General features: G+C 40.1%; 2 protein-coding genes across 2 annotated transcripts; both read right to left on the reverse strand.

Moving 5' to 3' along the window:
* Positions 1-7,347: 7,347 nt before the first annotated feature.
* Positions 7,348-32,497, reverse strand: LOC308668897 (cytochrome P450 2J2-like; the record flags this gene model as incomplete). The annotated part of the gene is made up of 9 exons (XM_081329164.1): positions 7,348-7,532; positions 12,269-12,410; positions 12,598-12,785; positions 14,437-14,578; positions 18,090-18,266; positions 22,295-22,455; positions 22,659-22,808; positions 26,496-26,658; positions 32,327-32,497. The coding sequence occupies 9 exons, from the start codon at positions 32,495-32,497 to the stop codon at positions 7,348-7,350; spliced, it is 1,479 nt and encodes a 492-aa protein (XP_081185290.1).
* Positions 32,498-43,459: 10,962 nt separating this feature from the next.
* Positions 43,460-101,114, reverse strand: LOC308668896 (cytochrome P450 2J5-like; the record flags this gene model as incomplete). Its single annotated transcript, XM_081329163.1, has 9 exons — positions 43,460-44,060; positions 47,929-48,070; positions 48,595-48,782; positions 50,501-50,642; positions 53,251-53,427; positions 54,009-54,169; positions 54,370-54,519; positions 99,313-99,475; positions 100,947-101,114. The coding sequence occupies 9 exons, from the start codon at positions 101,112-101,114 to the stop codon at positions 43,876-43,878; spliced, it is 1,476 nt and encodes a 491-aa protein (XP_081185289.1). The 3' UTR covers positions 43,460-43,875.
* Positions 101,115-106,019: the final 4,905 nt, after the last annotated feature.

Below are 106,019 nucleotides of genomic sequence, written 5' to 3' on the forward strand. Positions count from 1 at the left end.
GTTCGGAGAGGTGCGCGCGCACCTCTCCGAACGACCGGAGGTGCGCGTGCACCTCTCCGAACGACCGGAGGTGCGCGCGCACCTCCCCAAACCTTTGGAGAGGTGCACGCGTACCTCCGCGCGAACGAGCAGAGATGCCGCTCTTTGAGGAAGCTGTAGCGACCCATCTCCGAAGCTGCCGGGCCGCTACAGCTTCCTCAAGGAGCGGCATCTCTGCCCGTTCGCGCGGAGGTACACGCGCACCTCTCTAAAGGTTTGGGGAGGTGCGCGCGCACCTCCGGTCGTTCGGAGAGGTGCGCGCGCACCTCTCCGAATGGGCAGGGGCGCTGCTCTTTGAGGAAGCTGCCGCAGCCCGTCTGCAAAGCTGCTGAAAGTGGCAGCTTTGCAGACGGGCCGTCGCCGTCGGGCAACCGGGAACCGGTTCCATCTCACTTTTTTAAAAAAATGGCAACCGCGTGAGTCTGCGCATGCGCAAAAAACCGTTTTGCGCATGTGCAAAACTTTTTTTGCGCATGCGCGTGCATGGACACACGCACGCGGCTCCCACTTTTTTTAATTTGTGATGGAACCGGTTCCCAGTGGCTCTTTTCCTTTTTTAGGTTGCCGACCCCTGGCCTAGCCCTACAATAGGCTTAGGAAAGCCAATAAGGGAGCTGGTTTTTTGTTTTTTGTTTTGCAAAAAGAAGGTGCCAGAATGCCGGTCTGAGCGTTCTATGAGAAAAAAAGCCCTGCTAGAAGGTACAAATAAAACAGGAGAGGATGTGTAGCGTCCTAGACAATCCTGCGGAACCTGTTCAAGGATTGCTTATATGCCATGTCCTCAATAGAAGGGAAGTCACTGAAGCAGTAGGCGTGAGCAGTAGGCGTGAGCTTAAAAGGACTCCAGAAGATGGTAGAGGACAGGAAGGCCTGGAGGAATGTTGTCCATAGGGTCGCAATGGGTCGGACACGATTTCGCAGCTAACAACAACAACAATAGAAGGGAGTGAAGTGCCAAGAATCTTTTCGGCCATCCTCACCACTCTCTGCACCACCTTCCCATCTGAAGCAGTGATGCTTCCAATCCAGACACTAATGCAATCTGACAGGATGCTCGTGATTGTCCCTTTGTAGAAATTGGTAAGGACAGGGGAAGAAAGATGTGTTTTTCTCATGCGAAGCAGAAAATGGAAGTGCTGCTGTGCCTGCTTCACCAGTGTCTCACTGTTGAACGACCAAGCTAGCTTACTCATTAGCTGTACACCCAGAAACATGATGCTTCTAACCACCTCCACAGGGGAATCATTAATACACAATGATGTGTGGCTATGTTTGCCTTTTCTGACATATCTAACTCCTGCTTTTTATACAAATTGGAATAAAAATTTGGAAATACTTTTTAATAAGCACATTATATGTTACTACGTTGTTGCCTTCACAAATTTTATTGATCATTCTCTTTTCCCTTTTCTTTCTTAGTTTATATGCCAGTCATCTTCCTGGTTTATTTGCAAACTCAAAATATCTTTGCTTCATATAATTCAGTTTTGTTTCTATTTCTTGAACTGTTAACATAGACAATTGTTGCTGTAACAGTTTAATTTGATATAAAATTTTAGAGTCCATAGGTGTCTTGCAATTCAGTTTCTTTCTGTCTAATTTCATCCAATATCTTTTGCATTATTTCCTGTGATTTTTTTTCTTCTCTAGGTGATTATATTGTATAAAATAACCCCTTATAAGTGCTTTACTAGCATCCCAAATAGTCATTAAATTTGTCCCTTTACCTAGATTATTATCAAAATATTAATTTAATTTCTTTTTACAGTCCTTTATAATTATGTCATTTTACAAAATAGATTCATTTAATTCCATCTATAACTTAAACTCTTTTTTTCAAATTCCAAAAGAACTGGGTTGTGATCAGAAAAAGATTTAGGTAAAATGTCAACTTTTAGAATTTTGTTTGCAAGGTTTTTAAAAGTCCATATCATATCAAACCTTGAAAAGGATTTATGTCTTTCTGAAAAAATGGTATATTCTCTAGCAGAGCCATTTCTTTGCCTCCATGCATCTATTTATGCTAAGTTGTCCATCATCTCAAAAAAGTCTTTACTAATTTACCCTGGGAGGATTTAATCCCTTTGATAGATATTCTATCCAAAACTGGGGAAGTCACTCCATTGCAATCCCCCAGCATAAGCCAATTTTAATTTTTGATCCATAAGATATTCAAAAAAATTACTTTGGCACATAAAGTCCAACTACTATTGTTTTGTTCTGTTAAGTTCAGTTTCCACTACAACAAATCTATCACATTCATCTAATAAAAGTAACTTAGGTTTAAACTGGAGTTTTATATATAAAACAACTCTATTGATCTTTTTTAAACTAACAAATATAAATTCCTCCCCTAGTTGTTTATTTATTAAGTATCTCTTATCTTATTTCTTGATACATGTTTCTTGAAGGCAAGTTATATTTCCTTCAAACAATTATATCCAGGGCTTTTTTTCTCATAGAACGCTCAGAACGGAGTTCCGGCACCTTTTTTGGATGGAACCTTGTAGGGTAGGCAAGGCGGGTTGTATGACATGTGTGAGTTCCGGCACCTTTTTCTTTTACAAAAAAGCACTGATTATATCCATGTTTTCCATTCTTAGTTTGGATTTAAAGTGGTAATCCAAAACATGGCCTCCTACAAAACAAAGATATCCCTTAGTAAGTTTCTCATAGTGGCAAATCTGGAGTTTATATACTTTGTCTATTTCCAGGTCGAGGATCTTTTTTAAAAGCCAAAATTTTAATGACCCTCAGTCTAATATCCTTTTGTTTCACACAGTATTTTTTGTTCCATACAGTATTAACCTTGTGAACTCTAAAGCTTCCTCTTTCCACTATATATACAAGATGGACAGTGATAAATATATATGTTATTTATATGTAAGGATGTATGTTCATACATATATTGTATATAGCATGTTTAAGTGCATGTTATGCACTTGTACATTTTTGAGAGCAAGCAACAAAATTTCACTTTTAATGTGTGCCAATGTGCCCATAGTAAAATATCTATCTATCTACCTATCATCTATCTATCTATCTATCTATCTATCTATCTATCTATCTATCTATCTATCTATCTATCTATCTATCTATCTATCCATCCAGAGAGTTCAGGAATTGCTCACAATCTTAATTGAAGTTCTTTAACATGAGATTCCAAAAGAGCACTTTCATCCAAATCAGCTTCATACAAAACCTCTTTCTTCTCCAATTTGTGCTCTATAAGATCCACTCTATCCTTAACCTGTTTGATATCTCCAGTCAAATGTTGTATCTCCTCACAGAGTCCTTATGAAAGTGTATCAAGTTTGGATTCAAGCTTTCTTCTCATTGTCTTAGTTCATGTGTTTTAGATGTATATTCATCCAGAAAGGGTCTTAAAGATTCTGTATCTCCTGATGTTCTTTCCATTTTCTCCATCTTCTTATGCATACCATCCTGTCAAAGTGTAGCTAAAGCTGAGATTTTAAAGTTAAGAGTTTTAGACTTGTAGCTTTATAACATTAAATCCAATGGGTTAAATGATGCTACTGGAAGAATGAGAAAGGATTATCAATATTATAGTCTTTTGGCTCCCTCATGTGGTCAAACCATATCACTGCAATATAAGCTGCAAAAAAGAACTTGCCTCTTTGTTTAACAGCCCACTTAGCTGTTCCAATCAGGAACAAGTAAAATCGGAACTGTTTCTCCCCCTCACAGCAAGATCAAAACATCATTTAGGCAGTCTTTGTTTTGAAAAAAAAAAACTACAGCAGAGTCAATTAAAGATATAAGCCAGCAGTGTGCTGCAGCTGCCAAAAAAGCCAACACAGTGCTAGGCTGCATTAACAGAGGGATAGAATCAAGATCAAGTGAAGTACTAATAGCACTTTACAATGCTTTGGTAAGGCCAAACCTGGAATACTGCATCCAGTTTTGGTCACCACGATGTAAAAAATATGTCGAGACTCTAGAAAGGGTACAGAGAAGAGCAACCAAGATGATCGGGGGACTGGAGGCTAAAACACATAGGGAACGGTTGCTGGAATTGGGTATGTGTAGTTTAATGAAGAGAAGGGTGAGTTGTGACATGATAGCAGTGTTCCAATATCTCAGGGGCTGCCACAAAAAAGAGGGAGTCAAGCTATTCTCCAAAGCACCTGAAAGCAGGACAAGAAGCAACGGATGGAAACTAGTCAAGGAGAGAAGCAACCTGGAACTAAGAAGAAAGTTCCTGACAGTTAGAACAATTAACCAGTGGAACTCCTCGCCTCCATAAGTGGTCAATGCTCCAACACTGGAGGTTTTTAAGAAGAGACTGGACAGCCATTTGCCTGAAATGGTATAGGGTTTCCTGCCTGAGCAGGGGGTTGGACTAGATGACCTCCAAGGTCCCTTCCAACTTATTATTATTATTATTATTATTATTATTATTATTATTATTATTATTATTATTATTATTATTATTATTATTATTATTATTATTATTATTATTATTATTATATCCTCCAGAATATTTAAATCCAAAAGTTTCAAAAGTGTAGTTACCACAGTGATTTCCAGCTTCTTTATTTTGGCTTGGATACACCAACTCCTTTCCTCCCCACCCTCATAAACTCACAGAGCTACAGAAATGAAGATGTTTCAACAAAAAGGAAAAAGCAGGCTACAGCCAGAGGAAGCCTCTTTTAAAAAGAAAGGCAAATATGTAAAAAGCTAGTGACTAAGAAGTGGTGGCAAACTTTATTGTCCATTTTAAATGCCTGATTCTTCCACAGTGAACTTCCTTCTTGATTGCCCCACCCCCAGCTAGAAATTCACCCAATTACTTCTTCTTCTTCAAGAAGGACTGAAAGCATCCAGCCATCCAGGGGAACAAAAGGATTGATTTCCAGAACTTCCTTTTTCTCAGGGAAGTTCCTTCTGACTTAGAAAGCATCCCAAGTATAAAACTGTGTAAAAAGTGAGGCCTTCTGCTGATGATCTAGGCATTTCTCTACAAGATGTCAATGTTGTGATTCAGGGTCAGCCTGTGGGTTCGGCAGTTGGGTCGGACGATTCAGAGGAGGAGGAGGAGGGGGTTTTTGGAGAGCCTGCAGAGGACAGTTCTGAGGCTTCGCAGAGCCCTCAGCCAGGCCCCTCCCACCTGGTCACGACAGAGACCCAGCTGTGTGAGCCTGACAGCGTGGATGAAGATGACCCACAGCTGGCCCTGTTCAAGGACGCCCGATGCAGGAGGCAGTCAATCAGGAGTAAACAGAGGAAGGCAATGGGGCACCTCGGAAGGAGGCGGAGAGAAGCCATGCCTTGAACTGTTTAAAAGGGGAAAGTGTGGGAGGGCTGGTTTGCTGAAGGCAACCGTTTGAATAGCTCCTGTTTTGTGATTCGTGTTTTGTTCAGTTTGCTCTGTTTTGTGTCAATAAATTTGGCAGGCTTAGTTCCAGCCTTTTGCCTTTTGTAAAGCAGTTGTCCCTGCCTTTTCTGCAGGGCTGGTAGTAGGCTGCAACAGAACAGTCAAAAGCAGCATGGAATATTTGATGAAGAAGCTAAATGACTTTGGAGGTTTAGCCGGCTTCAAAATAGGTAAACAAAAAACAAAAATGATAGTTAAAAAATCAAAATATTGAAGAACCTCTGATGAAGAAATCAAATTTTAAGCTGAGAAAAATGTTAAGTACCCTGGGGTGATGCGTACAAACATAAATTCTTAATTGTTCCAAAATATTTTGGAACATTCATGAAAATCAGGTAGGCCATTGCCTGAGGATTTCACCTCTTATACTAGCCATGACTCCAAGTCACAGGAAGAGAGATGGAAATGATCCGCTGAGAGAACATGCTGGTATCAAGATGGTTTGTTTCTTAGGTAGCTGTATGTGGGGCCCTACATAAGGAATCAAGTATAAGCGGTGAGTGTGATGTATTGGGATTGCTGGAAGGTTGCTCAAGCAGCTCCTCAGACAACCCGTCTCCAGCGCCGCCACTGGCTGCCTTTAGGGCAGCAATAGGTTGCTTTAAACCTATTGGCCGCCACCTAGAGGCCAGGGTATAAATTGCTGCATTTGCAGCCCTGTTTCTCAGTTCAGTTCCTGCAAGCAATAAACAATGATCTTTGCTGAACTCACTCGCCTCGTCTCGTCATTGAAGCAACGAACCCAGTATCTAACAGTGAGTACGGCTGCTGTATTGCCTTTGGCACTGCCAAGGCTTTGACCTCATTGCCCTGATGTTGGTAAATTCATCCAGGCTTCTTATATTCAAAAAATGTCTAGGCCATCAGGACAAGGTCTGAGTGACTCAGAAATCAATGGCCACAAAGACAAAATCAAAAAGTTATCATGATGCTAACTCACACTGAGACAAGCATATACTTGGTCTGTTTTTTTATCAGCTAGTATGGGATCTGAAGATCAAAGACATTCACATCAGTCATGATGAGATCACTTTCCTTATACCAGGAATATTCTGCTACTACCCACCATTCTATTTAGATGGTATCAACTGCTTTCTGTAGCTATTTGGGAAATGTCTCAGAAGCCTGACAGCCTCTTGCATTGGGTACCTACCCAATCTCCTGAATGCAGTGGTCAGGATTAACACCAAGGGACCTCTTTCTTTGCACTGATTTAGAGGAAGATTTTGAATAATCAAACAATTCTGGGGAAGGAATTGCCAGAAAAGACAGCTGGAGCAATACTGGCAAAAAATGTCTTCTTTGGGAAAGGTTGCAGAGAAAATGATTAGGTAGTAACAACAGGAGACTTTAGATAAATCCTATATTTGGATCACGTCTAGGTTCAGGTCTGAGTGTAGGATGAAAAATGCACTGGTTGGCACATCTTTTCATGTTCTATTAAATCTGACAGCATCATTTCATCCCTTCAAGAATGTCAGTATGATTTTGGAACTATGAAATTTGCTCTGGCTGGTTAACATGAAGCCCATAGGACAAATTCATTAAAACTGAAAAATGATACTAAGACTAAATGGAAAGTGATATGTTTTATTGGCACCCAAAGAAAACAAAGGGAAAACATAACAACCTTGCTTAGCACATTTTTTTTCATACACAGCCTCCTAGTCTTTCATTGACCTGATTTGGTACATTGTGTGAATGCAGCAATAGGTTGAAGAAGTTTCAATGCAGAATAAAAGGAAGCAAAACATTATATTAAGTGAAGAGACACCAAGTAAATATTTGCATTTACCATATTGAATAGCTATTCTGTAATTAGTTTTATGCTTTTTATGGAGTCTTATATATTTAAGCCTGTGTGGGAATAGCACATAGTTTTATGCTTTTTATGGAGTCTTATATATTTAAGCCTGTGTGGGAATAGCACACAGTTTATAAGGCTGTGGATGCACTGTCAGCTTTACAATAGGGGACAGACTGATTTGTTTCACTCCTTCAGGCAACTGGAGTCTGAAGACCCGCAACAGGCTGGTCAGAAAGATGAAGGTTTCAATTCTTGCCAGCTGCTCTCCCACACATGAACGTTGGCCTGTAGATAAAACAAAGGCATGCATAAAATAGATAATAATCTGTTCTTCAGAGTATACCCTATCAGCAACAAAATCTGGGGGGAAAATGGTAACAGTAAAAATAGATTTCCAAATTGAATCCCAGTAGCTTCCAAGGTCCCTTCCAACTCTGTTATCCTTTTATTCTGCTTCTAGCAGATTTAATTCGCAGAGGTATTTTCCCAGCTTTCCTCTGTTTGCGAACAGGCCTTCAGGGATGAATTTAATAAAACGTATACAAAATGGTAGACCATTGCCAAAGCTACACTATACATTCATGGGGAAAAAACCCCTGATATGGTATGTTTTTTTCCAGAGATGGGCAGTACCCTTCTCATGATTAAGTACTACCCATTGGGTGTTGTTGGTCAGTCAATTGCATGGTCTATCCCAGGGGTAGGCAACCTCGGCTGTTTTATGACTCATGGACTTCAACTCCCAGAATTCCTGAGTCAGCTATGCTGACTCAGGAATTCTGGGAGTTGAAGTCCACGAGTCATAAAAGAGCCGAGGTTGCCTACCCCTGGTCTATCCCATATTTTTCTATCTTATCAAAAAGTAGACTCTACTTTTTCAAATGCCTTCCTGAAGTCCAAGCATACTACTTTTACAGCATTTTGCTGGTCCATTAATTTAGTAACTTTATTAAAGAAGACAATAAGGCTTGCCTGACACAATCTGTTTTTAACAACCACATAATGGCTTATAGTCAATCAATCTATCAATCAGAATAGAGCTGGAAGGAACCTTGGAGGTCTTCTAGTCCAACCCTTGCTCAACCAGGAGACCCTATATCATTTCAGACAGCTAGCTGTCCTTGCTTTTCTTTAAAATCTCCAGTAATGAAGCACCAACAGCTGGTTAATTGTCCTCACTGTTAGGAAGTTTCTCTTGATTCCAGGTTGCTTCTGTCCTTGAGTAGTTTGCATTCATTGTTTCTTATCTTGCCTTCTGGTGCTTTGGAAAATAAATTGACGCCCTCTTCTTTGTGGCAACCCCTCAAATACTGGGATACTGCTATTACATCACCGCTAGTGCTCCAGGACTTTTGAAAGATATAGTACAATAGTTCTAAGATAATATCTTCCAGCTCCTTCAGAACTGGGATGTAATCCATCAGGTCCCAGTAATTTATATTAGTCAAGATCAGACAGGTGTTCTCTTACCATTTTCTTGCATATTTTAATTTTCATTTCTAGTCTGTCTAGAAATATGCTGTATGTTTTTGGTAGACTGGTCTATAATTTCTTTTTGCATGAAGTCTGATTTAAAAAAATGAATTAAGCAGTTCTTTCTCTCTACTGCCTGTTACTTCCTTTCTATCTTCTCTCTTTAGTGGACCGACTGTTTATTATCATTTATTATCTTTGACGTTTGTTGCAAGTCGTTACTTGTTCTGAGCCTTTGATTTCCTGATTTCATCTTTGCAGATACAGGCTATCTGCTGATATTCTACATTACTTATGTCTCTCTCATTCCATTTTTTTGTAATTATCCTTTTTGTCTTTCAGTTTATCTGAGAGATCTTTGTGAAAACAGGCTTGGTTCTTCTTGGATTTCTTGTTTTTCTTTTTCAGCGGTATTGTGTTGGACTGGGTTTTTATGATCATATTTTTCAGAGTTTCCCATGTTTCTTGAGTTGTTGTCCCCTTTAGGATTTTTATCTATGGAATTTTTCTTAGGTTCTCTTTGAGTTTCTTGAAATCACTTCTTTTAAAGTTTAAGACACTAGTTGGATTAACACTAGGTGTTAGTTATGACTTACAAAGCCCTTCATGGCATGGGTCCAGATTACCTACGGCAACACCTGCGGCCGGCGTCAACTTCCCTCCATCCAGTGCGCTCCCACAGAGACGGCCTCCTCAGGGTGCCACCGATCAAAGAATGCCGATTGGTGACCCCCAGGGAGAGAGCATTCTCTGTGGGCACGCCAGACCTTTGGAACCGCCTACCGGTTGAGCTCCGGATGGCCCCCGACCTTCGCTCCTTCCGGCGCGATCTCAAAACATTCTTTTTCGAACAAGCTGGCCTGGTCTGACGGGATGGGGTTGGGTTTTTAAAACTAGTTTTAACTTTAATATGTATTGATTTTATGGGCATGATGTTTAATGGCTTTTTAATTTTTATTGTGTATTGCCCTGTTCACTACCCTGAGTCCTTCGGGAGAAGGGCGGTATAGAAATCAAATTATTAAATTAAATTAAATTAAATATTCTATTGTTTGTGTTTGCATTATATTGAAGTCCAAAATGACATGGTCATTCTTACTCAAGGTTCTGCAATTTTAACTCCCTCTATCACTTCTCTATTAGTAAGAATTAGGTCCAGTATAGCTTTTCCTCTTCCTTTTGGATGTTGGTTATGAATCTGTTCATTCTCCCACTTGCTGCAAAGTTTGTCTCCCAGTTGATATTAGGGTGGTTAGTCTCCCATTACTACTGTGGTATATTTCCTACATACATTTGTTAATTTGTTAGCAAAGTGCTTATCAGTTTCTTCTACTTAGTTGGGTGGCCTGTAGTATACTCCTATAATGTCAGTTTTTTTCCCTTTTACATTGATCTATATGGATTCTAGCAGGTTTTCATCCTTGATTTTGGATATTTCTGTAGAGATGTAGTAATCATTTATATATAAAATGCGACTCCAACTCCTCTTTTGTTAGGTCTGTTTCTTTTGAATAGTTTGTATCCTTCCATCAGCATATTCCAGTCATGAGTTTCATCCCACAAAGTTTCAGTAATGCAACTATGTCCTATCTACCTTCACATACTAATACTTCAAATTCACCCTGTTTGTTCCCTAAACTTTGAGCATTTAATGTTCAGGCATTGGAGTCCTTTTTGGGTCTTTGGTATGTTTCTTATAACTCCTACTTTCTAACTAGGATTTCCATCACTCTCTTACTTCATTGTGTTTTTCTTTTTTTATTTATTCTTTCTATTTACTCCCTACCTCATGTGATTTGGTTATTTAGTGGTTTTTGCTTGGAATTAGGTTCTAATGGTCATGAGGATTGGCACCTCTCCCCCTTCAATTTTAGTTTAAAGCCCTTTGGATAAGATGAGCCAGTCATTTTCCAAATATATTCTTTCCAGTTTTTGTGAGGTGTAGTCCATCCCTTGCCGGTAGCCCTTCATGTAGGTAATGCAGACCATGGTCTGGGAAGCCAGTGGTTCGTTTCTAAAACTCTTTGCTCCCTCATTGGATGTTGGCCTTTTGTTGGAAGTATAGATTAAAATGCCACTTGTGCTCCTAACTTTAACTTTCTTCCCTACCTATTCGTAATGTCTTGCTATTGTTTTCAGATTCATAGTTGTGTCATTGGTCCCCAAGTGTTGGAGAAGAAAGGGGTAGTAATCCCTGGGATTGATTATTTTAGTAAGGTACTTAGTTACATCTTTGATTTTTGCTCCAGGGAGACAATATACCTCCCTAAATTGACTGCCATGTCTGCAGACTATAGTTTCTGTTCCCCTAAGAATTGACTCTCCTATCTCCAATATTCATCTTATTTTTCTTAGGGAAGTCTGGGATACTCCCCCCCCCCTATCACAGAAATGCTGGATTGTGCCTCCTTTTAAGGAACTACTGATGAATGCTCTTTTACGGGTGTCTGCATATTTTTTCCCAGGGGGTGGCTATTGTGGCTATTGAAAGCAATTGTTCAGTTCCAGAGGGGCTTCATTGAAGTGGGATAGTGTAGATAGTAAGAGATTTGCTCTTGGTTGTTAATTGGTTGTTGTTGTTGTTGTTGTTGTTAGTAATCACCTTCATTTCTAGGTGGTCACCTACCCTCCACTTGATTAGCTTTTCCAGGATTTTCCCAGGTATTGATGGGTCTATTATTTCCTGGATCCATTATTTCCCTTTCTGCAGTTTGGTACCACATCAGTTCTTTTCCAGTCATTTGGTAGTTCCCCTATAGTATAGGTAAAGGCCGGTGCTCATCTCCGTTTCAAAGCCGAAGAGCCAGCGCTTGTCCGAGGACGTCTCCGTGGTCATGTGGCCGGCATGACTAGACACCAAAGGCGCACGGAACGCTGTTACCTTCCCACTGTAGTGGTCCCTATTTTTCTACTTGCATTTTTACGTGCTTTCGAACTGCTAGGTTGGCAGAAGCTGGGACAAGTAACAGGTGCTCACTCTGCTATGCGGCACTTGGGATTCAACCCGCCAAACTGCCGACCATCTGATCGATAAGCTCAGCGTCCTAACCCACTGAGCCACTGCATCCCTCCCCTATAGTATATGAGCTTTGAAATATTACATTCAGTGGCTTGGTGATTACATCTATCAACTCCTTCAGAACTCTGAGATGCAAACCATCTGGTCCAGGGGATTGATACCCATTTAGGGTGGATTGATGTTTTCTTACCATTTCCTTGCCTATTTTGATTTGTCTGTTGGTTCTGTCTATCTCCCTCAGAGCTGCTTTTGATAGGCTGTGCTATTTCTTCCTTTTGCATAAAAACAGATGGACAGAAGGAATTAAGCTGTTCTGCTCTCTCCCTGCGACCTGTTGTCTTATTGCCATCCACTCCCTGTAGTGGATCTATCATTTTCTTGACTTTCTTCTTCTTCCTTAAACATTGAAAAAAGGTTTTTGGGGTTTTGGGGTGGTTTTTTTTTTAATTTTAGCATTAATTGCCGGTCTTGGCTTACTCTGCCTTAGCTTTCCTAAAAGTTATACACTGCTTTGGGCTCATGAACGTACCTATTCCAAAGGGCAGAAACGCTTCTCGTTCAATGAACTTCCCGTCCTTATCTAAAAAGTGATTTGGATTGAATTTGTTGGGTGTCTCCCATTCTTCAGGATCAAGAAGAACAGAGCGCAGGTCTGGGATAATAAAGGTCCCCTGTAAAAAAGGAGAGAGAGAGATAATTAAAGAGACCAGTTTCATAAGGGAAATAGGCAGAAAAGTTCAAACGATATTCATGAAACATTTGGTTTTAGTTCCTGAATAGAGAGTTTCTATCCAAATCTATATTCTGCTTTTCCTTTCATGTTGGATTAGTGGAATGCAGCCTGACCATGTTTCTCACCTTTGGAATGTGGTAACCCCTCATCTTCACATCCTTTTTACTTTGCCTGGGAGCCCCAAGTAGCAAGGCATATTCGATACGCTGCATTTCATGAATCACAGCATTGGTGTAGGGCAGCTTCTTCCGATCCTGATAGGAAATTGACCCTGAGATGCCAAACACATCTTCAATCTCCTTCTGGACTTTCTCTAGAAAAAAAAATGATGGAAAAGAAATCTTCATTTTCAATATTGTGTTTCATTTATTTATTTCTGAATTGTAATCCTTAGTGGAACTTTAGGATGTAGGACAAGCTTTAGGGCATTAAAGGTAATCTCATCCTCCTTTTGGATGTCATAAAGGAGAGCAGATTAAAAATGTCCTTCCTGGGCTCTGATTAGATCCAGTTCAAAAAGATTCAGAATATTGATGCAAATTGCTGCTTCAGTTCAAATATTCCACTGAATCTTCTTCAGTCTCGTCAGTCTTCAGAATTCAATGCATCCTTTCTCCAGTCTCTGATCCAGACCACACTTTTTATGGCCAAGGCCTCTGTTGACGTTCTAGGCTCTGGGCCAGTTCTTCCTTCCAGCTCCAAGAAGCTTGTTGAGTTTCCAATCTGGCTCCAGATTCAACTCCAAGTCCATTCATCACTACCCCTCAGCCAGCCATCTGCCTTCAGCACACACTCTCTACCAGAGTCTCCAGACCTGCGACACCTTCAGATTCACACTGACCAGCTCTCCCCTTCTTGACATTATCATCCTGGCCACATCCCTCAACACTGATGATGATGACACTAGGTTGGCTCTGCTCTTTCTGCACCCAATATATGAGCTTGGCTGGTTCCCAATCCTTGGCCAATCCTCTGTGCAAGCTCCAGCCTTCTTTGGTCTCCCATCTTCACCACACCTTCAACCCCTTTGCTGCAGCCATCCCATCTTGGTCCCTCCAACCTCCACTCAAGTAGCAGACAAGGAGGTAGCAGGTTAGGAAGAAGTTAGGGTTAAGGAGAAGGTGGAGGGTTCATTTGGTGCCCCAAGTGGCAAGGAACATCCCACAATGCTCCCATCCCTTATTTCCATAGCAGGGAGCCTTGGCCACCATTTTGATTTCCCCCCCTGTTTATTATCTTACTGAATTTGGTTGTGTATACACAATATAGGCCAGAAACAAATAAGAAATCTGAAAACCTTGGTACATTTCTGCATTTAAAGTGTGTTAACTGTTTTAGATCTGTATTGATGTTCAACTTTTAGTTAATCACTAAATGTGTCAGTGTTCTGATAGACGAGACCAAATAAATCAGAACTCCGAGGCTGATAGATCCCTCAAAGAACATGTTTATTGGTTACATAGTATCGGCACGGTCAAAAGTGAAACCAAGTCTGAAATCTTCTCCAAAGAGTTACACTATTACAAAGTTAAACTTCCTACCCCAGTGCTCCGCAATCAACTATGTTTCTCTATAGAATACTTCGGTGGGCTTTCTGCCAAGATGCTCAAACCCCCCCCCCCCAGCCTAACCAACAAAAATGACCTTGGTTCCCATGGGACATAGAATTGTTTAGACTAGTAGAAATCCTCTGCTCCCCCTCCCATTCATGTGGCAACCTTGAATTAGCAAGATGGCTGCAGCCAGGTTTGTTGTAGAGTTGACATAATGTTTTACTGAGGTTTCAAAGAAGACTCTATATATGTGCATTCTTGGCTTTTCTTTAAACCTGCTAAGTTCATCCTGCAGTTTATACGGTCAAGAATCTAAATTGGAAAATTATTATGAAGAGTATTTTCAAATAATTTCTCTGTGTTTTAGAACCTGAAACTGGCCCTTGTTCCCACAGCCTAGATTTCTCTCACCTTGGATGTCAGGATGATTTGTCAAGAGGAGCAGTGCCCACATCATAGTAGCAAAGGTTGTGTCTACTCCAGCAGAAAAAAAATCAAAAATACACTGAGCCAGGTTGTCTTCATTGTAGGTAGAGTTGGGGTCATTCCTGCTCTGATGTTTAAAATGGAAAATGAAAATTGCAATAATTCTATGCAGGTTTCTTGTGATTATTTTTCCCTCTGTGCCATAAGTCACTAGAATAAATATACTCCTATGATTATATAGGAAAATCAATGCAGAAGAGTCATAATTAGACTGACAGATTTACACTAAAACACTATCTTAAAATAGCCAAGATCAAAGAGAGATTTGATTTTCAAAGAACTTGAATTCATTTCCTTTTATTTTATGGTTGGTTACCTCAGTAAATGCTTGCATGTGGAACAGTGATTATGGGTACCTACTAGGGTGAATCACAAAAATTCACAACCAGGATTATCTACATGCATTCTAATTTAAAGTTATGCTTAAAAGAGATGGGCATGACTGTTCAAACTGCAAGCTTTTGAGAATACTATGAAACACCATGAGAATTCTGAATGCATGCTAGTATTCTTCTGAGTCATCATTAAGCTTTCACCAAATCAATGCAACATCATGAAGAATTCTGGGACAACTGACATAATACATGCTATCTGCCTATTTATGGAGTAGCAACTTGAGAACAAACCACCATACATGTGGCAGTCAGTTGAGCTTGAAAAAAAACATTTGATTGATAGCAGGAGATTCTATACCATTCCAAACAAATTGCTATGCAATCTCTTCTTAAAAACCTCCAGTGACAGAACATCCATAATCTCCGATGGCAAAGCCACTCCACTGATTAATTGTTCTCACTGTCAGGAAATTTTTCCCTAGTTTTACATTGGATGTCTCTTTGATAAATTTTTATCCATTGCTTCTTGATCCCCTCTTCTTGGTGACAGCCCCTTAAATATTGGAAGACTGCTATCACCTTGTAGGGCAGATGGGCAGCATAAAAATTTAGTGAATAAATAATAATAAAAAACTCATGTCACCCCAGTCCTTCTCTTTATTGAACTGAATATACCCAGTTCCTGCAACTGTTCTTTATGTTTTAGCCTCCAGTTCCCTAAGCATCTTTGTTACAATTTTCTGTACTTTTTCTAGGGTCACAAGAGCTTTTTGCATCATGGCGACCAAAACTGGATGTAGTATTCCAAGTGTGGTCTCAGCAGTGCAGTATAAAGCGGCACTAACACTTCACATGCTCTTGATGCCAAGTTCCACATTGTTATCAAGTACTATATGATCTGTTTCTTTTCCATCCACTATGGTTCAACCAATCAACCTTGTTCTTTATACCCAATATGGACACTGTAACCAGAAACCTACAATTGTAACACTCACAGATGCTATTATATACTGATGATATCATGATAGAGAGTGAAAAATGAACCATCCTTAAACCATTCATAGAGAGTGGAACACCTGCCTTAATGGTTTAAGAATGGGGTCCAATATTAAGAAGACTGTATATCTTCAATGTGGTGACCAGGCTAATAGTACACTCAAGACTGATGGTATATTTATTTATTTTATTTATTTATTAAATTTCTATACCGCCCTTTTCCCAAAGGACTCAGGGTGGTGTACAGGGCAATAAAACACAACATACAAAAATTAAAAATAAATTAAATTAATTTAGCCCCAACAATAAATAGTTAAAAATAAACCCAAACCCTTAGTCCAGGCCTGCCTGTTCAAACAACCAAGTCTTCAGGTCACGGCGGAAAAAGCGAAGGTCGGGAGCCATCCGGAGCTCAACAGGGAGTTGATTCCAAAGGGCTGGCACGCCCACAGAGAATGCTCTCCCCCTGGGGGCCGCCAACTGGCAATCCCTGACCGACAGCACCCTGAGGAGGCCCTCTCTGTGGGAGCGCACAGGATGAAGGGAAGTTGATGCCAGCAGCAGGTGCTCCCGTAGGTAATCCGGACCCATGCCATTTAGGGCTTTATAGGTCATCACCAGCACCTTGAATCTCACCTGGAGGGCAACTGGAAGCCAATGCAGCTTGCGGAGCAGAGGTGTTACATGGGAGTATCGGGAAACCCCCATCACCACTCGCGTGGCCACATTCTCCACCAGTTGAAGCCTCTGCGTGGTCCTCAAGGGCAGCCCCATGTAGAGGGCATTGCAGTAGTCTATCCGAGAGGTCACGAGCGCATGAGTGACTGTACGCAGGGCATCCCGGTCCAGATAGGGCCACAACTGGCACACCAGGTGAACCTGGGCAAAAGCCCCCCTGGCCACAGCCCCTACGTGGTCTTCCAAACTGAGCTGTGAGTCCAGGAGGATACCCAAGTTGCGAGCCCTATCTACGGGGGGTAACACCTCACTCCCCATAGTTAAAGATGGAATGAACTGAATTTCCCGAGATGCCGGTACGTACAACAACTCAGTCTTGTCGGGATTAAGCCGAAGCCTGTTCCTCCCCATCCAGACCCAGACTGCCTCCAGGCAACGGGACATCACATCGAGGGCATCACTGGGGTGGTTTGGGGTAGAGATAAAAAGCTGGGTATCATCAGTATACTGATGATACCCCACCCCAAAACCACGAATGATCTCCCCCAGCTGCTTCATATAGATGTTGAACACGAGAGGCGAGAGGACCGACCCCTGAGGGACTCCACAAACGAGAGGCCTCGAGGCCGACCTCTGCCCTCCAGCCAACACCAACTGTGAACGACCCAGGAGGTAGGAGGAAAACCACTGCAAAACAGTGCCACCCACTCCCAACCCCCTGAGGCACCGCAGTAAGATACCATGGTCGATGGTATCAAAAGCCGCTGAGAGATCTAATAGGACTAGGACAGAGGAACAACCCCTGTCCCGAGCCTGCCAGAGATCATTCACCAGCGCGACCAATGCCGTCTCCGTGCTTTACCGGGCCTAAAGCCCGATTGGTACGGGTCCAGGTAATCGGTTTCCTTCAGGAACAGAGTGAGCTGATGCGCCACCACGCTCTCAACAACCTTCGCAAGAAAGCGAAGGTTGGAGACCGGATGATAGTTGTTCAAAATAGCCAGGTCCAGGGCATTTATTTACAATATAATTGTAAATAAAGTGACCCGGTGCAAAGTAACTTCAAATTGATAAATGTTGCTTCTAAAAAAAACCAATCTTTTTCTGAAGACACTGAAACATTAAACATTAAAATATTGTTTCAAATTGTTTTACATTTTTACTGATAGACAAGGCTTTATCTGTCCTTTATCAAATATTTCAGGGAGAGTATTCATTTAAGTATGAATTAACCAAAGTCCCTGTTAATTCTTTTCCTTCTTAGTGGAATTTCTTTAGAAAAGGGGGAAAGGTGTGGAAGGCAAACATGACAGGATGACAAACACGAATTTCTATTTCCCTACACAAAGAACTGTCTAGATCTAGCAAGAGTCTGAGGTTGCAGAGGTACGATATATTTCTTATTTATTTAGAAGCAATCTGAATTTAGCAGGGGCTAAAGTCACAATAGGAATTGCATGAAAAAGAAGAAAAATCTAATGAAGACAATATCAGTAGCTCCCCCTGTTTACTTATAGCAAGGAATGTAATAATTCCTTGTTCATGTATTGAGCTATAATAAACCCATACCTTCTCCATTTGAAGAAGATAATGATCGATGAAATCTTGTGGCTCATGCAGAGAGTGAAGTTCTTTGTGTTTCTCTATTTCCTGCTTTGCAAAGGAGACAATCACATCCACAGCAGCCAGGGCGTTCTTGTGAGGGCCTGGGAGGTAGTTCATTAATCGTGGGAACACACTATACATCTAATAAAAAGGTAGAGGAAAAGTTTTTAGTTAGTTCCCAACACAGTTAAAAGACTTTCAGCAGCTCACAATAATAGATAGCATTTAATAACCAAGCAAAAATATTACAAAAACATTAAAATATGGCAAACAATACATGGTATCAGGTGTCAAAAGTTCTCCAGAAAAGTTTCCAAATACTTGTAGGAAACAAATAATATTAAAGGCAGATAAATTATTATAAAGCTATTATAAAATAATCTTATTGTCTCCAAAAGCCTGTTTACCTATGGCTAACTGATCTGCGATATAATAAATTAGTTCAACTGGATTCACATGCCAGGCTAAATAATAAATCAACTGCATGGGTTGGATTTTCTCATTCTACTAGCTTGTAAAGGAGAAAGTTTGAGTTAGCACCTCAGGATAATCTTTTGGCTCAAAAAATGAGCATCCCTACTCAGAGAAATTCATATATTCGCAACCAAGGTAGGGTTTTTTTGCAAGATATTGAAGACCTGACTGATTCCAAAGACATTTGCATCAGGTGAGGGAGTCATTGCTTATCCTTGGGTGCTTGTGGGTTTGTGCATTTTAATCCTGCAACCCCCCTGAGCTACCTGTGTAAAATGAAAAGATGTACATAATGATAAACAAGATTTACTTCAGAGTTGAAGTGATCGCCTGCTCCAAGTGTAATTGGACAGATAGCAGGTTCAAACTCTTGGCTAACTGAATAAAAGCACAAGTACAACTGGTCAAAGTTACTACGGATTCGAAAAAAGTTACCTATCCCCAGAGCATTTACTGCTTGGCAGGAGACAGTTAATTTCTTTCTCTTTAGCTAGTTATGTGTAAAGTTTAGCAATCCTGACCTTCCTGGCCAAAATAAGTGCAGCATGTTCCCTTCAGAAGGCAGTGTTCAGGGAATGTTACTTACTTCCCCTTCCCGGTCTTGTCATTTCAAGTTACAAGCATAGGTGGGAAAGAGAAGGGAAGTGAGGCCATTACAGCCTCCACCCTCTCTCAAGAGGTGAGTAGCGTATCCTTATAAACCTTTAGGCAGTTTAGGCCCTGGGGGTGGGGTATAGGGGCAGTTACACTTTTGGCCATCTTATAGCTAGGAGCACAAGGCCAGTAAGTAGGCTATGCTACAGCTAGGAGCACATGTAGTGGTGGGATTGAAATACCTGAACAACCGGTTACCTTATTGGATTCAGGCCTGGGCCTCTGAGGCCTAGAATGGATTTATGGAAATTGCATCCACAAACTTCTGATGGGCTGTTCTAGGCCTGGGTGGCCCACAAAAGAGTCCAAACAAAAAGCTGTTATGTTCCCTTTCCTTTGAGAACTTCCTAGAATCTAGCCCTAACACCCCTTTACAGCCCTGAGTCCAAAGGGATCTAACCCTAGCCCTAGCCCTAACCCTAATTTTCATTGTCAATGGGATTTTTCCCATGTATTTCACTGCAGCCCACATAAGAGTCTGGATGAAAAACTGCTATGTTCCCTTTCCTTGGAGAACCTCCTAGAATCTAGCCCTAACACCACTTTTAAGGCATTACTCCAAAGGGATCTAACCCTAACCCTAACTCTAGCCCTAGCCCTAACCCTAATTTTCATTTTCAATGGCAGTTTCCCATGTATTTCACTGTTTCAGCTGTTATGTTCTCTTTCCTTTAAGAACCTCCTTACATCCTTTTTCATCCATGACTGCTAAGTAATCTAACCCTAACCCTAACCCAACTTTCATTTTCATGGTCAATGGGATTTTCCCATGTATTTCATTCCCGCCCACAAAAGTCTGAACGAAAAGCTGTTATGTTCCCTTTCCTTTGAGAACCTTCTAGAATCTAGCCCTAACACCCCTTTTCAGCCCTGACTCCAAACGTATCTAACCCTAATCCTAATCCTAACCCTAGCCCTTACCCTAACCCTAATTTTCATTTTCAATGGGAAAATGAAATGACTTAAAAGTGACTTAAAAAAACATAAATGTTATGGGCGACATCTTGTGGCTAAACCTGATATTACAATTTGTTATTGCCTAAAAGAGACTTGGCTTGAAGCCCAGACTATAGATAAGACTGCAACCTTGACAGATATCAGCTGTGAGAAGCCCAGCTGTGTTCTATACTCAGTGACAAAATTATTTTCATTCTCTGATTGTAAAGCTTTTAACTTAACACTGTATTAAGAGAACATGGATGAAGATCAGGAACAGATATTCAACAGATGTTGAAAGCAATTCATGAAACTATTCTTACAGCTACTGATGAAGTAAGAAGCTACAGAAAAGAAGAAGATGTCAGCCTAGATATACGAACTCAAATTTTGATTACAACTAAAGAATTAACTACACAGAATGTAATAGAAGTGAAACAATTAAATATGATTATAGAAGATTCAATTGACCAACAAACACAGTTAATGGAAAACCCAGAAAAGAGACTGACAACATGGAAAAGGGAAAAGACTTTCTATACAAACCAGAAGAAACTTGAGGATCAAGAAGAAGAACAGACTGAAGGGAAGATAAACATTTCAGGACAATTACGTCGAGATGGAAAAATGGAGAGACGATTTGTTATTCCTTCCAAAAAAATGGTGACCAGATGGCCTTTTCTACTTCAAACAATATATATAATAATACAGGGAGATCTATTTGATGACTTGAAAGCATGGAAATGGAAGGCGAATTGGCAAAGAAAGAAAGCTAGAATAAGGCTGAAGAAAATTGAGGTTTTGACTTATTAGTGGGAATTAAAATAGAATATACTTAAATAGACAAGATGTGTACTTTGAATACTAGATTTTGTTATGAGCTGAAATAAAGAAAACTTTGGTCATTTAAAACTTGGAAGTATAAATATTAAAAGTTAAATTTGAATATTGATTTGCTTATAAAGGTTGAATGTAAAAGTAATTAAGATATATGTAAGCTAAAAATCTATTGATAAAGGGAATTTCCCATTTATTTCACTGCAGCCAACAAAAGAGTCAGAACAAAAAGTTGTTATGTTCTCTTTCCTTTGAGAATCTCCTAGAATCTAGCCCTAAAACACTTTTACATCCATGACTGCAAAGTGATCTAACCCTAACCCTAGCCCTAACCCTAACCCAACTTTCATTTTCATGGTCAATAGGATTTTCCAAGGTATGGGCTAGATTCAGGCAGTTTTCCGAACTCAGGAAAACTTAGCTACCAGTTCTGCTGATCTGGTGTGAACTGGCTGAATCCCACCTGGTCTCTTTTATGGAAAAATGGCTGGTAGTTATTATGTATACCAATGAAGGAGAAGCTTGTGTGAGTGGAAGGTACGCATGTTTGCCTGCCACTCACCCACACACACCGACCTAGGCTGGGCTATCAAGCTGGAAAGTTTGGGGACCGCTGTTTTAGACTCACTGTGTGTTGAGATTTCATATTTTTTTTCTTTTCAGCTGAAATTTCAGTTTTTCTTCCCAGCTGAGATTTTTTCTCAATTTTTTTATTTATCTTTCATTCTTTCATACATCTTTGGATTACAAATTATAGATCCACCTCATTTGCATTTAAGCTTCAACACTTCAACACAATAACATTTAAGTATTGAAATTTTCAGAGTACTCCAGAAATGGCATCTAAACTTGCAAGGCTTTTTTTTTTTTTGCTATGCTGGTGATACTGAAATGATGGATTCCTTCATGGACAAAACCACTTTGGTATAGGGGTTAATGCTCCAGCCTTGAAACTGAGATATTCTGAGTTCTAGTTTCAACTCAAGCACTAAATTAACTGGTGACACTGGGTCAGTTCCTCTCTCTCTCTACCCTAAGAATGGGAAATGGCAAATCACTTCTGAAATTTTGAAAAACTGCAAAGATTTATCCAGGCTGTTGCCAGGAGTCAGGACTGACTCAAGAGCACACACACCTTTTGGGAAGAATAGTACAACTAATGATTTCCAAGGCTGCCTCCATACCTTACATTCATGATTACGTGAAAACGCTGACAGATACATATTTGCTTGGGAACCTTTGTCTCTTTAATAGAAAAGATGACTCACCAAATGGAAAAAGTCACCAGTGACTTTCACAATAGTGTCAAGGGCTTCAATTAACTTCTGGAAGTTTTCATCTTCAGGAGCAAACTGATAGCCGAAACTCAAAGAGCATACAACATTAGAAATTGCATGTTGTATTGAAAATGAAGGGTCAAATGGCTGCCCTGCAAATGAAGATATTTTATAATGAATTTCATAAAGAAGAGAACTTCTCAGGGGATGAAGGAAGAAAAATGGAAATTCTGTCATTTTTTTTTCAAAAAGTTAAAATCAAATCAAATGCATCTCTTTTTATTTGAAATACTAAGAATAGAAAAGATTATTTTCAGACAGACGTGAACCATTTTCATTACCCCAAATTACAGACCTTTTGTTTGTCTAAAGGTCTCCACCAGTTTCTGAGCTGCGTCTTCTATTTGATACTCAATGCTTTTCTTCCCCAGGCCCAGCTTCCGCAGAGAAGTGATGGTGATGTGTCGTTGCTGTTTCCAGACGTGGCCACTGGAAAAAATAATTCCTGTGGGCATCAGCAGACAATGATAAATGATTCCTGATAACATTCATGTTAAAAAACTAGCTAGGTCTAGTTCTTGCCAAACAGCTACAATGCACATCAAAGCCTTCTAAGACTGTAATTATGAAGAAGTGATAGAAGGAGTTAAAGTTGTCAGAACCTTGGGCGAGAATGACCACATCATAATGAAATTCAGTATAATGCAAACAGAAGCAACAGAATATAATCCAAGCAGTGTCTTAAACTTAAAAGTACTGATTTTATCCATGGATAAAAATCCTAAAGGGGAAAACAACTGAAGAATCATGGGAAACTCTGAAAAATACAATCAAAAATCCACAATCCAACACAATACCACTGAAAAAGAAAAAAAGAAAAAGAAAGAATCCAAGAAGAAACCAGCACGGTTGCACAAAGATCTCTCTGATAAACTGGAAGACAAAAAAGATAAGTACAAAAAATAGGAAGAGGGACACATAACTAAGGCAGAATATCAGCTGATAGCCTGAATCTGCAAAGATGAAGTCATGAAAGCAAAGGCTCAGAATGAACAAAGACTTGCAAGAAAAGCCAAAGATAATAAAAGAAGTTTCTTTCCACACACACACATATATATATATATATATATATATATATATATATATATATATATATATATATATATATATATATATATATATATATATATGAAAAGTGGAGAGAAAGTAGATTTGCTTAACTCATCCTTTGCATTTGTGAGAAATTATTCTTAAAAATTTTATTAGTGGAAGAGATAAAGTGGGAAAATATAGAAGTGCAGTTTTATCAAAATGTGAGTAAGTTACATTATTTTCAAAGGAGCAGTTTCTAATCCTCAAGGAACCAATTTCTTAAATTTGGAATTCACTACAAATTTGGATTCTTCTTAATCAGATATTGTAAAAGAAATTTCAATTCTTGAAGAAATTAAAATCGTCTCCCTGCACTTAAGAAGACATGCATGTTCCTTTTATCAAGTGGTAAAAGGAGGCCAGGGATGCGGTGGCTCAGTGGGTTAGGGTGCTGAGCTTGTCGATCAGATGGTCGGCAGTTTGGCAGGTTGAATCCCGAGTGCCACGTAACAGAGTGAGTGCCTGTTACTTGTCCCAGCTTCTGCCAACCTAGCAGTTCGAAAGCACGTAAAAATGCAAGTAGAAAAATAGGGACCACTACGGTGGGAAGGTAACAGTGTTCTGTGCGTCTTTGGCGTCTAGTCATGCCGGCCACATGACCACGGAGACATCCTCGGACAAGCGCTGGCTGTTCGGCTTTGAAACAAAGATGAGCACCGGCCCCTAGAGTTGGAAACGACTAGCACGCATGTGCTGGGGAACCTTTACCTTTACCTTAAAAGAATGCCAGGTGAGAAGGAGAGGGGGTGAAAGGGTTTTGTAGAAATGAAGGAGGAATAAGGGGGGGGGGGAAACTTCAGAAAATTAAGATATTACCTGAAGAGTCAAGCATGCCACTTTTATAAACAACACCTGGCATCGGACAGTGAAAGTTTCTGCTTTTTTCATTATGTGAAAACAGCTAAATGCTATGAAATAATCATAAAATTAGCGTCTTTGAATGCTTGTGTCCTAAACTTTCCGGTTCTTGAGGATCATCAGAAAACTGGACAGATTGGACAGATAAACCATAGAGGTTAAAGAGAAAGAGGATTCAATTTATTTTAAAACATGGGATAAATTTTACCAATGGTTAGGAAAACAAACTAATGAGAAATGAATGTGATATGTTATTTTGAATCTATATTAGTAAGGAGAATGATATGTATTGAGTAACTGATATTGTTTATGATTATCGCTTAGCATATATATCACAGCTATTTACTGTTATATTAATTAGCGTTAACTGAACATATGTACCCGGACAATAGTCTGTTTGCTAAAGCTTGAAAATGTTATTGGGGGAAAACCCTAATGTTGTTCCTAACCCTGTTCCCACCCCAATCACGATCCTAACCCCATCCCAAACCCTGATCCCGACTCTTGTTATATCCCCTCCCTAACCTTATAAAAGGGACGCAGTGGCTTAGTGGGTTAGGACGCTGAGCTTGTCGATCAGAAGGTCGGCAGTTTGGCGGGTCGAATCCCGAGTGCCGCGTAACAGAGTGAGCGCCTGTTACTCGTCCCAGCTTCTGCCAACCTAGCAGTTCGAAAGCACGTAAAAATGCAAGTAGAAAAATAGGGACCACTGCGGTGGGAAGGTAACAGCGTTCCGTGCGCCTTTGGCGTCTAGTCATGCCGGCCACATGACCACGGAGACGTCCTTGGACAAGCGCTGGCTCTTCGGCTTTGAAACGGAGATGAGCACCGGCCCCTAGAGTTGGAAACGACTAGCATGCATGTGCGGGGGATCCTTTACCTTTACTTTTTTAACCTTATAAAATGCAATAAAAACTTCTTTTTTAAAAAAGAAAACTCCAGGTCAAAGAGACTACCTTGTGAATCTTTTTTTTGTCTTTATATGTAATCTTAGCAAAGATAGGAAAATGAGCTATTCACTCTGAGCTATGCAAGGCTCATTATGTGGCTATGAATACATATGCAGAAATCAACTATTTCCCCCTTTTATATTAATATATAGTTATTATACTGTATGTACAGGTAGTTGTCAAATTATAACAGTTTATTTAGCGACCATTCAAAGTTTCAGTGGCACTGAAAAAAATAACTTATGACCATTTTTCACACTTACAACCATTGCAGCATCCCCACGATCATGTGATCAAAATTCGGATGCTTGGCAACTGGCATGTACTTGTGACAGTTGCAGTGTCCCAAGGTCATGTGATTCCCCCTTTTTGCGACTTTCTGATAAGCAAAGTCAATGGGGAAGCCAGATTCACTTAACCACCGTGTTGCTAACTTATCAATTGCAGTGATTCACTTAACAGCTGTGGCAAGAGAGATCGTAAAATGGGGCAAAAGTCACTTAAGAAATGTCTCACTTAACGACAGAAATTTTGGGCTCAGTTGTGGTCGTAAGTCGAGGATTACCTGTCTGTATAAGGAAGCCACCAAGAGTTACCTTATGGTAAGATGGGTGGCAAATAAATAAATAAATAAATAAATAAATAAATAAATAAATAAATAAATAAATATAGTTTTATCACTTTTAACATTGCAAGCCACCAGAGACACTTCATGATGAGATGAGTGACAAACAAATTTAGTAAATCCTCCTCCTCCTCCTCCTCCTCCTCCTCCTCCTCCTCCTCCTCCTCACATTCATCATCATCATCATCATCATCATCCCTGGTCCTTGGAAAGGACTCAATAGATATTTAGCTGAGTTGGTCATACAGACAGAATTTGTGAAAAAACGAATTTGCAAAATCTGGAGGAAGAAGCCAAATATGAAGGAGAAGGAAGGGACTGAAGAGACAAAGGAAAATGGAGAAAGTGTTAGTTAGATGGGGATGATGAGAGCCTCCAAAAAAGAGGTAGTTTTTTAGTGAAAAAGAAGTAATGTCTAAATTGATGCATAATATAATGGGCCAGATAGAAAGCTATGGAGGTGTACAATAATTGGGTGCAAAGTAGATGAAGTAGTATTCCTTTTGCTTATCTCATGCCAATAAATTATTTTGGTTACTATGCCTAATTTCCCCCCAATACTGTGAATAATCTTACTAGTAGTTATAATTTCTCTAGTTGCACTTACCCAATCCTTTCCCTAAAGCGATCAAAAAAGGATCATCCGGTCGGTCAGAGAATTCCCCTGGGAAGCTGTTCATTATTTCTTTCACAGTTTTGAATCCAGACAGCACTATGAGACGTTTAGGTCCAACCCACATGGTGTATATATTTCCATATCGTTTTATATGCTGCCGAGTGAATCAAAGTTGAGAAATGTTACAATTAAAGAAAACAGATTATTTATAGTTATTACACCCACCTACAGTTTTTTTCTTAAATCCTCAATTCTAAGACCTTTCACCATATGCAATTCTCTGATCTTTAGAATTCTTTTTTCTCCAAGATCCCTGCCAAGAACTTTATCTACTTTTTTTAAAAAAAATTGCTGGGATGTTCCTTTCTCTGTGTTTCTACTTGAAGTCCACCTTCTCCCATCTGTTTGCTCCCTTCTCCCATGCCTCAAATGAGAGATGGCCGTCTTACTGCCCATTCCTCCTGTGACTGACAGATAATTTGCTCAGTTATAGCCAAGATCGTGTCCAATATCAATTTGTAGTTAAGTGATGGGATATAGTCATCCATTTCATTAATGTTTACAACTAAGTCTTCCATGGAAGCTATTTTAATAGAAGTCAGTAATTTTCCACCTCCAATGCTCCTAAAAGTTGTTTTCAGTACCAGGTGTTCCCACACTTGTCTTTGAAGATAATATCAAGGACAACTCTGTTATTCAGTCAGCTGTCAGAATAAGCAAAAGGTTTACCTGCAATTCCAAATTTAGCCACAGGATGTCAGCTGTAGCATATAGAATAAGTTGTAAAATACTTTTTTCAAATTAATATAAAGCTTTTATATAATTAGTCCATTCTTTTTTCCTTAGTTCACATCTTAAACAGAAAATAGGGTAGTAGATCCCCACAAAAATATGAGCTTTTTAATAGGTAGGAATGAGATTGCTTAGTTTCTTTGCTTAATCAGATGGTGTTTTTTTCCTTCACTTTAAGGCTTAAAATGTTATTCCCCCAAGTATACAAAAGCTGTTTATTCAAAAAAAGGGGGGGGGGAGAAAATTTTCAGAGAAGTTCCACAGGCAAGCAGTTAGGGCAATAAGAAAGGAAAGGTCTCACCCAAGTCCTCCAGATTGCTTTGTTGTGCTAGATGGTGCTTTTGGCTTTTGGCAGGGAACAGCTTAATGATCGGCCATCGGTCTCTTCTTCTTCAGGCCAAAAGGAGCTACTATGGATTCAGGTGGAGGGCTGCTGCCCTTCCATGATCACAGGAGGGCCTCCTTGCAGTGGTCACCCCTCCAGGACAACTTTCGACCCTTTTCTCCAATGAAGAAAGATCAGATGGCAGGGAGGGAGCTCTCTTTACATGTCCAAAAGCACTGCATGCGCAAACTGGAAGCCTCCCAACTGATTGTTATATTGAGAGACAGTTTACAGACTTTGTTGTGACCTGATCTAATGTTCTTCATCAGATGGGTTGCAACCTAAATTAAGATTGGCCAGAAGAGCAAATCAATCTGCATAAAACTAATTTGTAGAAATTGATCATCTTCCTTGTAATATACTGTATGATCCATGTAGATAGGTTGGACTAGAACAGTGTTTTTTCAACCTTTTTTGGGCAAAGGCACACTTGTTTCATGAAAAAAATCACGAGGCACTCCACCATTAGAAAATGTTAAAAAATTTAACTCTGTGCCTATATTGACTATATATAAAGTAATTCTCTTGAATAGGAATCAAATAAACACAAAGAAAGTATTTTATAATTACTTTTCAATTTTTCCCACGGCACACCAGGCAACATCTCGCGGCACACTAGTGTGCCGCGGAACAGTGGTTGAAAAACACTGGACTAGAAGACCTCCAACGTCCCTTCCAACTCTGTTATTCTATTATTCTGTTAGTTTGGAGGATAACCTTGTTAGTCAAACCCCAAACCAAAAGAGTTTAGTAACACTATTACAGTCTATAGAGAGCCTTATGAAATTGCTGGCATATTTCAAAACAGGCATCTGAAACAAAAAGCCCAAAGAAGGTATAAAAACCTACTCACTCTTAATTGCATTTTGTCAGCTGTCCCAGAACTGCATGCTGTTGCTCATCAATAAACAAGAACCTTCTTTCCTAAGCAGTTAGCCTCCATTTTTTATTCCCCAGCTTGGAACTGGACCTGATTTTTCTTTCAACAAGCCTTTTCTCATTCCAACTGAATCATGTGATGTTTGCTTGTTATTCTAGCATGCCAGAATAAGTATTGAATAATGAGTATTACCAGCCTGATTTTGGAAACTAAACATTAAGAAAACCAAGATCATGGCATCAGGCCCTCTCAATTCCTGGCAAATAGATGGGGAAGAAATGGAGGTAGTGACAGATTTTATTTTCTTGGGCTCCAAGATCACTGCAGATGGGGACTGTAGCCAAGAAATTAAAAGACACTTGCTCCTCGGGAGGAAAGCCATGGCAAATCTAGACTGCACACTAAAAAGCAGAGACATCACCCTGTCAACAAAAGTGTGTATAGTCAAGGCTATGGTCTTCCCAGTTGCAATGTATGGCAGTGAAAGCTGGACCATAAGAAAGGCTGAGCGCCAAAGAATCGAGGCTTTTGAACTATGGTGCTGGAGAAGACACCTGCGAGTCCCTTGGACTGCAAGGCGATCAAACCGGTCAGTCCTAGAGGAGATCAACCCTGACTACTCTTTAGAAGGCCAGATCCTGAAGTTGAAACTCAAATACTTTGGCCACCTAATGAGAAGGAAGGACTCACTGGAGAAGAGCCTAATGCTGGGAAAGATTGAGGGCAAGAGAAGAAGGGGACGACAGAGAATGAGGTGGCTGGATGGAGTCACTGAAGCAGTAGGTGTGAGCTTAGATGGACTCCAGAAGATGGTAGAGGACAGGAAGGCCTGGAGGAACATTGTCCATAGGGTCGCGATGGGTCGGACACGACTTCGCAGCTAACAACAACAATCAGATTACTAAAGAACACCCAAACTATACATGCGTCAGATGCAAATTATGTGAACTACTACAGGAAAGGAACTTAGAAGCAACTCTAGCCAAACCCCAACATATGAAAGAAAGCTCCACCCAAACTGAACCAAACCACAAACAAATAACTCCCAGAGGACTTGACCCTACCGATAAACCCTTGGAGGAAGACAAATGGAGGAATGTCACACACAGAAGGAAACACAATATCCAAAGAAAGAAAAAGCATACAACAAACAACCCCCTCTGCCCAATCCTACCCAACTGACCTATCGATTTCTTCCCTTAGACAGAAACACACAGACCCACAACCATCCCCCCCCAAAGAAGACATGCAGACACCTAGCAAAAAGACTTCAAATATCCCTAAAAAGTCACTTCAAATATCCCTAAAATGAGTTTCAATGTGGAGAAAAGCAAAGTCTTACATCTAGGCAGGATAAACCAAAGGTACAAATACAGATTGGGTTAGACCTGGCTTAAAAACAGCAACTGCGAGAGGGACCTCGGAGTCCTGGAACTAAGGAGAAATTTCCTAACAGTGAGGACCATCAACCAGTGAAACAACTTACCCCCAGAAATCATTGGTGCTCCATTACTGGAGATTTTTAAGAAGAGACTGGACAGCCACCTGTCTGAGATGTTATAGGTTCTCCTGCTTGAGGAGGCGGCTGGACTAGAAGACCTCCAAGGTCCCTTCCAGCTCTATTCTATTCTATTCTATTCTATTCTATTCTATTCTATTCTATTCTATTCTATTCTATTCTATTCTATTCTATTCTACTCTACTCTACTCTACTCTACTCTACTCTACTCTACTCTACTCTACTCTACTCTACTCTACTCTATTTCTATTTCTATTTCTATTTCTATTTCTATTTCTATTCTATTCTAATATGGTAAACTGTTTTCTGGCTTCTCTTAGGCCAAAAAGAAAAAGGAAATGAGCTTTTTCTCTATCCAGCTGAATCATTTCTCTAAAAATGTACATGTGCAGAATGAATAACATTCTCGGCTCATAATATTTATTTCTCCTGTTTTCCCCTCTCTTTGTAACTGTTGCTTGGAGATGCATTAGTTCACGTAAAAGCCCTTTGGTGCTTTATTGAGAATAGAATTCTAATACAGTACTTGTTCTAGCATTCCAAAATAATTCTACAGTACTCAGTCACTATGTCTTGCTACTACATTCTGGGTTTTTGTTTTTATTTTTTTATTTATTATGAAATTTATTTGCTGCCCATTTTATGTCAAATGACTCTGGGTGCCTTACAAAGTAGAAACCTTAGAAACATTAAAATAATCAAATATAAGTAACAAGGCAGATAAAATAAATTCATTAGCACAAGATGGTAAAGGAGGGAGCTGGATATACAGCAGTGGGGAAAGTGGGGTTAGGGTTTAACTAGACCAGGGGTCAGCAACCTGAAACAGTGAAAGAGCCACTTGGAACCGGTTAACTCATAAAAGGAAAAACTGGGAGCCGCAAAAAAATGTGTGTGCATGCATGTAGATGCGCACATGCGCAGAACAGGGTTTGAAGAGTGGAGCCAAGGCGAGATATGCACCTACCCTGCATATTTGAATTGATTGGTTGAACTTTTTTAGTCCCACTTTTTTTTGGGGGGACTACACATAGCAGAGGACTGGGTTGCAGACCTGTGAACTAGACCATTACCTCCAGTGTGATGCTCACCCATTGGATCTCAAGCCATTTGACAAAGCCAAGTCTTAAGACGCTTACTAAAAGTCAGGAGGGTGGGAAGCAATCTCAATTCAGTGGATAGGATGTTCCAGAATGCAGGAGCCATGGCAGAGAAGTCTCTTTTCTTCAGTCCTGCCAACTGAAATTCTTTGACTGATGGGATCCACAGTATCCCCCCCTCTGTTGGAGTGGTGGACCTGGTCAATCACATCAGTTTTCATGGTTTTATAACCTTCACCTTGAGTTGTATGATTCTTTTACCTTTGATTTTTTGATGAACTATTAGAACCCAGAAGAAGAATGGCTTTCACTACCTAGGCAAAAATGTTGTTTCAACTTGATTTAACAGACAATGACTAATTATGGTACTGTCTATTGGAGGAATATTATTAGAGTATCATAATTCCACCAACAGTGGTGTCCAATTAAATGATATTCCCCATCACACACTGTTTCTTGAAAATTATTTCTGAATTCTAAGGAGTTACATATCTTATATTGCTAAAAGACTTGATGCTGGGGTATGTGCCAACAATGGAGAAGTAGTCAAATTAGACATTATAATCACCAATATCTGCTAAGCAGATATGAAATCTCTGTACAGACAAATCTGTTTTATTGCTTCTTTCTCCAGCCAGCTACATTATCTAAAGAAGGTATTACTCCTCATAACTCAGATCCAGAAAGTTTTTGAAATCAACATAGAATTGCAAAATTAGACAGAATCACTTAGGCTACCAAGTTCCACCTACTGTCCATTGCAGGAATACAGCATAAAGCATCTTCAACAGAGGAATGTCTCATTTGAGCAGAATGAAGGGGAAACCACCCCTTCCTCTGGTGAATTCATCCCATTATTAAAGCTTTTTTGTTTGTTTGTAAGATTGAATTAGAATTTGCCTTCTAAAAATTCAACCTCATCATTTCACAACCAGCTCTGTGAAATGTTGGCAAAAAGGTCTTGGCTTGAAAATTCGGGCATGATGAGAAAATTAATCAAGTGTCACCACTATGCCTTGATTAATTAAATTCCTTATCATGCAGGAATATTTTACCAGGTGAATACATTTGTTTATAGTTATGGTACAAAAAACTCCATTGAGAATTATTGTACATATTATAGCTTGATTATTTAGAAAGAAATACCTTCCGGAAAAAATCTTCATGTAGCCAAAACCCATCCGTCCACAAGGTCCCAATGAAAGGTAGAGCCAAAGGACCAGGAGGCAAATGTCTTTGGGACCAGAGTTGTTTGAAGAAAAACACAATCAGCAGAGCAAGCAGCAAAATAAACAAAAATATCCCTGTCACTATCATTTTCCTGTTGGATCTTTATCTTTGAGACTTTCTGGTTGATCTAAAGGCGATCGTCTTCTTTTATCTGATGGCTTTTTGCTTTTCTTCTTGTGTTATATATTTCATTGTTGGAAAAAGTTCCTGCAACAACTGTTCTTAATCCAAGCAACAAAGTGTAGATGGTGAGCTATGGGTGCTTATTGATGCCTACCTAAAAGTGGTGTCATCACCCTTGCTACCTAACCCATGACCAGATCTGGAAATAATTTATGCTAAAACTTTAGCAGGAACAATTGCCCAACTCTGAAGCATCATTACATCCAAGAGAAGTCATGTGGTTTGATTAGTACAAGTCATCCTTTGTGATATTGTGTTTTGCCTTCTGGGCCAATACCTTTATTATTCCTTTTTGCCTTACCATTAAATTGGTGATTGCCTTAATATATTTCATTCTAAGCACAGACTGAAAGCTGAATCATTAAAAAGAAATCTAAGTTCTTGAGTTCCAGATGTTCCAGATGTCCAGGCTCAGGTTTCATTTGGTTCCTAGAATCATTTTACAACTATCCCTTCATACAACCATCTTTATGGTAATTGGGTGTCAGGCCCATGCTTCAAGGATAGGGATCCCCCAATTCTCTCCTTGAATCACGTTCTTGCTTATTATTAATTTGTTTGTTCTCTAAATGTATAAATTGTCCCATTCACCAATGTGACTCTAGGTGATATGCAATAGGTGACTTTCTTTCTCTAAATGCTTTTGCCCACACCCCAGATCTTGCAACCGATTAAAAAAAATAGATCTCTTCCCCTTCTTTATAAGCCACAGTTGGTCAGAAATATGTGAATTAATGTGATAACATCTTGTTGACAAAATACAAGCATTAATTAGACAGAGGATCAAAAAATGTGTTGCTATATATTTCTGTTCAATGGAGTACAGTGTTCAGGAAGAAAATCTGAAGCATCAGATAAAAGGAAGCAGCAATTTAGTTGTTTAGTGACAGTTCAAAATTATAAAAGTGACTTATGACCATTTTCACACTTAGGAGCATTGCAGCATCCCTATGATCATGTGATCAAAAATTTTCCCCAACATGATTATTTTAAAATCACAGTGTCAAAGTTCTGACTGACAAATCCAACCCAGCAAACACATTTGAGATGTTCCTATCTCTTAATGTTAAACTTTATTGATTACATCATTTTAGCACCTATGAAAGGAAAACCATCTCTGGCTAACTCAGCTTTGTCATAGCCCCAAAAATGACAGAGGCAGTAATTTTAGGTCTATCTTGGTTAAACAAATTGAAACTTTTCATCTGGTGGGAGAAGGGGATGAGAAGGATGTTTTTTCCACCCGGTATGTACCGAAGGGTGAAATTGAAACAATTAAAGTATTTTGCCTAATGAACTTGTTTAGGGGAGAGTTTGTGGGGTTTTCAATGCCACTAAGTTTTTGTGATCAGTCCATACTTCAAAAGGCACCTTGCTCCCCTCCAGGAAATGACATCATGTGAATAAAGCCCATCTAATAGCAAAAGCTTCTTTTCCCCAAATGGCCCACTGGCTTCAGTGAACTTCTTTGAAGTGTGAGCACAGGGTTGTAAAAGTCCATCATGGTTTTTCCGCAAGAAAACTGCCCCTATGGCCAGACCGCTAGCTTCATGACAACAGAAGAAACTGTAGCCATTTTACTTTTGTTATTCATTGTAACTTTCCACTCTGTAGTTGGGGATTTTCAGGTAGCCAGAATAAGGGGGGGAGGGAGAGGTAAGAGCATTCTTAGTCAAAACAATTGCAGCTGCAGAAAAAATCAAGGTTGTTGTGAGCAAAGAATTTTGGCAGTAGAAGGGTGGGGAGAGAAAAGCCTGTGCTTATTTGTAACTAGGGAATGCGATGTGTGACAGCTTGGGTTGAGGTGGGAATTGAAACTTGTAACTTTGTATTAGGGGAGGAAACTTTCACTTTTGGGTTCAACTATGTAAGTGCTGATATTTTGTTCTCAAATAAAATGTTCTCAAGGACAAATTTTTCACCTTGAAGTTCTTTTGACCAGCTTTATTTATCAGAACCATGACAATGATCATTGCAGCATCCCCATGATCATGTGACCAATTGTTTTTCCCCAACATGATATTACATCAGAAATATTTTAAAATCATGGTGTCAAAGTTCTGACTGACAAACCCAACCCAGTAAACACATTTGAGATGTTCCGGATCTCTTAATGTTAAACTTTATTGATTACCTCAATTTAGCACCTATGAAAGCAAAACCATCTCTGGCTAATCCAAACCCAAACCCAAACCCCTATAGTAAAAGTATAGAATTCCCCCCTCCCAACCCTTAACAGGTCACATTGCCCAATTAGTGCAATTATATTGTTATGAGAAAATGTCTCTGAGTCAAGTCAGACACCTGGTGAATCATCCTTGGTTATCATGTTCTGCCTTTTTTATCTTTCTAGCCTGCATTCCATTTCCCCATCCTCCCTCTCACTTGGCAAGCTGAGAAGCAATAATTGTCATGCAGCAAAGCATGCTTCAAGCTTGACACATGGTCTACCACATGTACAAGAAATGTATCTGAATACAAAGTAGAATCTTTTGGGTCACAGAGATACTGTATTATTTACTCTAGTATTTAGACTAATGCATACAAATAGATGGGGAAGAAATGGAGGTAGTGACAGATTTTATTTTCCTGGGCTCCAAGATCACTGCAGATGGGGACTGTAGCCAAGAAATTAAAAGACGCTTGCTCCTCGGGAGGAAAGCCATGGCAAATCTAGACAGCACACTAAAAAACAGAGACATTACCCTGTCAACAAAAGTGCGTATAGTCAAGGCTATGGTCTTCCCAGTTGCAATGTATGGCAGTGAAAGTTGGACCATAAGAAAGGCTGAGCGCCAAAGAATTGAAGCCTTTGAACTATGGTGCTGGAGAAGACTCCTGCGAGTCCCTTGGACTGCAAGGCGATCAAACCGGTCAGTCCTAGAGGAGATCAACCCTGATTGCTCTTTAGAAGGCCAGATCCTGAAGCTAAAACTCAAATACTTTGGCCACCTAATGAGAAGGAAGGACTCACTGGAGAAGAGCCTAATGCTGGGAAAGATTGAGGGCAATAGAAGAAGGGGATGACAGAGAATGAGGTGGCTGGATGGAGTCACTGAAGCAGTAGGTGTGAGCTTAAATGGACTCCAGAAGATGGTAGAGGACAGGAAGGCCTGGAGGAACATTGTCCATAGGGTCGCGATGGGTCGGACACGACTTCGCAACTAACAACAACAACAACATACAGTTGAAAGCCTACCATCAGGACATTATCATGAAAAAAAAATCTCAGTCAACTTGCCCGGCAAATAAAGGAACATCTTTATGAGGACATTATAGTGTTGGATAACCATCTTTGGATCTATGGAGATGAGCATGCTTTTGGAACTAAAACAAGTGAAGCCTTCTTCCTAATAATTTGGAGCTGTTGTAATCGATACTGCAGCAACTGTTATTGATTGAAGGGTGTCCTAAATCCAACCGGAAAATTATAGGTAGAGAGCTATAGGTGTTTATAAATACCTATCTAAAAATGGTGTCACCACTCCTGCTGCCTATCCCATGAACACATCTGGAAAGGATCCATGCTAGAGATTTAGCAAAAACAATTGCCCAACTCCGAAGCACTATTAAACCAAATAGAAGTTAGGTGGCTTGAATACTATACATCTTCCCCTCCTATGCAAAAAACACTTGGTCAGTAGTAGGTGAATTCATGTGATAACATCTTGTTGACAAAATACCAGCACTAATTAGACAAAGATCAAAAGATGTATTGCTATATGTTTCCAATCAAAGGAGTATAGCAATCAGGGAAAAAAGCTAAAACATCAGAGAAAAAGAAGCAGCAATAGGAAAGAAGTGACTGAGGTGAATTGGGAATACTTGAATCCTTCAAATAAACCAGCTTGCCATACATACATCTCTTAATAGAGTTAATAGGGGTTATCTGGATACAAAAAAGAGCTATAGTTTTATCCTTAAGTCCACATCTCTGCTGTGAACTTTGTCTGATAGGCCTTCAAGCAGCAAACTGGCTAGCCGCTAAAAGGGAAACTAAGAGTTTTGATTATATTTAAATGATTACAACATCTACTATTTTGCTTAAAATAAAATCTTTTCTGGGTACAGAAATATTCCCACTAGATGTCTTTTGGGATAATAAAATATGCTCACTTTTTCAACCATCTGAGAAAATTTAGAAGGGAAGAAAGTTAAAGGCCAAAATGGGAGAGTAAAGGATTTTAGAAATGAACTACTAGCTTAAAAACTGGTGTTGTCAACTGGTTTTGTTTCCTAGACCATGGTCTGCATTACTTACATGAAGGGTTAGTAGCAAGGGATGGACTACATCTCCTAAGTACTGAAAATAAGATATTCGGAAAATGACTGGCTGATCTTATCAAAAGGGTTTTAAACTAAAATAGAGGAAGGGGGGGCATTTTTCTTGATGATTAGAACCTAATTTCAGGCAAAAACCACTAGATCAGGGCTTTTCAACCAGTGGTACGGGTACCACCTGTGGTACATTGATACGCGACCATCCTAGAAAAGTGGTAGCGGAGGAGGGGAATGAGCTGAATCAGTGGCAGCACCGCACAAGCCTGAGCGAGAGATGTCTGGAGCTGCAGGGCTGTCAGGGCTCAGCGAAAGCGCCAGGATCGCGCTTCTTTGGTACTCTCAGGGCTCACTGGAAGTGCCAGGATCAGCACCAGGCTCCAGCTGGAGCTCGGCGCTGATCCTGGTGCTTCTGAGCCCAGAAGAAGTGCTGATCATCTGGAATATTGCAGCATCTCCAGGGTCTTGTGCTTTACATTCAGATACTTGCCAACTGATTCATATTTATGACGGTCACAGTGTCCCAAGTTCATCTGAAGTGACCAAAACCTGCTGCAACCACCCAGCAGGGGGGGATAAAAACCAAACACCCCCTCACCCCACCCCCACTGCCAATCCTCAACAGAAGTGCTCACAATAATGAAAACCTCGGACAGGAGGAAGAGCGTCGCCGGGCAGGCAGGCAGGTGTCTTGATACAGCTATGGCTTGGGGAACACTTTTTTTAGTGCCATTGTAACTTCAAACAGTCACTAAGTGAACTGTTGTAAGTCGACTATCTGTACTTCATCACTTTTTTCCTTTTTTTTTTTTGGTCATCAAGTTTTTGACACCTTGCTAGGCGACTGGTGGTACTTGGATGTTGCCATATCCTAAAAATGATACAATGGGTGAAAAGGTTGAAAAGCCCTGCACTAGAAAACAATAGCATAGAAGATAGGGAGTAAAGAGAAAGAAGAAATAAAAAAAGAAAAATAAGTAGAGAGTGATGGAAAAGATGGAAATCCCAGTTACAAAGTAGGATGTCAAGTTTCTGACGTATGAGCTTTTCAAGTGACTCTGAAGCATTGTTTACCTTGTTGTTGTTGTTAGCTGCGAAGTTGTGTCCAACCTATCGCGACCCTATGGACAACGTTCCTCCAGGCCTTCCTGTCCTCTACCTTAAAAGTCCTTTATTAGCCCAATTCACCAGCAAATGCTTGCTCAAAGGAAGCTGGAATCTGAAATCTCCAACCCCCTTGCACAATATATTAAACACAATTCTCCACCCTTCTATTTCTGTCGTGAATCACATTCTCCAATTAATTTGAAGAATCAGTTTCTCTTCTGTTAGACAACCCGCCAAGTTCTTATCTTGTCTTATTTCAGACAGCCTTGAGGTGCAATCTTCCTCCACCTGGCAATAATCTAATTCTAACTCTTAAAATAAAGCACAAGTTTAACATATAAAATAGCTGCTTCTTCATCTCTTGTCAAGCAAGAACATTTGATGTTAGCGGCGTTAACATAGGAGATATAAGAAACATACCAAAGACCCAAAAAGGACTCAAATGCCTATACACTAATGCTCAAGGTTTAGGGAACAAATAGGGTGAACTTGAAGTATTAGTATATGAAAGCAGATATAATATAGTTGCCATTACTGAAATTTGGTGGGATGAAACTCATGAATGGAAGGATACAAACTATTCAAAAGAAATAGACCTAACAAAAGAGGAGGTGGAGTTGCATTATATATAAAAGAACACTACATCTCTACAGAAATCCACAAAACCAAGGATGAAAACCTCCTAGAATCCATATGGGTCAATATAAAAGGAAAAAAGAATGACATTGTTAAAGGAATATACTACAGGCCACCCAGCCAAGGCCATCTGAAATAAAAGAAGATAAGAACTTCTCTAATGGAAGAGAAACTGTTTCTTCAAATTAATTAGAGAATGTGATTCATGACAAAAACAGAAAGGTGGAGAATTGTGTTTAATATATTGTGCAAAAGGGAAGGGATTCAGATTCCAGCTTCCCTCGAGCAAGCATTTGCATTGGGCTAATAAAGGACTTTTAAGGTAAATAAAAGGGACGCGGTGGCTCAGTGGGTTAGGATGCTGAGCTTGTCGATCAGAAGGTTGGCAGTTTGGCGGGTCAAATCCCAAGTGCCGCGTAACAGAGTGAGCACCTGTTACTCGTCCCAGCTTCTGCCAACCTAGCAGTTCGAAAGCACGTAAAAATGCAAGTAGAAAAATAGGGACCACTACGGTGGGAAGGTAACAGCATTCCATGCACCTTTGGCGTTTAGTCATGCCGGCCACATGACCATGGAGACGTCCTCGGACAAACGCTGGCTCTTTGGCTTTGAAATGGAGATGAGCACCGGTCCCTAGAGTCAGAAACGACTAGCACGCACGTGCGGGGGAACGTTTACCTTTACCTAAGGTAAATAATGCCTCAGAGTCACACTTGAAAAGCTAATACATTGGAAACTTGACACTTAGATGAGAAACAAAACATCTTCAAGGAAAAACAAAGACCAGTTGTCTTATCTCCTACCGTGATATTAGAAATAACAAAAAAAATATTGTGTATTTAGTTACAGTAAAACTATCTATGAATCATAGAATCATTTGGTTGGAAGGGCCCTTGGAAGTTTTCTATCCCAACTGCCTGCTCATGGCAGTAACTTTATATATCCCTTTATATGGTTGTCCAGGCTGTTCTTGAAAATCGCCAATGATGGAGCACCCATAACCCAGGAGGCAAGTTTAATTAATTGCTCTCACTGTCAGAATTTTTTTCCTGACTTCTAGATTAAATCTCTGTTTGACAAGGTTCCTCTTCTTGTCCTGGCCTCTGCTGTCCTAGAGAATAAATCAACTATCTCTTCTTTGTGACAACCCCTCGAGTATTAGAAAATGGTTACCATGTCTTCCCCCCAATCCTTCTGTTTCTTTGATAAACTACATATACATATCATCATATAATTTAGCCTAAAGGTAAAGGTAAAGGTTCCCCCGCACATGCGTGCTAGTCGTTTCCGACTCTAGGGGCCGGTGCTCATCTCTGTTTCAAAGCCGAAGAGCCAGCGCTTGTCCGAGGACGTCTCCGTGGTCATGTGGCCGGCATGACTAGACGCCAAAGGCGCACGGAACGCTGTTACCTTCCCACCGGAGTGGTCCCTATTTTTCTACTTGCATTTTTACGTGCTTTCGAACTGCTAGGTGGGCAGAAGCTGGGACGAGTAACAGGCGCTCACTCTGTTACGCGGCACTCGGGATTTGATCCACCAAACTGCCGACCTTTTGATCGACAAGCTCAGCGTCCTAACCCACTGAGCCACCGCGTCCCTATAATTTAGCCTACAGACCCTTTATCATCTTTGTTGCTATTCTCTGCACAGTTATAACATCTTTATTGTATTGTGATGGCCAGAACTGGATGCAGTGGTCAGTATTGTAAATGTGTCACTAGCACAGGGTAATACAGTACTATCACTTTTGTCTTGATGCTATCCTTCTATTGATGGAGGACTGGATTGGCTCTTTTGGCAGCTGCAGTGCACTGTTGGCCTTCATCAAATTTCAGAAAAAAACCTAGTAGGAGCTCCTCCATAACAGACAAAGAAAACAATAAATGAAGCAATGTAGTCATTCCATACATTGCAGGAATATCAGAAAAGCTCAGGAGAATCTTCAACCAACACAACATACATGTACACTTCAAACCTAAGAATGCACTAAGGCAGAAGCTTGTCCACCCCAAGGTTAAGACACTCAGACACAATCTGAGAAATGTGGTATATGCAGTACAAAGCAGTGAGTCACGTGCAGATCTGTACATTGGGAAAACAAAACAACTTCATAAACATATGGCACAACATAGGAGAACAATCCCATCAGGACAAGAGTCAGCAGTCAATCTGCATTTAAAAGACAAAGGCCACTCTTTCGCAGAAAAGTCCACATTTTGGACAGAGAGGACCACTGGTTTGAAAGAGGGGTCAAAGAGGCCATCTATGCCAAACTGAACAGCCCTCTCTCAACAGGGAGGGGAGATATCTGACATCATCTATCCCCAGTCTACAACCCAGTCCTTTCAACCATTCCAAGAAGGCTCCACACCCATTTGCACTAGTCAGGTGATCCTGGAGACACAGATAAGCCTCCAGGTAGCCTTAACAACTTTCTAAAAGAATGCAAATGCACAGCTGTTTGCAGAAATATAAATCTTTCCATTCCCCACCATCCAGTCAGAGCTGAAGAAGCTTATTGGGTGAGAAGTGAAACATCTTCAAAGAAAAACAATAAAGTCCAGTTGCCTCATAAAAAAGCATCTTTGGGATAACTCTGTGAATTGAAGTGAAAAGAGGGTTAAGAATACATCCTTCCATTCTCTATAATAAGATTTCTTAAAGTGCTTTTTAAACTCCTACCAGGGCAACCAAAAATGGGGGTAGGGGAACTGACCCTACAAGAAGTATTTTGGAAGCAATATAGACAATGGAATCAAAGACTAAATCAATGACAAATTATCAAAGGAACTTCATGTAAACATCCACCATACTGCATGGGATGTTAAGCAAATACATAATAAAGTACATTTTTACAGCTTAGAATGGATTCTAAAGGCATTCAGTGTGAGAGTGATTTAGGCAATATTTGAATTATTGGAGTTATGAATTACAGTTGAAAATGCATCTTTGAGCTAGCTCTGAATTAGCTGCAGAGGTCAAAATTAAAATGCTTCATTTTTTGGTTCAATTGATAGTCTTGGGGGGGGGAGAGAAAGGATTGAATTAGAAATAGACATGGTATATAGAATAAATTCCCACAAAGCTAAAATCCAGAAAGTCTGAGGGATGGACGTTCATTTTGTGAGTATGAGAAGAAGAGAATAAATTTTAGAGTTCCAGTTTAACACCAAACTGAAGATTGACACTGTTAGTATAATTATTTTGAAAGAAATTCCAGTCAGAATTTTGAGGAAAAGAAAAACCTAAGTCTTTCTTACAGATATTTTGAAGAAGAGAAAGATTCAATTTTACTGGGATAAATCCAAAGGAATAATTTTATCAATCTTTTAACAAGGATTCAGACTGAACTCTATAGGAAAAGCTAAAGACTTTTTGGCCAAATATAAATTAATTGTAGAACTTGTGAGAGCTTTGAACTTTTACTAGTTGTTTATATGTTTAGACTTCAGGAGCCATCCTAAGACTACACGGCTACATCATTTGGTACAGCACAGCACTCCTTTGGACTGCTCGTCTAACTTTCCTTTGAAATCTTTTGATTCATTTACAATCTGTTCTTGGGAGGGGGTTGAGAAAATCATAGGATTTGTGCAGAAAATTAGGTGAGAGTCAGATGAGTGTGATTGTCGCTCTCCCCTGAGTGAAAGCTGGGGGAGAAAAGTGACTCCCTGCTTGATCTGTGAAAGTGATTCGGCAGGGTGCACTTTGTGAGTTGAGCAAATGTAGAGTGAGTATGTTGGGAAATAAGGGGGAGGGTTGGATATTACCTCTTTGTTTTAGTTCATGGCTCAGGTTTCACTTGGTTCCTAGGGTCACTTCACAATTATCCCTTCATAGGCTGCATTAACAGAGGAATAAAATTAAGATCACGTGAAGTGTTAACACCACTTTACAATGCCTTGGTAAGGCCACAATTGGAATACTGCATCCAGGTTTGGTCACCACGATGTAAAAAAGATGTTGAAACTCTAGAATAGGGGTGTCAAACTCAATTTCATTGAGGGCCACATTAGCATTGTGGTTGCCCTCGGGGGGGCGGGGGGTATGGCCAGGGTGGGCATGGCCTACTGGGTGGGCGCAGCTGGAGTGCATATGGCCTACTGGGTGGGCATGGCCAGCTCTACATCATTGGCATCAAGGGTGCCTATGGGGGCCTGGGCAGGAGTGGGACAGATCTGGGGGTCTCTGGCAGAAGGAGGGTCTCTGGGCCAGGGCCAAGGCAGCAGGGACTATTCCCTCACTGTTTCCAGGATGGCTTCTGGGGCCACATGAAACCACTTCGTGAGCCGGATCTGGCCCCTGGGCCTTGTGTTTGACATGTCTGCTCTAGAAAGAGTACAGAGAAGAGCAACAAAGATGATCAGGGGACTGGAGGCTAAAACATATAAAGATTGGCTGCATGTCTAGTTTAATGAAGAAAGGACTAGGGGTGACATGATAGCTATCTTCCAATATTTGAGGGGTTGCCACAAAGAAGAGGGAGTCAAGCTATTCTCCAAAGCACCTGAAGGCAGAACAAGAAGCAATGGATGGAAACTAATCAAAGTGAGAAGCAACCTAGAACTAAAGAGAAATTTCCTGACAGTGAGAACAATTAATCAGTGGAACAACCTGCCTCCAGAAGTTGAGAATGTGCCATAGCGCACGGCCCCTGGATAGTGGAGCTCCGCTCCCCATGGCCAGTTTTGACCTGCCAGGGAGACCCTAAATGCATCTGAAGTTGCCCCGAAGAGGTGACCGTGAAGAAGAGGTGCCCTCCAAGAAATGACAGTGGTCATTTTGTTTGATCTGGGTGAAGCCCTCTGACCTGACAGGAGAAAGGCTAGCTATACATCAGCATCTAGCCCAAGCTAACTTTCTTGGGGTTTTTTATTTATTTATTTTGTTTTATTTGAAAACATTTTGCTTCTCATTCAAGAAGCTTCTTCAGTTCTAACTGACTGGTGGGGAATGGAAGGATTTATATTCTTTGCAGCCATCCAAACATTAGCACTCTGAGGGTTGCTTTTTAGGTAATCAAGAGAGTCCAATTGCTTTTTGAAAAAAAAAAAAAAGCATCTTTGGGACATAACAAGCTTAGTTAGCATATTTTTCACCCACATCCTCCTAGTCTTTGGTTGACCTTGTTAGGTATGTTGTGTGAACCCAATAATAGGTTAAAGAAGTAAATAGAAGCAAAATGCAATATTAAGCGAATAGGTATATAGGAAACATTTATGATATTGAAGAGCTGTAACCAATGTTAATGGTGCTTAAGCTTAATAGTGTAAAGGAATAGCACACAATTTGTAAGGGTGTGGATGTGCCATCACTTTTACAACAGGGGCTTCATTGAATTCTTTCACTCCTTCAGGCAACTGGAAACTGAAGGCCCTCAACAGGCTGGTCAGAAAGATGAAGATCTCAATTCTTGCCAGCAGCTCTCCCACACATGCACGTTGACCTGTAGATGAGACAAAGCATGTATAGGTAAAGGTTCCCCCGCACATGTGTGCTAGTCGTTTCCGACTCTAGGGGCCGGTGCTCATCTCCGTTTCAAAGCCGAAGAGCCAGCGCTTGTCCGAGGACGTCTCCGTGGTCATGTGGCCGGCATGACTAGACGCCAAAGGCGCACGGAACGCTGTTACCTTCCCACCGTAGTGGTCCCTATTTTTCTACTTGCATTTTTACGTGCTTTCAAACTGCTAGGTTGGCAGAAGCTGGGACGAGTAACAGGCGCTCACTCTGTTATGCGGCACTCGGGATTCGACCTGCCAAACTGCCGACCTTCCAATCGACAAGCTCAGCGTCCTAACCCACTGAGTATAAAGGAAGTCATAATCAGTTCTCTAGAGTATTTCCCATCAGCAAGGAAATCTGAAAGGATTTGTAACAGGTGAAATAGATTTTCATGTTAACCCTGGTATCTTCTAGCAGATTCAATTCCTAGAGCTTTTTTCTCCTTTCACTTTATGAGAGAGATGCCTTTGATTCAGGTTGTACTAGATGGAACACCATTTCAAAGGCAAAGTTATACATGCATAAAAACACTGATCTGGCTTTTTTCCCCCCAGAGATGGGCCCATAATATGGAAGTCACTTTCTCACCTCTCTTCCCACCAACTTATTCCACAGTAATATAGGTGGAGTAAAGGGAGGGGGTATGGGCATAGTGTATGGGAATTCCCTTTCACTAACAAACACCTATTGTTATTCTTTGCTTGCTACGTCTGCCTGTCTGGACAAAAGTTGGGCTAACAGTCTGCAAAACAGCCCTTCTTGTTGTCCTCCTCAGAGTAATTGCTACTGTGGCCTTGGGCTGCATTTGATTTTTTTTTTCCCTCAGGGATTTAAATATTCATGCTGCTCAGATTGTCAGTTCAGGAGTGGCGCAGGATGTCAGCTTTGCCATGACTGCCATTGGGTTTGTCCAAACTACAGCTGAGTCTCAGATGCTGACTTTGATATTTTATTTCTCTCCAAATAAGAACCATAGCTCTTATTGCGTATCTTAAAAGGTATAGGATCTCCTGCTTGAGCAGAAGTTTGGACTAGAAGACCTCCAGGTTTCCTTCCAGCTGTATTCTGATTGAAATGACCCAGAATGTCAGCTTTGCTGTGATTGCCGTGGATCTTCCCAACTACTATTGGATCCCAAGTGAGAAAATAAATTGCCAGAAAACTGATGCTGGGGAGAGAGAATTCTCCTGCCTCCATCAGTTACTTTCAGTTCATTGACCATGCATCTCTCTGATCCATTGGTTGGAGTTGGGCTTTGGGGGCACAGTAGTTCCAGTCTTTCCTATTGGATTATGCCTGGAATGGAATAGAGTGGAGTGGAGTGGAGTGGAGTGGAGTGGAGTAGACTAGACTAGACTAGACTAGACTAGACTAGACTAGACTAGACTAGACTAGACTAGACTAGACTAGACTAATGCTGGAAGGGACCTTGGAGGTCTTCCAGCCCAGCCACATGCTTCAGCAGGAGAATGTATACTATCTCAGGCAGGTGATTGTCTAGTCTCTTCTTAAAAATTTCCAGTGATGGAGCACCCACGATTTCTTGGGATAAGCTGTTCCACTGATTGATTGTCCTCACTGTCAGGAATTTTCTCCTTAATTCCAGGTTGCTTCTCTCTTTGATCAGTTTTCAACCATTATTTCTCATCCTTCACTCTGGTGCTTTGATGAACAACCTGGTCCCCTTTGCCTTGTGGCAGCCCCTCAAATACTGGAACACTGCTAACCTGTTTCCCCTGTTTCTTCATTTCTTTAGATTAGCCAAACCCAAGTCCTGCAGCCGTTCTTCATATGTTTTAGCCTCCAGGCCTTTGATCATCTTAATTGCTCTTCTCTGAATTTTTTCCAAACTCTCAACATCTTTTTTATGATATGGTGACCAACATTGGCTGCAGTATTCCAGGTGTGGTCTTGCTAGGAGTTTGTAAAGTGGTACTAGTACTCTGCGTGATCTTGATTCTATGCCTCTGTTTATACAACCCAGGATTGTATTAGCTTTTTTGGTTTCTACTGCACACTGCTGGCTCATAGTCAAGTGATCGTCCACTAGGACTCCAAGGTCCCTCTCACAGTTACTGTTTTTAAGCCAGGTCTCACCCAATCTGTATGTGTGCCTTTGTTTTTTTTTCTGCCTATGTGTAAGACTTTGCTTTTCTCCACATTGAAAATCATTTTGTTGGATAGGGCCCATTGTTCGAGTTTGTCAAGATGTTTTTGGATCCTGAGTTTGTCTTCTGTGGTGTTGGCTACTCCTGACAGTTTGGTGTCATCTGCAAAGTTCCCCTTCAATTCCCTTGTCTAAGTCATTTATGAAGATATTGAAGAGAACTGGGCCTAAGATAGAACCTTGTGGTACCCCACTGCTAACTTCTCTCCATGTGGATTTATTTATTTATTTATTTATTTATTTATTTATTTATTTATTTATTTATTTGTTTGTTTGTTTGTTTGTTTGTTTGTTTGTTTGTTTGTTTGTTTGTTTGTTTGTTTTATATACCGCCCTTCTCCCGGAGGACTCAGGGCGGTGTACAGAGCAATAAAGTAAGAATACAATAAAGCAATAAAGTGAGAAAATTTTAAAACCCAAATCCATCAGGCCAGGCCGGCTTGTTGGAATAGATAAGTTTTTAGATCACGCCGGAAGGAGCGAAGGTCGGGGGCCATCCGGATTTCAGCTGGTAAGCGGATGTAGTGCCATTGAGGACTACTCGTTAAGTATGGTTTGTCAGCCAGCTACAGATCCAGCCTTGGTGGAGCAGTGGGCTAATGCCTCCTTAAGTAACACCAGCTGCCTGCAATTAGTGCAGGTTCGCATCCCACCAGGCTCAAGGTTGACTCAGCCTTCCATCCTTCCGAGGTAGGTAAAATGAGGACCCAGATTGTTGGGGGCAATAAGCTGACTTTGTAATAATGCCGCTTGGGGGTGTGTGAAAGCCCTAACAAGCAGGCATATACATAGAATGAAGGCTACTGCTAAGCTTGTAAGCCGCCCTGAGTCTTCGGAGAAGGGCGGGATATAAATGGAATAAAAATAAAATAAAAATAAAATAAAATAAAAATAAATCTGGTGGTGATGTTGTCTATTCCTCTTTTTTCTAGCTGATTCCACAGGATTATGTACAAAAGGTGATTTTCAGGGATTACTGCTTTGCTCATTGATGCTGGTTGAGCAGATCATGGAAGTGGAGCAACATCAGTATGGCAGAACTCCCATGTTTAATATTTCCGACCACAAAAGATAGGGAGAGAAACTCAGTTTGATTTCTAGCTCTCCTTGTTTAAAACCCCTTCAGATGCCTTTTAGCTGCCTGGGGAATTTCTGTGGAGATTCTTAGTCATCCAGGTTATGGTTATCTGAAAGGTGCTTTTTCAAAAATCAACTGGACTTTGTTTTTTTGATTTTTTAAAGATGTTTTGCTTCCATCCAAGAAGATTCTTCAGTTCTGACTAAATGATGGAAGATGGAAGGATTTGCTGCAAGGAATATAATAACTCTGTGGTCCAGATCTATCAGCAAGAAGCTACAGTTAAGCGAGTATTCTTTGGATTTAGCTAATATTTCTCCCCAAACACTAGAGATAACTGTACAATCTTGACCATATATTGCAAACCTTGAATAGTAAAATTACAGTCTATTTCTTCATTGTTCAAAGTTTACTGTCTAAGGAAAGTTCAGACTCTCTTAGTTTTGAAACTAGAAGGAATAAGGATCCCTTGGTTTACTGGTTCAGACCCTGATGACCTCAGAACAACTCAGGGATGGGAAGGGTGAGAATCTATAAGTTATAAGCTGTTTGGTCTCATGGACGTACCTATTCCGAAGGGCAGAAACTCTTCCCGTTCAATGAACTTCCCATCCTTATCTAAAAAGTGATTTGGGTTGAATTCTTCAGGTGTCTCCCATTGTTCTGGATCAAGAAGAACCGAGCGCAGGTCTGGCAAAATCATGGTCCCCTGAGAACAAAGAGGTGATTGAACACAGCACTTTCATTATTAAAACAGGTTTTAAAAAAGTACAAACCATATTGATGAAGCATTTGGTTTTAGCTTGCTCTTATGAACCCATATTTGTTCATTTCCAAAACAGTTTTAGAGACCAGTAGCTGCTCTACTGTTTAGCATCCTTTCTTCCATCCATTCCATTAAAACAAAGAGCTGGGTGTATATTTATCACTTCAGATTGTCCCAAGAAATGGACAAAGGAACATGCCCAGATATGACTACAATTCTGAACTTAAGTTCAGCTCTTAATCACTTCCCACCTTCCTAGAATAAATAGGAAAAAATATGTTTCTAGCTTCAATATCAGAAAGGTGTTTGGATTTAAAATCATAATCCATCCTTCAAAAAAGATTGCTTTTCTTGGTTATTCAATTTTGCATGATTACATTGGCAGTTTCTGAACAGAGAGCTTCTGTTGTATTCTGCTTTTCCCTCCATGCTGGACCATTGCAATATAGTCTGAACATGTTTCTCACCTTTGGAATGTGGTAACCCTTCATCTTCACATCCTTTGTACTTTGCCTGGGAGCCCCAGCTAGAAAGACATATTTTACACGCTGCATTTCATGAATCACTGCATTGGTGTAGGGCAGCTTCTTCCGATCCTGATAGGAAATTGACCCTGAGAAGCCAAACACATCTTCAATCTCTTTCTGGACTTTCTCTAGAAAAAAAAATGATGGAAATAGAAGCTTTATTTTAATCATTCATCCCTGTTGCCCCCAATGTTCTTCAGAGGCTCCCGCCTTCTCCTTTAAGTTATTGCCAGCTTCTGGGCTCCAGTTCCAGATTTGCAGCCCCATTTGGACCTTCAATGTCAGTTGCCAGCTCATTGGCCTTTATGCCACTACTTGCACCAGACCACTTACAGAGGGCCCCAAATCTATCTCTGAGCAGTGCACTGCTCCCTCTGGCCTCTGATCTCTGATCTGGGCCATGTATTCACTGCGAAGGCCCCTGTTGACTCTCTCGGCCAGTTCTTCCTTTCAGTTCCTGCCAACTTATCATCCATCTGGGCCGCAGCTCCAACTCTCAAATTGGCTCTTCACTATGCCTCCACCAGCCTTTCACCCTCAGCACACACTCTCCACCTTGGCCTCCAGGCCTGCAACCCTTTCAGACTGACACTGGGTTAGACTCAGACTCAGCTCTCCACCCCCTACCAGTCCCTCATTATGCTGCCCCCCACACAGATACACATGCTTAGGATGGAAAGTTCATGGACACATTGTTCCAGCAACACCCATTACTTTGCATGGGATTAAATAGGAAATGTCAGTAGAGTCTGTCCCAATGAGGAGATGGCCTCATCGTGAATAACCTGGTCGACTAGTGTTCCACCTGTCTACTCTCCACCATTTGCATCCTTAGATTTGGAGGAGGTATGGACTCCATCTCCTCATCCTGACTGACTGCCAGCATTTGCTCGTGTTCCCCACCTAGATCCTCCAGGCTCACCTGGGGCAACTGCGGCTCCCTTGGCTCTTTCTCAGCCTGCCACCCATCTGATAGTGCTGGCAGTGGATGCCCTGTCAGTCTAGGGCCCTCCACTCCCTGATCCACTTCTCTCTGCACTACATCCCCCTTTTCCCCAAAGTGTCAGGACCCGACTCCTCCTCCTGCCCCTCCTCCTCTGAACTCATGTCTGGAGAGGGATCTGAAGGAGGGTGTATTACTCTCATCCTGGTTGTGTCCCTCTATGCTACAGCCAATGGTCCTAGAATGGCTCTGCCACTTCCACCCCAAATCTGCTTCCAGGGTCTGCACAGATTGGCAAGGTGAGCATACAAGCTTTGGCTGCTTCCTGACTTTGGACCCATCCCCTGTCTTTGCCATGCCATCCTAGTTCAGTGCCTTTAGCCTCCAATCTCCAGTCAAGTAGAAGGCCAGGAAGTAGCAGAGCAGGAAGAAGGTAGAGTTTAGGAGAAGATTGATGGGTTCATTTGATGCTCTGAGTGACATAAAAACCACCCACTATTCTCCCATCTCTTCTCTTCAGGGCAGGAAGCCTGCGCGGTGTATCTGCTCATCCCGCCATTTTGATTTGATACTGAAGTTTGGTCTTCTATATGTAATTTACACCAAAAACCAGTAACAAATATGAAAACCATGGTAGACTTCTGCACTGAAAGAGTTAAATGTTTCACATGTGTACTGATTTCCAGTTTCCAGTTCCTCAAGGAACATTTTACTGAAGATTCAAAGAAGGCTCCCTGTATGTGTACATTCTTTGCTTTCCTTTAATCCTGCTAACTTCATACTCCTGCTTATAGAATCAAGAGTCTACAAAGGAAAATGATTGTGAAGAATAGATTTCAAATAAATTGTGTGTATTTTAAAACCTGAGAGTGACTCTTGATCCGCTAGCCAGGTCTGTCTCACCTTGGATGTCGGGATGATTGGTCAAGAGGAGCAGTGCCCACTTCAGGGTAATCAAACTTGTCTCTGTTCCAGCACCGAAAAAATCAAAAATACACTGAGCCAAGTTCTCTTCATTGTAGGTAGAGTTGGGGTCATTCCTACTCTGATGTTTAAAATGGAAAATAAATATTATGATGAATTCTACCCACCTTCTCTGTAGTTATTTTTGCTTCTTTATCTCAAGTCTAGAGAATAAATACATCCCTAGGGGTTATAGTGGAAAACCAATGAAGGAGAGTAATAATTAAAGTGGTAGATTCATACTGAGTAAGACACTATCTTACAGTAGCCAAGACCAAAGAAAGGTTCAGCTTTTCAAGAACTTTAATGCATTTTGTTTTAATTTATAATTGATTTGCCTCAGTAAATGTTTGCATATGGAGCTGTGATTAATCGGTACTTACTAGAGTGAATCACAAAAATTCAGAAGCAGCACTACTAGAATTACTGCAGGCATTCTTGCATTTAAAGTTATGCCCAAAGTGATGTATATGACTGTTCTAACTACCAGATTTTGTGGCTATTATGCCACACCATGACAGTTTAAGCAATTTTTAGAATACGGGTAATCCTAGGCTTATAATCATTCTTTTGGTGATCATTCAAGGTTTCAATGGCACTGAAAAAAGTGCCTTATAATAGGTTTTCATACCATTGAAGTATTTGTATGGTGTCAAACTTGATTCGAGTCTTGGTTAATCTAAAGAGCCTGGAGATTCTTTTGTTGAATATGCCAAATGAGACAGCTGACCCATGGTCACATGATCAAAATACAGGTGCTTGGCAGCTGGCATGTTCTAATTGCACTGTCCTGGGGTCCTGTGATCATCATTTGCTACAGAAACATTTCTAACTTCACCCACAAAGAATGTCCCACGTCTAACTAGAGTCTAATATTGCAGAGTTGCATTATAGCTCTTATTCAGAAGCAAACAGAATTTAGCATGGGCTCAGTGGGTTAGGACGCTGAGCTTGTCGATCAGAAGGTCGGCAGTTTGGCGGGTCGAATCCCGAGTGCCGCGTAACAGAGTGAGCGCCTGTTACTCGTCCCAGCTTCTGCCAACCTAGCAGTTCGAAAGCACGTAAAAATGCAAGTAGAAAAATAGGGACCACTACCGTGGGAAGGTAACAGCGTTCCGTGCGCCTTTGGCGTCTAGTCATGCCGGCCACATGACCATGGAGACGTCCTCGGACAAGCGCTGGCTCTTCGGCTTTGAAACGGAGATGAGCACCGGCCCCTAGAGTCGGAAACGACTAGCACGCATGTGCGGGGGAACCTTTACCTTTACCTTTAAATTCAGAGTGGGAGCTGATTTTTTTAAAAAAAAACTCTCCAAAGAAGACAGTTCCAGTAGCTCCCCTTGTTTAATTATAGCAAGGAATGTTAGAATTCCTTGCTCATGTGTTGAACTACATAGAACTCATTTTAGAAGAGCAACTAAAATGTTCAAAGGCCTGGAAACTAAAACATATGAAGACCAGCTGCAGGACTTGGGTTTGGCTAGTCTAAAGAAAAGAAGAAATAGGGAAGGCATGATAGCAATATTCCAATATTTGAGGGGCTGCCACAAAGAAGAGAGGGTCAAACTATTCTCCAAAGCATCAGAGGGAAGGACAAGAAACAATGGTTGGAAACTGATCAAAGAGAGAAGCAACCTGGAATTAAGGAGAAACTTGCTGATAGTGAGGACAATCAACCAGTGGAACAGCTTCCCTCCAGAAATTGTAGGCGCTCCATCACTGGAGATTTTAAGGAAGAGACTAGACCGTCACTTGTCTGAAATGGTATAGGTTCTCCTGCTTGAGCAGGGGGCTGGACTAGAAGTCCTCCAAGGTGTCTTCCAGAGTCTAGTCTAGTCTAAATGTCAGTCACTGAGCTAGAAAAAGCATTTGAACAGGTACCACCTGACCTATTTCTTTCCCATCCACAAATGGTCCAAACCCTCATCATTTTACTCAGTATGGATACTGTAACCAGGGACCTTCCAACATAACATACATGGATGCTATTATATGCTAATGATACCATAATAGAAAGTCAAACATGAAGAACCCTCAGAGCAGTAATAAAAAGGTGGTAATCTGCTTTAATGGTATAGCAATGAGGGGCAGCATTAAGCAGACTGTATATCTTGAATGTGGTGACAAAACCAATGGTACACTTGTGACTGATGATGTCAGACTGTAAATAAGGGGACCCAGTGGAAATTAATTTCAAATCAATAAAAGATGCTTCTAAAATAATCAAATTTATGAAAATATTAGAGAGGAGGACCTTTTTTCCTTGTTTCAAACTGTTTCACTTTTTTACTGATGGTCAAAGGCTGTAAAGGTATCTGCCCTTTACCGAACATTTCAGGGAAAGTATTCTTTTAAGTATGAATTAATCAAGAGTCCCTGTTAATTCTTTTTCTTCTTAATGGAATTACTTTAGAAAAAGGGGAAAGAAGTGATGGGCAATCATGTGACGATGACAAATGATAATAAATCTAACTTATCCATGAAGAAACTCCCTGGTCTAATAAGAGTTTAAGACTGCAGTGGTACAATATAGCTCTTATTTAAAAGCAACCTCATTTAACATGAGCAAAATTCAGAACAGGAGCTAAATGAAAAAGAAATAACTCCACTACCTGTAGTGCCTCGTCTTTACTTCTAGTGAGAAATGTAATAATTCCTTGCCCATGTGTTGAACTACAATAAACCCATACCTTCTCCATCTGAAGTAGATAGTGATCAATGAAATCTTGTGGTTCATGCAGAGAACTGGATTCCTTGTGTTTCTCTATTTCCTGCTTTGCAAAGGAAGTGATCACCTCCATAGAAGCCAACGCATCCTTGTGAGGGCCCGGTACATACTTCATTAATTGTGGGAACACAATGTACATCTAATAGAAATGGAAAAGTAAAAGTTTATTTATTCCCCACTACAACAAAAGAAGCCTCTTAGCAGCTCACCTAATAGACAGCACCGAATAACCAAAGAAAAACATTGCAAGGACATTGAAGCATGGCAAACAATGCATTGGTGTCAAACCTCAAAAGTCCTCCGGAAAAGCTGTTTCCAAATTCTTGTAGAAAAGAATGATAGAGACAGATCATCCTAGTTGCTCATCTCTGCACTCTTTCCAGAATTTCAAGAGCTTTTTTTTTAAAATCATGGTCACCAAGACTGGATGCAATATTGCAAGTATGCTCTTACCAAGGCATTATTAAGCCATACTAACCCTTCACATGATCTTGATTCTATCCCTCTGTTAATGCAGCCTAGGACTGTGTTGGCTTTTTTGGTGGCTGCAGTAAAAGAAGGTCTAGAAGTCATGATTGACTCAAGGACAGACACACCTACTGGGGATAATACTACAATAGATAATTTCCAAGGCTTCCTCCGTGGATTCCATTCATGGTTATATGAAAATACTGATAGAAACATAGGTTTGGGGGAGCTTTAATATAAAACATGACTCACTGCTTGAAAAAAGCCACCAGTGAATTTCATAACAGTTTCAAGTGCTTGAATTAACTTCTGGAAGTTTTCATCTTCAGGAGCAAACTGATGTCCAAAACTCAAAGCACATATGACATTAGAAACTGCATTTATTACTGGAAACGAAGGATCAAATGGCTGTTCTGCAAATGAAGGAATTTTATCATGAATTTTTAAGGAACAGAGTTTGTAAGGGGATGAAGGGACAGAATTGGGACCTGTGCCAATTGTTTCAAAAGGTAAAAAATAATCAAATCAAATACATCTGTTCTTGTTTGAATTACGCAGAGTGAAAAAAAAAGTCTGGAGACTGAGACTTGTGTCATTACCCCAAATTACATACCTTTTGTTTGTCTAAAGACCTCTACCAACATCTGAGCAACTTCTTCTATTCTATGCTCAACGCTTTTCTTCCCCAGGCCCAGCTTCCGCAGAGAAGTGAAGCCAATGTGTCGCTGCTGTTTCCAGGTGTGACCATTGGAAATAACAATTCCTGTGGGCATCAGCAGACAAGGACATTCATGTTAAAAAAAAAAGTTAGGTCTGGTTCTTGTGGAATATGTCTCTGGATTTCAGGTAGGAATACCAAACCTTTGTGATGTGTCACCATTTTGTAATAATCCAGCTATGTTATCTTTTATTTAAAAAATACTGATTCATTTTGGAAGTCACATAGACACTGGGAGACACATGTGATATGGTGACCACAGATGTAATGTTTGTCAGCCTCTATCTTATATGATGGGCATCAAAAGCTTCTAAGATGATGTAAACATTCACGTACGAGAACATTCCTCTGCTGGCTGAGGAATTCTGGGAGTTGAAGTCCACAAGTCATAAAAGGGCCAAGTGTGAAGACCCCTGATCTACAACTTCCTCCTACAAGATTGAAACTAACCAGCAAAATAGCTGAATGGCTTTTTTGTTCTCCAAGTTTAATCAAGTTACCAATAAAGAAGAATATTTGTAGCTCAGGGTTGAAATGAGAGGTCCTTGTGCTCTCTGAGCTTGAGTATTTTCTTGCAGGCTTTTCATTACCCAAACTAGGTAACATCATCAGTGCTGATGATCAAGTTACTATTGTGTTTGTCTGCCAAGGATTAAGTACAATGCTTTAAATTATTTTATGTAAGCCATCAATAAATGAACAATTATAAGTGAAACTTACTTAAAACTTACAATATTGTGAGCCAGCAAATGATAGTATTATTTAAGCATACGTGATAACAAATGACAAATAGTTTATTAGAAAGGTTTCAAATTAAGGAGTTAGAGAATAATATATTTCAAAGATAAGTGCAAGACGTTAGGGTACAAAATAACTGAATAAATGAAATGATAGGTTTAATGCATATAAACAAATTAAGAAAATGTCTAAACAAGTATATGACATTGTTGAGTCTTTGTGAAATTAAGAAATGTCCAGAATCCTTATATTGAAAAAAAAAAGACTCAGAACAATCTTTGGGGCATTAGACCATGTATGGCTGATCTTCAGGATGAAATATTTGAATGCAGGGCATCAGAGAAAACATTGCAAATGTTGAGATCGATCAATAAGAATAGAGCTGGAAGGGACCTTGGACATCTTCTAGTCTCCAACCCCCTGCTCAAGCAGGAGACCCTATACCATTTCAGACAGTCTTAAAAAATTCCAGCAATGAAGTACCTACAAGTTCTGAAGGCAAGCTATTCCATTGGTTAATTGTTCTCATTCTTAGAAAGTTTCTCCTTAATTCAAGGTTGCTTCTGTCTTTAATTAGTTTCTATCCATTGTTTCTTGTCCTGCCTTCAGGCGCTTTGGAAAATACGTTGACCCCCCTCTTCTTTGTGGTAGCTTCTCAACTACTAGAATATTCCTATCATGTCACCCCCTAGCCCTTCTTTTCTCTAGATTTGTTGTTGTTAGTTGCGAAGTCGTGTCCGACCCATCGCGACCCTATGGACAACGTTCCTCCAGGCCTTCCTGTCCTCTACCATCTTCTGGAGTCCATTTAAGCTCATGCCTACTGCTTCAGTGACTCCATCCAGCCACCTCATTCTCTGTCGTCCCCTTCTTCTCTTGCTCTCAATCTTTCCCAGCATTAGGCTCTTCTCCAGTGAGTCCTTCCTCCTCATTAGGTGGCCAAAGTATTTGAGTTTTAGCTTCAGGATCTGGCCTTCTAAAGAGCAGTCGGGGTTCATCTCCTCTAGGATTGACCAGTTTGATCCCCTTGCAGTACAAGAGACTCACAGGAGTCTTCTCCAGCACCATAGTTCAAAGGCCTTAATTCTTTGGCGCTCAGCCTTTTTTATGGTCCAACTTTCACAGCCATACATTGCAACTGGGAAGACCATAGCCTTGACTATATGCACTTTTGTTGACAGGGTGATGTCTCTGCTTTTTAGTGTGTTGTCTAGATTTGCCATGGCTTTCCTCCCCAGGAGAAAGCGTCTTTTAATTTCTTGGCTTGTCTAGATTGGCCATACCCAATTCCTGCAACCATTCTTCCTATATTTTTGTCTCCAGACCTTTAATCGTGTTAGTTCCTCTTTGCACTTTTTCCAAAATCTCAACATCTTTCTTATAATGTGGTGACCAAAACTGGATGTATATTCCAGTTGTGGTCTTACTTTACAAAGCAGTACTAATACTTTATGTAATTTTGATTCTATGTCTTTGTTTATGCAACCAAGGATTGTACTAGCTTTTTGGGCTGCTGCCACTCACTGCTGACTCATGTTTAAGTCTACTACTGTAGGACTCCAAGGTCCCTCTCACAGTTATTGTTTTAGAGCCAGGTTTCACCTAATGTGTACTTATACCTTTGGTTTTTCCTGCCTAGATGTAAAACCTTGCTTTTCTCCACATTAACAGAGCAATGGAGGTGATTGATTGAGTAATAATAGATCCCACCTCCCCCTCATTCTGCCCCCACCCTTCTCATGTGTCTTTGGTTTTAAAGTTTGTTTTTAACTTTTCACCTTTTAGTTTAAATGTAACTGTAAGCCATCCAGAGTTACCCTATGGTAAGATGGACGGCCAATAAATTTTATATGGATAGGGCCCATTGTTCAAGTCTGTCAAAATCTTTCTGGATCCTGGGCTTGTCTCCTGGGGTGTTGGCTACTCCTGTCAGCTTAGTGTCATCTGCAAATTTGATGAGTTCCCCTTCTATTCCCTCATCTAAGTCATTTATGAAGATATTGAAGAGCACTGGGCCTAAGATGGAACCTTGTGGTACCCCATTGCTTACTTCCCTCTGTGTGGATGTAGTGCCATTGAGGACTATTTATTGAATATGGCTTGCCAGCCAGATACAGATCCATCTGGTGGTGATGTTGTCTATTATTTCACCTTTTTCTAGCTTACCAAGGAGTAGGTTGTGGTCTACCTTATCAAATGCCTTGCTGAAGTCTAATTATACTATGTCCATAGCATTTTGCTGGTCTGCTAATTTAGTTACTTTGCCAAAGAATGAAATAAGATTGATTTGGCATTGCTAGCTTCATTGCCACATGGCAGAATGATTATTTGTTGGGTCTCATTAATGTCTCAAGGAAATCACCGGTAGTATTTATGAACTCTGGAAGCAAGGTAAAAAACTCAGCATATATTAAGTTTGTTAATGCCCACTTGAGAGAAAATATTAGAAAAGTTCATGAACTGGAAGAGATAAATCAGGAAGATATAGAATTGCAGTTTTATCAAGATATTAGTAAGTTACATTATGAAAAAATGACCACTTTCTAATCTGTAAGAAACCAATTGCTTAAATGTAGAATTCACTATAGTTTTGGTTTCTTCAGTCAGAATACTTAGAAGAAATTTCAACAAATGCAGATTGTCTCCCTGCATTTAAAAAGACACGAATCTTCCTAGAACAGACTATAGCTGCAGGTTTGTAAAAGGAACAACCCAACTACCATGAATACAAATAAAAATAGACTGGGGGATTACAGGGTTGTACAAAGAAAAATAAACAATATGAGAAATACTAATTATACAATTGTTTATTTAGTTACAGAAAATCAAGCTATAAATCATAGAATCATAACTGGAAGAGACCATGGAGCTCTTCAAGTCCAACTCCTGGCTTATAATGTACCACCCCAGGCAAATGGTTCTACAGTCTATTCTTGAAAATCTCCAGTAATGGAGCACCCACAACCCCAGGAAACAAGCTATTCTATTAATTAATTGCTCTCACTGTCAGAATGTTTGTCCTTATTTCTAGGTTGTATCTCTTTGACGAGTTTCACCCAACTTCTGGCCCTGCCCTCGCATGCCCTAGAGCAGACATGTCAAACACAAGGCCCAGGGGCCAGATCCGGCCCACAAAGTGGTTTCATGTGGCCTGCGAAGCCATCCTGGAAACAGTGAGGGAACGGCCCCCACTGCCTTGGCCCTGGCCCAGAGACCCTCCTTCTGTCAGAGACCCTCAGATCTGTCCCATTCCTGCCCAGGCCCCCATAGGCACCCTTGATGCGAACGATGTAGAGCTGGCCACGCCCACCCAGTAGGCCATGCCCACCCAGGCCATACCCACCCGGCCCCCTAAGGGCAACCGCAATGCTGATGCGGCCCTCAATGAAATTGAGTTTGACACCCCTGCCCTAGAGAATAAGTTAATCCCCTCTTCTTTGTGACAGATGCTCAAGAATTGGAAGACAGCTATCATGCCCCCCAATCTTTCTCTTCAAATATGGTAAAAAGGTAAAGGTAAAGGTTCCCCCGCACTTGCGTGCTAGTCGTTTCCGACTCTAGGGGCCGGTGCTCATCTCCGTTTCAAAGCCGAAGAGCCAGCGCTTGTCCGAGGACGTCTCCGTGGTCATGTGGCTGGCATGACTAGACGCCAAAGGCGCACGGAACGCTGTTACCTTCCCACCGGAGTGGTCCCTATTTTTCTACTTGCATTTTTACGTGCTTTCGAACTGCTAGGTTGGCAGAAGCTGGGACGAGTAACAGGCGCTCACTCTGTTACGCGGCACTCGGGATTCGACCCGCCAAACTGCCGACCTTCCGATCGACAAGCTCAGCGTCTTAACCCACTGAGCCACCGCGTCCCCTTCAAATATGGTAGCCATACCTATATTGTACAATTTAGCCTCCATACCCTTTATCATCTTTATTGCATCTCTCTGCACACTTTCCAGGATCTCAATATCTTTGTTGTATTGTGGTGACTATAATTGGATGTAGTTATCCAAGTGTGGTCTCCCCAGCATGATGTAAAGTGATACTGTCAGTTCTGATTGCCTTCGTGCTATCCTTGGGTTGATGTAACCTAGAACTACACTGGCTTTTTTTGACAGCTGCAGCAAATGGTGGTCCATTAGAACACCTAGATCCCTCTCACAAGTACTACTGTTGAGCCATGTACCATCTTTTCTATACTTATGTTTTTGTTCTTTCCTGGCTAGGTGCAGGACCTTTGAACTGCATTTTACTGGATAAGGCCCAATGCCCAAGTCTGTCAAGATCCTTCTGGATCTTGAGCCTCATCTTCTAATGTATTGGCTATTCCCCCCAACATGGTGTCTTCTTCAAATTCGATGAGTTTACCTGCTATCCCATCTATAAATTGGAATAAAAATAAAGTTAGAAATACAATAGTGGCAAATATCTGTAGCTCAGGTGTAGGATGAGGGTGAAGGTTTTCTGAACATTTCCTTATCAGGCTAGGTAACATCTTCTGTGGAGTTTAGGGCATGTCAATGTACAATGACATCCCATAAACTCTGCTGAAGATGTTACCTAGCCTGGTAGCAAAATATTTGGAAACCAGCCCACAAGCTTGGAGAACGAACCTTCACCCTCAGAGTTAGAAATGCAGTCTTCCATTCTCTTTAATAAGACAAAAAATAGCAGTATAAGAATTCTAGCAAATAAACTAATTTTCACTTTAGAAACCCCCCCAGCCCTCCCAATATACAATACTGCAATGATAATGTGGAGGATGGAAGGATTTAACAACTAGATGACTGCAAGGAACTGCAAGGAACATTCAGTCAGAACTGAAGAAGCTTCTTGGATGCAAAGCAAAACGTCTTCAAGGAAACCCAAAGTCCAGTTGCCTTTTGAAAAAGCACCTTTGGGATAATCAAATTTATAATCCAATTTGTCATGAAAAAAATTACATTGGATGTATTCATGAAAAAACTATTTCATGGGGGAGAAGAGCTTAAAATGTAGAAGGATAGTACACAGACACACAGACACACACGAGAGAGAGAAAGAGAGAGAGAGAGAGAGAGAGATTTCATCCTTTTATGTTGAAAACAAAAATATGATGTTGATTACAAAAATTCAAACTTATTACTTGCCAGATTTTAAAAATATTTGAGGGAACACCTGCTGCCGGCATCAAGCTCCCTTCATCCTGTGCGCTCCCACAGGGAGGGCCTTCTCAGGGTGCCGCTGGCAAAAGATTGCCGGCGGGTAACACCCAGGGATAGGGCCTTCTCTGTGGGTGCGCCTGCCCTTTGGAACCAGCTGCCTGTAGAGCTCAGGACTGCCCCTGACCTTCGTTCATTCCGCCGGGACCTGAAGACCTGGCTCTTTGAGCTTTCCGGCCAGGACTGAGAATTTTAATTGTAATTTTATTTTAATTGGGTTTTAATTGGAGCTTAACAAGGGTTTTATTTTATTCAAGGACTAAATTTAATTATTTTAATTGTTCTTAACTTTTGTAATTTGTATTGTTATTTTAAATACCTTGTGAATCGCCCTGAGTCCTACGGGAGAAGGGCGGTATATAAGTCCATCCTTCCGAGGTAGGTAAAATGAGGACCCAGATTGTTGGGGGCAATTAAGCTGACTTTGTAATAATGCCGCTTGGGGGTGTGTGTGAAAGCCCTAATAAGCAGGCATATACATAGAATGAAGGCTACTGCTAAGCTTGTAAGCCGCCCTGAGTCTTCAGAGAAGGGCGGGATATAAATGGAATTAAAATAAATAAAATAAATTACTGCACTAATAAAAGACCCCCAAAACCAAAGTACTGCTAACTTGTAATTAAGATGATCAATTCATACAGTTGCACAAATGTTGCTTTCTGTCCAATTTCTTTGGAACGGCCATGCACTAATTTGCTTGCGAGTTACGATCTATCAAGGACCAACTTCTGTTGGCTTAATTTTTTTCCCCTTTTTAATTGTTTTGTTCTCTTTTTCATTTGTTATTTATACTGGTATTTTATGTGGATATTTAAATTGTTACCTTGAGTTTTAGGTAAGATCATTAAAGCTGCTGATTTTATTCCAATTTTAGAAATGTTATTAGCTTAGAATAGATCCCAATTATATCTAATTCTTGTATATGGAAAATACCGAGAGCTTATGATTATTTATGTGGGTAGTCAGTATGAAATTAGGGCTTTTAGGTAGGTTGGTCACGTACAGAAAATTGGTTAAAATCAAATGTGCAAAATTTGAAGAAAGTGGCAAAATTTCTCAAAAAGAAAGGACTAAAGAGATAAAGGAAGACCGAGACAGTTTTAGTTGAATGGGGATCTTGAGAGCCTCATAAAACAGAGTTGGCTGTTTAGTGAAAAAGAAGTGATGTCTAAGAATGTATGAATGTAATGAACCAGATAGAATGCAACTGTGATGTATAATAATTTGGTATAAAGTGGATTATAGCAATATTTTTTTTGCTTATCTCATGCCATTAAGTTATTTTGTTAACTATCCCTGCCCACCCCCACCCCCACGCAATGCATAGTATCAACCCAAATTGTAATAGTGTGGTACTTATTTAGTAATAAGTACAATTTCTTACTACTGGCACTTACCCCTTCCTGTCCGTAAAGCAGTCAAGAATGCATTCTGTGGTCGATAAGAGAATTCCTCTGGGAAGCTGTTCATTACTTCTTTCACAGTTTTGAATCCAGACAACACTACTAGACGTTGGTGTCCAATCCATATGGTGTATATATTTCCATATCGTTTTGCAGGCTGCCAAGTGAATCAAAATTGAGAAACGATACAATCAAATAAAATAGATTGTTTATAATTAATATGCTACTTACACTCTTTCCTAAACCCTTAACTCTAAGATCTTTCACCATATGAAATTATCTGCTCTTTAGAAACTTATTTTTCTCTAAGATTCCTGCCAAGAACTTTTGTTCTTGTGCTTCATCTATTTTCCTGGGAAGTTCCTTTCTCTATGTTTCTAACTGAAACCCATTGTCTCTTATCTGCTTGCTCCATTCCCCCTTGTCTCGGATGAGAGGTGGTCTTCTTATTGGGTTTATGACAACTCACCATGGCCAACTTGCCACGAGGCAATTCACCCCGGCCAATTTGCTGCAGAATGACTTTTTTTTTATTCCATTTATATCCCGCCCTTCTCCGAAGACTCAGGGCGGCTTACAAGCTTAGCAGTAGCCTTCATTCTATGTATATGCCTGCTTATTAGGGCTTTCGCCCCCCCCCAAGCAGCATTATTACAAAGTCAGCTTAATTGCCCCCAACAATCTGGGTCCTCATTTTACCTACCTCGGAAGGATGGAAGGCTGAGTCAACCTTGAGCCTGGTGGGATGCGAACCTGCACTAATTGCAGGCAGCTGGTGTTACTTAAAGAGGCATTAGCCCACTGCTCCACCAAGGCTCTATCATGGGACAAGAAATTGGAGAAATAGTCTAATAGAATCATTAAATAAAGGATGCCCAAGAAGGGACAAAATAAAATATGAATGACAAAAAAATAGAATATTTTTAAAATTATGTTAAATAATTAAATTTAATTGTTGAATTGTCCTGTGGTGAATTGTCCCATCGAAAATTAGCCATGGTAAGTTGGCCGTGATGAGTTTGCCATGGAAGTTGGCTGAGACGAATTGTCCCATTCCCCTTCTCACTGCCCAATCCTCCTGTGACTGACAGATATGTGACCCGCGGCTTGTCTATGAGTCACATCTTTAGAACACTACAGTTTGGATGGTTTTCAGAGACTTTCTCAACCTATTTACCTTCTGCTTTTTTCAGCCATCAACTCCTCAAATTTCCAACTTCAGTTACATTGAGAGAACCTTCTAGAGATTATGAATTGCCCTGTAGTAGAGAAGAGCAACTAAAATGATCAAATACCTGGAGATTAAAACGTATGAAGAACAGCTGCAGGACTTGGGTTTGACTAGTATAAAGTAAAGAAGAAACAGGGGCAACATGATAGCAGTATTCCAGTATTTGAGGGGCTGCCACAAAGAAGAGGGGGTCAAATTATTCTCCAAAGCACCACAGGACAAGACAAGAAACAATGGTTGGAAACTGACCAAAGAGAGAAGCAACCTGGAATTAAGGAGAAACGTCCAAACAGTGAGGACAATTAACCAGTGGAACAGCTTGCCTTCAGAAATCGTCAGCGCTCCATCACTGGAGGTTTTTAAGAAGAGACTGGACAGCCATTTGTCTGAAATGGTATAGTTTCTCCTGCTTGAGCAGGGGGCTGGACTAGAAGACCTCCAAGGTCCCTTCCAGCTCTATTCTATTCTATTCTATTCTATTCTATTCTATTCTATTCTATTCTATTCTATTCTATTCTATTCTATTCTATTGATCTGACTGGTTACAGCCTGAACTAAGATTGGCCACAGGAGAAATACAATCTTCTTACAAACAATTGAATAAGTTACTAAAATAATTGATCAACTTCATTTTTTCAGTTCTCTTTTCATTTTATTCAAAAGAACAATTAAAGTACACAACTAAAAAAAAATACAGAACAAAATTTTTAAAAAGTGCATTAAAAAGAAAATAAAACTAACACACACGCACATATTATCTCTCCTAGCTGAATACTGATTAATTCATTACTATAACATTAGTTTCTCACCCATTGCAAAACAGGTTCCCAAGATTTTTAAACTACTACTAAATCTATTTACAAATTATTGGCTTGCCTTCTTCATACTTTATTAATGACAAAACAGTTAACAAGAAGAACAACAATAATAAACAGGGCAAGATTAAAGTTTCAAAACCCTCTGTTAGCAAACTGTTATTGTAATCAACTCATAAACAATTTACCATGGCATCTTATCTATCCCAAATCATCCCAAGAGTTAACAGTGATTCATCCTAGATTAAATATCCACGTTTGTTTCTTAATACCATCTCTAATCAATTGTTGTCTGATTAAATATAATAAATTCAATCTCCAAAGTTAGTTTATCTTCCCAAAGAAGTCCAGATGAAATTGTTTTCCAGTTAAGTATGATAAACCCAATCCCCAATCTCCTTCAATCCTCCTAGGGAAAACATTTTTTTTAACTTCTCCATTCATTTAGGTTTTTCCTGTTGTAAAGAATTCAGACTTGAACTTCATGGAGGTGTGTGCAATCGACTCAGTTATTTCTAAATCTTTAGAGTCCATATTTCTGTCCAACGAATCTGCTGCTTTCAAATGACATTCCTTGTGTGTATCTCATTTATCCACAGCTATATGCATCTGAATATTTTCCACAGCCATTATCATTTTATCAAAGTTTTTAAAAAGGCTTTCAACTAGGGATTCCATGTTACCAATTTTTTTTTTTTTAGATTTCAGCCAGATTTGCTTGTCTGTAATCTGATAAATTGCTGTAACTTAGCAATGGTAGACAAGAAAACACAGGAAACCAAAAAATGCTGAAGCAAAGTGAGGAAACAGATAATGAAACAGGGAAAATATTTTCTGGATATTTTGATCCAAAATTAAAAGGAAAATTAAAAAAAAATAAGCTCCAAATATTTTGCAAATTAATAAAATGCAAAAATCCTGTGGTAAAAGTCCAATATGCTTGTAATTCAAATGTAAGCACTTTCCCTATCAATGAACACACTGTGTTTTCTTACAAGAAAGCAAACCTTATTCAAAACAACCACATAAATCAAAGGGGGGGAAAAAGAACAAATACAGTCCAGCAGGAGGTTAAAATAAATCAATATTCAACCAACTTCTGAAGATAAAAGGCAAAGTGAAACAAAAGATTCAAAAAGTGAAATTAAAACCCAGGCATGCTTAAGAAAACTAAACTAATGATAGGATGATGTTCCAGTATCTCAGGGGCTGCCCCAAAGAAGAGGGAGTCAAGCTATTCTCCAAAGTACCTGAAGGCCGGACAAGAAGCAACGGATGGAAACTAACCAAGGAGAGAAGCAACCTAGAACTAAGGGGAAACTTCCTGACAGTTAGAACAATTAACCAGTGGAACAACCTGCCTCCAGAAGTGGTGAATGCTCCAACACTGGAGGTTTTTAAGAAGAGACTGGACAGCCATTTGTCCGAAATGATATAGGGTTTCCTGCCTGAGCAGGGGGTTGGACTAGATGACCTCCAAGGTCCCTTCCAACTTTATTATGATGATGATGATGATGAATGACCAGTGACCTTTCTAACCACACCCACAGGAAACTGGAATCTTCAAGAGTCCCCTTCCCAGGTGGGTCCATGGCTGCCCAAAAGCTGTCTTGGGTCATTCCCATTGAAATCCAGGGAGCAGCACTGCCAAGACCAAGCTTTGGCAGCAAACTCAGCAGATCGTCAGCAGGAAAAAGAAAAATTAATGCCATTCAGCAGCTTTATCCATAATTTTGATATAAAGAAAACAATTGAGCATTATCTTGTGTATTACTGGTTAGAATCAAATACCTTAAGGAAGTAATCTTCATGAAGCGAAATCCCGTTTGCCAAGGCAGTTCCAATGAGAGGAAGAGCCAAAGGACCAGGAGGCAAATGTCTTTGGGACCAGAGTTGTTTCAGGAAGCGGAGAATCAGCAGAGCAAGCAGCGAAACACACAAAAATGTCACTATCACCATCGTTGCCCTACTGGGTTTTTTTCTTTGATGCTCACTGGTGGATCTAAAGGAGGTTGTATGCTTTTGGCTGATGTTTTTTTTTCTTCCTGTTTTATATGCTCCATTGATGGAAAACAAATAGCAACATATATTTTTAATGCTCTCACATTAGTGGTAGAACTTTGTCAAGAAGATATTATCACATTAATTCAGGTTAATGAGGCTACCTCTTACCATGTGCCACACAAATAACAGGAAGAGATTTTTTTTTAAAAAAATCAAGGGCTGCATAAATCCATTTTATCCCAAACATTGCAGTATGCCAGAATTATTTTAAAATCATAGTGTATCACATGTCCATGAAATTTATCTGAATACAAAGGAGAATCTTGTTGGACCACAGAAGTATTATCTACTCCAGGATTATATCTCATACATACCCTTGCAAGCCCAGCATCAGGACATTATCATGAAAGACCTCACTCAACTTTGCTTACAAACAAGGGAATGTCTTCATGAAGGCTTCACATTGTTGAGAACGATCTCTGGTGCTGTGCAGCATTTTGCAACTAAAACAAGTATAACCACTATACTAATAAAGAAGGGCTGTTGTAATAGATTCTGCAGCAGCTGTTATTGTTTGAAAGATGTCCTACATCCAAGCAGCAAATTATAGGTAGAGAGCTACAGGTGTTTAGAAATTCCTATCTTCAAATGATGACACCAATCAGCTGCCTAACTCTTGACCACATCGGAAAGTGATTCATAGTAAAGTTTTAGTAGCAACAATTGCCCAACTCTGAAGTATCATTAAACCTAATAGAGGTCATATGGCTTGAGTAGGACTTAGTTATCATTTGTGATATTGTGTTTTGCTTTATGGTCCAATATTGTTATTATTCCTTTTTATTCCTTACAACTAAATTATCGATTGCCATGATGTATTATCCCATGTATCTCATTCTGAAGACAGCCTGAAAGGTGAATCTTTTGAAGATCTTTTTTGAAGCTCACATCTATCCTTGTTCCTGAGCTCCAGATGCTATCTTTTTCTCCTTGGGTACAGAGCAGAATGACTCAAGTTTCACTTGGTTCCTAGGGTCATAGGACCTTTAATCGGGTAATTGGGTGCTGGACCCATGTCACAAGGATAAGTGTCCCAGTTCTGTCCTTGAATTACCTTCTTGGTTGTTATTAATTTGCTTTTTCACTAAAAGTATAAATTGTCCCATTTACCAAAGTAACTGTAGGTAATATGCAATATATGACGTTCTTTCCCTAACTGCTTTTGCCCCTACCCCAGTCCTTGCCATGGATTTTTTTTTTTAAAAAACATCCCTTCCCCTCCTATTTGCAGTAAGTGAAAGAGTAAGAAGTATGTGAATTAATGGAGTATCTTATTAAGAAAATACCAGCACTTATTTGACAGAGCATCAAAAGATGAATTGCTATTAGTTTCCAATCAGCAGAGTACAGCTATCAGGAAGAAAAGCATCAGATAAAAGGAAACAACAGCTATAAGAGAGAGCATTCCCAATAAGGATCTAGGACAGGGGTAGGCAACCTCGTTTCTTTTATGACTCATGGACTTCAACTCCCAGAATTCTTGAGTCAGCTGACTCAGGAATTCTGGGAGTTGAAGTCCATGAGTCATAAAAGAAACGAGGTTGCCTACCCCTGGTCTAGGACAACTCATCACCAGAACAACTCGCCATGGCCAAGTCACCGTGGAACAACTTGCCAGAGGACAAGAATTATACTAATGTAAAAGAAATTGTGGAATATTATCCTTAAAGAAACGATGTAAAAGCAGGGATAAAATGAAATGTGAATGACAAGAATTAAAATAATTATTTAACTATTTTAAATAATTAAATTAAATTGTTGAATTTTCTGTGGAGAATTGTCCCACGGTAAGATGGCCACAGGGAGTTGTCCCATTCCACCCCAGTCACTATGTGATGAGAAAAGGGAGAGGAAAATTTGGAATACCTGAATCCTTCAAACTAGGTTGCCCTACATATATCTTTTAATAGAGTTACCATGGGTCATTGGAGTACCAAAAAGAAAGTCCACGTCTCTGCTGTCAACTTCTTCTAAGAGGCTGAAAGGGAGCAGAGGGGCTACCCACTAAAAGGGAAAGTAAAAAAAGGTGTGTGTCAAAAACACGTCCTCAATGAAAGCAAACACGAATCTTCAACAGGAACATGTGACAAAACAGAGGTTGCTCCAATGCACATAAAGTGAGAACAAAGTCAGCGTTGGTAGCACATCGCTCCCAATGCTTACATATTCGCCAGGTACAGGGCTGATTTCCAGGCATTCACCAGGGCCAACTCGATTAGGCACGTCACATCTGCGCCCTTCCACCCGTCATCTAATGGTCTAGCAGAACGAATGGTGAGATCGACCATTGAGGTGCATCATCAGTGGAGACTGGCACCAAAGGTTGGAGCAATTCCTCCTGGCACAACACACCACACCATGCACAGCAACGGGCAAGAGTCCTGCTGAGTTACGTTGGGGTCGTCACCTTATTACTAAGTTGGACAGACTACACCCTTACAGAGTGGCTGCACAATTAGAACAAACCCAGCCCAACACGGCCAGAAAACTTCTCATAGGAGAAAAGGTTTGGGCCCAGAACTATGGGCAAGGCCATGCCTGGATTCAGGGGGTGGTGGTTGACAAAATGGGGCCTGTATCATACATTGTAGAGGTGGAGGAAGGCCGCCAGGTCAGAAGTCATATAGACCAATTGAGGAAACGGTCCCCCGAAAAACCACAAGTCTTGAAGTCAGATCAACCAGCCTCTTCAGAGTTCGGGGATGAGGGTAATCAATCTGACACCAGACAGTTGCCCAGTGACATTGGCTGGGCTGAGCAACAACAGGCCGGGGGGGCCAATGACATTGGGGTGGATAGGGCTTGGATTCAGGACTCAGTTGATGACTCAGTTGAGGACCCGGTCGACAATGATAATGAAATTGAGGACCTGGTTGACAAGAACACGGAGCAAACCCTGAAACGGTCACCCAGAGCTCATAGGCCACCAGCTTACCTAAAGGATTTTGTAAGGTTTTGAGGGAGGGGTCATGACATGTTCAAATAACAGGATTCACACACATTGGATGTTCTCATTATTGTTTATTTTGTTTCGTGATTTGTTTCAGTATGGGGGAAGGGGTGTTATGTATATAGGGGATGTTTCCACAGACATGAGCCACTGACACCACCAGGTGGCAGGGTACCCTGTCCAGATTGGCAGGGTGGTCTTTGGTGGGAAATCCGGATAAGGGGGTTGGTCCCAAGTATACCTGGCTAGGTATATAAGTGGGGTTGATAGCCCTTTGTTCTGTGCTAACTGCAATAAAGATCTATTATGCTGAACCCTGTTGTCCGGAATCATCCATGCAGTCCAGAACCCACTACACAATACCCAGGAAGGCTGGCAGCGTCTGTGGGGAAGGGAAAAGGATGCAGCTGCCCGGCGGTAGGCCCCACGGGGAGATTATCAGAAGCAGGGGTGCTGACTGGAACTGGGGGAGAGGGGCCGGTATGAGAGACCACCTCCCCCACTGAATGTCGGGCCCACAGGGCTCGACAGTGTGCTGATATTTAAGTGCTCTACAATACCGACTATACTGCTTAAAAAAATCTTTTCTGGGTAGAGAAATATTCCCAGTAGATGTGTTTCATGATAATAAAATATGGTCACTTTTTCATCCTTCTAAATCAGCTGAAGATCTCCCTCTAGGCTCTGGGATTGATAAGCTGTCTACCACAGACAGCCTTGAGAGTTTGGCCTTGACTAAAGTCATGTGGTGAAAAAAAGGTTTCTCATAAATTTCTAGAAACATCTCATTCATTCATTTGGAGCCCCAACAAATAGTGAGCTAGATGAAATTAATGTATTTGCAATGGACACTCATACAGCAGCAGAACCTCTGACTGAATTTGTGGCAACATCCTCTCCAAAAGGGTTGCAAGAAAGATAGCAATCTACAAACACCTCTGATATACTTTGATTTAACTGAAGATTTTTAACAGAAGAGCAACCAGAAGGAAGACAATCTGGCAATTTTAAAAGGTGAAAAAAGACTTATCTGGCACCACCCAATCCACAACTGTATTTCCCCTGGTACTATGGTTTTATCAAAGGGACTGCAGGGTGAATGGACAAACACACCTTGAAGAAAATTCACAAAAAAATTGGATTAACTCATTGCCATGAACAGTCTAATAACACCTCTAGCTCAGCAAACTCAATAAAATATTGCAGTTCTTCAGACCTCTTCTAGCATTGAGCCTAACACCAGTGCATTGGAGTGCCAGGTGAAAACTCATAAGGAAATTAGAGGAAACATTGCAACAAAAGGAAGACAATATGGTACAGAATTTCATAGATCAGATAAGCTGCTTTGGCAAGTAGAATAAAGGAAAATCGAAGTCACCAATCGATTTGAATATATCAGGTTCCCTTGATATCATATCTGTTGATGATTTGACAGAATGGGATATATTACAACCCACCCCTGAAAAGCTCCTTTTAGACAAGATTAAAGGTAAACTAGCAAGTGCATAGAGTTTCACCTTTTGATTTTCTATTTGGTCACAGGAATACTGAAGGAATGTTGGTTCCCTTAGAATATCCCTAAAGCTGTCTCCATGTGGGAGGAATATTACAGTATTTCCAATTATTCACTGCCCCAAGCTGTAGTGGATCAGAAGATCCAAAAAAAAAAGTTCTAGAGGAGGCCTGTGGTTCTATGCAACCTTAACTAAATGGGAGACTAGAGGACTCATTCAAATTCTGAAGTCCAGCAAATCTACGGGGGGGAGACGGGGACTTTATACTCCTATATTATTGAAATGTCACTTTGGTGGGCTCCCATATTTGCAGGTTTATTTATCTGTCAAATTCCATCTGGTTGAAATCTCTCTATTGTGGTCCCCATTTACCAAAAGGGTGATAAGAGTGTTGTGGTCCCCATTTACCAAAAGGGTGATAAGAGTGTTTCTTCAAATTATAGACTGATTAGTCTCATTGACATCGTATCAAAATTGTAGGCCAAATGTCTTTGACACAAGATTGAGGATAGGGTAACTGAAAGGGCTTGCTACCCAAAGAACAAACTAGTTTTAGGTGTGGTCCCTTCCCCACTGATAACTGTTTCATTTTATGTTATCTATTAGAAATATATACCGTTAAGGGTAGACAGATGTTTACAACTTTTATAGACCTCAGTGCAACATTTGATTCAATAAACTGAAACTTTCTTTGCAAGAAACCTATGGGCTTGAGCGTGGATTCTAGACTCCTCTCTTTATTGAAGACATTATACACAAATTCACGCCTAAGGTACACACAGGAATTCATAGTACCCTAACAGGGAAAATTAATACCAATAAAGGAGTCAGTCAACGATGTATACTGACTCCCATTTTCTCTAACCTGGAGACAGGTAATCCTTGACTTACAACCATTCATTTAGTGACCATTCAAAGTTACGGTGACACTGAAAAAGAGGCTTAATGACTGTTTTCACATTTACAACCATTACAGCAACCTCTTGGTCATGTGATCTAAATTTGGACACTTGGCAACTGGCATCTATTTATGGATCATGTGATCATCTTTTGCAACCTTCTGACAAGCAACGTCAACAGGGAAGCCAGATTACTTAACAACTGTGTAACTAATTTAACAACTGCAGTGATTCACTCAGCAACGCTGACGAGAAAGATCATAAAATGGGGCAAAACGTACTTAACAACTATCTTGCTTAGCTCTGGACTACCTGTAGTAATGATATCCCAAGGTCCCTCCATTTAAGCAATATGTGTATCCCCAGAGTTAAACATGTACATGTTCTGCTCTACGCAGATGAGGTACTATTAATGTCATGTATCCAGGTAGGGATGATTAAATTGCAGCACAGGTTTAGGTCATATTGTGCACTCAATGACCTGAAGATTAATACGTTCAAACCTAAAGTAATTGTTTTGAAGAAGATGTGGATTATGTATAATTGGAGCTTAGATAAGGAATGTACACATCAAGTTAAGTCCTACCCTCACACAGGACTGGGTTTCACAAAAAATAGCAAAACAGTCCCAATGATCATTAATCGCGCAGAGCTGTGGGAACATATAAATGGCGCTTTACTAGAGATGATGCAGTCTATTTTTCTGAAGCATATCATGGGGGTGGATAATTCTACACCACTTCCAGCAATAAGTATACATCCACAAACACAAATCTCTAGCAATTAAAGTATTCACCTAGAAAACATGCAAAACATACTGTGGCCGAAGATCCTATTTATGGACCAGATAGATTACCTGAGCATGCTACCTTGCCATTGGGCTAACCATTTTTCAAATCTCTTTACAATGTGGATTCTCCATCCAAATCCCAGTTCAATCTGATCTAAAGGGCAAAGAGGCTGTCAAAGAGTCACTGATGTGGCTACCCAGCATGATATTGTAGCACATAAATATGTTATACCAGCAATAATTTGAAGGAGAAGGTCATATCCTCTGAAGAACATTGGTGGCAACAGGCTTGAATGAATAAAATAAAGTTTCTATGGTTAAACAGAACAGTTCCATAAGGGAAACAGGCAAAAAATTCAAACAATACTGATAAAGCATTTGGTTTTAGCTTGCCTTTATGGACCCATATTTGTTCATTTCCAGAGCAGTTTCAGAGAGCAATAGCTACTCAACTGTAGAATAGAATAGAATAGAATAGAATAGAATAGAATAGAATAGAATAGAATAGAATAGAATAGAATAGAATAGAATAGAATAGAATAGAATAGAATAGAATAGAATAGAATAGAACCTTGGAGGTATTCTTGTTCAGCCCCCCTGCTCAAGCAGGAGAACGTAGAACCATCTCAGACAAGTGACTGCCGATGATTTCTGAAGGCAAGCAGTTCCACTGGTTAATTGTCCTCACTGTTAGGAAGTTTCTCCTTAATTCCAGGTTGCTTCTCTCTTTGATCAGTTTCCATCTATTATTTGTTATCTTGTCCTCTGGTGCTTTGGAAAATAGTTTGACCCCCTCTTCTTTGTGGCAGCCCCTCAAATACTGGACTACTGCCATCATGTCTGTACTCACCAAATCTGTTCTTATACCTTTTTTCAGCTTTCACCTTATACCTTTCTTTAGCTTCCTTTCTTCCATCCCTTCCATTAAAACAGGAAACTGGGTGCATGTTTATGACATCAGATTGCCCCAGGAAATCAACAAAGAAACATGCACGGACTACAATTCTGAACTTAACTACAGCCCTTAATCACTTATCATCTTCCTAAAATAAATAGAAAACATTTATGGTTCCAGCGTTAAAAGAAGTGTTTAGATTTAAACTTATAATGAAGCTATAATCAAGTCAACCTATTCTCCAAAGCACCTCAAGGCAGGACAAGAAGCAACGGATGGAAACTAGTCAAGGAGAGAAGCAACCTAGAACTAAGGAGAAACTTCCTGACAATTAGAACAACTAACCAGTGGAACAACCTGCCTCCAGAAGTGGTGAATGCTCCAACACTGAAACCCTATACCATTTGTCTGAAATGGTATAGGGGTTCCTGCCTGACAGGGGGTTGGATTAGATGACCTCCAAGGCCCTTCCAACTTCTTCTTCTTCTTCTTCTTCTTCTTCTTCTTCTTCTTCTTCTTCTTCTTCTTCTTCTTCTTCTTCTTCTTCTTCTTCTTCTTCTTCTTCTTCTTCTTCTTCTTCTTCTTCTTCTTCTTCTTATTATTATTATTATTATTATTATTATTATTATTATTATTATTATTATTATTATTATTATTATTATTATTATTATTATTATTATTATTATTATTATCTCCCACAAAAGTTTATTATTCTTGGTTATTCAGCTTTGCATGACTACATTGTAAGATCCCGAATAGAGGAAAATGGAGCAAAATTCACTTAATAACTGTTTTACTCAGCAACAGAAATTTTGGATTCAACTGTATTTGTAAGATGACTACTTGTGCTAGATTCTTGTGAGACAACATTAACCTTGCACCAAATCAGTGTAACTTTGTGAAGAATTGTGGGATAACTGACACAATACTGGCTATTTGCCTAATGATAGAGAAGCATCTTGAGAAGTAAACCACCACAAATATGTGAGTTACTGAACTAGAAAAAGCATTTGAACAGGTACCACATGACCTATTTCTTTCCCATCCACAAATGATCCAACTCTCAGCATTGCTCTTTGTACTCAGTATGGACATTGTAACCAGGATCCTTCAATTACAACACCCACGGGTGGTATTATATGTTGATGATACCTTTGTAGATAGTAAAACATGAAGCACCTTTGAACCATTAATACCACGGTGGAAAACCTGCCTTAGTGGTTTAGGAATGATTGCCTGCATTAAGAAGATTGTATGTCTTGAATGTGGTAACCAGACCAATGCTACACTCAAGACTGATGATGTATCTTACTCAGTATGAATCTATTACTTTAATTAGTATTCTCCTGCATTGATATTCCTATATGATCCCCAGGGATGTATTTATTCTCTAGACCTGAGACAGAGAAACAAAAATAACTACAGAGAAGGTGGATAGAATTCATCGTAATTTTTATTTTCCATTTTAAACATCAGAGCAGGAATGACTCTAACTCTAGCTACAATGAAGAGAACCTGGCCCAGTGTGTTTTTGACTTTTTTTCTGTTGGAACATACACAGCCTTGGCTATTCTGATGTGGGCACTGCTCCTCTTGGCCAATCGTCCCAACATCCAAGGTGAGATAGACTTGGCAAGTAGCATAAGGAATCAAGTTTCTCATATTAAAAAACATCAATCTCTATGCATCAGAGAAGGTCTGAGTGACTCAGAAATTCAGCACCACCAAGACAAAACCAAGAAATTATCATGACACTCACTCACACTGAGACCGACAAATGCTTCATCTGGTTTTTTTTCTTAGCTAACATGTGATCTGAAGATCTCGGATATTCATGTCACTCGTGGTGAGATCATTTTCCATATGCCAGGAAGCTTGCTGCTAGGACCCAGCTCTCTGTTAAGATTGCATCATCTAACTGGTTTTCCAGAGGCACTGGGGAAAATGTCCCACAAGTCTAGCAGGCCCTTCTATTGGGACTCTACTCAGTCTCCAGAATACGTGGATAACAAAGGGACCAGGCAGGATTAAGCCCAAGGGGCCTCTTTCTTTGCATTGATTCAGAGGAAGATTTTTGAATAATCAAAGAATTTGGGGACAGGAAATGCCAGAAAAAGACAAGTGGAGCATTATTGGCAAAAAAAGGTCTCCTTTTGGGAAGTACACATCTTAATTGCATTTGCACTTACCATCCATATATTAAATTAATGTCCTGCTTTTGCTTTTTAAAAATTTTTAATTTCCCATCACTACACGATGTCTCTATTATTTATCATTTTAGAGTAAGTTATATTTAGGTGGCCAAAAGTTTCCCTTATTCAAACTTCATGGTGTTTTCCTGTTTCCCTTCTCATACCAAAATCTAATATTCTAATTACAAATCTTATCTTTCTAGTTATAGTAATACTTCTATTTCTAACAATTATCTATTCTCCATCATTAATAATGTAGTATCCCATCTAGTATCCCCTCTTTCTTTGCATTGATTCAGAGGAAGATTTTTGAATAATCAAAGAATTCGGGGGACAGGAAATGCCAGAAAAAGACAAGTGGAGCATTATTGGCAAAAAAAAGGTCTCCTTTTGGGAAGCTTGTATGGAAAGGGATTAGACTGTGACCAGAGAGGGCTCTAGATGATCCAGTCTACGTTCAGGCCTAAGTATGGAATGAAAAATGCATTGGTTGCTCTTGTGGATGTTCTGCCCTGAGATGTGGATGGGTGGCACACCCTTTCTTCTTCCGTTAATACTCTCAGCACCATTTCAACCCTTCAAGCAGGGTATCATTTTGGACTATCTGTAAAGTTTGCTCTGGCGGGAGAAAATGAAGTCCATAGGAGAAATTAAAAATGAAAATGGGTACTAAGACTCAGTGGAAAGCAATATGTTTTATTGGCATTCAGAATAAACAAAGGTTAATAACAAGCTTAACGTCTATGGAGAATCTCAATTATCCAGATCATGGTTATCCCAGAGGTGCTTTATTCCAAAAGGCAACTGGACTTTGTGGAGTTTTTTTTTTTATTTTAAAACATTTCACTTCTCATTCAAGAAGCTTCCTCAGTTCTAATTGACTCGGGGAAGAGAATGGAAGGATTTATATTCTTTGCAGCCATCCAAACATTAGCACTCTGAGGGTTGCTTTTTAGCTAATCAAGAAAGTCCGGTTGCTTTTTGGGGAAAAAAAAAACACCTTTGGGACATAACAAGCTTAGTTAGCACATTTTTCACCCATATCCTCCTAGTCTTTGGTTGACCTTGTTAGGTATGTTGTATGAACCCAGCAATAGGTTGCAGAAGTTTCAGTATTGAGTAAATAGAAGCAAATACAATATTAAGTGAATAGGAAATGTTTATCATACTGAATAACTATTCTATAATAATTGTATTCTTTTTATGATGTTTAAGTTTAATCCTTTGTGGGAATAGCACACAGTTTGTAAGGGTGTGGTTGCAATGCCACTTTTATAATAGGGGCTTCATTGAGTTCTTTCACTCCTTCAGGCAACCGGAAGCTGAAGGCCCTCAACAGGTTGGTCAGAATGATGAAGATCTCAGTTCTTGCCAACAGCTCTCCCACACATACACGCTGACCTGTAGATGAGACAAAGCATGCATCAATTCTTTTTTTATATAAATATTTTATTAATTTTCTGGTTTTACAATCAAATATTGTATAAGCAATGTGTTGCCTGGGTCCATTAATAATTCAGCGATATTCGTCAACTTCTTTAGTATAGATCCAATATTACCCCATCAAATGTTTCCTCTCTTCTTCCAGTAATACCTATTTTCCCATGCTGGGCAAATACAATTCTTGTTGTTATCAACTAAATATAAACATCTTTGTTACATTTATCAATAGTGTCAGTTTTAAGAAATTTTTCTAACCAGTACACATCTTAATTGCATTTGCACTTAACATCCATATATTAAATTAATGTCCTGCTTTTGCTTTTTAAATTTTTTTTAATTTCCCATCACTATTCCCACATGTCTCTATTATTTATCATTTCAGAGTAAGTTATATTTAGGTGGCCAAAAGTTTCCCTTATTCAAACTTCATGGTGTTTTCCTGTTTCCCTTCTCATACCAAAATCTAATATTCTAATTACAAATCTTATCTTTCTAGTTATAGTAATACTTCTATTTCTAACAATTATCTATTCTCCATCATTAATAATGTAGTATCCCATCTAGTGGATCAGAAGCTCCATTTTCTTCAGTCTTACTCTAGCTTTTTTCTTTTGCCAGCTAACTTTCCAAGTCAGTGCCTTTGAATCATCAAGTAATTGTTCCTCTGTTTTTGTGTGTATTGTTTGGAATAAGAAAGACCATTTGGTTACAATATTTTTGGAAAAACAAAGCCATTGATATTCATTTAACAGCCTCTCTCCTTCTCCACAGTTGTCCTAACAGCTCTATCTTCCATTCAATCAATTCTTCTTCCTTTTCCTTGAATTTATGAAGAATCCTTGATTTGTAAGATGCCTTTTCCATTTGCAATATTATCACTCCATCTTCTAATTCTTCAGTTGTCTGGATCTGTCGGTCAATTCCTTCCTTTAAGTCCTCCATCTTGGGATCTGGTTGCTCTAGTTTTCCTTCTATTTTCTGTGTTGTTAATTCCTTCTTTGTAGTCATGTTCTGAGTTTGTAGATTTAGATTAGAAAATTGTTCTTTTATCTCCTTTGTGTTATTTCTAGTTTCATCACAAGCTAAAACAATAATCTCTTGTATTGATTTCAACATGGAGAGGATTTCTTTCTGAGATTCATCCATTAAGTTGAAGACTTTGTGGACAGGTGTTAGAGATGGTTTTTTACCATTTAAAGCTGAGTATGGGACATCCATGTCACTTTTTGTAGGTGACTTTTATAGTAGTAATTGTTCAATTAAAGATTTGTAATCCAAAGTATTCCATCATTCAAGTAATGATGTATGCTTCTCCTGTAGGGTAATAATTCCACAACACAGCTCTGAAAGTCAGTAAATATTTATATTCATGGTTCAGGCAGGCCTGTTTCAAAATAGTTCATCATCTCTGCCACACCGATAAGCAACCCAGAATTTTTTTTTCCTTTCTTTGCAGCTGAAACCATCAAAGATAAAAACTTTCAAGGCCTGGAAGAGTCTTATCTAAATCTGACTTCCAGCCAAGTTTCCTTTGAGCATAACAAATTGTAGTGCCATAGTTTGTCACTAGATGTCATCAGCGCCATTTTCCAGCTTTTTAAATCCAATCTTATATTACAAGTTTTTCCAATCTCTCTCTTTTTTAAGAAGTCTCAAAAAGGAGAGAAGCAACCTAGAGCTAAGGAGAATCTTCCTAACAGTGAGGACAATTAACCAATGGAACAGCTTGCCTTTAGAAATTTTGGGTCCCTCACCACTGGAGGATTTTCAGAAAAGACTGGACAGCCACCTATCCAAAAGGAGGGTACAGGATCTCCTGCTTAAACAGGGTCTTGGAGAAGAAGACCTCCAAGGTCCCTTCCAGCTCTATTCTCAATATTGTTATTGAGGTACTAGATAAGTCTGGATTGAATACACCAAGAACACCTTATGCCTCGTCCTTTGTGGAGTCTTGGCTGATTTGTAAAATGTGGAGATGGCCCAAGCAGTTACAACATCACTTATAAGTAGCTCTTTTTACTAGCAGAGTTAAATCACATTTTGGTTTATGATTATAAATCATTCTCAAATATTAAAGGCAATTAAGAAAGCAATGTCTCACAAGTCCAGATGCATTTGGATGAAATTGTCCATTTCAACTGATGATTTATTTGCTTATGCTACTAAATCTGTTTTGGTTATCTTGAGAGAGAGAAAAAAAACTTGCCAGGAAATTGATGTGGGGAGAGAGAATTCTCCTGCCTCAGTTACTTTCAGTTCGTTGACCATGCATCTCTCTGGGCCATTGGTTGGAATTGGGCTTTGGGGGCACAGTAGCTCCTGTCCTTCCTGTTGAGATGCCCTACGTACGGTCACCCATGCACTCGTGACCTCTCGTCTGGACTACTGCAATGCTCTTTACATGGGGCTACCCTTGAAAACCACTCGGAGGCTCCAAATGGTACAGAATGCAGCCGCGAGAGTTGTGTTGGGAGTCTCCCGATACTCCCATGTTACACCTCTACTCCGTGAGCTGCATTGGCTCCCAGTTATCCTCCGGGTAAGATTCAAGGTACTGGTAATGGTTTTTAAAGCCCTACATGGCATGGGGCCGGAGTACCTTAGGAATCACCTGCTGCCAGCGTCAACGTCCCTCCGTCCAGTGCGCTCCCACAGAGAGGGCCTCCTCAGGGTGCCGCCGTTCGGAGAATGCCGTCTGGTAGCTCCCAGGGGGAGGGCGTTCTCTGTGGGCGCGCCTGACCTATGGAACCGTTTACCGGTTGAGCTCCGGATGGCTCACGACCTTCGCTCCTTCCGACATGACCTAAAAACACATCTGTTTAAGCAATCCGGTCTGGTCTGATGGGTTCTTTTGTAATTATTATCTTAAGGTAACTATCTTCTACATTTGGGCTAAATTAGGGTTTAATTTATTTTCAATATCTATATTTGTACATTCTATTATTTATTTCACTGTTCACCGCCCTGAGTCCTTAGGGAGAAGGGCGGTATACAAATCAAATAAATAAATAAATAAATAAATAAATAAATAAATAAATAAATAAATAAATAAATAAATAAATAAATTCCACAGGATTATGTACAGAAGGTGATTTTCAGGGATTACTGCTTTGATCATTGATGCTGGGTGAGCAGAGCATGGAAGTGGAGCAAGATCAGTATGGCATGACTCTCGTGTTTAATACTTCCTACCACCCAAGATAGGGAAATAGAAACTCTGTTTGATTTCTATTTCTTTGAAGATTTTTTACTTCTCATCCAAGAACATTCTTCAGTTCTGACTCAATGGTGGAAGATGGAAGGATTTACTGCAGGGAATATAACAATTCTGTGGTCCAGATCCATCAGCAAGAAGCTACAGTTAAGTGAGTGTTCTTTAGAATTAGCTAATGTTTCTCCCAAACACTAGAGATAACTGTACAATCTTGTTACAAAGCTCCAATAGTAAAATTACAGTCTAACTATTCCTTCATAGTTCGAAGTTTATCGTCTTAGGGAAGTTCAGACTCTCTTAGTTTTGACTAGAAGGAATAAGGATTCCTTGGCTTCCTGTTCAGACCCTGATGACCTCAGAACAACTCAGGGATGGGAGTTGTGAGAATCCCTAAGTAATAATAATAATAATAATAATAATAATAATAATAATAATAATAATAATAATAATAATAATAATAATAATAATAATAATAATAATTTGGAAGGGACCTTGGAGGTCATCTAGTCCAACCCCCTGCTAAGGCAGGAAACCCTATACCATTTCAGACAAATGGCTGTCCAGTCTCTTCTTAAAAACTTCCAGTGTTGGAGCATTCACCACTTCTGGAGGCAGGTTGTTCCACTGGTTAGTTGTTCTAACTGTCAGGAAGTTTCTCTTTAGTTCTAGGTTGCTTCTCTCCTTGACTAGTTTCCATCCATTGCTTCTTGTCCTGCTTTCAGGTGCTTTGGAGAATAGCTTGGCTCCCTCTTCTTTGTGGCGGCCCCTGAGATATTGGAACACTGCTATCATGTCACCCCTCACCCTTCTCTTCATTAAACTACACATACCCAATTCCAGCAACCGTTCCCTATATGTTTTAGCCTCCAGTCCCCCAATCATCTTTGTTGCTCTTCTCTGTACTCTTTCTAGAGTCTCGACATCTTTTTTACATCGTGGTGACCAAAACTGGATGCAGTATTCCAGGTGTGGCTTTACCAAGGCATTGTAAAGTGGTATTAGTACTTCACGTGATTTTGATTCTATTCCTCTGTTAATGCAGCCTAGCACTGTGTTGGCTTTTTTGGCAGCTGCAGCACACTGCTGGCTCATATTTAAGTGATTGTCCACTAGGACTCCGAGATCCCTCTCACAGTTACTACTATCGAGCAAGGTACCACCTATACTATACCTGTGCATTTGATTTTCCCTGCCTAAATGCAGAACCTTACTTTTTTCACAATTGAATTTCATTTTGTTAGATAGTGCCCAGTGTTCGAGTCTGTCCAGATCCTCCTGTATCTTAAGCCTATCTTCTGGAGTATTGGCTATTCCTGCCAGCTTGGTGTCATCTGTAAATTTGATGAGTTCCCCATCTATCCCCTCATCCAAATCATTGATGAAGATGTTGAAGAGCACTGGGCCCAGAACAGAGCCTTGGGGCACCCCACTACACACTTCCTTCCATGTAGATGCAGTTCCATTGATGACCACACGCTGAGTACGCCCTGTCAGCCAGCTACGAATCCATCTGGTGGTGATGCTATCTAACCCACATTTTTCTATCTTATCAAGTAGTAGGTTGTGATCTACTTTATCAAATGCCTTACTGAAATCCAAGTAAATTAAATCTACAGCATTCCTCTGGTCCACTAGTTTTGTCACTTGGTCAAAGAATGCAATAAGGTTTGTCTGGCACGATCTGTTTTTGACAAACCCATGTTGGCTTTTAGTGATACCTTTGTTCACATCAAGGTGTTCGCTGATTTGTTGTTTGATTATCTTTTCCAGAATCTTCCCAGGTATTGAGGTCAGGCTGATAGGTCTGTAGTTTCCTGGATCTGTTTTTTTCCCTTTTTTGAAGATGGGAACTACATCAGCTCTCTTCCAGTCCTCTGGTAGTTCCCCAGTGCTCCAGGATCTTTGAAAAATATAGTTCAGTGGTTCTGAGATCACGTCTGCCAGTTCCTTGAGAACCTTGGGGTGTAATCCATCTGGTCCTGGTGATTTGAACTCGTCTAGGCTGGACAGGTGCTCACTTACCATTTTCTTGCCTATCTTAACTTGTGTTTCTATTCTGTTTTTATGGCACTGGTTTTGGTAGGTTGCACTGTTTTTTCCCTTTGTGTAAAGACAGATGCAAAAAACGAATTAAATTATAAGCTGCTTTGGGCTCATGAACATACCTATTCCGAATGGCAGAAACTCTTCTCGTTCAATGAACTTCCCATCCTTATCTAAAAAGTGATTTGGATTGAATTCTTCAGGTGTCTCCCATTGTTCTGGATCAATAAGAACAGAGTGTAGGTCTGGAAAAATCATGGTCCCCTGAAATCAAAGAGATGATTAAACAGAACAGTTTCATAACTGAAATGGGTTAAAAAAGTTCAAACAATATTGATGAAGCATTTGGTTTCATCTTTATGAATCTGTATTTGTTCATTTCTGAAGCAGATTCAGAGAGCAGTATCTGCTCAACGGTTTAGCTTCCTTTCTTCCATCCATTCCATTAAAACAGAGAGCTGAGTGCACATTTATCATATCAGATTGCCCCAAAAAATGGGCAAAGAAACATATCCAGCTATGACTACAATTCTGAACTTAAGTCCAGCTCTTAATCACTTACCACCTTCCTAGAATAAATAGAAAACCTTTATGGTTCTAGCTTCAATATCTGAGAGATGCTTGGATTTAAACCCATAATCCATCCATGGAGCCACCACAAAAGTTTGCTATTCTTGGTCATTCAACTTTGCATGATTACATTGACAGTTCCTGAACAGAAATCTTCTGTCATATTCTGCTTTTCCCTCCATGTTGGACTACCGCAATACAGCCTGAACATGTTTCTCACCTTTGGAATGTGGTAACCGCTCAGCTTCACATCCTTTGTACTTTGCCTGGGAACCCCAAATAGCAAGATATATTTTATACGCTGTATTTCATGAATCACAGCATTGGTGTAGGGTAGCTTCTTCCGATCCTGATAGAGAATTGACCGTGAGAAGCCAAACACATCTGTAATCTCTTTCTGGACTTTTTCTAGAAAATAGTGATGGAAATAAAAGCTTTATTTTATTCATTCAAGCCTATTGCCACCAATGTTCTTCAGAGGATCTAGCCTTCTCCTTTAAGTTATTGCCAGCTTCTGGGCTCCATTGTCTATTGGAATTCCAAATTTTCAGCCCCAGTTGAACCTCCGATGCCATTTGCCAGCTCATTGCCCTTTATGCCACTACTTACACCAGACCACCTTACAGGGGCCCCAAATCCATCTCTGATCTCTGGGCATTGCACTGACCTCTGATTTCTGATCTGGGCCATGCATTTCATTGCTAAGGCCCCTGTTGAATTTCTGAGCCAGTTCTTGCTTCCAGTCTCCACCAGCTTGTCATTCCTCTGGATTGCAGCTCCCATTCCAAGCTGGCTCTTCACTACGCCTCCACCAGACTTCTACCATGTCTTCCAGGCCTGCAACCCCTTCAGACTGGCATTGGGTTGGACTCGGGCTCAGCTCTTCATCTCATACCAGTTCAAAGTTCAAAGGTTATTATTCAAAAACCCCAACAGTTTCAGGGGTAAACCAAACAATATGCGGACCCAGTTACCAAGCTCGGCATGAGACAAACTCTTGACAAGATTCAGATCAAGAAATGCCAAACAAAGTCTAAAGCCAGTCCTAAATGTCCTAAAGGTTGCAAGTCAAGTTGCAAAGAACAGAAACGTGAGACAAGAAATTGGATACATTGTTCCCACAACACCCATTACTTACGGGTGGGATTAAAAAGGAAATGCTGGTATGGTCCATCACAACGTGTATATTGCCTCATTGTGAATAACTTGTGTTGCACCTGTCTCCTCTCCGCCATGTGCATCCTTAGATAGGGAGGAAGTACAGACTCCGTTTCCACATCCTCACTGACTGCCCGCATTCCCTGCCTGGATCCTCCAGCCTCACCTGCCCCAACTGTAGCTACCTTGGCTCTGTCTCAGCCTGCTACCCATCTGATAGTCCTGGCCATGGCTGCTCTGTCAGACTGGGCCCTCCACTCCCCGATCCACCTGTCTCTGCACCTCTGTTGTCTCTTTCCCCAAACTGTCAGGACCTGGCTTATCCTCCTCCTCCCCTTCTCTCAATTTACATCTGGAAAGGAGTCTGAAGGAGGGTCCATTAAGTTTATTGAATTTTATTATACTCATCCTAGTTGTGTCCCTCTATGCTACAGACAATGGTCCTAGAATGGGTCTGCCACCTCCACCCCACAACTGTTTCCAGGGGTCTGCACTGGTTGGCAAGGTGAAAATACAAGCTTTGGCTTCCTCCTGACTCATCCCCTGTCTTTGCCATGTCATCCTAGTTCAGTCTGTTTACCTTCAGTCAGGTAGAAGGCCAGGAAGTAGCAGAGCAGGAATAAGGTAGAGTATAGGAGAAGATTGAGGGTTCATTTGGTTCTCTGAGTAGCAAAGAAACCCCCCCCCACAAACACGCACACACAAACACTCAATTCTCCAATCTCTTCTCTTCAGGGAAGGGAGCCTGGCTCTGTACATCTGCTCTTCCCACGATTTTTATTTTTTTCTGTTAATTATCATGTAATTTGGGCCCCAAACCAGTAACAAATCTGAAAACCATAGTAGATTTCTGCATTCAAAGTGTTCAATGTTTCAGATTTGTACAGATTTCCAGTTTTTGGTTTCTCACAGAACATTTTATTGAGGATTCAAAGAAGGCGCTCTGTTTATTTATTTAGCATATGGCAGGCTCTCAGTATGTACATTCTTTGCTCTCCTTTAATCCCACTAACTTCATACTCCTCCTTATAGAAGCAAGAATCTACAAATGAAAATTATTGTGGAGAATAGATTTCAAATAATTTCTGTGTAATTTAAAACCTGAGACTGATTCTTGTTCTACTACCCAAGTCTGTCTCACCTTGGATGTCGGGATGATTGGTCAAGAGGAGCAGTGCCCACTTCAGAGTATCCAAGCTTGTCTCTGTTCCGGCAATAAAAAAATCAAAAATACACTTCGCCAGGTTCTCTTCATTGTAGGTAGAGTTGGAGTCATTCCTACTCTGATGTTAAAAATGGAAAATAAATATTATGATGAATTCTACCCACCTTCTCTGTAGTTATTTTTGCTTCAGTATCTCAAGTCTAGAGAATAAACACGTACTAATTGCACTGTCCTGGGGTCATATGATCACCACTCGTAACCTTCCCAGCTGGCCTCTGATAAGCAAAGTCAATGGGGGAAGCCAGATTTACTTAATGATCACATGATTCATTTAACAATTGCAGTGATTTGCTTAACATCTTTGGCAAGAAAGGTCATAAAATGGGGCAAAATTCACTTTATTACTGCTTTGCTTAGGAACAGAAATTTTGGGCTCAATTGTGGTTGCAAGATTCTTGTGAGATAAATTTAATCTTGCAACAATCAATGCAATTTTGGGAAGAATTGTGGGACAACTAACATAATGCAGGCCATCTACCTATTGATGGAGAAGTAATTTGAGAAACAAACCACCACAAATATGTCAGTCACAGAGTTAGAAAAAGCATTTGAGCAAGTATCACATGACCTATTTCTTTCCCATCCACAAATGGTCCAAACTCTCATCACTCCTCTTTGTACTCAGTATGGACACTGTAACCAGAAACTTTTAAATATGACACTCATGGATGCTATTATATGCTAATGATACCATGATAGAAAGTCAAATGTGAATAACCTTCAGACCATTAATAAAAATGTGGAAATCTGCTTTAATAGGACCAGTATTAAGAAGACTTGAATGTGGCACTCAAGACTGATGATATCAGATTGTAAATAAAGGGACCCAGTGCAAAATAACTTCAAATCAATAAAAGATGCTTCTAAAAATAATCAAATATATGAAAATATTAGAGAGGAGGACCTATTTTCCTTGTTTCAAACTGTTTTACTTTTTTACTGATGGTCAAAGGCTGTAAAAGTATCTGTCCTTTACCGAACATTACAGGGAAAGTATTCTTTTAAGTATGAATTAATCAAGAGTGCCTGTTAATTCTTTTTCTTCTTAATGGAATTACTTTAGAAAAAGGGGAAAGAAGTGATGGGCAAACATGTGATGATGACATGTCCCTTGTCTAATAAGAGTTTAAGATTGCAGAGGTACAATATAGCTCTTATTTAGAAGCAACCTCAATTAACATGGGCAAAATTCAGAATAGGAGCTAGATGAAAAAGAAACAACCCCACTACCTATAGTGCCTTGTCTTTACTTATAGTGAGAAATGTAATAATTCCTTTCCCAGGAATTGAACTACAATAAACCTGATGTCAACGCTGGTAACATCAGATGTTCTTGCTTTGACAAAAGATGAAGAAGCAGCTATTTCATATTTCTACTTGTGTATCACTTTTAGAGTTAAAGTTGGATGAAGAAGGGAGGATGCACGGGGAATTAGTTAGACATAATAACAGTAGCAGAGTAGTTTCAAGGTTGAATGTAATAAGATGGGATAAGAAAGAACTGGGGGGTTAAGCTAAGGAGGGAGAACTTACCCTTCAAACTAATTGGAGAATCCTAACCCTAACCCTGAGGGACACGGTGGCTCAGTGGGTTAGGACGCTGAGCTTGTCGATCAGAAGGTCGGCAGTTTGGCAGTTCGAATCCCGAGTGCTGCGTAACAGAGTGAGCGTCTGTTACTCGTCCCAGCTTCTGCCAACCTAGCAGTTCGAAAGCACGTAAAAATGCAAGTAGAAAAATAGGGACCACTACGGTGGGAAGGTAACAGCGCTCCGTGCGCCTTTGGCGTCTAGTCATGCCAGCCACATGACCACGGAGACGTCCTCAGACAAGCGCTGGCTCTTCGGCTTTGAAACGGAGATGAGCACCGGCCCCTAGAGTCGGAAACGACTAGCATGCACGTGCGGGGGAACCTTTACCTTTACCTTAACCCTAACCCTAATGACAGCAACAAAAGGAGGGAATTGTGTTTCAATATTATTGTGCTTAGGGGAGGGGAATCCAGATTCCAGCTTCTCCCAAGCATCGCCAATGTTATATTGCTCTCTAATAAAAGACTTTTAAGGTAAACAATGCCTCAGAGTTCTTCTGTCGGAAACTTGACACCCATACCTTCTCCATCTGAAGTAGATAGTGATCAGTGAAATCTTGTGGTTCATGCAGAGAGCTGGATTCCTTGTGTTTCTCTATTTCCTGCTTTGCAAAGGAAATGATCACCTCTATAGAAGCCAACGCATCCTTGTGAGGGCCCGGGATATACTTCATTAATTGTGGGAACACAATATACATCTAATAGAAGTGGAAAAGGAAAAGTTTGTTCATTTATTTCCCACTACAACAAAAGAAGGTTCTCAGCAGCTCACAATAATAGACAGCACTTTATAACCAAAGAAAAACATTGCAAGCACATTGAAACATGGCAAACTATACATGGTGTCGGGCCTCAAAAGTCCTCCAGAAAAGCTGTTTCCAATTTCTCCTAGAAAAGAATAATGATAGAGGCAGATTGATTATTGTAAACCTATTATAACATTCTCTCATTGTCTCCAGGAGCCTTTTAAATATGGTTACCCATGACTAACTAAGCTGTGATTAGACCAGCTGGATTCACAAGTCAACCATGACATCACCCCTACTCCTTCTTTTTACTAGACTAGACTTTTTACTAGACTAGACTAGACTCAATTCCTGCAATCATTTTTCATATGTTTTAGCCTCCCTCCCCCATCATCTTAGTTGCTCATCTTTGCACTGTATCCAGAGTCCCAAGATCTTTTTTTTTACCATGGTCACCAAAAATGGATACGTATAATATACCCAAGCCATTATTAAGTGATACTAACCCTTCACTTGATCTCGATTCTATCCCTCTGTTAATGCAGCTTAACACTGTGTTGGCTTCTTTGCAGTAAAAGAAGTTCTAGAAGTCATGAGTGACTCAAGACAGACACACCTACTGGAGATGATAATACAGTAGATGATTTCCAAGGCTTTCTCCATGGATTCCATTCATGATTACATGAAATTACAGATAGAAACATAGGTTTGGGGGAGCTTTAATATAAAACATGACTCACTGCGTAGAAAAAGCCACCAGTGAATTTCACAAGAGCTTCAAGGGCTTGAATTAGCTTCTGGAAGTTTTCATCTTCAGGAGCAAACTGATGTCCAAAACTCAAAGCACATATGACATTAGAAACTGCATTTATTACCGGTAATGAAGGGTCAAATGGCTGTCCTGCAAATGAAGGAATTTTATATCGAATTTTTAACAGAGCTTGTAAGGGATAAAGAGAAAGAACTGGGACCTCTGCCAATTGTTTCAAAAGGTAAAAAAAAATCAAATCAAATACATCTGTTCTTGTTTGAATTACACAGAGTGGAAAAGTTTTCTGCAGACAGAGACTTGAGCCATTACCCCAAATTACATACCTTTTGTTTGTCTAAAGACCTCTACCAACGTCTGAGCTGTGTCTTCTATCTGATGCTCAATGCTCTTCTTCCCCAGGCCCAGCTTCCGCAGAGAAGTGATGCCAATGTGCCGCTGCTGTTTCCAGGTGTGACCATTGGAAATAATAATTCCTGTGGGCATCAGCAGACAATGATAAATGATTCCTGATGACATTTATGTTAAAAAAAAACCAGTTAGGTCTACTTCATACGAAATATATATCTGGATTTCAGGTGGGAAAACCAAATTATTCTGACATAGTGCCATTTTGTAAGATTCTTACATATCTTATATGGTGGACATCAAAAGCTTCTAAGCTGATGTAAACATTCACGTATGAGAACGTATGTTATAGGCATGAGGGACAGGATCTTCTCAGGCGTGGCAGAATCCATCTACATCTTCCTCCTACAAGATTGAAACTAACCAGCAAAAGAGGCAAATGGGGTTTTTTTAATTCACCAAGCTTAATCATGTTAAATGATAAATGATTCCTGATGACATTTAAGTTAAAAAACAAACAAACAGGTCTAGGTCATAAGAAATATCTCTCTGGATTTCAGATGGAAATACTAAATCCTTCTGAAATATTGCCATTTTGTAAGATTCCAGCTATGTTATCTTTTATTACAAATATATTTATTCATTTTGGGAGTCACATGGTCACTGGGAGACACACGTGGTATAGTGACCACAGATGTAATGTTTGTCAGCCTCTATCTCATCTGATGGACATTAAAAGGTTCTAAGATGATGCAAACATTCACGTACGAGAATCTATGTTAGACATGTCAAACACAAGGCCCGGGGGCCGGATCCGGCCCACAAAGTGTTTTCATGCAGCCCGCGAAGCCATCCTGGAAACAGTGAGGGAACGGCCCCCACTGCCTTGGCCCTGGCCCAGAGACCCTCCTTCTGCCAGAGACCCTCAGATCTGTCCCACTCCTGCCCAGGCCCCCAGAGGCACCCTTGATGCGAACGATGTAGAGCTGGCCATGCCCACCCAGTAGGCCACAGTTCTGCAACCCGCGGCTCCGGAGCCGCATGCGGCTCTTTCAGCCGTCTCCTGCGGCTCCCGGTCCTCTGCCATGTGCAGTCCCCCCAAAAAAAAGTGGGACTAAAAAAGTTCAACCAATCAATTCAAATATGCAGGGTAGGTGCATATCTCGCCTTGGCTCCACTCTTCAGTCAAACCCTGTTCTGCGCATGTGCGCATGTACGTGCATGCGCACATATTTTTTGCGGCTCCCAGGTTTTCCTTTTGTGAGGGAACCAGTTCCGAGTGGCTCTTTCACTGTTTCAGGTTGCTGACCCCTGCAGTAGGCCATTCGCACTCTAGCCACGCCTACCCAGTAGGCCACGCTCACCCCGGCCATATCCACCCGGCCCCCTGAGGGCAACTGCAATGCTGATGCGGCCCTCAATGAAATTGAGTTTGACACCCCTGATCTATGTCATAGGCACAAGAGACAGGATCTTCTCGTGGGTGGCAGAATCCATCTACATCTTCTTCCTGCAAGATTGAAACTCAGCAAAAAAGAGGCAAATGTTTTTTTAATTCATCAAGCTTAATCATGTTAGTTACCAATAAAAAAAATATAGCTCAGGGTTGAAATGAGAGATCCTTGGTGCCCTCTGAGCTTGAGTGTTTTCTTGCAGGCTAGGCAACATCATCAGTGCTGATGATCAAGTTACTATTATGTTTTTCTGCCAATGATTAAGTACAACATAGAAAATGCAGAAAAAATTTCAATTCATCAACAAATGCAAATTGTCTCCCTGAACTTAAGAAGACATGAATTTTCCTAAAACAGGCTAGAGCTGCAGGTTGGTAAAAGGAACAACCCAGCTACCATGAATACAAATAAAAATAGCTTAAGAGATTACAGGGTGGTAAAAAGAAAAGAAAAAACCAATATGAGAAATACTAATTATACAATTGTGGTTTTAGTTACAGAAAAACAAGCTATGAATCTGTCAGGAATTGTGCAGAGGTCTCCTTGAGCTAACAAGAAGTTGCACAGACAAAAAAGGGTACTGAGAGCAGCAAAGTTGCCCTCCGGGTGAGATTCAAGGTGCTGGTGATGACCTATAAAGCCCTAAATGGCATGGGTCCGGACTACCTACGGGAGCACCTGCTGCCGGCGTCAACTTCCCTTCGTCCTGTGTGCTCCCACAGAGAGGGCCTCCTCAGGGTGCTGTTGGTCAGGGATTGCCGCCTGGCAGCCCCCAGGGGGAGAGCATTCTTTGTGGGCGCGCCAGCCCTTTGGAACCAACTGCTTGTTGAGCTCCAGATGGCTCCCGACCTTCGCTCTTTCTGCCGTGACCTGAAGACTTGGTTGTTTGAACAGGCCGGCCTGGACTAAGGGTTTGTGTTTATTTGAATTATTTATTGTTAGGGCTAATTAACTTTAATTCTCTTTTAACTTTTGTATGTTACATTTTATTGCCCTGTACACCGCCCTGAGTCCTTTGGGAGAAGGGCGGTATAGAAATTTAAATAAATAAATAAATAAATAAATAAATAAATAAATAAATAAATAAATAAATTTCACACAGTAACCACACAGATACACTGAGGTTTTGTGGTGTAATACAAAGCACAGTCAAAAATAAACAGTCCAGGAGACTTCCGGTGGCTGCGCGGCGCCGGAGACAGCCTTCCCGGGCTGCCCGCGGCTCAGCTGAGTGATTTTCGCCCGAAACAGCGCCGATCAGCTGTTCGGGCGAATTTGAAGCCCCCTCCTCGGGAGAAGAGGAGGGGGTGAGGCCCCAGGTAGGGGTCGAGTTCTCCGGGGCCGCCTGAGCTTGCAGCTTGGGTGGCTGAAGGATCGAACTTCCCCGTAGCCTGGGTCGCTCCCAGCTGGCCAGCGCCTCTGCTCCTGATTTCATGGAGCAGAGCCAGGCGTCTGCGACCACCCCTGCCTGAAGGAAGGACTATGGATTAAAAGGAGCAGGCAGAGCGGTACAAGAGGAAAAGGTGAAGAGGATTATTTTATTTTACTCTCAAGCTTGATGGACTTTTTTAAACTTTAAGTGAAAGTGCGTCACAATTGAAAGTTAAAGATGGCGGCTAAACCTCCCCCTAAAACTCTTCGGAGTGGTGGATCTTCTCCGGTGCAACAATCCTCATTACAGGCGTTGCACCCTCCTGATGTATTGACACCGAAGGATTTACGAGATGCTTTGGATAAACATGCCCAGGTACTTTTGGAATCAATTAATCAATCAATTGGTGATAAATTTGCACAGATGGAGGAGAAATTGAAGAAGTTGGAGGAGAGAATGGAGGAGAGGATGGAACAGAAGTTCAGGGTGATGAAGGTAGACATTTTGTCTTCAGTGTATAAAGTGGCTGAATGTGTGGAAGATTTGGATGAAAAAGTGGAAGATTTGACTCAAAAGAATGCCATATTAGAAGCAAAAGTACTGGAGAATGAAGATTTAAGAGATAAAATGGATAGAGAATTGAGTCTTGCTCAATATTTCCAGATGCAGTTTGCCATTAGAATCAGAGGTTTAAAGGAGTATATTAAGGAAGATCTAAAGCAGCTGGTTTCTGAGGCTCTTGAAGTGGTATTGAATCAGCCAGCATCCGAAATAAAAGGAGGCATGGATAAAGTGTTTCGTGTGAATTCATGGATTGCTAGACAGAGAAAGTTGCCTAGAGATGTGGTGGTTTATTTTGCAAAAAGGGAAATTAGAGATGAAGTTATACAAGCTGCCTATGATACTAAAGTCGTGATTGCTGATCAAGAAGTTCTGGTTCTAAAAGAAATTCCTCCAAAGATTTTAAGGAGAAGGAAGGATTTTACATTTCTTGTGCAAGAGCTCAAGCAACGAGATATAAGGTTCAGATGGGAGATCCCAGCTGGGTTGATGGTGATGCATGAAGGTAAAAGGTACCGTCTGGTTACTGTGATGCAAGCGCGTGATTTTTACAATAATGTTTTAAAAGCAACCCCATTAACACTTCTGGAAGCTGCAAAGGGATCTGGAGAAGGAGAACATCAAGAGGCTGAAGATGGACAGACAGAGGAGAATGGTGCTGGAGGAGATCAAGTTATAACACCTTTGGATGATCCCAGAGAACAGAGGGTGACGCGTGCTGCTTTAAAACGATCAAAAAAGATAAAAGAACAAGAACAGCAGAAGTCTATGGAACTTTCACAACGTACTTACAGCCAAGTAGTGGGAGGTGGGAAAAGATTTGGGTGAGGAATGTAAAATTTAAACAAGTTTGAAATCTAAGAGAGAATTTTTACAAAATGTTTTATAGATGGTATTTAGATTTTAAAAAGCTAAGTATGTATCTGAATCATTAGCCTAAATGTTGGAGGTGCGGTGATGAAGACGTAATATATTTTCATATATGGTGGACTTGTAAAAAGGTTAAGGCTTTTTGGATAAAAGTCTGGTGGAACATACTGTACTAAGTTGATGTTGAATTTAATTACGGCAGCAAGACTTTTGATAGGTTAGTACTGGAAAGAGGAACTGCCGACCATAGAAGAGTGGGCTTTAGAGGTTTCCGACTTGGTTGAAATGGCGAAGATTTCGGCCTATTTGCAAGATTACTTGCAGGAACGCTATATTATGGAAGGGAGAGAATGGTTTGAGTTTATCCAGAATAAGTATAGGGTTAAGAAGTTTTATATTTGAATAAGGCTTCTTTCTTTGTTTCTTTTTCTATATTAGTTTTTTTATATATATATTTAATATTACTAAGGTTTGTTTTATCCTATATAAGCTAGAGAGTGATAGATTTTAGAGTTTATGGTTGTTAGTATATGGTTGTTTATGATTGTTTTTTTTTATATATACCTTGTATTTAGCTCTGGGAAGTCGGGGGGGAGGGGGGGAGGGGGGGAGGAAGGGGGGAAGGGAGAAGGGTGGGGGAGGGGGGATTTTATAAGGGAAAAATTGTATGTTAAAACTTTTCAATAAAAAAAAAAATAAACAGTCCAGGTCATACACGTGTAAAGAACAGATAAACAATAGTAACAGTCCAAGGAGTATTCCAAATACAAAGTCTTCTTACCGGTCCAAAGGTCAAAACACAGCTGTTCAGGTTTAACACAGTAGCAAACCAACAATAGCAGTAACAGAGTAACTAACAGTGAAAAAACAGAGAGAGCAGAGAGAGAGAAACTACGTCCCTAGCTCCCTCTTATGGCCGTTGGGAGGCAAACACAACCTTGGCCAATCATCACATTTAAAGTGATATCATACATCATGGCTTATATATTTCCAACCCAACCAGGTAGGCTTAATCATATGCCTAACATTCTCCCCTTTGGGTAGGACAATATATTGCTTCTTACAATCTGAGGCCATAAGTTTCACAACTGGCTTTGTGCTTAACAGCACCCTGAGCTTTGGTGAAATGGTCTGCGATATTAATATCAGTTGTGCAGTATTCCAACTGTATCAGTTTGTCCTTAATACATTGTCTAACATTTAGGTAACATAAATTGGTATGTTTAGACCTTGTCCTGATGGCAGCATTGGTTGCCATCTTAATCGCAGCCTGGTTATCCTCATACACAAGAAATGGACTATTAACAGTTAGTCCCATGTCCAGTAATATCTGTTTATAAACCAGTAATTCAGTACATAAAAATGATAAACAAGAAAACTTGGCTTCCATTGTAGACAGGCTAATGTGCTTCTTTTTTTTATTAAAAGTTTTACAATACATTTTATTTTAAACAAAACAAAACAAAACCCCTCCCAACCCCCTCCCCTCTTCCCAACCCTCCCCAACACCTCCCTCCCTCCCCCTCCCCCCCAGCCCTCTCCCACACCTCCCTCCCTTCCCCCTCCCCCCTCCCTGACTTCCCAGAGCTAAATACAGGGTATAAAAATACAAACAATCATAATCTACCTTATGCAAACAACCATAAACTATTAAATCTATCGCGCTTTAACTCTTATAAAATAACTACAAGCAGTATAAATATCACATCAATAATTATTCATATCTCTGTTGCAAGTAGTCTTTCAAGTACGCTGAGATCTTTGCCTTTTCCGCCAGGTTGGAAACTTTTACAGTCCATTCTTCTATAGTCGGCAGTTCTTCCTTCTTCCCATATTGCCCTACTAAAAGTCTTACTGCCGTAATTAAATTCAACAACAGCTTAATATCCACAACAGTAATATCAATAATAATGCCCAATAAAAACAATTACAGACAAAACGATCTCTAATTTACTTTACCAAATTTACATCAATCGTTAAAAAACCAATTTTCTGATCTTCTTACCACCTGGCCTGTAGTTTTCCATACTAGCACCAGGTTTATACAATCTTTCCTTCTCTGAAAATATTATACAACTTCAAATGCCATACATTCCTTTCCAAACTTAAAATTTCCTTATATGTAATCACATCATAATTATATTTTCTATTGCATGTTTCATTATTGCCCATATAAGTATCTTACAAATTAACTTATGTCTATACTATTTGCAAACTCGCAACAGAGCATGTCTTAAAATATATACCTTAAACACATTATCCACCTTCTTATCACACAATAAATATACATATCAACCAGATAACAAATCATGACCTTCAAAATTTCAACAAAACATTCATTTTCACTACTACAATTCTACCCAGTTAACTTTTCATAATTATTTTTGAATTAAAGCAACATAAAGTATTACAAAACATAATTATTTTTATATAACTTTACATTTAAGGGTGACAAATATATCCCCAAATATTTAACCCTTTTAACAACTTCAAATCCCGTTAGCTCTTATAGAACAACCTTTTATGATACTATCATATTCTTAAACAACATTTTAATTTTTGTATGTTAACCTTAAATCCAGAAACTTTCCCTTATTGCATTATTATCTCCTTCAGTTAAATCATGACCTTCAAAATTTCAGCGAAACAATCATTTTCACTACTGCAATTCTACCCAGTTAACTTTTCATAATTATTTTTAAATTAAAGCAACATAAAGTATTACAAAACATAATTATTTTTATATAACTTTACATTTAAGGGTGACAAATATATCCCCAAATATTTAACCCTTTTAACAACTTCAAATCCCGTTAGCTCTTATAGAACAACCTTTTATGATACTATCATATTCTTAAACAACATTTTAGTTTTTTATATATTAACCTTAAACCCAGAAACTTTCCCTTATTGCATTATTATCTCCTTCAGTTCTACAACTAAATCTTCAGGCTCGTCTCATTCGTCTAAAAGCAGTGCACGTCATCCTCTGGTTTCTAACCTCCTCCAATGATACTGAAATTTGATCCACTCCTGTAACTTTCTCATCTGTCTGCATTGTTCCGGCAGCACCTTGTAAATTCTCTCTGCGTCATTGAGACTCTCCCTCACCATTCTTCTTTGTAGATTCCAAAAGTGGTATGGGGGCTGCTTTTAAAACATTACTATAAAAATCACGTGCCTGCAACACTGTAGTAAGACGATGTCTCATTCCTTTATACATCACCACCATACCCACTGGTATCTCCCATCTAAACTTAATATCACGTCGTCTTAATTCTTGCGCCAAAAAAGCAAATTCCTTCCTTCTCCTTAAGATTCTTGGAGGGATCTCTTTTAAAATCAAAACTTCTTGCTCAGCAATTACAAATTTAGTATTGTAAGAGGCTTGAATAACCTCATTTCTAATCGCTCTCTTTGTAAAGTAAGCCACCACATCTCTGGGTAATTTCCTTTGTCTTGCAATCCACGAATTAACACGAAAAATTTTGTCTATATCTTCCATAATTTCATCTGCTGGTCACCCCAGCACCCCTTCCAGAGCCTCAGAAACTATTTTCTTCAAATTTTCTTTAGGATCCTCTTTTAAGCCTCTAATTCTCACAGCAAACTCCATCTCATGATACTGTACCAAGGTCAAATCACTATCAATTTTCTCCACCACATTTTCAGTTTCTGTCATTTTTACATCTAATCTGATATTATTTTGGCTGAGATCTTCCACTCTTTCATCCAAACGCTCAATACATATAGCCATGCCTTGAAATGCAAATAAGATGTCTGCCCTTATTTCTGTTAGCTTCTCATCCAGCTTTTCATCCATAATCTCAGCTAGTTTTTCTGTTAACTTCTCATCCAGCTTTTCATCCATAATCTCAGCTAATTGTTGCGATTGCTTTTCCATAATATCTTGCATCACATTCTGCAAATCTTTAACTGTAAGAGTTGGTGCAGGTGCAGGTGCAGGGGGCAATAAAGCTTGTAACGAAAACTGCTGCACCAGAAAAAACCCCGTGCTTCTAAGAGCTTTAGAGGATTTGGTAGCCATTTTCACCCACTATTGTCTGCTACGCACTTTCACTTTCAAACTCCACAAAGTCCATTGAGTTAAAGATCATAAACTCCCTTTCACCTAAATCTCCTGTATCGCTCTGCCTGCATCCCGGTTCTCGAAGGTTCTCTCTTGCTGGCAGGGATGGTTGCAGACGCCCTGCTCTGCTCCAAAAAGCCCGGAGCAGAGGCGCCCCGCAGTCCGGAGCATACCCAGGCTTCAGGGGGGCTCAATCCTTCAGCCACCAAAACTATTAGCTCTGGCGGCCCCGGAGAGCTCTACCCCTACCTGGGCGCTCACCCCTCCTCTTCTCCCGAGGAGGGGGCTTCCGAGCCGCCGAAACAGCTGATTTGCGCTGTTTTCGGCGGCTCTACGGAGCCGCGGTGCTGGCAGCCTAAGAATGGCTGCCTCCAGCGACGCCTTGCCACCCGGAAGAGGCTAATGTGTTTCTGTCTAATGGATTTCCACCCTATGATCGAATCACCTAGCATTATAACGAAACCTGAGATTGATTTTCGAGTGCTTGCATCAGAAGCAAAACTTGCATCTGCATAAGATGTGAGAACCAAATCACAATTGGGTTCCAGATACAACGAGTAGTGTATGGTCTGTTTTAAGTATCTCAATACTCGTTTTACCGCTTGCCAGTGTCTACCAGTCGGTGCAACATTGTATCTTGCTAATTGGTTTACACTATACGAAATGTCTGGTCTTGACCAGTTGCTCAGATATGGTAGACTACCAATTAATGATTGATACACTTTTTTGTCAAAGACAGGACTTTCAAATCAGTGTTTTTAAAGTCCTGAGACATTGGAGTTTTTGCTGGCTTACAGAGCTCCATGTTGTATCTCTTCAATAATTGACTTATCTTGCTAGCCTGTGAAATCTTATAACCTTTATCGGACTTCACAATATCCAGACCCAAATAGTTATTGATCTCTCCTAGGTTCCTGATTCTGAATTTCTTTTGTAAGCTAGCAACAATGTTCAGTGCTTCTTGCTCAGTCTTCGTAATTATTGCTATGTCATAAGTAAAAAGCAATAATAAAGACATTACACCGTCCCTTTCCTTCCTAAACAAACACGGATCAGCGATACTGGCTACAAAGCCGATCACAACCAATTCATTAACAATACACTTATTCCACTCAAAACCAGATTGTTTTAAGCCTTAAAGACTTTTCTTTAATCTCCAACAATCAGTTTTCTGATCCTTGTTTACTCCTGGTGGTTTTGTTAGGTAGATAGTGTGCTGTAAGGGAGCAGGCAAAACAAGCTATGAATCATAGAATCACAGCTGGAAGAGACCATGGAGCTCTTCTAGTATAGGCAAATGGTTTTACAGTTTGTTCTTGAAAATCTCCAGTAATGGAGCACTCACAATCCCAGGAGGCAAGCTATTCTATTAATTATTTGCTGTCATTGTCAGAATATGTATCCTTATTTCTAGGTTGTATCTGTTGGATGAGTTTCACCCATTACTTCTGGTCCTGCCCTCTGGTGACCTAGAGAATAAATTAATCCCCTCTTCTTTGTGACAGCCACTCAAGTACTGGAAGTCAGCTATCATGCCCACCAATCTTTCTCCTCAAATAGGCTAGACATACCTATTGTTGTACAATTTAGCCTCCAGACCCTTTATCATCTTTGTTGCTCTTCTCTGCACCTTCACCCTCAGTATTAGAAATACATTCTTCTACTTTCTTTAAAAAGACACAGGATAACAGATTAAGAATTCTAGGAAGTGAACTAATTTTCATTTTAGAAATACCCCCCTTCCCTCCAACTATACAATACCACAGTGATAATTTCAGGATAGAAGGATTTAGCAACCAGATAACAGAAAGGAATAAAAATATAAATCCTCCCATCCTCTACCATTCAGTCAGAACTGAAGAAGCTTCTTGGATGAAAATGAAATGTCGGTAAGGAAACTCAAAGGTGAAAAAGCACCTTTGGGATAATCAAATTTATAATTCAATTTGTCATGAAAATTTCTATGTTGGATGTATTCATAAAAACCTGCACTGACTTGCTCGCTTCCTGCTCGAGTAAGGTGCATCAAGAACTTCTGTTGGCTTATTTTTTTTAATTGTTTTCTTCTCTTTTTTCTTTGTCATATATATATTGGTATTTTATGTGGATATTTAAATTGTAATCTTGATTTCAGGTAAGATCCTTAAACCTGCTGATTTTATTCCAATTTTAGAAATTTTATTAGCTTAGAATAGATCCCAATTAAATCTAATTCTTGTACATGGAAAGTACTGAAAGCTTATAATTATATATATATGGCTAGCAAATATGAAAGCAGTGGTTTTAGGTGGCTTGGTCCCATACAGAGAATTGGTTAAAATCAAATTGGCAAAATTTGAAGAAAGTGGCAAAATTTAAAGATGACTCCGAGAGAAAGGACTAAAGAGATAAAGGAAGACTGAGAAAGTTTTAGTTGAACGGGGATGTTCAGAGCCTCATAAAACAGAGTTGACTGTTTAGTGAAAAAGAAGTAATGTCTAAGAATGTATGAATGTAATGAACCAGATAGAATGCAATGACGATAAATAATAATTTGGTATAAAGTGGATTATAGCAATATTTCTTTTGCTTATCTCATTCCATTGTCATTTTTTTAACCATCCCTTACTTCCCCCCTCCCATGCTATGCATGGTATCAACCCAAATTGTAATAGTGTGGTACTTATTTAGTTATAAGTACAATTTCTCACTACTTGCGCTTACCCCTTCCTTTCCCAAAAGCACTCAAGAATGCATTCTGTGGTCGATCAGAGAATTCTTCTGGGAAGCTGTTCATTCCTTCTTTCACAGCTTTGAATCCAGACAGCACTACTACAAGGTGATGTCCAAGCCACAAGGAGTATATATTTCCATATCGTTTTGCAGGCTGCCAAGTGAATCAAAGTTGAGAAATGTTACAATCAAATAAAACAGATTATTTATAGTTAATGAGCCATTTACACTCTTTCCTAAATTCTTAATTCTAAGATCTTTCACCATATGAAATTATCTACTCCTTAGAAACTTATTTTCTCTAAGATTCCTGCCAAGAACTTTTATTCTTGAGCTTTGTTTATTTTCCTGGGATGGTCCTTTCTCTATGTTTCTACCTGAAATCGACCATCTCCTAATTGCTTGCTCATTCCCCCTTGTATCAGATGAGAGATGGTCTTCTTACTGTAGATAATGGAAGTAAATGTTAGTCTAGAACTCAGATCCAGAAAACTTTTGAAATTATTATGGAATTGCAGAATTAGAAAGGGCTATTTTTAGGCTGTAAATGTCCACCTATTGTCCACCTCAAGAATATAGAATAAAGCATCTTAAACAAAATTTATTTTATTTTATTTTATTATTTTATTTTATTTTATTTTATTTTATTTTATTTTATTTTATTTTATTTTATTTTATTTTATTTTATTTTATTATTTTATTTTATTTTATTATTTTATTTTATTTTATTTTATTTTATTATTTTATTTTATTTTATTTTATTTTATTTTATTTTATTTTATTTTATTTTATTTTATTATTTTATTTTATTTTATTTTATTATTATCACATTTATATACCGCCCTTTCCCGAAGGACTCAGGGCGGTTTACAGGGTGAATTAAAAAACAAAGATACAAAAGTTAAAAACAGATTAAAAAAAATTATATTCGTCCCTGCATAAGTAAAACCCCGGTTAAAATTAAGATTAAAGCTAACATTAGAATTCTCAGCCTGGGCCAGAGAGCTCGAAGAGCCAGGTCTTCAGGTCCCGTCGGAATGAACGGAGGTCGGGGGCAGTCCTCAGCTCCACTGGCAGCTGGTTCCAAAGGGCAGGCGCACCCACTGAGAAGGCCCTATCCCTGGGTGTTGTCCGCCGGCAGTCTCTTACCGGCGGCACCCTGAGAAGACCCTCCCTGTGGGAGCGCACTGGACGAAGGGAGCTTGATGCCGGCAGCAGGTGTTCCCTCAGATATCCCGGACCCAAGCCATTTAGGGCTTTATAGGTCATCACCAGCACCTTGAATCTCACCCGGAGGGCAACCGGGAGCCAATGCAGCTCCCGGTTGAATGAAGGGGAACCCACCCTCTCTCTGTAGAATTGGTTCCATTATCAAACATTTCTTCATAAGACTGAACTAGAATCTGCCTTCTAAAAATTCAGTCCCATTATTTCACCTTGTGCTCTGTAAGTCTTACCTGAGTATTTTGGCATGATGAGGAAAATAACTAATCAAACGTCCTCACTAGCACTTGAAGAAATGTATTCCTTATTGTACAGGACTATTTTACTAGATTTGTCTATAATTTTGATATAAAGAAAGCAATTGAGCATTATCTTGTGTATTACTGGTTAGAATCAAGTACCTTAAGGAAGTAATCTTTACGAAGCAAAATCCCGCTTGCCAAGGCAGTCCCAATGAGAGGAAGAACCAAAGGACCAGGAGGCAAATGTCTTTGGGACCAGAGTTGTTTCAGGAAGAGGAGAATCAGCAGAGCAAGCAACAAAACACACAAAAATGTCACTATCACCATCCTTGTCCTACTGGGTTTTTTTCTTTGATGCTCACTGGTGGATCTGAAGAAGGTTGTATGCTTTTGTCTAATGTTTTTCTTCTTCCTATTTTATATGCTCCATTGATGGGGAAACAAATAGCAACATGTCTTTTGATGCTCAGTGTCATTAGTGATGAAACTTTGTCAAGAAGATATTATCACATTAATTCAGGTTAATGAGGTTACCTCTGACCATGTGCCACACAAATAACAGAGGAAGAGATTTTTTTATAAAAAAAAATCAAGGGCTGTGTAATCCATTTTATCCCAAACATTGCAGTATGCCAGAATTATTTTAAAATCATAGTGTATCACATGTCCGTGAAATTTATCTGAATACAAAGGAGAATCTTGTTGGACCACAGAAGTATTATCTACTCCAGGATTATATCTCATACATACCCTTGCAAGCCCAACATCAGGACATTATCTCACTCAACTTTGCTTACAAATAAGGGAAGGTCTTCATAAAGACTTCATACTCTTGAGAACCATCTCTGGTGCCGAACAGCCTTTTGCAACTAAAACAAGTGTAACCACTATGCTAATAAGGAGGGCTGTTGTAATAGATTCTGCAGCTGGTATTTAGAAATACCTATGTAAAAATGATCTCACCAATCAGCTGCCTAACCCATGACCACATCTGAAAATAATTCATGCTAAAGTTTTAGCAGTGACAATTGTCCAAGTCTGAAGTATCAAAAATCAAAGATAATTTTAAAAGGTTCTTTCAACATGTAAATTACAAGAAAAAAATCAAGGAAACAGTTGGTCCACTAAAGAGAGAAGACAGCAAGAAAGTAACAGGCAGCAGAGAGAAAGCAGAGCTATTTAACTCATTATTTGCATCGGTCTTCATGTAAAAAGAAATTATAGCCAAACCACCAAATATATAACAGAAACAAGCAGACTAGAAATAAAAGTTAAAATAAACAAAAATAGTAAGAGAACACCTGTCTGATCTTCATGAACATAAATCACTATGACCTGATGGACTACACCACAGGATCCTGAAGGGACTCATCTCAGAACCATTCTACCATATCTTTAAAAATCTTGGAGCACTGGGAAACTACCAGAGGATTGGAAAAGAGATGATGTGGTTCCCATCTTCAGAAAGGTGAAAAAAAAATCAAACCTAGGAAACTATAGAACAATCAGCCTAACATCAATATCTGGGAAGATACTGAAAAAGATAATCAAAAAACATCTGCGAACATCTAGAAACAAACAAAGTTATAACTAGAAGCCAACAAGGGTTTGTTAAAACCATATCATGCCAAACCAGTCTTATTTTATTCTTTGATCAGGTGTTTAAATTTTTGGACCAGTGGAATGTTGTGATGTGGTATACTTGGATGAAGTAGATGAAGTAGACCACAACATACTTTGTGGAAAGCTTAAGAAAAGTGGGATAGACCATTAGATGGATTTTTAACTGGCTGACAAATTGCACTCAAAGAATATTCCTTAATGGTACTACATCTACATGGAGGGAAGTAAGCAGTGTGGTACCACAAGGCTCCATCTTAGGCCCAGTACTTTTCAATATCTTCATAAATGAGTTAGATGAGAGAATAGAAGTGGAACTTATCAAATTTGCAAATGAGGCTAAGTTGGCAGGAATATTTTATTTATTTTAATTCCATTTATATCCCGCCCTTCTCCGAAGACTCAGGGCGGCTTACAAGCCAATGCTCTAGATCAGACATGTCAAACTTGCGACGTCACGTGATGTCGCGCGACGTATCAGAGCTTTTTCCCCATTGCCAGCAATGGGGTGGGTGCAGTTTCATTGCGATGCATCCGGCCCGTGGGCCGGCAGTTTGACACCCCTGCTCTAGATGATAGGCTCAAGATCCAGAAGGATCTTGACAGACTTGAACACTGGGCCCTATCTAACAAAATGAAATTCAATGTAGAGAAAAGTAAAGTCTTACACTTAGGCAAGAAAAACCAAAAATAACCATGTAGATTGGCTTAATAGCAGTAACTGTGAGATGGGTCATGGAGCATTACTGGACAATCAATTAAATATGAGTCAACAGTGTGCCGAGGCAGCCAAAAAAGCCAATGCAATCCTAAGTTGCATTCACAGAGAGATTCAATAAAGATCACGTGAGGTACTAATACCACTTTATAAAGCCTTAATAAGACAATATCTAGAATACTGCAACCAGTTTTGGTCTCCACACTATAAAAAAAGATGTTGAGACTCTAGAAAAAGTTCAAAGAGCAACAGAGGTGATTAGAGGACTGGAGGCTAAAACATATGAAGAACAGTTACAGGAACTGGGCATGGCTTGTCTAGTGAAGAGAAGGACCAGGGCAGACATGACAGCAGGGTTCCGATATTTGAGGGTCTGTCACAGAGGGGAGGGGGTCGACCTATTTTCCAAAGCACTTGAAGGCCAGAGAAGGAATAACGAATGGAAACTGATCAAGGTGAGATTCAATCTGGAAATAAAGTCTCTAGTCTCTTCTTAAAAACCTCCAGTGGTGGAGTGCCAATGATTTCTGAAGGCAAACTGTTCCACTGGTTAATTGTCCTCACTGTTAGGAAATTTATCCTTAATTCCAGGTTGCTTCTCTCTTTGATCAGTTTCCAACCATTGTTTGTTGTCTTGTCCTCTGGTGCTTTGGAGAATAGTTTGACCCCCTCTTCTTTGTGGCAGCAATGCGTGACTTTCTTTCCCTAACTGCTTTTGCCCCTATGCCAGTCCTTGCCATGGATTTTTTAAAAAGTCCCTTCCGCTCCTATTTAGAGTAAGTGAAGCATGATCAGAGGTACGTGGGTTAATGGGCCAATATCTTCTGAAGAAAATTACAGCACTGATTTGACAGAACATCAAAGGATGGGTTGCTATTAGTTTCTGATCAAGGCGAGATTCAATTTGTAAATAAGGAGAATGACAATGACAATGAGAACAATCAACCAATTGAACAGACTGTCTTCTGCTGTTGGTGCTAGAGGCTTTCAAGAAAAGACTGGACTGCCACCTGTCAGAAATGGTGTAGGGACTCCTGCTTGGGCAGGGGGTTGCACTACAAATTCCCTCCTAACTCTGTTATTCTATTCTATTCTATTCTATTCTGTTCTGTTCTGTTCTGTTCTGTTCTGTTCTGTTCTGTTCTGTTCTGTTCTGTTCTGTTCTGTTCTGTTCTGTTCTATTCTATTCTATTCATTTGAGTTATTAAACCTACTCAAGGATGGCTTGAGTAGGACCTAGCCATCCTTTGTGATATTGTGTTTTGTCTTATGGTCCAATATTTTTATTATTCTTTTTACTCCTTACAACTAAATTATTGGTTGCCATGATGTACATCATGTATCTCATTCTGAGCACAGCCTGAAAGGTGAACTTTTGGAGATTTTTTTTTGAAGCTCACATCTGCCCTTGTTTTTAAGCTCCAGATGTTTTCTTTTTCTCCTTGGGTACAAAGCAGAACTCTAAGACTGATTGAGGTTTCACTTGGTTCCTACAGTCATTCCACAATTATCCCTTCATAAGACCTTTAATTGGGAAATTGGTAATTGTGTGCTAGACCCATGTCACAAGGATAAAAATCCCCAGTTATTTTCCTTAATTACCTTCTTGGTTGTTATTAATTTGCTTGTTCACTAAAAGTATAAATTGTCCCATTTACCAAAGTGATACTTGGTGATATGCAATACGTGACTTTCTTTCCCTAACTGCTTTTGCCCCTATGCCAGTTCTTGCCATAGATTAAAAAACAAAAAAGTCCCTTCCGCTCCTATTTAGAGTAAGTGAAACATGATCAGAGGTATGTGGATTAATGGGCCAATATCTTCTGAAGAAAATTCCAGCACTGATTTGAAAGAGCATCAAAAGGTGGGTTGCTATTAGTTTCCTATCAGCAGAGAGTAGTGACCAGGAAGAAAATCTAAAGCATCAGCTAAAAGCAAACAACAGGAATGGTTACAGCAATAAGAGAGAGGATTCCCAACTTACCATGGCCAACTTGCCACAGGATAACTTGCATGGTCAACTTGCTGTGGGACAACTCACCACAGGACAGTACATTATTTATTGTTGTTGTTAGTTGCGAAGTTGTGTCCGATCCATCATGACCCTATGGACAACGTTCCTCCAGGCCTTCCTGTCCTCTACCATCTTCTGGAGTCCATTTAAGCTCACACCTACTGCTTCAGTGACTCCATCCAGCCACCTCATTCTCTGTTGTCCCATTCTTCTCTTGCCCTCAATCTTTCCCAGCATTAGGCTCTTCTCCAGTGAGTCCTTCCTTCTCATTAGGTGGCCAAAGTATTTGAGTTTTAGCTTCAGGATCTGGCCTTCTAAAGAGCAGTCAGGGTTGATCTCCTCTAGGACTGACCGGTTTGATCGCCTTGCAGTCCAAGGGACTCGCAGGAGTCTTCTCCAGCACCATAGTTCAAAGGCTTCAATTCTTTGGCACTCAGCCTTTCTTATGGTCCAACTTTCACTGCCATACATTGCAACTGGGAAGACCATAGCCTTGACTATATGCACTTTTGTTGACAGGGTGATGTCTCTGCTTTTTAGTCTGCTGTCTAGATTTGCCATGGCTTTCCTCCCAAGGAGCAAGCGTCTTTTAATTTCTTGGCTACAGTCCCCATCTGCAGTGATCTTGGAGCCCAGGAAAATAAAATCTGTCACTACCTCCATTTCTTCCCCATCTATTTGCCAGGAATTGAGAGGGCCGGATGCCATGATCTTGGTTTTCTTAATGTTAAGTTTCAAACCAACTTTTGCACTTTCCTTCTTCACTCGCAACAAGAGGCTCTTTAGTTCCTCTTCACTTTCTGCCATTAGAGTGGTAGCATCTGCATATCTTAGGTTGTTGATGTTTCTTCCAGCAATCTTAATTCCAACTTTTGATTCA

The sequence above is a fragment of the Vipera berus genome (assembly GCF_964194415.1).
Source record: "Vipera berus genome assembly, chromosome: 5".
In the NCBI taxonomy this organism is placed as follows: Eukaryota; Metazoa; Chordata; class Lepidosauria; order Squamata; family Viperidae; genus Vipera; species Vipera berus.